Genomic DNA, 121,896 nt, shown 5'->3' on the forward strand with positions numbered 1-121,896 from the left:
GCACAGTACGTATTACTCCGCGAGGCTCCTGACTACGGTAGCCATAATGCTCCAACAATCAGTATTGCCAATTTAGCAACTTTGTCGCTATATTTAGCGAGTTTTCAGACCCCCTTAGCGACTTTTTTTCTAAAAAGTGACTAGTGACAAATCTGGCGACTTTTTCTGGTGTTACTGGAGACTTATTTATGATGACTTTTTGACGTGAAAGCACATATCGCTCTTACTCTTAACAAGCAGCGGGTGCTGCGGTGGGCACCTCGTCCATGCCAAAGCGCTCACAGGGGGAGGATAGTCCTCCTCCAGCTGCTATCAGGACAGGAGATGTTCACCCCCATGCGTCCAAACTGCAAATAAATCGCGCATGAGCGAAGCCGCTGCTCCAGCACTGACTGTAACGCAGTCAGTTCTTCTTTTACTGTTATGTCTTTTTTTGTGGACCACAAGGTTTAAAACTACTTATAAACACACACACACACAAAGTAACTCCACCAGAGTGCCTATTTCGGGTCACTTTTGCCGGTCCAAGCCCGGAAAGGAGCAGAGTTGGAATTGTGACATAAAAAAACAATAATTGCTAAAAGAAATTTAATTTGTATTTCTAAATAAATTCTAAATGCATTTAGGACGTTTTTTACTGACTTTATGTCTCTTCCATGATGTTATTTCTCTCTCCAACAACGTAGGTTACAATTACATTAGCATGACCAATTATGCAAATTAGGCAATGATAATAATGGATTGGATTTATATAGCGCTTTACAATGCCACTATTCATTCACTCTCACATTCACACACTGGTGGAGGCAAGCTACGGTTGTAGCCAAAGCTACCCTGGGGCAGACTGACAGAAGCGAGGCTGCCATATCGCGCCATCGGCCCCTCTGGCCAACACCAGTAGGCGGTAGGGTAAAGTGTCTTGCCCAAGGACACAACGACCAGGACAGAGAGCCCGGGGATCGAACCGGCGACCTTCCGGTTACAGATACGCTTCCCAACCCCCTGAGCCACGGTCACCCCACCTTCATCTAGCGACTTCTAGCGACTTTTAGGACAGCCAATAGCGATTTTCCTTACTGAGGAGTTGGAAACACTGCCAACAATCCATCAAGCGATGCGGCTTCGTAGCTTAGCAAAGTCGTACTAAAACATTTTTTGACAGATTGCTGAGCGCCGTGTACCACATAAAATCGGTTCACGGTCAGTAAGCACAACCAGAATTCATACATGAGGCGCACTGTCGATTTTTGAGAAAATGAAAGGATTTTAGGCCATGCAGCCCCCGTGCGTGGGGCTGCATGGCGTCAACGCGTTAGCAAGCTTGCTGCGCTAATGCATTGACGCCGTCCAGCCGTCGGAGATTTGCCACATTAATGTAGCTATGGCATTAACGTCATTTTAATGAGATTAACGCTACCAGCATTAAAATAGTAATCTCCAAATGTCCTTTTACTGACCAGCTCCTCTTTGATAGCTACCTTGTCCATCTTATCATTGCCTGCAGGTGAAGTGATGTTGTGTTCAGTGAACGAGAGAGGTGAAGCAGAGTAATGTTGCGTAGAGACAAAAGTGGACGAAAGAGAAGCAAACTTGCGGCTCCACAAGTATAATTATAACGTAACATAGACTATATCGATATAAACGATATCGTCACAGCTCATATCTCGTATAAAAATATATCGATATATTTAAAAACTCGATATATCGCCCAGTGCTATTTCCTGCTATTCATTTTTTCACTCTACTAACTCTGAGATATGTTGGTTTCTGTACTCATTCTTCACTTTTTCAAACTGTAGATATATATTTGTAGAAATCCTTACTGTCCCTTCTTGTTTATACCAAGAACTGTTGAGTATCTCTCGATCCTTGTGATGATTCTATAATATGCTCAGTTATCAAACGATTCATGTAATGTCTCTATATGTCATCAAACACTGAACATATAATGCAACAAAATGTAAAATTTAAATCACTAAACTGTTGAACTTTGGCACGTTTTTCCTCATGGAAGGATGTTGTTCCGAAGTGTCTTGTCCCTTGTGAATGGTCAATGAATAGTGAGCAGAGAGCTGTTGCCCAGCCTGATTGCCCTCAGGCCACATCAAGCGTCCACAGTTTGGAATGCAACTTTAATAGGTCAATATAATGATTCACAAGAAGCTATCCCTATCTGATAGACAAACAAGAATTGAAAGTCTTTCTTAGGGGTAGACCTGAGAGTAGTGGAAGAAGAAGAAAAGATATACTATACTCACATGGCCTGGAACATTGAGCACAAACACAACCAGGCGTGGTCATGTATGCCTCATCGTCGCTCCCACAAAGGTCAGGTGTAGGTTACGTCAAGCTTTCCGACCTCAATATAAATGCTACCACAGTTACTTTACTCCTACAAAAAGATTTAATAGGTAAGAACAGGGGGCTGTAACCCACAAAAAGTTAAGTAAATTTATTCAGTGGAAAAGATACTAGAAACTTCTGTTTCTTCCATAACTTTCTTAGTCTAACTCATCACTTCTGTTGTTGTTGATAATATTTCCGTCACAAGGAAAAATGCTGATATGCGGGCTTGCCCAACAGTAAACCATGGTGTGGGACACTGTGTACATAACCACTCAGTTGTGACTAAACAAGCCCCGTAGGCGACCAAACCAGAAAACCTTATCTGCTGCAGTCTGTACGCACATCTACAGTAAATAAGGCAAAGTTAAAAAGGTCAGCCATAAAAAATGTTTAACTTCAGTTTTAGTTATTTGACAGATTTTTTTTTTCCTGTTTTGTCACCTGATTATATTTGTGCATAATCAGCATATTAATGCTATCTTACCTTATTAGGTGTTATGTTGTACTAAGAAAGACTAGAGTCAGCTAGAAAAAAAATGAAATAGAAACAAAGTAACGATTTTTAAAAAGAGGCTTTAAAAAGAGAGGCATGGCAATCATGATGCTTACCATAGGAACACACATGATGTAATTTGTTTTAGTTTTTTTAAACTCCAACACTGATGCTTGTATAAATGGTTTTAACACATTCAAACCTTGCATATATTGTTCTTAAAGGCCACCTTGACATCTTAACATAATACTGCCAAACTAAACGGTGTATGTGGCAATAGTATAACACAATAGCCCTGTCCACACAAGCATCAGGAATAGATGTGTCTACATATTAGACATTTGATCCATGTAATGGGGTTATGGTGAACTGGAGAGAGAGAGCACTCAGATGTTTTTATGGGGCTTGCAGTATTAGCATACTAAAGCCCATTTGCAGATGGAAAACTAAATTCAGCTGTGCATGAGTATTTCCTGAATGTCTCTATGAATAAAGTCGCCCACCATATTGCAGTAGACTTGCAAGCAGTGGAATTCTGGCCACATAAAGTTACTATTATAGAGCCAAGGATCTCTCTCATCCTCGTTTGATGGAGAAAAATAACATGAACTGTGGCCACAGTGCCACAGTAGACAGGCTACTGTAGGCTCTGCATGTCAGTCTTCATTTTACAGTACCACAGCTAGAAACATTAAAGTTCTTTTGTTCAGTTTGGCAGTGATCATTAAAGCCATACAGTGAAAACTACCTGCATTGTAAAACACCCCTCAAAGGGTGATGCAAACATTCCTTGCTATTTCCTTCCCCCAGCTTACTGTACGTACAAGAAACATATTAGAACAGGCATAATCGGTCTTTTTTCCACCTAAAATTAACGCACGATGTATAAGTGCATAAAGTCAAGTGCTGGACGGTGACAACAAGTGGTGACCTAACATGATGACATCATCTTATTTTGACAGTTGCCCCATTTAATGTGGAAACGATTAAAGAGGAAGACAAAGAGGGATTTCACCCATTACCCATTAAAGTTAACCACCAAATTACATGGGATTTTATAGGCCATAAATAAGAAAATGATGCTGGATTTTGCCCTCCTCTAGCCACTGTTGAACCTCCCCTGTGAGTGTGTGTGTATGTGTGAAGTTCAGAAGGAGAGTCCTTGCCACGGGACTCACCCAACTCACTGCAGTAGACGCCACACACCAGTACACAGTCAGTAGAGGTTTAAACAGCAAACTGGGGATAAAATGCACAAACACACACACACATACGCACTCATTCACTTTCAACATACTGTACCAAATTCAAGGCTATTAAATTACAGTCCTTTCTTGCCAGCCACCCCTGGCAGGGATCATGTTAACAGTACCGACTGTTGAATGCTGTAATTCCTGGAAAGTGATGGGCAGGCTCTTTACAGTTTATTATCTCGCGCAGCTCCCTCTCATCCATCCTTACAGTCATCACAGCAAAAGATCTCTCAGCACTTTCACCATTGCACCACTCATTCTCTCAGCCATTTGGTTGCGATTTACTACCACAGACGTTTACAGCAAATTGTTCCTTCCTCTCCTTTTTTTCTTCATCTCTTCTTCCCCCCGTATTCCCTTCCCATTCTGATCTGTAATATGGTATTTCATTGTGTTTTGTTTGTTTCACCGTGACTCCTTTCATCTCCCAGTCTGTCTGGCCTCATATCATTTTTAAAGTGGACCCAAATGCTTTCCCTGGCAGTTTCTAGCATGTGCTTCCAGTAAGTCTGAGACATAAATCGAATATTTGAAAAAAGACAAATAAATACAAGTGTAAATATCCTCTTGGAAATGGCCTTAGCAACTTCTGTGTATAATTAGGCTGTCTTCTGTGAGTGCACCATATGTGTCTGTTTGTGTGTATGTGTGCCTGTTACCGTGTGTGTGCTGTCTAGGGGTTGGGGGTGGTGGGGTAAGACGCAAGATGTCAGCAGTTGTGTGCGTGTGTCTGTATTAGAGTGACTAAATGCCCTTTTTAACCTATGTGTGAAATATTCCTTGCAGGGCTGGAAATGACCGAGGTGTCAGTAAACTGGTCGGTGTCGGCAGACATCACAGTAACCACCCTCTGACGACTCAACACTCCTACACCTCCAGCACGAGCCCAACAAAAGCTACGGGTTGGCATTTATCATATGGCATCGTGCTTAAGTGATTCACTGCCGTCTGGCTGCTATTCCAAATTAGCTTCCAGGAACACAAGAGAACAACAGATAGAAAAAGAGAGAAGGAATGACATAGTTGGCATTGGAAAGATGATTCATAGAAACCAATTGTGAATGTCATAATCATGATTAGATGACGGGGCAACCCCTCTGTTTTTCCTTCTGTTGTTTGTTTGCGCACATGTATGTGTAGGCGTGTGTGTGTGTTTGATCATATACCAGAGTATGTTTTATGTCAGTGTCGCCAGTGAGTTGGCACATTTTCGGTGTTTATGTGTGGGTATTGTGTCTGGCCCTAGTGGTCATTGTATTCCAGACATGTGGTATATTCAGGACTGAGTGAATCACTCCTGCCAGCATGTGTTGTCTACCTCTGCAGTCTCTGAGAGGTCCGATTAACACCACACAGCTGACCCAACCCAGAACTGACAAGGCCGGACCCAGTCTGACCACACCTTCAGAAATACACCAGAGACAACACGAAACCAAAACAGGGGAAGCAATCATCCCTGCTACAAATAACAAACATCAGAGACAAAATATTTTTAACTGACCAAAACAATGTGCCATCTGTTTTTGCAGTAATATATTTATGACCGATCTCAGAAGTGTCACCGTGATAAACCGTAACTGCAGAGCTAGACATGAAGACAGAGTTCATCTTAATCTTGAAAGCTACTCTTTATTTGCTCATATTCACAGTGGAGAGAATTCTTAGGTTATATCAATAATCACTGTGAAATACTAAGATTTTATTGTTCTAATTTACTATTCCCAGAATACCTCTCTCAAGAGGCAAAGGAAAAATATGTTTGTCCAGTCTCTAAACTGAAAAAGTCATTTCACTGAAACTGCCGTATTTGTCACTTAATGGTTGAGGTAAGCTTAAAATAAATTGGCTAGCTCTGACCTGTGTTTCAACTTTTTTTTTACTTCAGCAGTCAGATCTACTTTATGCAGCACATCAGGCAGGTATGTAGCATGAGGCAGGGTTCTCTCTCAAGTCTCTTTTTCATTCTTCATGCAACAATTCCATCATTTCCTGTGTTTGACCAAACAGTGCCTTTATGAGTAAGTGCAGCCTTATCATTTACACAATTTTTACTTGTTGTGCAGAGAAAACTAGCCAGGACGGAGATAGCAGTTAATTAATGTCATACAAAATAGCTACTTTCAAGTGTACTGAATCTTTCAAAGCTCTCTAAATAGTCAAAGACTTATACAAACAGCACCTATGTATACGTCAGCTAAAAAGAGAACAAAGTTATTGTGTTAGAGGCACACCTTTTGAAATAGCACTCATTTTGTTTTGTGTTTTAACTTAATAAAAGCCTGCCTTTGTTCTGATTGTTGCTGTGGTTTGCTATTAAGACAAACTCAACACTTCCTTCATCTGTTTAACATTAAAAACCTTCCCGTGGTTAGTACACATAATTGCTTTGCTTCCCCAGAGTGCTTTTATTGTGAAATATCTTCAGTTTTATCACCTACATCTTACCAAAAATGACACATCCCGAAAGGCACAGTGAAGTAGTAATGAATGAACTGGAGAGAAAATCATTTTCTGTCAAAAAAGAAGCTTGTGAATGCATTGCACTGATGGAATTAGTACTGTGGAAATAAGCAGCTCATTATACTAAAATGATCCTCCAGCCAAGACAGTCATTTTTTCCTGTTTACCGTGTACTTTTTTGGAGCTGTTTTTTATTTGTTAAATCCAGCCAGCAGTTGTTGAAGATTATCTCAGGATCAACAGACAAGCTTTTCTTTCTTTTTTTTCTTTTTTGTGTGTGTGTGTGTGGGGGGGGGGGGGGGGGGGGGGGGGGGGGTGTTACATAAACATTTCACACTTTAATATAAGTGATCAGCAAAAGACACAAAAAACTGTGGCACATTTCTTCCACAATCTGTTTATTATGGAGCAATTGTATCCTCATTTTAAAACAAGAGCCTTGCCCTTCATAGTATTTACATATTTAGGAGAACTTACTATAATTTTTCATAGTTCTGCCTGTGTTTTGGGTGTCCATTTAGGGAAACTTAGGCACGAATCCCTGCTTTTTGCAGATGATGCGGTTTTGTTGGCTTCAATGGAGCGTGACCTTGCTCTTTGCAGCCAAGTATGAAACAGAGAGGATGAGTGTCAGCTCTTTCAAATCTGTGGCCATCATGTTCTCTGAAAAATGGTAAGTTGTAGGGCTGGGTATCGTCACTGATTTATAGAATCGATTCGATTCCAATTCACAAGGTCCTGATTCGATTTGATCCACGATTCGATTCAATTTGATTGATTCGATTTGAACCGGGAAAATTTTGCCTCAGAAATATTATAATTCTAATCATTTATCAGTACATATCCATATTTTTATATCTATAAAAAGAAAGCTGACACTTGTGAGACTTCTTTTAGAGGTGTAAGCATCACAGCAGATGCCTTTGTGTCAAATTAACAGTGCATAAAACACAGAAAAACATGAAGGAGATTTTCCTGGAACGTCTTTTTATAGCAGATAACCTTAAAATATTCTGCAGTAGAACAAAAACAGAAGAAAACCATAAATCAACATATAAGCATTACCTGATGCTGCTGAAGTGAAGCAGAGCAAAGTTACAGGGGTTGAATTAGAGACACAGCTAAGTGTTTTGCAATTTCGCATAATTTTAAAAAGTTTAAGTTTCTTCAGTATTGAACAGCAGAAATGAGGCTTTCTTGTCGGAAGTCAGTTTAAAATAAAAACCCCACAGCTGTCGACAGCGCCAGAGGTGGGACCAAGTCATTGTTTTGCAAGTCTCAAGTAAGTCTCAAGTCTTTATCCTCAAGTCTCAAGTCAAGTCTCAAGTAATGTCAGGCAAGTCAGAGTCGAGTCTCAAGTCACTGGTGTAAAAGTCCGAGTCAAGTCACAAGTCTGAAACTTTGAATTTCAAGTCCTTTCGAGTCTTTAAAAAAAAAAAACGAAAAAAATAATGTTGCAGTTAAATGCTAAATGTAAATATTAGACCATGTAATTTTAAAATCTGTGTTTTTCTCAACACATGACAAAATAGTGAACTTAGAAAATATACACAAATTGTGAAATTGCACCTCTATAAAATGCAGCTCAATTAAACCTAGCTCCAAGAATAATTTTCACAGTTCACAGTTCTGAGATAAGCTGCATGTTATTCTTGGATGCGGTTGTAGGACCGGCTTTAAAATCGCATGACAAAAATATCATACACATTAAAAAAAACTGTATCACCAACGTAGCCTGGACAACATTTGCTAGTTAGATGAAGTCAGCTATCTCATCTTAGCATATTTATATGCATATTTATAATCATACGCTTCTTGGAGTGAGTGCATACACTCATGAAGTTTAGTAACTTCAGGTCACTGCAACAAGCCCAGGTACAGTTTACCGACGGATGGGTACAGGACCTTGAAACGCACCGTGTAGAACGAAAGACCATCGTACGAACAAAGGTTAAGTTTACCAGTCTCACAAATCGTCTTCATAAATACACATTCGTTAACCGTTTATTAATAGGACCTTTGAGCTCAACGGTAATTAATTAGTAGTGGAAATAATTTCTGGTACCCGTCACAGAAATGTAGCAGTGACAATAATATATGCTGTAATCATACTGGACAATTAGTGATACAAAAAACCTGTTTTATCCTGTGAATAAAAGTATATGTTTTTGTCAATGTACCATAATAACAGAGGCGAAACGCAATATTGTGTCAGGACAATTTACTATTTATGCACAATAAACAAAGGAGCATAGCGCGACAATTTCTGTTCAGCGCCAGACTTGCTTGTAACCTATATCACTAATTATTGTTAGGATGCCTGGGTCGTCGACCCAGGGTTTTTGAGTTTTTGATATTATTTATACTTCCTAGTTTTTGGTTTCTTTGAGTTCTGTCTGATGGCTTATGTCTCTGTCATCTTTAGTTGCTCTGTCTCCCCTATCACCTGCATCCCCTTGTCTAGTTCGCGTCTATGTGTATCTTAAGTTCCTATATCCCCGTGTTCAGTCAGTGTTTGTGTCTGCCCTGTTCCCACGTCTCTGTTCCCTTTGTAGTGCCTGCATGTGAGTCTGTGTCTTTGTTCAGTCTGTGTTATGTGTTTCCTGTTTTACTTTGAAGGTCTCTGTCTTTTCTCAGTGTGTTCAGTTTATGCTTCTTTGGTCTCGTCAGTTCTGATTTGCCCCAGCTGTGTTTCCCTCCTGTTACCCATTCCCTGATTGCTCCCTCTGTGTATTTAAGCCCTGTGTTTCTGTGTCCGTGTTGCGATCTACCATTTACCAAGCTGTGTGTTCTGTCTGTCCTCCGGCATTAGTTTATTTTTTTGATCGTTTCCAGTTATGTTATATTTGAGTTTAACATTAAAACGGTTTTTGAGTTTACACCTGTCTCTGGAGTCTGCACCTTGGGTCCTATTCCTGCCTGCACACAGCCACACCTAACAATTATGTTATGAAAATGATGTATTAACTACTAAAAAACACTGACCTTCGTGTAAATGCTTGGAGCAGACTAACCTGTGAGCTGGAGTGTTCTGGGACGTTATATTTGGTCTTTGAATGGCTGCAATCCAGGCCATCCGTCGCGTCTTTGTTACTTCGGAAACATGGCTCGAACAATTTCTCTTCAACGACGTAATCCGATAACAACCGATCTCTTTACCCGTCGGCTTCCCGTGGCTGTCATGCGACCGGCTATTGCAGTTAATAATACAACAGCTTCTTGACATTTTTGTGTTTCTTTTTATCGCTGTATAACTGATTTTAATTGAAAGCCTGCGTGCGCTAGTACCGCTTGCCACGAGTTCCCAGAATCCTTTGCGGTTCTACCCGTGAATGACGTCACATTTTCAATCTCTATATAATATGCATGTTAAATTTTATATTTGGGGTAAAATATCAAGTCTTTTCAAGTAAACCGGTTCAAGTCCAATTCAAGTCCCAAGTCATTGGTGTAAAAGTCCAAGTCAAGTCACAAGTCTTAGAACATTTTTTCAAGTCAAGTCTAAAGTCATAAAATTAATGACTCGAGTCTGACTCGAGTCCAAGTCATGTGACTCGAGTCCACACCTCTGGACAGCGCTGTGCATAACGGTAGATTTGTGCGTAATAAGCAAGCGAATAATGCAGAAAACAGATTTTTAGATGGAAAACTGTTCATGGAGTGCACTGAGAGAGAGAGAGCTGTGCTTGAAGTGTCATTTTATCGTGGTGGAAGCAAAACAGCAAAAGTAAGAGAGAATTCATGACGATGTTTATGTGAAGCGAAATGTGAAGGGTAGATTGGATCTTCTTTTGCTGATGGTTCAGTCAAATTTGTTTGGAGAAAGACAAAGCCTACAGCTTCAGAATCTAGCGCAAAAAAAAGAGAGAGACGCAAACACAAAGCGCGGCACGTGCAGTCAGGTGAGAACGCCGACATCTCACTGATTCTGATCCTTCGGCGGGTCCGCGCTTTGTGTTTACATTTTGTTGAAATTTTGTGAGGTTTAACCTCAGATTCTGGCGCTTACGGCAAAATTAATTTATATTTAAAAATCGACTCAGGATTTTAATGAATCGATATTGTGTTATTCAAGCTAGAATCGATTTTAATCGGAAAATCGATAATCAAAATACAATAAGTTAAAATTGCAAAACAGAACTTGACAACAGATAAAATCAGCACTAAAGCGAATAAGTCAGTTTGAACAGATGCATTTTGGGTTGTGACTTAAGAGAGTGTACGGTTATGAATGCAGTTTGGATGGATTTGTGGGATTGTTTGAACTGAATGGTTTTTCAGTATTCAGAAAGAATAGAACAGGACACTGCAGACAGTCATTTGCCACTTAACAGTCAAAACCCAAAGCATATTGCCCAATTAAGACACTGCATTGAAGCAAGTTATGTCATGAATCTCAACTGTGCAATGGTATCCACATCTACACCTTATTGCAGTAAAGACATTGGTAATAGAATAGAATAGAATAATCCTTTAATTGTCCCACAAGGGGGAATTTGGGTGTAACAGCAGCAAGAAAGACACATATACAAACAAACAGTACACAAGACGCAGAACAGAAACATACACAATTTTTACATATTTACATCAAAGAGAAAAAAGGACTCGGTCAGGTCGGAGCTGCTGATACTGGCTGCCAGCTCGGAGCGGCGCCGGAAGACCAAAAACTTGTGCTTGTTGTTTATTTTGGCACATTGTATCTATAGCAACATGAATGTCATCGAACTTTGAGCATGCATAGTAGACACATAACTTGCAGGAAAACATTAATACAAAGTAAGCATTTCTTTTAAATAAGATATTTTAATCAGATATCACAGTTGACTTTACAAAAGCAGTTCTTGTATCTGAATGACAATTAAAATTAAAGCTATAGATCTCTTCAAAATTTATTTAGACAGACGCTCGGTCTTCTTAGTCTGAAATTGAAAGGAGGCCTTAGCGAGATGACTGATAAGAGACGGAGACGCTTCCTTCTGGGAAAATTTTAGTGCTTACTGCGCATGTTCAAGCTTTCACTAATAAGAGCTCACATTTCATTGTATTTAGCCCTATGCTGGTTCTCCCAGCTCTCCTTTTGATGTTGGAGGTAACGAATACAACCCCATAATAGAGATGCTACTTCAGTCAGCTGCTTCCATGAGATCTGGAGAAGATCAGTCACAAGCCCACGCAGATGCAAGTCCTTGAGAAGGCGATGAAAAAAGGCAGCAGTATTTATCCCACTTGTGGCTGTTTTCAGGACTGGGAACAATGCCGTCTTTATGGTGTGGTTTTATCTCTCTGGCCACAGCCGAGAATGGTTGCTGTCTTGTGATGGCCACTGCATAAATCAGTTCTGGACCTCTTGCTTAGCAATGTAGTCATGCGAGAATTAGATAAGAAGAGGACATGGATGGAGAGAAGACAGAGAGGCTGTTTGAGATCATGAAGACAGATGAATTGAATCACTGATACAGGAAGAAACATGAGGAAAGAAAGGGGGGAAAAAGAGGGAAACAGGAGGAGACCTGACAATTAAACAGCCAGTACAGTGCGTGCTTTTCAGAACAACTCATCACTCCAACCATCTAAGCTCCGTTTGAATAACTTACCATAAATAGAGGTTTCTTATCGACTTATTCATCAAAGTGGGTTTCATTCTGCCTCACTTTGAATGAGAGGGAATGAGCTGTTCTTCTAGATTACAACTCCTCAACTTTGTCTTTGAGGATTAGGGGGAACAATAGAATACAATTGAGTCAGCCAGGGTGGGTGCTGCACAGATAAGTGCTCACAGGAATCAACAGAAGGACCGATGAAAACAACATGTTTTCCTGCCTGTGTATTTCTAGCGTCTCATAACTGTCTGAATATGTGACCAGAGATATTTAACGTGACTAAGAAGATTACTTTTCTAAATGGCGTTAAGTGGCTAAGTCAACACTTAAAGATTTTTTGTCCTTCTCAGACAAACTGTACTGACTCAGATAATAGCTGTTGATTAACATCCAACAGTTGAACAAAGCGCATTTATCAAATTCATTCACAGAAATGCAGATCGTAACTTGTGCGCATGCTTGTCTCTATGTGTGTACATACACAAACACACATGGAAGAGGGGTTCCTTGATGCATCGGTAACCCTTCATTAAGACTAGAAAACACAAGCATAGTGAGGAGACAGGCCATGCTTTGTTAAGCTGCTGAGGGAGTTAAGTAATGCTGTTGAGCGTGTGTGCTCAGTGGATCAGCCTTAACTGTCTTTGGCGTTGATGAGATTTATCATAAAGGCATAATGTCATAACCATATCATCAACACAATGGCTCCTTAAGATTAAAGGAGATTTGGTGCGCCAGGATCTTTGAAGTCTCAAATGAAACACTGGAACATCTCAACGCAAGTGAGACACCAACACACTGATTCATGAGCAATCGAAAAAAAAAGCAATGAGGTATAAATGGTGAATGGGGAGGTTTATGCCGCGGATGCCCACAGGAACACATAAGGCACATTCCCATTCATATTATTCCTTCCATCTGTGTGGAATATGTGAAGTTTTGTGCCTGTTCAATGTTATGTCAGAATAATGTGAGGTGCTCCCAGATGTACAGGCAGCAGCATTATCGGAACCTGCTTCACAGCACTATATGGAAACAACAGTTCCTTTGTGTGTTTACGCAAGCAAGAGAGACGGGAGAGCGCTTTTGACAGAACTTATTACCATATAGCCCCTCTCTAATCCTGCCATTCCTTTCTCCACCTATAATATGCCTGCATATCCGTTAGCGAGGCTACAGACGGAGAGGAATCTGCAGTGGAGGAGAGGGTGATCAGAGGGCGAGTAATTGAAAACACACAAAGAGTACTGACTCAGAGAACCCAGCTACCAAGGGAAGGTGTGTGTATGTCTGTGTGTGTGAGACCATGTGTTTATGAGTGTGTGTGTGTCTGTGCAATGCATTGAAAGCCCTGATGAACAAAGGTTTGAATTGCGAAAGAGACAAACTCACTCTGCGTGACATCTGACTAAATACTTTCATTGTTTCTCCTGCTGAAAACAAGTATCAAGTATCGCAGCCGGGAGTGCAAAGAGACAATGCTCTGAGACCTGCCTCGTTAGTTTACTCCAATGTGAGCTCATTGCCACAGAATATACACTGTATCGAGTCAATCCACAATTTTGTTCACAAATCTTGACATTCATTTGCCACTGGACTGAGATCATTCTAGCTGCTGCACAGCAGTATTTGCTCGTTTTCTTTATATGAGTGGAATCTCACTTGTGGTTAGCCTCGTGTTAAGACGCTGAGAAAATCCCATAATTTTGTAAAAGCAGTTTTACTGAAAATAAAGTGAAACTGGATCTAATCTCAACAGCAAAATCTGGACTTCAGAAAACGACTTCAATACTATGGCGACTATTTATTCCAGCCTTCATGCTGCATATGAGCATACTCATACTGTGTAACCCTGCCTGTGTGTCAGTGTCTCTTATCACCAACTCACCAGCGGCAAGAAGAGAAAACAGTGCTTGAACACTGTTTATTCATCTGAAAGTGTTAAATAATGTAACCCTGTGCACTACTACTCGGAAACATCCTGAGGCCTCATGGAAAGATTTAGCACAGAGAGAAAATGTGAGCGATACCGGGGAGAACTTGAGGTTTCTTTCACTGAGGTCTGAAATATGCTCGCGGCATTCGAGCCATGAGGATGAAAAGCTTTGGGACCAGGGGGCTAATTTACATAAAAAATCTGCACCTATATGGTTGATTTCTACACTTCCCATATCACAATGCAAAAGCCTCCAGTGCTTCAGAGCAATTCAGCATTTGGATTGTTTGATTGTTTGGGGCTGTCTGGGCTTTCAGTCATATGGCAGTGCTCCTCGGGACACAGGCCAAATTCATAGCATATGTTGGAAGGGTATGACAGGAGTTCAGCGAGTATGTGTTTTTGAGGTGTACACACACACAGACACCCACACACAGAGAAATTGCCTTTGTTTGAACGATATGTTTTTGGCAAGCATTCACACACATTCATGAATAATGAATGCATGTGTGTTAACCTCCACACACAATGACACGCAAACACACACTTTCCCTCTTTGTGAGCCTTACACGTACCTAGTCACACACGAAACCCAACAAATAAACACAGACACTAAGGGCAATTTGTCTTGATTTTGTAATCTTTGAACAAAAAGGTCAAACCGTTCTGATTGGTCGATCGGGGCGCTGATATTGTCTATCTACATCATTTGCGCGAATGGGGTTTTGGATGTGAGTGTGCGTGTCTGTCTGTGCGTGGTTTTCTGTCCCACATTGTTGCAGTCTTCTGCCAAAGACACAACCATGTAAGGTAATTCACCCATCCTGGACGTGTGCTTTGTGAACATTAATATCGCAAACATCTGTGCATGTCTGTGATTGTGACTTGGCAATCTCTCTAACGTTTGCTCTGGACCCTGCGACACGATCAAAAACATATTTGTGCCAACCTTATCTTAAGAGTGGCTTTCATCCGCCATGCTGACTGCTGCTCTGGTATTTTTCTGTTTCTCATTCTTTCTTTCCCTCCCTCCTTCCTCCTCTTTTCCCTCCATCACCAGTCGTGAGGATTTCCTCTATTATTCACGTTTTTCTCCCCTTTTCCTTGCTTTCCCTCTCACTTTCTTTTCTTTTCTTCTTCTTGTGGCCTGTTTTGATTCAGGATGTGCCAGTTTGGGTGGTAGAGCTCCCCAAACCCTGAAGGGGCATTGGAGCCCTCGGAACATTGGTCTCTGCCTCTCCATGCGTCAGCATTGTGAGCATGGGCTAATCGTTAGAGCAAGGCCTCAAAGAGAGAGCACAAAAGGTCACCGTGGGTCACTTTGGCGTCCTAACATGAAAGGAGCTCCCAGTTTCAATGAGGATTAACCAAAAATTCTATTGACTGCGACACTATGGGAGCTCCCAGAATCTTATACATGTGAATTCCTCCTCCTTCCTTCTCCTCTCCTCTCCTCTCCATCCAGCAAACATACAATCACAAACATACAATGAACACATAATTCAGAAGAGAGTTAAAGGAGTTCAGTGGCAGCACAACTAACAGTCAAATCCTGCCCCTTGACCCCTCTGGTGCCTTTCAGTGTGTGTGTGTAAATGTATTTGTTGTGAACACGTGTGAGGGAATTAAAGTGTCTGTGTGGCCAAAGACAGATTACGAGTCACCCAGCAGAGCCTAATTTAGAGGTTAATGTGTCAGGTAATGAACTTAATGTGCACACGCTATGGTGCTGTGAGGTAAAATCTGACAGGGCATACCTTCAAAGTCAGTTCCAAGTTCTTTCACTACTTAGAGGAGCATTACACTCTTGTGCACTCTGATAAAGAATGATAGACTGAGATCAAAATTCAAGAATTGTTTCACATCAGATGAATATATGACAGAAGCAGAATGGAGATAATGAGATGACCAGATGAAAGAATTACTGAACTATAGCTGTACCCTCTGTGTTAATGTGCAGACCATGGGGGCCCACATTCACTGCCTTTGTGACCTTAAGGCTATTCCATACAATGTTGCTCAGTTCCAGTTATCTCTGTTCTTTACATTTTACAGAGGCCAACAGCAGGGTGCTGCTTCACTAGCCTGGCACCCACTTCATGTCATGGGCAGAGCTTAATAGCTACATTCCTCCCTGGCAGTAAAGCTTTATGTGCCCATACATCCAAGGGGTCATTATGACAGAGGCAAGATTTCTATTATCTTCCAACATGAACTTCAAAGACGTTCCTCTAAGTCGAAGGGTCGATCATGCAGAACCAAGTCCTATTCAGGTCCATTCCTAGATTTCCATTGCTTCTGACATGCTTTTTTTTTTCTTGGTAGTGAATCGTGAATAGGTTCTTACACCTGACAGAGTGCTGACTAATGATAAATCCTCTAATCAAAGAGAAGAAGGCTACACAGTCATCTTTGCTTTGACTTGGGTTTGATGTTGATTATTAAGAACACTCACATCAGAGCACATCAGGCTAATGTGTTTATGCAACTGCCAAATTCAGATTCTTTGTTTGATCACACGTATAAAGTTATAGGTAATGAGTATTATTTCAGCTTGAAAAAATGTAAGTAATAATGCCTTCTTTATCTGAGAATTTGTGACTCATAACTTAATAATATGTTTGCATCATTTTTAACCTTTTGTTACATTATGTAAGTGAAAGGAGTATTCCCAGGGGGCCACTCAAGGATTCAGAAGTCTTGCAGTCAAAAGGAAGACTACACAAAGGATAGGTCTGACTAAGAATCTGGTAACCGTAATAGATTGTTTTCTTCTAAATTTCCATGCAAATCAGAATAAAATCTGGAAATTCTTTGCTCAGTCTGTTGAACTAAAGGCTCCAGGGAGCCCTGCGCACATGTGTGTCACTGATTAATACAACAGGCTTTCCCAAAAAATGTGAGGCAGAGGAAAAAAGAAAACACCGACTATCAAAAGGAAAACACAGATTTCCCATCATCATCTTCCCCTGTGTCACAGCTGCTGGTGAAAATTCTGGGAAGTAGCCGTAAAGCTGGTAGTCACAGTTCCTTGGCCAACTGCCTGTCTGATACAGAAGCATCAGTGGCACCAGGAATGTCATTTACTATCAGACACCTGTGCGTAAGCGGGGGTGATAATGAAGGTATGCTTTAATACTGATAGTGCTGTTCATAAAAGGAAGAGATAGAACAGTCAAAGAAATGGTGGGAAATATATTGCCCCTGATATAGCGATGGAGGAGTCATACTGCGCCCCCTTTGTGCACTAAAGGCAGTATTGGGTGCACAGATAGGGAATGGAGCCCTGTGAATCCATAGCACTAGGGCACGAAATGTGAAAAGAAGGGGGCGGACCTTGACTCAAGCATATGTTATCCATCAACAGAGAAAGCACAGTGATATCAGGGCTGGGCTTTAATTACATTTGAGTCTGACTGATGACACTAAGAATAGCATGCTGTTGCATACATGGAGTATACTTCTAGGTGGCCTTGGTGGGCATGGTTACATTATACTGCCTTTAATGCCTATTTTTCTCTGCAAGATCATCAGCCTTAATGTACGGTAACAATGCTCCCTGAGCCACACTATATGAAGCATTTGTCTTGAATCAGTATTTGACCAAAGAGATGCAATTTCTGCCCTTTTTGGCTTTATTTAATATACTCTTAATCAGTCTACGCTACTTTGTAATTCGGCTTACCACTGGCCTTCCAAATAAGAACAGACGATTGGTTGATATGGTAATGCAGTGGCACAAATCTGCTCAAAATTGTATTTTGCATAGAATATTGGACATTTAAAATTGCGTAAATGTTTTCATCTTGCTTTTTGTAAATGATGCGTACGATACATGCAGTCAGTGTCATGCAGCAAAAGTGCCATGTCATGAGCAAAGACTGAGCAACACAGAGCATGATAGAAGAACACAAATTGAAAGAATGGCAGAGACAGACACGTGCACATGAAGTACACAGCCACGCACACACACACACAAACGCACACACACAAACGCACACACACCAATCCCCAAAAGGACAAACAGCTTTTGTTTCTGTCATGCAAGGCTCAGAGAAGCAGAGAGAGGCTTTATTGGAAAAAGGGCTGTGGTGTTTTCCTCTCCAAAATCACTAGGGCTCATTAGAGAAGACATTTCAGAGCTGGAAAAGAGCACATGACACATCACACTTCAGACAGCTGACCTATTTACAGGGTGACTTGTAGCATATCTATAAAACACACTACAGCCCCATCACCAGGGACCAGTCCATAGAGTTGGGGGGAAAATATGAACTAATCTTCTTCTGAGGTTACATACAGGGAAGGGAGGGGGTGTGATTTAGCTGTCAAAGAGAGAATAACAGGAGCTTACACACATCAAACACACTTCAAATACCAGTGACGCACATATTCACGCCCCACAAACACACACTGTTATTTAAGTGTTTTATATATCCATATACTATATATGGATATATTTTCTATGAGTCTTCAGGCGCCACACCACAAGCTTCCAGTGATGATGGCTTCCATGTGTTGCCTATCAATGGTGAAATTTACCTTTTCCATGGAAGAAAGGCCACCCGACACAGTGGCATCCTCCAAAAGGCCTCCCTCTGAGAGAGAAATCTAAATAAATCACAAACTATTTAGTTAGATGATGTTATACATGTTTTTTGTAGGGGATACCCAAGGGGTAAACACGGTGTTGTGGTCAATGAATCATGCAACTGTCTGAATTTCAGCATTCATCTGAGCTGTTTTGGGGTTGTTTTTTTTAATAGGCCACCTAGGGGGGCACCCAAAAACTAAATTCACTTTTCAAAGTAAAAGACTTACTTCACTTTACAATAATGCGTTATTCTGCTAGTCATCTGTCACTCATTGACACTTTGCAGAACTGGTTGCACACTTTATCTCAGTTTGACTTTTCTAATTTTTGGCTGATGAGGCTGATATTATGACATATGTTTTGAGACCCAGCAGGGAGAATTTGGATTAAACTGAAAAGAAAAAGAAAAGAAAATCTCTCTTTTACTCCTAAACTCATTCAAATTTGCATATAGACTGGCTTCAGCAGTGGCCCTGGTATTTTAGTTATCGGTCCACAAACAATGCAAAACTTATTATCACACTCTTTTTTTTTTTAACCAAGAAAGGAAAGAATGTTTTGCTCCTCTATTACTTTGTCACTGATGTCCAGCATACCATTATCTTTTAAAAATCACAAACCATGTTCATACTTCACCAAACTACCAATACTGAGAGGACAATACAGACAGACAGTAGCTGATGGTTCTAAATAGGCGCTGGGTGTAGGTATAATGGCTGTCTGTCCTGTTGTGGTAAGGCTATGATAGAGAAGCAGGAGCACTTTTCTATTCTACCTGAGTACTTAAAGCGCTTTATATGACTTGCCTCATTCACCCATTCATACAAGCACTTTTTTCCATGCTTAAGAGCTGTCTTTCTAACATTCACACACATTCATACTCAGATGGATGCACTGGAGAGCAACTTGGGGTTAGTATCTTGCCCAAGGATATTTGGCAAATTTATTAGCCAGTCAAAGCTGCTGGGACATGCTCCAAGGCCCCCACAATCCTGAACTGGATTAGCGGTTAAGAAAACGGAATTGAATATACTTTTAATTTAATAGGAATTTATTAGGCGAGCTCTAAAGATTAGTGTCACTAATTCAATATCTAAGCGAATGTGAAATATGTTCACAATCTGCAGTTTAAGTGGTATTTGCTTAGCTGTGCATCACGAGGAAAAGAATTACTTAGAAATAAGTCACATAATCATTTCTGTTGTGAGCTCCAGTAGATTTGACTTCGTCGTGGACTGGCTGTGGTCAGCTGACCTGTTCCTCTGCTCTGGGGTTTCACTGCTCTTAGTGGATTGAGCTAACTGAATTCAACAAGATAGATATTAATGTTACATCACTCAACGCCAAGCCAGAATAAAGGCAAGTTTAAAATGTAGAATTTGCTGAATTAAACTAATTATTATCATCTAATTAAACACTGAGCCTGCTCTGCACCTATTTAGTATTCCACCTCTGTAAACTTAACCACAATAATAGAAACTCAAACTTCACACAAAACCCCAACAATCAAACTATCATATGATTGTTGACTGTCAGGGCCTTTACCTTACAGCATAACGTTCCTTGAGCTGTTGTTCTGAGGTGGCTCTTTGTAAATAAACCTGAATTGAATAATACAAACTGGTTCATCCTGAAGTGGATAACTGGGTAGTCGGGGTGCCAGTTTAGCTCAGTGAGTGATATCAGCACCCCAGGTTTGAGTCCGACCCCGTTTGCTGCACGTGTTCCCTCACTTCCTGTTTATCATCATTGTTTCACTATCCAATAAAGGCAAAAATGCCAAAATAAACTGCATCAGATTAATCATTAAGTGAAGATAATAGAATGCCCTTCTGGATCGCTCAAACACAATTTAACCCATGCTCTTTTTCTCTTCCGTTGTTATGGAGTGTATTAAAGGCCAAACGTGCATTTGAAGAACATTATGAGGTCAATATAAAGTTGACCTTTGATCTTTCAGATATGAAATGTCATTATTTTTAACCTATTTAACATATGTGTCAGAATTAGTAATAATTAACAGATGGATTCTTGAACCATGGGCAAAAAGGTTTTGTGAGGTCACAGTGACTGTGACCTTTGACCTCTAAAACACTAATCAGGTCAGGTCACAGTTTGCGCGAGATGTAATGGAAATGGCTGAGGTGTTCCTGTATTTATAAAATAAAAACAAAATGTATCACCGTGACCACGAAAATGATGCATCCTTAAGTTGAAATTTGAATGCGGCAGCCACACTGAGGCACTCTTTAGTAATAACCTCAGTTTATATGTTCTGAAATGGGGCAGCAAATTCACAAGCAGTTAAACAGTAAAGCTCATCTGTGTGAATACACACCACAGTGTAGACCTACAGCAGGGTGTTGCCAGCGCAGACTGTGCACGATCAGCTCATTCATCTCGGACAAATATTTTTTTAATGTACTTTTAATATGTCAGTGAGAATTTCTACATAGAGTATGTTCCCACAGCACAGAAGCAAGTGTTTTCTTATCTTAAATTGTATCGGCAGTGAAACTCCATCTCTTCCTCCTGTCTCGTTCCCACCTATCCAGTTTAGTCCAGTTGTGTTTTGAAAGGGTGGTCAGATTCAATGTTATTGCATGATTTCATAGAAACTCTCCTCCCTGCCTTTGAAGAAGGGAAGAGCTGACTGAAGCTGAGTGATCCCTGCTGTAAGCCCCAGTCTGGGCAAGACCTGAGTGAGTCCCACCAACAGGCCTCTCTCATACGCATCCACATTCTTCCTGCTCTTTTAAGCAACTAGAACAAATTCATGTCAACTCAACAGATTTACAGGGCACCTTTGAGGCTGTTAGCCCATTGAAGCCGACCTTTGGGTGCATGTCCCAGGTGAGGCCTTTGAAAATAAACAAGAGGACAGAGGGGCTCATTCTTTTAAGGTGATGAGAGTTCAGGGGCAGAGGAAAACAACAATTACCAACGGTGTAGACATTAAGCACTGAATGAGAGCTGTTCAGAGGTAGAACTTTGAGTAAATAAGCAATGCAGGGATACTAGCTGTGTGCTGCGGACATTGATAAAAGTGAGTAATAGAAAACCTTTTTCTGACTCCACACTGACCTCTTTGGTCAAAGTGCTGCTGCTGGGCTGGAGGTGTTGGGTTTCTGTCAGCTTGGCTGTCTCTCGATACTCCATTTTCACACTATAATTAAGGTCTTGTACTTTCATTTAAAGCGTTAATGCTGCAAAGCAACGTTACTAGTCAACAACAGCGAGGTACCTGAAAACAACAGCGCACATGTTTTAAACGCACAGCAGCTGCGAAGGGTTGATGTATCAGTTCAACACTGTGCAACAGGATTGCAAAACAGTGTGTTTATTCTCCATCCGCCCACTCAGCTTGGCTGTTTAATTCTTCTGCTCTTTCGAGGATTTGGCAACGAGGGAGATGGGCCTTCCAGACTAACCTCGAATGCTCCAATGACCTTACCTTGAAATGAAAGGCCTAACATGTCTCTCTGGCATCAAAGCTCACCGCAAAGCTCTCAAATGGCATATACATACTTTAGAATAAACATAAGGAATGCCTTGTGACTAATTTGAGGTCACATGAAAGTGGCATGCAAAAAAGAGAGCTTTTGGGAATAGGGAGCTCTTAGTCTGAGAGAATGTTTTTGTTGGCACAAATTAACACCACAGTTAATATCTGCACAAAGGCCCCTTGGCTGTAAAGTACAATGAAGCTGTTATTCATCCTATAGATGCCCCCATGACCTTGTAAACAAACAAGAACTACAAAACCTGTGGAAACATTTATTATCTGCCCACTATCACTGAAAGATGACTAACAGCAGAGACATGATAAGTTTACAAAAGTATCAAGTTTATCTTGGTTTATAACCATTCATTACACATTTTACACAAGAGACACATCAAATTACCCAATGGCAAATGGCCAAAACTGCTCTAACACTGGCTCAAGTTTGGTGTTTGAAGGCATGCAAACAATGGTTTCTAGGAACTAGGGAGGTATCAGTGTGGGCCAATTGGCCCTACACATACACAGTGCAAGAAAGAGCCTTTGCCTTGTCACTGCTTTAATGCCTTGGCTCACTGGGTCATGATGAGCTCCTAATGACCCGAACAAATGCATTCTCTATCCCTCTGTGCTTCATCTGCCGGGATTTTCTGCCATTGATTCGGCTCCCCCAGTTCGTGCCATTGCATGTGCCAGTTGATAGGGGATGTTTATGAGTAATTAACAACAATTACGGCCGTTGAGTTTGCTTTATTTGCATGAGGATGGTTTTTTAATTGTGTTTGTGCTAGCACCCAAGCATGAGAAGGCTTTTGTCGTAAAATGACTGGCTGTGGCACTCGAACATAGTGACCAGAGAAAACAGAGGGGAGCTGGAAGCACGGTGTTTTGAAATAAGAGATTTTGCCTTTGAAGTTAAATGATAATAATAAAACATCTTAATGTAGAGTTTAGTAATAATTCTCAAATTAAACGCTGTAATTTTTAAACTGTCAGAATGAAGTGGCTTTAATTATTCACAACAAAGAAAATTCCAGCAGAAGCATTCTGTGTAAGAAAAATCTGGAAGGCTCTGTCTTTCTCGTGCTCTCTCTCTCTCTCTCTCTGCTCAGTAAAGTCAGACAGCTTTAGAAATCATTGCAACCAATCAAGGAGGGCCTTCCCACTTTCGATTAATTCCTCTGTAGATAAATCAGTTCTGCTGGTTAAACAGCAGGGGGCAATCACAAAATAATCCCGAGTGAAGAGTGACTGAAGCTAAATGGTGAAAATAATTATTTACACCAACTTCTAGACCAAAAAAACAGGTGAAAAAAAACCAAAATATATTTAGATTTACTTTTCGCAAATACAGGATCGATTTCATGTAGAAAAAACAAAACAAAACAGAACTTTTATCGCATCATAATAATGTCATTTGTTTTTCCTTACAGGGAAACTGATACTGTCTATAAATTGCTAGCATTTTTCTAGCATGACTGGTCCATTAAGGATTTCACAATATGATATATGTCCTTTATGGCAGCTGTTTTCAAATGATAACTAAAACAGACTTAGAAGTCACAGAACTTACATTTGTGAAAAAGAAGCAGCAGGTTCTAGGGATCAAGTGGCCAGTGCTACAAATTCTCTGCTCAAGCTTGTTTCTAAAATAGGGAATGTTGTAACACATCTTGTGGTGCATTGACATTCCTATATTTTCTATGTTCGCGAGTCTGTTAGTGTGCACTTGAGTCCCAGTGACATAAATTTTGTCATCAGATGGTGAGCGCAAAGGCCTGTATGGATGTCTGCATACCTGCCTGTTTTATGTGATTGCATCAACTCCTCCGTGGAGAATTTACATTGCAATGCACCTATTACAGATGCGCCCCAGGGGTTGGACTTCAAGCAGACTTCAAAGAAGCATAACAGGAATTACTACTTGGCTGTTGGGTCAACAGCTGCCACAACAAGGTTTATCTACATTTTACTGACAGGTGTTTTACCACTATGAAAAGAAAAAAAAGAAAAGTAAAAAGAAAAACTGCATCTCTTGCATTAACTTTGCAAAACACTGTTTGTGTTTTAAAATTTCCCTGTAAGTTATTGTTCTCTGGGAAGAAGCAAGTGCAGTATAATGGCTCGTTGTATATAGACCTATGCTATTTGCACAAATAAATCCAAAAACCATGATGTATCATCAGAATCAGAATCAGAATCAGAATACTTTATTGATCCCTGGGGGAAATTATTTTTTGTTACAGTGCTCCATTTTAAACGAACATTAAGACAAGACAGACAATACGCTAACTAAGAATAGTACAATATATACATATATATACATACATACATACATAAGTCACTTATAAATAAATATTTGGAAAAGAAACATGTGTAGTTGTAGCAGCAAACAGTGTGTTAAGTGGATGCGTTGTACAGGGAGATGGCCACAGGCAGGAATGATTTCCTGTGTCGTTCAGTGGTGCTTTTCGGTAATCTCAGTCTCTCACTGAACGAGCTCCTGTGACTGACCAACATGTCATGGAGTGGGTGGGAGGTGTTATCCAACATTGTCTTTATCTTGGACAGCATCCGCCTCTCCGACACCACCTTGAGGGAGTCCAGCTCCATCCCCACAACATTGCTGGCCTTACGGATCAGTTTATTAAGTCTGTTGGCATCTGCGACCCTCAGCCTGCTCCCCCAGCATGCAACAGCATACAGGATCGCACTGGCCACAACAGACTCATAGAAAATCCTCAGCATTTTCTGGCAGATGTTGAAGGACCTCAGTCGCCTCAAAAAATAGAGACGACTCTGGCCCTTCCTGTAAAGTGCTGTGGTGTTTTTAGCCCAGTCCAGTTTATTGTCAATGTGTACTCCAAGGTATTTATAGTCCTCCACAATGTCAACACTGACCCCCTGGATTGAAACAGGGGTCAAGTGTTTCCTGGTCTTCCTGAAGTCCACGATCAGTTCCTTGGTCTTTGCCACGTTGAGCTGCAGATGATTCTGCTCACACCACGTGACAAAGGAGTCGACCACAGCCCGGTACTCTGTCTCATCATCCCTGCTGATGCATCCAACCACCGCAGAGTCATCAGAAAACTTCTGAAGATGGCAGGTCTCTGTGCAGTGGCTGAAGTCTGTGGTGTAGAGGGTGAAGAGGAAGGGGGAGAGGACAGTCCCCTGTGGTGCCCCTGTGTTGCTAATCACCTTGTCAGACACACACTGTGGGAGACGTACATATTGTGGTCTTCCTGTCAGGTAATCAACAATCCAGGACACCAGAGAAGCATCCACCTGCATCGCTGCTAACTTATCACCCAGGAGGGTCGGCCTGATGGTGTTGAAAGCACTGGAAAAGTCAAAAAACATGACCCTCACAGTGCTCGCCGGCTGGTCCAGATGGGTGTAGACACGATTGAGCAGGTAGATGATGGCGTCCTCTGTTCCGAGACGAGGCTGATAAGCGAACTGAAGGGGATCCAGATGTGGTCTTACTATGGGTCGCAGCTGGTCCAGGATGAGCCTTTCCAGGGTCTTCATGATGTGGGAGGTCAGTGCCACGGGCCTGTAATCCTGGGGGCCACTGGGACGAGGCGTCTTTGGTACAGGGACGAGGCATGATGTCTTCCACATCACCGGGACCCTCTGCAGACTCAGACTCAGCATAAACAGTTTATGAAAGACTCCACACAGCTGGGGGGCACAGGTCTTGAGGACAAGGGGACTCACTCCGTCTGGTCCAGCAGACTTGCCTGAGTGAAGTCTCCTCATTTGCATCTCAACCTGGTATTGAGTGAAGGTGATGGGTGCGGGAGGGGTGTCAGGAATCTCACAGGAGGCAACATGTGAAGAGAGAGGCTGGCACAGTGGTGTGGCTCTGGATTCCAGGCTGACTGCAGGTGAGGTTGTGGGGGTGGGAGCAGACACTGTGGTGTCGAATCTATTGAAAAACAGATTCAACTCGTCGGCTCTATTCTCACCTCCCTCAGCTCCCCTGCTGTTGGTTGGCCTGAATCCAGTGATGGTCTTCATGCCCCTCCACACCTCTCTCATGCTGTTCTGCTGGAGTTTCCACTCCAGCTTCCTCCTGTAATTGTCCTTAGCCTCTCTGATCTTGTCCTTTAGTAACATGTAATCAAAATATCCGATTTTGTTTTTCTTTGAATAGCTGTTTCCACAGATGACTTGCATCATGTTGATGATCTAAGTTGTCCTTCAGAACATGTCACATCTCCCTCACAGTAGAGCTTGTATCAGATGCATTCTCACTACTGGAAATACTCCACCTGATCAAAGTGTGCTGGAGGCAGGGTATAACACAGCACTTGCTAGCTGTGAACATCATCGGTCCATCACTTCATCGGTCTCACAAATGGCTTACAGCTACTTGTGGGCTCCACAGGCTCTCCTCCAGAGCAATGAACTGGCTGATAGAGGAGTTGAGGAAGAAGGCTATTAGTCCCATCTCCAGTCTTCTTCAATATTTCATAAAGAGCCTCTCTCCTGTCTCTTGATGCCCAGCAGCCTTCCTATGCATGCAGCATCAATTCTTTATTCCTGAACTGCAAACAGCTGTCACTTGTCTCCCAACAGGATATAAAGCAAGGTCCAAAAACCCCTTTGTATACTTTTACTAAACTATTTGCCCTGATCATTCATTTCCTCTGGGCTTCCCACAGTGTTATGTGTGCTGTTTTCATAGAGGTCGGATAAAGTCGTCATATTTAATCTTTTGCCTTTGAGCAATTGTTGGCCAGAAAATTCCCACAGTGCCGGCCTGCTTCAAATCCACCTCCATCGTCCCGATACCCAAAAACTCCAACCCATCTAGCCTCAATGACTACCGCCCAGTAGCTGTATATCTCATATTTCTGTATAGTTTTTTTATCTCATATTTCTGTATAGTTTTTTTTATTTCATATTTCTGAATAGTTTTTCATATTTATATCCTGTACATAACTTGTACTCACTACAGCCTGTACATACTTATATTTATAGCATATTCATACCATACCTTCATACCGTGTACATTATAACATACCATAATAGACCCATTTCTGTAATATACTTACATATCTATATTATTGCTAATATATATTTGTAATATATCTATATCATGGCTAAAGCACCTCTGGATCGATGCAAACTGCATTTCGTTGCCTTGTACCTGTGACATGTGCAATGACAATAAAGTTGAATTCTATTCTATTCTAATTCTAAAATGTGAGATTCGTTGCTTTATGCACTCTGAATTAGAACAGGGAAGTCATTTTGTCGGGCTCGTGGCAGTGCTTTTCGGGTCCTGCTTGCACAAAGGAGGAGTACCACTACTTATAAGGACTCTGGCAAAAAAAATGCTTCCCAATTGGACAGATTGATATCCCTGAAGTTTAACTGACTTGATGTTATTCTGTGATGATTGGGTCTTCCCATAATTTCTTTTGATCATTGTAATTTACAGTGTTCAAATTTAGTTCAGGAACTGGGGGATATATATGCTGCAAGCACAGCTTTGGGTCCAGTGGGACTTTGTTCCCTGTCAATTCAGAATTTGATTTTTAAAGCTCCTTCCTGTACACTTGGGTCTTCCTGTGCTCCCTCCTATACAATGGAAAAGGCTAATAATTTACATTTTACGCAATATTCTGATTAAAACTGTGCAATTTAACATGAGTAATATATAGTCTCACCAACTATACGTACTCAAATCATTTTGTTCTTTTGTTAATAGACTGAATTCGAGCCAACAGACATGCTTTATTCCATTCATCTCTAGAGATTTTCATCTGGGGGTTGTTCCTCTCTGTAGATAGATATGAAACAGAGTTATCCTTTTAGCCTGTAATAAGTGTGCTATAAAACCGGGTCAAACCACCCCTGTCTCTTACGTGTTTCAAGGTCAGTTGCTCTCTGGTGGATAATATAGGCGCTGAATAATTTTTAGTTTTTGAGTATACACATTTTCTGATTTGTAAATATTTCTTTAAATGTTATAGAACACTTTGAATTTCACAAGAAATTTCTAAAAGACAATAGTTTACCTCCTTTGTGTCAATTGTTAATTTCACCACTTTTTAAAACTCTACATCATTTGTCCCAGGAATATTGTAGTACATGATAGTAGAAGGCATACATTAAGATAAGATAAGATAAGATAAGATAAGATAAGATAACCTTTATTAGTCCCACACGTGGGAAATTTGTTTTGTCACAGCAGGAAGTGGACAGTGCAAAAGTTATGAGGCAAAAATTAGAATACAATAAGAATAAATACAGTACACAACTGTACAGAATAGAATAAAATAAAATAGAATAAGATAAAAATAGAATACAAATACAAATACTATATACAACTGAGTAAAAATACAACGATGACAGAAAGGATTATTACATTATACTGTAACATAATCTTTTGTGTTGCAAGTCAAATTAATAAGGTATTTCAACAAGAAAGGGTTTATGACATATATAAGACTTGTGATTGTGATTAACAGACATACAGTGAGAGTGCTATATTATTTCAAAGCTGAGCTGATACAGTCGCATGTTTGGTGATCTCCTTGTTAAATTCTCAGTACAAGCTGGACCTGTCTCACGATTCCCGTGAACAGCTGCATCACGATAATGATGCTAAAAGGACGTCTTGAGTCTCTCAGTGAGACACGTATAAATTGTACCCAGGTTGCTAGTGACCCGAGCAATGCATTTAAGGATTGAGTCCACCTAATTTATTTGGCACCATTTCACAAGTGCAGCCATCTCAGGACACTTTATATTGTAAGGTGAAGACACTATTAAATTGAAGAGAAAAATCCAACAATTCCCTTTAAGGAAGCATTTGGCAAGAGTGGTGAGGAAATATTCCCTTACAACAGGAGGAACCAGTACCTGCAGAAAGAGTTTCTTTCAACTACTTATGAACTTTTTCTTTCACTCTTGCTGCTATCCTAATATCACAAATCACCCCTTACACTCGTTTCCACAACCGCACTCTACCTGGACTCTATTCTTCACCTCTCTTGTGCACTGTCCATTGCTTTAGGTGGTTAATCCCAGCTATTTCAACGTGTCCACCTTCACTGCCTCTACTCCTTGTATCTTTACTGTTACACCTGCCTCCATCTTATTCCCTCACATGTAATACATCTTGTTTTATTTTTATTCCTCTTCTCTCCAGTGGATGCCTCCACCTCTCCCTGCTCTCACTACAGATCAAAATGTCATCTGCAAACATTATTGACCACAGAGACTCATGCCTGACCTCATCTATCAACCCGTCCATCATCACTGCTAATATGAAGGGGCTCAGAGCTGATCCCTTGAACACACCTGTCATCCCTGCCACACACCTCATCACCATCTTGCTATCCTCATACATGTCCTGCAGCACCTTCACATACTTCTCTGTCTTGGACCCCTATCATATGCCTTCTCTAGATCCACTTCTGGCACTCTCTATACACTTTTCTATACTATACAAAGCCATACTGCTGCTCACTGATCATTACCACTCTTGTTAACCTAACTTCAACAACTCTTTCAAAAAGCTTAATGGTGTATAGCTTAATCAGCTTTATCCCTGTGTAGTTACTAAGGGATAACGTAATTAAAATTGTGGCTCAAGAGTTGGGAGTTCGCCTTGTAATTGGAAGGTTGCCGGTTCGAGCCCCGGCTTGGACAGTCTTGGTCGTTGTGTCCTTGCCTACTGGTGGTGGTCAGAGGGCCCGGTGGCGCCAGTGTCCGGCAGCCTCGCCTCTGTCAGTGCGCCCCAGGGTGGCTGTGGCTACAATGTAGCTTGCCATCACCAGTGTGCGTGAATGGGTGGATGACTGGATATGTAAAGCGCTTTGGGGTCCTTAGGGACTAATAAAGCGCTATATAAATACAGGCCATTTACCATTTTACCATTTAAAAGCTTATTTCATAATAAAAGCATATTTTTCTCTATGTGTATTTATTTATATTTATTTATATTTATTTATTTTACATTTCTTACTTTCTTAAGATGCAGTTTTCAACAAACAACCTGGTTTAACTTTCCACTTCTTTCACAAAACATATCCACGTCAAGTACTCTTTAATAATCAGAGAATCAGATGGGGATCGTCTGTGTATTCGTCAAACTTCCTCTCCTTTGAGGTGGATGGCAGTGAGACACAGACAGACCGCCCCGTAGACGACCTGATCACAGAGATGAAAGATTGAGAGACAATCAAAGATAAGAAAATAAAAGAGATGACAAGATGAAAGAAGGTAATCGCTGCGTCATCAGCTGAATTGCTCATTAGATCAGACCGCATTCTGAGAAACGCCCAGCTTTATGAAGAGACAGGGTGGCGTGTATCTTTTCCCATCCAACTTTTCTCTCTGCATTTGGCACCGCTCACTAGTCGCATCCTTGCACTCTCGGTGACCAGCACATTTCCATGAGCTTCGTAGAGGCCAAGTCACAGCATCACAGGCACACTTGTGGCTGCTTGAGTATTCTGTGACGTACATGATAGTAGAGGGGCATACATTATGCTGTCACTTGCTGTCAGTCACCCTGTTCCTTCCTCCCTATTCCAGACACTTTGCACTGAAAGAACTTTGTCACAGTCAGTGTGTGCATCAAGCCTAATTGTTTCAAGTCAGCATCTGTGGTTAGAGCCTATCCGGAATTTGAACTTAGAGAGTGACAAGGTCGTAAGATAAGATGTAGTGTGCTTGTAAATAACAAATACCATTGGTCTCCAGATGAGGGATGAGGTGACAGTGTGGCCAAGGGGGGGAAGCAATGGTTCAATGTCAAATCACAGTAAACAGTCATTTGCTCTGGAGTAAATCTTCAGCTCCGTGAAGCAGAAACCTGAGTCTCCTTCTGCTGAGGCACCATGGATTCACAGAAATCCTCACGGAGCAAAGGGATGGGAAAGAGTGCAGAGAAAAAGTAACAGGGAGTGAGGAAAATATGCAGGAATAAAATGGATAAAGACACGTTACCAGGAAAGGGACTGATTTCATAAACTCTTTACCCCCTACCCAATCACCCCATGTGCAGCCCTCCAAGGTTAGGTCCGTCCATCTGGCTTGTAGAAAAGAAGGAGAAGGAAGGAAGGAAACGGCAGGGGAAGGAAGATGAGAGTGAAATACCTTCCCTGCTCAACTATTATTCTTTGTTAACCAGTTTTTAGCACTGCTCAATCGCTCTGGTGGTTTTCATTAAGAAAGGAATCACCTTTGTTTTGCCAGGACCCCCTAATCAAAACCAGACGCGTTGGAGTTTTTAATTGAAGCAAGCTGGACCTCCACGTTGTACACAACTGGCTAAATGTGACAACTTATCCCATCACTACAACAGTGTTTCCCAACGGACCGGAGAGAAAAACATCCCTTCAGTGAGGGAATCTAAGGGGTTTGTTAATATGTCTCTGATTTCAGAGGACTGTTATTGTTGAAACAACTCCAGACTGCTATTTACTACCACATCAACCTCTCCTTCTGCGTTACATTACTTGCATCGTGTTTGACTTTTTCATTGGGTAAGGTTATGGCTATTGGAACCGTACCGTAGGGGCATGTGTCCGGTTCTGGCTTGGCAGTGGGAGAGTGAAGAACCCATTGTGTGACTGTGTGTCCAGAACTAGCCAGCTCTCTGGGCAGGGGAGCTTGCTTTCAGCTGAAAGAAAACAAGAGTCTGAATGAAAACGACAAGCTCAGAGCTGAGGATGTTTTTTTTAGCTGCAGCCAAAGCACCAGTTCCAGTTCTTGCTTTAACACCACCATAAAGATAGTGTTTCATTCAGCTTTCAGTCTTTATATAATCAAGGCCACTACTTTTTTCCCCCTGTTCCTCTCACATGTTGACAGTTGAGCCGAAGCAAAAAATTGGGGACAGATAATCTACCTGCTTCCTTCTCTTCCTCTGCTCCCTTCTCCTATCCCCTGTGAGTATTTAGGTTTCTTTGAAAAACAATATTAATAATTGGGAAATGTGGCTTCTCTGGCTCCTGCTGTGTGCTTTTCTTTCGTCGCTCATTTCCCTCTCAAAGCTCCCTTGATGTGGGGCTTGTTGTGCTGTTTTCAGAGTAGTGTGAGACCTTTGTGAGTTATAAACAGGTCTCCTTCCAACCTCTGAGTCGAACGTTTTTCATGTTCCTGTATTAAAGCACATAAAAGAGCTTTGAGATGCTCACCGGATAGAGATGTTATGGGGTAAAATGAATCTGATATTTAAATCCATCGGGCGTGTGCTGAATGTGCGCAAATGAATGCGGGAAACATGTCTTCAGCCACAAATTGTTTCCCACCCAGGCAGATTTACACAGGGCAAATCAATGTACTGTCTAGCAGTCAAAACCCAAAGTCACCAAAGCCATGACCACAGGCATGAGCAGTATCCTCCAAGGGTTGAAGATAAGAGCGAGGAAGTCAGAGAAACTGCATAAGAACAGTAAACTCTCCATATCAATGCATTCGATATTCAGTGCAATTACTGAAGATAAATCAAAGAGGCAACTTGTCTTGTCATCACATAGTCATATTTAATTGGTTTGCCATAGATGAGCAGCATTCAGTTCCTCCTCCACCGCTCTTTACTGTTTTCATCCTGATACCTCTTAAACTCATAACTCATCGTGCTATCTATCGTACATCTTCTTCATCCCCTCCTCTTTTTGAATCCTCCTTTCCCTCCCTGCCCTGTTTCTTCGTATTCTGAGTGCTGCAGTGCAGCTGTGGGTGAGCAGGGGTAACAGGAAAGATGGAGGGATCGAGAGAGGCCCAGAGGAGAGGGGCTGATTATTGGTAAGAAGAAAGAACTAAGGGTTTCAATATGTCCCACAGCATTTCAAGTGGGACAGGGGAGTTAGAGGAGCCAATTTAGTCTGCCACAAGGAGAGAGTGTTTGCATTCACTGCATTTACAGATTGTTATTCTAACCACCCGCTCCCACTAGCATCTTCATGCCCTCCTTATGCTCCTTTATAGACACCATATCCATCCCCACCTCAATTATTTTACCCTAAAGGGGCCAGCTGCTGTATACGACATGAAACAAGACGGTTATATTCAAGAAAAGAAGTTTAAGCTCCACCGGAGGCCACACATGTGGGGAAATATTTAATAAGACCTTATGTTTTATAATGATGATTATCATAGCATGCCAGCAGATGATCCTTCAAGGCTGAAAGTAGTGAATTAGTCAAAAGGAGTTGAAATATTGCAAACTCTTACTCAGTGAGTCATTTCAGCATGCAAAACCTCGACAATGCTGTACCACACACAGTCTCGTATAGCTCATACGATCAACTGGACGATAGCAGGCACCTTACACTGTGTGTGTATGTATGTGAAAAACATCCATGAGCTGAATCCTTCAGGGGAGGGGAGGATAATGACACAGGCAGCGATGAGTGGAGAGGAGGGGTCCTGTCATTTCACCCCAACATCATCATCTCTGCTTCAGCAGCACCTTGGGACACTTCAGCGCCAAAATGAGAGCGGAGCTGCACCCACTGCGTATGAACATACATGAGCATTTTGATGTGTATCCAGATTCATCTAAAGTCCTGACAGGGAGTGGCAGAGAAGTCGATGGCCTAGGCTTTTTGTGAAGCAGTTAGGCCCAAAACAAATAAATCTTAATATAATCCTAGTTGTGGTTAAACACAGCATGAAGAGAGTTTTGATCTCCATCCCCGGAATGAAAACACTACTGTACATCTGACTCTGTGAATGATCAAACCCCGTGATGATGACTAAATGTCAAAATATCATGCTGGCCACAAAAATGCATTATCATAGGACCCCGTGTTATCCATAGTGGAAAAAGCAGATGGAAAATCTCGTAGATGAACAACCTTTCGTGACACGAAACACCCGCATAAATGTAGTGAATATGTCTTGTTAGACGAGATTCTTTCTGTGGCTACAGAGACCCTTTGCTAACTCAGAGCCGTTAAAATAAACAGGGAGGTCCCTAAGCACAGTGCTTTGGACAAAGGTTAAAGCAATATCCCCCAGCACTATTCATTTCAGAGAATCCATCCCACTCACTGGCTTTGATCCTCACTCTCTGCCCCTCTTTCTCTCTTGCTTAACCAGGTTCGGTAAGGAGGTGGTTGCATGTTTGTGTGTCTGAGAGAGGTCATCGTGAATCCTTGAAAACATCATCTCACTGACTGCAACAGCCATTGGCGCCCATATAGCACCACAAGATCTGGCAGTGCCAAGTAAAGCCTTGAGCTAGGCACGCAATGGTAAGTGCAAAATAGACGTAAGCAGTTTTATCTGCACTCTCAATTCAAGAGTGTATTTGTAGACATGTGCTTGTGCGTTTGTCTGTGAGCGAAGATCAGCTGCGAAAGGCCCCAGAGGAAAGCATATCCCTCAGGCTGTTTACCTCCACCAGAGCTGTTTACTTGACCCCCGATGATTTAGACGCATAACCAAATAAAAACAGCCAGGCGAGTTCAAACAAGTAGTGACGCATAAAGGGTGTATGTGGAGGGACAGCACTGTGTTCCATGATGGTTCGCAGCTGGACCTCCCCGCGTCACCTTCAGCATTAGGGATGAACTAGGAAGACCAAACAGTCATAATCCTATATCAAATCCTTTTTTTTTTCAAACACGTAAGAACAACTTGAGCTCTTTATAAATCTTCGTAACACATAACTCTGAACGTGTTCCATTAAGGGCCGTGGGTGCTGGCCAAAAAGTTAATTTCACTGAAAGTCAGCATTTAGGGGAGCAGACTATGATTCATAAATTCAAGACGAGCATTTGTAAACTGGTGCAAACTTCCCTTATGTGTGTACATATAATCATGTGTACCACCTCTAGGGCATATTCCATCATTTTTCAACATTGTGAACATTTGGCCATTTGTACATTGTTGTTTATGTTTTGACAGGAGCAGCATTGTTGTGTAGCAACGGATCCATTTACATAATTTCTCCATGGTGTAACCACTTACATAATGCCCCCATTCATTTGGATCGAACTGCAGCTCCCTTTAAGGCCCCTGGACCTGCAGACTACAGGATACACACCCAGATTTTCACATATTCACATGAAGAGTACAGTGAGAGAGGAAATGTTCATTTAAAAAAACAATATTTGGAGGGTGAACACAAAAAAATAAGTAATGGTGCAGTTTATCTTTTAAGTTGAGAAAATATGCAAGAAATGGCTTGAAAACAAAATCACTATATATGAGATGTACGCATATTGTGGATCATGTGACGTACTGTAGATTCATGTTGCTGAGCTTAGCCAAGAGCATGTATGCCAAAGTGTAATTTAGTTGTGGCAACTATTTCAGCAAGTATAGTTTAGATTGTGTACTCCCATATGATGATGTCATTCCCTTTCAAATTAGCAGTCGTCACTGCACAGGTCACTTACACATTTGACCACACACCCACACATATGCATAAACCCAGCACATGCACAAATTAAAATGCGTATAAAAGGGGAAATTGATGGAATAGCTGTAAAAGACTGCTGTAAATGATTATATTCAGTGTATGATTCAGTGATTATTTTCAGGATTTTGTTAAAAGCTTTGGCACCACCACATGACATGAACACATGACTGATGTGACAATGAGCAGAAGGTGAAAGCAGGAAAATATTTTTAAAAAGCAGGCACTGTTTTTAAATGCCAAACACAGACATTGTAGGAATTTCTATTTCTGTCAGTTTTGTTTTCCATTTTACCGCTACACATGACATTTTGTTTACATCTGGCACAAAACTATCAGTTAAGGTCATCTTACATCACATTTGTTGGCATATGTGCCATACTGAAATGCAGTGGAAGCCATGCCCATTGTGCTGGCTTGGTTTTGGAGTGCCCACACGTTTCTGTTCCTTTTTAATGAGAGAGGAACAGTGGGAACAATGAACTTTGAGAATTTCCCAGAATTACACAAAACAACATAGCCCAGTGAGCGAAAAAAGCTCAAAAGGAGTAACTGTTGCTATTTTAGAGTGATCATCAAGGTGAAGATAGATCTTGGAATACGAGTAGCATAGTTCAGAAAATAAAGTATACTAGCCATCCCTAAACTCAAAATCAACTATTTCAAAGTCATTTTTGATCTTATGATGATTTGCTTTATGAGGTTGCAGTAGCGCCTCCAGAATTTTTTCACAGGGGTGGCCATACAGGGCCCAATAAAAATATTGGGTGGCACAACAAAAACAGAATTTCCAGTTTTATTATGCTATTTTCAAATATAGCTCACTTGAAAAATATGGCAAAAATGACAGAGCGAAAAGAGTTATATGCCTAGTTCCTGCTATTAAAGTTGAAATTCTATAATAATCAGTTTTAAGCAGGAACAAGTTAATGTTTCAGCTCATTGTAGGGTGTTTTCCTCTCTCTTGTGCTCTTGTTTATTAGAATGATTTCCAACACAGGACAGTCTTGGCAGATATGGGGCCACCGGGGGGTCAGCATATATTGGTAGGTGTATATGCTGGTAGGTATATATATATATATTGGTAGGTTGCCTTCTTTCAGTACCAGCTTTACTTCCACCACCTGATATCTACCGCTCGATTTTAAACCATCCTCTTTGGGACTCCCTGGTGCATATAATCATCATTAGGCAAATGCTCTTGACCATGTCACTTCGGCAGCCGCTATGTATGATTATATTTTTGAAGTAGAGTTGTCATCTACACCAGCTGCAGCAGTCCTTCACACCACCCTGACACAGACATATGAATCCAGACATTCTCCCTCTGTAATGGGCCCAGGCTGTGGTAATCTTCTCGAAATAGAAGAGGGAAAGAAAAGAAATGAAGAAGAGGAGCAATAGGTCCAGGCAGAGATACAAAACTCATGCATTTGCCAACCCAAGGTAGCTTTGCTTCACGCTAATAGCAGCACACCATCAGGAACCAAGCACCATCAAAAATGATCAGCCAACCGTAGCAGGTGGCTAAATTTGGACGTGCGTGCAGTGGACAATGAGAGTGCACAATGAGAACTGTCTTCACGGAGAGAGCAGGTAGAGGAGAGAAGCAGCGAACTTAATGAATACAAATCTTCAGAATACCACTATGGACCTCACAAAACACTCACATGGCAGATGACAAAAACGATGTGAATATTGATTTACAGTCAATGCTTCAGTGTTATTAATGTGGTGATAAAATACGAGGCGGGTAGAAGAACCTCTAAAATGGCTTTGAGCTGAGCTCTGTTCCACGACTGAAGCAGTGAACCCTTACAGCTGCATCCTGTGTAAAATCTATCTGACATCACTCCCACTGAAGCATTTCCATCTCACATTATATTGTTCTTATTGTGAGGATGTGAGAGTCTCACACTTTATTTTACTTTCACACACGCTGCCTTTTTCGCCATGCTGCACACACACATACAAGTGCTCTCAGACAAGCTGAGTGAGTGATATTTCTGTTGTGGTTGAAGGGTGGAGTGGGAAACAGTGGACCAAACCTGGTTTAAAGTTAGAACTGCATTGCCATATGAAAATTACCTCATTTCCAAATTGAGGGAAAACCCTGATGGATACTTTGGAACACATTACAGTGGCAGGGCACCCCAGTGTCCCTGTCACTTGTGATAATAATCTTCATAACACTGAGTGATATGATTTGGCAAAAGGGGGAAACAACATGATGTCAGCTTCTAACTCTATGCCTCTTTTTTGGTGCCAGTGAGTCCACTAATCACATAACATTGATAGATCTGAGCAAAAGGACTTCATTGTATGCAGCTCTAATCACAACACATATGTATCACTACATGTACAGTACAATATTGATGTCTTGTGGCAGTTTTTACTCAAGCTAAATGCTGAAGAGAGGGGGTATCTTTGTAATGGCTGTCGTGGAATAAACCAAGAGTAATCAAGAAGATTACTTGGCTCTATATTATCTTGGCTTTGCCAGAAGTGTGGCTTTTCTGCTGGTAAATATTTGCTGTGAGTTGAGTAGCATGGCATCGGCACATCAGAGGGACATTTTGTGTTTCCCAAACATCAGGCCGGTGACGTCAGGAGGCCCTAATGATGTTTAACAAGCCCACCCAGTCCAGCATCACCCCATAAACAACCCCGATATACCCTTAGTCCCCTGTCCAACTACTTTGGAGCACAATAGAACCCAACACCCATTTAACCTGGCTAGTCTCCATGTTTTTTAAGGTAACAAAAACTGATGCGTGGCCCCATTTAGATGTTCTCACCTTGATTCATTTGCAAAAGAAAATCTTTTTGATGTTGACCGATTGAAGGACATAATTAGAAAAGAAAAGAAAAAAAACTTCAGACTGGAAAACCCATAACATCACCACTTCAAAAGTGAGAAAAAGAGAAAGTGGACACACCTTCGAGAAAGAGCCAAGCGGAGAAAAATAGGAAGAAGACGACGAGGATGGAAAAGTGACAGTAAAAAGTCATAATTTGTGACTGATTTGCAACCGTTTCCAATTAAAACAGCAGAGGACAGGAAAACCAGAGGGAGGGAGGGACGAGGTCAGTGGGGTTCATTTCCATCCGGCAAACCTCAAACAGACACACACACACACACACACACACACACACACAAACAAGAACTCGTATGGAGCAGAGTTTTCCAGCAGGAGCTCAATTTGTGTTTGGGCTCACTTACACTATTATATTGGTCCAGCATGATCTCAGCTCAGACTGAGTCTAAATGTCTCTGTCTGCCTGTTTGTAGGTGGGATTGTGTGTCTGTGTGTGTCTGTGTACAAGTGACTGCACTTTAAGTGCATGCAAGAAAAATGTACATTCGCGATATTCATGTTAACATCCATATATTTGAAAGTTTTGCACGTGTGTGTCTGTATCTTATGTCTGTGTGTGTGTGTGTGTGTGTGTGTGTGTGTGTGTGTGTGTGTGTGTGTGTGTGTGTGTGTGTGTGTGTGTGTGTGTTGCCAATACGTCTGACAGGAGAGCAGAGGTCATACTAAGGTTGGGATGAAGTCAGAATGTAATTATGCTTCAGTGAACCAAAGGGGAAGTAATAAAGACCAGCTGCATGTTGTGCGACTCTTAAAGTTCCACTTAAAGCAAGCTGCACATTCTCTTCACAATCCCGCACTGCACTGAGAAGGGGATATGTGGTATGGGATACAAGGAGAGATTAGAAAAATACATGCACACACACGCACACACACACACACACACACACACACGCACACAACCACATGCGCACACACAGTAAAAAGCACAGTGTCAGAAGCAAATAAAGAGATAATAAAAAACGGTAAAATATTTCCTTGCACGTTCTAATGGAGTGGAGTTGCCAAGGTGACCTGGCATGCTGACAGGAAGATGGTCACTGACTGCAAATATGGGAGGAAAGGAAAGGGAGGGCGACACACCAGGTGGCTTCACTCGGGTGAGCCAGTCTCGACTACCTGTGTCAAAAAAAGAAAGAGGAGGAAAGAAAAAAACATGAATTGGCCCGTCAAAAACAAGAGGGAAAAAAGGGGGAACTCTGTCTTCCCCCCTGAATGAGCCTCTCTCTTTTCTCTCTTCCTCTTGTGATTTTTCCCTCTTTTTTTCTCTCGCTGTCTGTTTCACCTCTTTCTCATTCCTGTGAGTTTGGTTTTTTTTCTTCTCTGTCTCATCATCCTATCCTCATCTGTCTCACTCAGACATGTTTTCCAAAGCCTGCCATCCATAGATACGGTATCCACCAACAGTAGCCCACCAGTGCCTAGGGGCAAGCCCCCGGGGAAGGCAAAGAGCTGAGGGAAAGCCTGCTGGGTATGGGGTGATACGGGTGATAAAACAGAGAGGTACCGAGCGTTCTTGCATGATAACCACTGCAGCTCTATCTAGAGATCCATGGAAAGACAAATAGACTGTTTATAACCAGTAAAACAATAGGTTGAATTTATGTGGATACCATTTACTTTATTTTTGTATTTAAGAGCTCTAGAACAAAACGATTTAAACCAAAAAATAATACGATGATATTTAAGGTACAGGCAGCCAACATTTATTTATATCATGTAATTAAATGTGCAAAGATCACACTGTTCTTTCTTCTACATATCCACTCTTGAAAAGAAAAACTTCAATGCTGTAGGATATGGGAATCTGGACAATATCAAATAAAACTGAATTACCGCGTGCACGTTGTGCCTGGTGAATCATGCTTTTTTCTTATTTTCATTGCATCAAATTACTTGACAACAGCTGAACAAAAGCCATTATGTGTGCTAATTTATATTACACAAACAAAAAACTCAATAAAGAGTGAAACAGTGCCTTTAAAATTCCCACAACTTTATACACATGTTTACGCTGTTGTGTAAAATCTACTTGTAATGCTTGGCTTATGGGATCCCATGAAAGTATTTATGAGTATTGGGAACTTATATGAAGAAGAGTGAAAGGTACAGCTTGGCTCTCACAGCTCAGCTTTCTGGAGAGAAAAAAAATGCCTGGATTCCTTGAGCTTCCTGGGAAAAACAAGCAGGACTTTATCAGGGAAAGCACAAGTCACTGGGTTCTGATGTGGAACTGGAGGCTGCTGTCAGAAGGGAGCTATGTTAACAGATACTCAGCAGTCACTATTCAGCCCCAAAACATGTGGTTCCTGTAAAAACAACCCACCAACCCCCCTACCCTCAGGAACCCCTGCTACCATCCACTCTCCAACTGACAGGAATAGAGATATGTTTTTTCCTGAGGGTGTCCCTCTTGGGTATGATATGTGCGTGAGTGTGGCTGTGTAAAATGAGGGGTGTTAAACATTTTGGCACAAATGTCAGCACTACAGCAAAGCAACTGGCACTGATTTCTATGAGACTTAGTTAGTGAGTGGTACTGTTTCACAGACAGGGTTTTGTGGCAGTCACATTCAGTATTCCTGTGATCACGTGGAAAAGTGTAATCATTTACAATATGGTTTTGCTTCATGCAGATGTGCTCTAGATCCCCAATGGAAACACAGGGATGAATGGAAGTACGGGGGGCAGCATGCGTCAAGGTCCTACACAGGAGGCTCTTGGCTAAAAGACCCACCAGCATGATCACTTAATAAATATTTTTATCGTTGTCTCTTAGCTGATGCTCTAATAAAACAGGGATTTAACTTCAGCCTCTTCACTGAAAGTATTGCAAGGAGCATATTGTACTCCAGTTTGTACTTCTTTATCTCTTATCTCTTTGAACAACTTTTTTCAAGTTATACAACTGACTAAAAACGAGCATGCATTTATTTGACCTTTACATACTAATCATATACATTAAAACTATCATCTCTGCTGAATGATTTTAAAAAAACACAAATTTGCTGCCATTTTTTGTATTTGCATGGTCTTGTATGGTATGTATAGCATTTTCTATGTGAAAATGCATTTGATACAAAGAAACATTAAAATACAATTAATACGAATACAAATAAACACAAGGGATATTTTGTGAAATATGACCATGGTCATATACTCTACCTGGTAAAATTTTATTTATTTTAATCAAAAAATGACTAGGATAGGTAAAATGCAAAAGAAACTAGAATGCTATTGGTACTCTGTGTTACTAAAATGATGCTTCAGGTTATTTTTGCTTGAAGGAAAGGTGTAGCTGTTTTAAAAGTTATTTAATATTTTTGAAGTAATTTCAAGAGTTAGGGACTCACGAAGGTGAATATGTCAAGGCTAGAGTAATATGACCAGGTTTCCGAAAGGAAGACGACAACAAATACCTAATAGTAGCAACATTAACTCAGCAAGTTTCATGCCTGTGTTTGTCCACTGACCCTATTGCACTGTTTCCAACAGGAAACATGGTGACATGACAGACACCATACATACATACATGCATATATATATATATATATATATATATATATATATATACATAGTAGAGCAATATATCTATGTTCCTGGAAAGCCAGAAAAACAGTCTGCACCTCCCACCCACCACTGCCACCATCTCAGAAAAAAAAGAAAAAAAAGCTTGATATGTTTCTGAAAAACACATCAAGCTTGAAATATGAGGACAAAAACACTTCCTGTCTGATAGTTAAACCTCAGTGACCCAGTGGGTGATAAAAATATATCCAGAATAACAGGCAGGTTTGTGTCAGGGCTGGCATCCTGCAGAGCATGCAAGAGAGAAAGGGAGAGAGCGGACACAGCTGGGTTCAAGGTGGGCCTCTAACCCCTGGGCTACATTAAACCAAAGAGATGTCAGCAAAGCGGAAATCCTCCTTAATAATGTGCATGCAAGAAGAACTCTTTCAGACTGACAACAGAAAAAAAGGCCATGCTTCCTTGTTTATTATAAAGAGACAACTGCATCGAAGCAGCAAAGGCAAAAACACAGTAAAGCAAGGAAACTCATCCTGCTCACCTTTTGACCTGTGAAGCATCATCAGGTAGCATCCTGAATTAGTGAACCACAAAAAAATAGCAGTACCTACCTCGTGATGACTTATAAAAAGCAACTGTAAAACTGCAAGTAAACACATATGTATGAATGGCAAATTGGCAGAGAATCAAATGAATGCAGGTATAGTCAGCCACCACTGATACACGACACTTGCAGGATGAACAATGAAAGCTGAGATACAAAATAACAGCTAAACAAACCATTTGTTCTATATCACACAAACGCATTCACTGTCATACAAAACATACCAAAACATAAGCTAAGAGCATACTCATGTAATGGGCTACATTCATCAGGATTATCAATATGTCAAAAATTCTGCCAAATATTTTTGTCAACTTCTCAATTTATTGCAACCTTGCAACTTAATGTGCTTCACTACGTAGATTAAAAATGCTCTCTGTACATTTTGTTAGTATTCAACTTGATAAATGGAAGCCACACAGTGGTAGCTCACAGCAAAATCAAGCGAAGATGAGGAAAGAGAGTGACCAAGGTCTAACATCAAACACTAAAACTCCAGCGAGTCTCCCAACTCCACTATAAAACCTGTCAGAGATCTGATGTTTGTGTGTATGCACATTTTGGAAAAAATCTGCCATGTAAGGTCAGCAGCCCCCTTTGCATGTCTCTGCTTTGTGTCTTCATGGCAACTTCCTAAATATTCAACTCTTCTCTGTCAGGGCTTCCCGCAACAGGCACAAACATACTCCATCTCATGTAAACACAAACACGCACACACATTTATGCTTCAACAGCTTCAGAGCACATTACTACCACTAACCATAACTACCAGTTGCCTAAATCTTAGCGTAAACCCTAACTTTTCAACACCTTAACCTAAAAATGTAATAGTTTACAATATAGGTATTTATCCCACATAATGATGACAAGCTCCTATTATATGACTGTGTAAACAGTTTTAGGTAACAGCTAACATCAGTAAAAACCACACATTCAAGTTCAAACAGAATACAACCTGGTGCCATGGTGTAAGAGAGCTGGAGGAGCGGACTGTAATTTGTTTCTGTAGTCAGTGTTTCATCATCACTATTATGGTTCAGTATTCCATTTGTAGCTATTCATTCAGATGAGCATGTGTATTCTGAAAATCTTTCAAATTGTGAATCTGTTGTTAACATCCTCAATGTGTATCAGTCAACTCTACTCTCCTGTTAAACTCAGGACTCATGGCGGGTGAGTTTAGTTCAGTGTGAATATCCTGATATAAGAGATGAGAGAAGTAATTAACTTGATATTGGTACTTTCTATTATAGATTAGTAATAAGTGGAAACAAGTAAAATGCAGAAACAGCAGATTATTACTATTTAATTACCAAAGTAATATCCTAGTAATAACCCAGTTATAACGGCTATGTTCATCGGTTCATCTAAGGATTCGGGTTCATCGCAGGTTGGCAGCTCATCTTTCATTTGTTCATTTAAAGAGTTATAAAATGCCCCTCCTAGAGCCCTTTCCTTAAAACCAGTCTCTGCTGCTAACACAGAAAATTCAATAGAAAATTCTACAGCTGACCTGTTGCCTTGATAGAGATTGAAAATTCTGCCTCTGTTTTGCACAAAGGATAGTCAAAAACTGCCTTAAAGTCAGCAATGAATTGGGGCACAGGTAACCAATTTAGTAGGATGAGTGAGTAGGTAGGCCTCGATCCATCAAACAACCCAGTGAGATGTGATATTTCAGTGTAATCATCAGAAAATGCCTAAGTGCACGAGAAGGAACTCCCCGCAGCGACGTAGCTCGACCCCGAAATGACCGGCCGAGGTGGAAGCCGGATCACAGCCGGTGGGTTGCAAAACAGAGCCACAGTGCTAGCCTGAGCTGGAGCTTGAGAAACTGGAGGTGAAGAAAGCCTGGAGTGGATAGACTGAACTGCTCCCCGAGAACTGCCCCCTAGTGAGATACGGCTACTCCTCTAATGCAGCTAAGTCTGCTGGGTCTAGTAGCTGGCCAGATCGTTCTGTCATGTTTTGCAATTACAACAACCAAAGTGCAGACTTAGACCACGATTAAGAGTTTAAAAAAATTTATGGGAGGCTGTGGGAAGATTGTACTGCTCTGTTGAGAGAGGAGACTGCTGTTACGAAAACTCCTCAATCTTCACACCTCTGCCCCAGAGCTTTTGTCAACTTCAGAGGTTTTTTGCTGATGTAACTCAAACCAGATAGCATTTGCTAAACTTCAGAGGCTGTTTTGGTTTAAAGTATTATTAAGATTTGAACTATACAAGGTCCCTGAGAGGGCGATTATCCTTGATATAGAAGATCTACCAGTTAATCCACCAGTCTTAACAGCATACCTATGCAATGAAACCAAATGGCAAAGTTGTTTTCAAGTGTTGCTGTTTTAAAGCCAGTTCTGCACTCGTCACCTGCAGTGAATTTATTAGACTCCTCCATGGATGAGGTCAGTGTGTTTAAGGCAAGGGATATGCTGGGTATTTTACAAACTGAAATAAACACACACACACATGCAAGCACACACACTCTTACACTGACATTTTGGTCTTTGATAGAGTCTCATTAATCCGAGGTATTCATCTGACCCTCTAACCTCAAACCTAAAATGAAGTGTTAACCCTTAAACTGTCCTCTTTATCCAAACATACCTAAAACTCACACTGGATCTCACAAAGATAGAAATACACAGCGCACACACAGTATGACTAAGGCCAGCCAAATGTGTTTGCTGCCTTCTCAGCTCTCATCTGGAAACTCCAGACATGAGATAACGGGGATCCTATGCTGACTGTCTGTCTGACCAAAGGAAAATGACCCCCTGGGCTGAATCCTCTTTCCTACTTCACAGTGCACACACATGTGCGCACATGCAACTGACACAAAAACAGATGCATACAAACAACCCCCAGCCAGATCCATGGCATTGTCCAATCCCTAATCCCCAACAATTACATCAGGCGGTGTGCGGGTGATCTGTTGCATATGGTAGACAGGAAATTTACACACTCTATCCATTCATTTACTTAGCTGTTTATCAATGATTAATCAGGATACTACATCCTGTCACCCAACTGCAAAACAAGTCATACATCTGCAGGCTAATGGGTAGCCCTGTGTTGTGCAATGTTTAATGTCTGCTCCAACAGATGCATAGATAAAGGTTTTAAAACTGAAAGGCATAAGAAGCACACAGGAACCTTAGGCTATGAGTGCAGGAATAAAAGCCTTTCACTGTACAGCACTTAATAAAAAGCTATTTTTAATCAATGCACAAGAGAAAAAGCATGTAGGTATCCAGATAGAACTGCCTTAATTCTCCATGGCATAGCTTTAACAGCATGCTGCAAAAATTCCTCAAAGATTTTGGTGCTTGTTGACATGACAGCATCACACAGTTGTTGAAGATTTGTCAGCTGCGCATCAATGATGCAAAATCTGTCATCCACAAACCAGTTTGAGAGGACTTGAGCTTTGTGGCATAGTACGTTATCCATAGGAAGATGGATATCCAACAGTACTGATACGAGTTACGCTGCATACTTGCTTTCATGTCATTTATACCAAATTCTGCTGCTGCCATCTTCAAAGCATTTTTATAATCTTTTGCTGTCCAATTCTGGTGGGCCTGTGCAAAATTACTGCCTCAGTTTCCTGTTCTTAGCTGACAGGAGTTCCACCATGTGTGGTCATCTGCTGCTGTAACCCATCTGCTTTAAGGTTTGATAGAGATGCTCTTCTGCGTAGCTTCATTGAAATGTTGCTATCCTGTCAACTGAACATTTTTGCCCAGAGAACTACCGCTTACTGGATTTAATTTTTTTTTGCTTTGTTTTGCTTTTTTTGTTTGGTTTCTTCTTTTCATTCCATTGTCTGTAAACCCCAGAAATGGTTTAGTAAGAAAATCAGCAAACTATGTTATGTTTAAAGTCACTTAATAACCTTTTTTTCTGGTTGATTTTCCATTAACTGCCTGCATGAGATCAATGGTAAATTAGGATTCAAATGTAAATAAGTATACATCATGCAGTTTATCCCATTTCAGCTACTCTGATAACCTCCCCCATCAAATACGTTCTTAAAGTTTTTTTCCGTTTTGCAGGAAATCACAATACAATTTTGTTGTTTGCAAATTTGTTCGTGCAGAGTAGGAAAATACCTGGAACTTTGCTAGAAAAGCTGTAAAAGCAATAAGGGGACATTTGACCAAGCTTTACACATCCAGTGACAGAGCAGTCAAGCCATTCTCTGATGGAGAGTTTTTGGTGGAGTCTCTGCACTAATGTGCCCTGAGATAAAGAAACATTTGAGAATGCGGCCTTTCCGAGTGAACTGTAATAAAACAGATTGATGACATTGAAGAAAATCTGGAACACAGCAGCCAATTTTGACTTTCCTCCCTTGGCTTGGAAGAGACCTGTGATGTCCATGACACCGCCCGGTTGCTCATCTTTGTATGTGGGATACAAAAAGCGCTTGAGATCACAGAGATGCTGGCGGCAATGCGCTGAATGAAAAGGAGTGTGAATGATTTGTTGACAGAGGTAACTGCATGCTTGGATAATTGTATCATCTTCTCTTAACAGCAGAAGAGATAAAATTAAAACTGAGTGAGTTCAGCTTATTGGTGCAGCCCTCCACAATAGTCCCAGTTTCTTCATGCGCCCCCTTGGGAAGATTAATTGCACGACCCATGATATGATGTAAGGCTCACGTTTTCCACCAATCACGCACTTACTATATAAATCCCACCTATAAGTATCCCATAACCGATATAGTGTATTCATGTTATTTTACTCCTGTGCTTCTTTCCAAATGCAACACAGTTTGGAAACTCAACATGGATCGTTTCCCATCATTGCCATAGTTGCCATTTTCATAGCATTACATTTTTCCAGAGTGGAGAACTTCTGTTTGTTTTTACTGCTACTGTCACACACACAGCTGCCCTGCAACCTGATTCATAGTGCTGAACCTGACAGAGCTCTTTGTATCATAAAATTGGCACACACACTTTACATCGCACACGCGTCGTGCCCGCGCACACACACACACACACACACACACATACCTTCAGCTGCCAGTTATGATAATGTATATTGCCATGCACTAATTACAGATAGCAAACACATCTATTCACAGACATGTGCGCGCGCAAACACACACCCAATTAAAGAGCACACGCTGCTGACAGTAAGTAGGTAAGTACGTTCCTTTACATCAGAGTTTCCCCCAGCCTGCCTTGTTGGGAAATAATAAGTAGCATTTAACAGTAAAAGAGAAACAGAGAGAAAGAGAGAGTGAAAAGGGAGAAGGAGAGAGGGAGAGCAGCCACCGTGTCCACTCACACAAAGAGTGTGTTTGAGTGCCAGCATTGCAGATGGAGCAAGTGAGTGCGCAATAACAAGGCTGATGACTGATATTTCTTTAACACTGGAGCCTATTCCTCCACATGGAAAAGAGCAGAAGAACAGGAGGGGTGGTGTCTGGCTAGCTAGAAAGGGAGAAAAAAAAAAAACAACAAAAAAACGTTGTATTCACCTGATGCCAGACCATAACATTATGACCCAATCCCTGTTATGTTTACTGGTGGGGAACACTCAGTGGTGCAGGAAGCAGCTATAACATTGTTTTTCCCTCCTGTTAAAAAGTCTGTGTTCTAGTAAAACTTTGGGGGGTTCAAACCCACAGCTCCCCTCATTCTGCTTCCAGGGGGAAAGCTGAGTCACCTGAGCCCTCCTCTGCCCTTTAAATCTCTCAATATATCTTTTCATCTTTCTTTCCTTTTTCCTCCGTTCTCCCCATCTCTTCTTTTTGCCGTTGGACTTACCATAAAGTAGAAGAAAGTCGTCCAAGAAGGAATGAGAACATTTTACTCCAAATGTACTAACTGTAAGAATCTGATTTCACGCACTGCACTGCATTAAGTGGGGATGGGATGTGTGTAGTAGATATATATTTATTGAAATACAGTCCAGCTCCTAATGTAATTTTGCCTGTTTGGTGGTATATGGTAGATGTTTTAAAGGTTTGGAGACTGGCGGAGAGTGGGTTAAAAAATAAACATAATAAAGTCCCTCTTTTGTGAGTCATTTAGTGGGTCATGGGTTGCCTTCTCAAGATGTCACCAACACAACAGAGAGATCTTTCACAGATACACACAAGCATAAACAAATATTATGTTACAGGAACAACAACTGAGAACAGAAGGGGAAAGGAGAACAAGAAAAAAAAACAGGCCATGATCATAACAAGGCCAAGGCAAGATGGATATGTTGTTGTCTGGGTGAGGACATTGCAGAGCGAACTTTTTAATTACAAATAGATTAGACCGCTGTGATGCTGTTGTGTGGTCTCTGTGTAAACTCCCTACTATTTGGACATGGATTCCTTCTCTTTCGTTTGTCTTCAGGAGACCTAGGAATCTCTCTCTATACCAATGTGTGTACAGGAAAGAGGGAAGGGGGTGGGCTAGCACTAAGGCCTGGGCTCACATGTATTCTAAACAGCTGCACGTTTGAGTCCTAAAACTGTTTCACTAACTGTACATTTGAGCTGCCAACAGCAGTTCCAGTCGCTTCAGAAGTGCATTATGTGTTGGACGGTACCAGCGGCCCGCAACATTAGCAGCATATCAGTTCTCCCTGGGCCTGCCTCTGCCTGAGGTCCAGATCTCGGGGTTGTGTGCTGATGTTGTTATTATTGTTTTTCGTGCTGAGAATTGGAGCCCCGGCCAAAATGTACTCTCGTTACAATAAAAAGACCTAGAGGGCCCCTGCTCTGCTCTACACTAGGCTTTATTGGTACAGGAGAGCACCATCAACAATGTCTGTACACAATCAACAAGCAATTTGCTAAGAGGTGGGATGAGAGATCAGCCAGAGAGTGTTCCTTTTCTTTGTCTCTCCTCAAATGGTGAATTTCTGTCACTGACAGCCAGCTTTTGTTCACTTCCTTTTGCGTGTCACCTATAACCACAAAAGGTCATTTGAAGATGTTTTAGATTATCTAACATGAACACAAGAACACTGTGGAGCACCTCAGATCCAAAAATGAAAATGTGCAAGGGGCAAAACACAATGAGCAGACTAAACAGATGAGACAGACACACAAACACCATATGTGCATACTAAAAGTGCCCATGTATTTTACAGACTGTGGAGAGCTCATTTTCAGGCTTTACCATCTCAGGCTACATAGGCAGCATTAACCTTACATGATTGGCAGATTTTCTGGAGACAACCTCGTGCAGGTATGAGGAGAACACGCAAACTCACTTTTCCTTATAAATGGTTATTAATGGTGCGGTGTTCATTTGCCTAAAAAGCTCTCTTGTTCAATCCCAGGAGAAGACTCAAAGCCCTTCTGGAACCGCATCAGAAAGGGAATCAAATGCAAAAGTCTATCATAATCTGAATCCAACGTCAAATCAGACATGTGGAGTTACCAGCAGTGGTGAATAAGGTTAATACTTTATACGTATACAACTTAAAGTACGTTCATATGGAAGAACATATGAGTTCAACCATTTTTCTGTTTTTTATAAGATAACAGCAACACCAGTGGAATACCCAGTTAATAAGAGAATTATTTTCCGAATTTTTAACCTGCATCTGGATATCCAAACTATAACGTGGCTGCTAGCTATCACCATAAAGTGATATATATTAAATGGCGCAATGCTATATGTATTTTGCACTTTAGGATCAAAGCTATTTGGAGACCTTCAAAAGTTGTATAAAATTTCCAGTGCTGTAAAGGAAACACAGATATCAAGAGGTTCTTGAAGACACTTACCGGTCCTTGACACATGTATTTGTTGGCTGTGTACTGCTGGCTGGTATTTCATGAATGGATAACGCTTAGATAACTAGAAGAATACAACTGGGATACTGAAGCAGAGGGTGGGGACCGGGATGGCAGTGGAACCCCAGAGATACTCGGCCACCACATACTGGGGAAAGCCCAGTCATTCTATCAAAACTATTTTCATAACTTCGTGGAGAAAATTGGCCTCTAGGAGTTTTCCATGCACACCACACAGTAGAAACTCTGTTACAGTAATTGTCCTCTTACAAAAGCGGAGTGCATATACGGTACGGTATTTACAGAAAGAAAATAAAGACTGGTGGGATGGCGGGCAGGAGAGAGGAAAAAGGTAGAGAGAGGGAACGTGAAAGAGAGAGACGAGAGAAAGAAAACTGCTGATCAGGAAAGAGAGTGGGGTTCTACGGATATTCCCCCAACACAAACACATTCAGTGTTGATTTCTGGCATTTTCTTGGCTCTGTGAAGTACAGTAGTTGGCAGAACAGTAAGCGCTCTGATGGTTTGTATGACTCCTTATGGTCTTAGAGGTGGCTTCCTGCTGCCATGGTGTAAGCCCCTTCCCTCTCTTTTTGGTAATGTCTGTCAAAATGAGACAAATACAAACATGAACTCAGAGCGCTGGGTCAGAGACCCAGCCTGTGACAGAGCCCCCCCCTCAAGGGCGGATTCCAGACGCCCAAAACCTCGAAAAACAAAACCAAAAACAACCCACCAAGGGCGGGCGGTGGGGGTCCAGGACGGAGGGCCAGAAACAAGGCCAAAAAAACCAAAATGTCCATCAAAATCACAGGAGCGCAGGGAACAGTTCATGACTCCTCAGGGGGCCGACCCGGAGGGTGACGGTCCAGAAAATCATAGTTCATGTGATCAGGGGGCCGGCCCGGAGGCCGACGGCACAGAAGTCCATGGTCGAACAGTTCCGGGGGCCGTCCGTGCGGACGGCAATGGTGGCGACATGGAAACCGTTCAGGGGGCCGACCGTGCGGACGGCAACGGCGTAGAAACAGTTCAGGTGGCCGACCGTGTGGACGGCAACGGCGTAGAAACAGTTCAGGTGGCCGACCTCGACGGCGGTGACGTCCAGCAGGTGGCCGAAGATTCCCAGGTGCAGAGCGAGGCTTGGGCGGCGGCATAACAGCCGTAGGACCAGGCGACGCTGAAGCAGAGGCTGGACCAGGCGTAGCAGAGGCCGGACCAGGCGAGGCAGAAGCAGAAGCCGAGGAAGACTCGGATGAGGCCGGACCAGGCGAGGCAGAAGCAGAAGCCGAGGAAGACTCGGATGAGGCCGAACCAGGCGAGGCAGAAGCTGAGGCCGGACCAGGTGAGGCAGAAGCAGGAGCAGAGGCCGAAGCCGGACCAGGCGTAGATGAAGACTCTGACGAAGCCGGACCAGGCGAAGATGAAGACTCTGACGAAGCCGGACCAGGCGTAGATGAAGACTCTGACGAAGCCGGACCAGGCGAAGATGAAGACTCTGACGAAGCCGGACCAGGCGAAGCACAGGCTGAAGCTGGACCAGGCGAAGCAGAAGCAGAAGGTGGCTGGACGAGCTCGGCTGAACCTCCAGCTGGCGCAATGGGGCGATCGTGGCTCAAGAGTTGGGAGTTCGCCTTGTAATCGGAAGGTTGCCGGTTCGAGCCCCGGCTTGGACAGTCTTGGTCGTTGTGTCCTTGGGCAAGACACTTCACCCGTTGCCTACTGGTGGTGGTCAGAGGGCCCGGTGGCGCCAGTGTCCGGCAGCCTCGCCTCTGTCAGTGCGCCCCAGGGTGGCTGTGGCTACATTGTAGCTTGCCATCACCAGTGTGTGAATGTGTGTGTGAATGGGTGGATGACAGGTTGTGTAAAGCGCTTTGGGGTCCTTAGGGACTAGAAAAGCGCTATACAAATACAGGCCATTTACCATCTCTTTTTGGTGACCCTTGCCTCTATTCTATCTACAAACTTTATCTTCTGGGGGGTGTTTTTTGCCCCATTTGACTGTATTTTTTCTCGTTCTTTCTCCTCAAAGCTAGTTTAAAAAGAATAAACCTGGACCCATTTGTACTGCTTGCACCTACTGCCCAGCTGGCATCCATTGTTTGCAATTAGTTCCAAAGTATGTGTTTGACAGCTTGCGCAGTTTACGTGCAAACTGGCTTGTACATTTTTGCAGGCATGCATTTGTGTCAGGGAGCAAATGTGTCCACATATCTAAATAATACACTTTTTTTTGTTCACAAATGTTAAGATCAGCAGAAAATCAGGCAGCCTGGGAAAACCAGGGAAAGACACAGGTCTGAGCAGGTCCAATTATTAAGAACAATCCATCAATATGCAGGCTAAGTCCTGAAGCAGGCTCAGCAAAAAAACATGGCAAAAAAAGTAAAAGCAGAAAAAATGTGGTTCGTACGAAGAGGGAAAGAAAAATCTGTCTTTACAATCCCCCTGTTTCGGCTTGCCAACTTTCTGCTGGCTGTTGGTAGTGCGGAAATGAGAGCGTGCTAGATTCTCCCCTCCCGAGAATAACACAAACCCCTCAAAGCTCAAATCAAACACACAATCCACGTCACAGGAAACCATTTTGAAGCGTAAAACCTCCCAATGGGAGCTCCATTTGAATGCTGCGGGTATGCGCTGCCTTGCTCGCCCCCTGCGCCTCCCACTCTCTCCCCTCCCGCTCTCTCAAGGCTTAAACCACAACCTAACCCGAACCACACAGCCTCTCAGACGACAAGTCTCCCTTTCTCTCACTCCCTGTCCATTACCCCCTTTATTCTTTATTCCTTCCTTTAACTTTTGTTGTTCTTCATCACTTCTCTCTATGGACTATTAACTGTAAAATCATCATTTGGTCAATAGATAGATAGATAGATAGATAGATAGATAGATAGATAGATAGATAGAAGAGGGGGAGCAGAGATTGTAATTGATGACTACTTTATGCACATACACAAAATAATATTGTTTATAGATATAAATTAAGGGTCCTGAACCAGAATTCTGCTGAATACTCAAGTGACCTCTCCCACTACCAAGAGCCACCTCAGCTCTAACCTCAATAACAACCTCTCAAAAACCACCTCTTTCCTTTCCCTTCACCCTGTTCCTCTTCTTTGCCTGGCAATTGAAACACTGAGGTCAGGAGGGCATATGGGAGGCAATCACAGTAGTTTGTTTTGGCTCCCTCTCCCCCACACCAAGTTCTCAGCTGTGCAGAAGCAATGCCGCCACCTTGCCTGCTCGCTGCCTGGGAAACAAACACATCCTCAATCACCGCGAGGCTCTGTATCCGCCAAGGCCACACCAGTTGAGCCCTGTCTGACAAGCTCAGGCCAGAAAAGTTGGACTCCATCTGATGAACTCAGGCCATGCAAGTCAAGCTCTGTCTACTGAACCCAGACCACATCAGTGGCAGCCAGACAGTCAAATTCAGGTCGCAATAGTTGAGTACCCCTTGTTGAAACAGTGCCAGCGAGGTCATCAAACTCATTGTCTGCTGAGCCCAAGCAACCGTAATCAGCTCCTGGTGGACAAACCTGGTAAGTCATACCCTGCTGTATGAATCCAGGCCACAAAAGTGCAAGCCATGCTGGCTGAAATCAAGCCAGAGGTCGCTGAGCCGTCTTTGGCTGCGGGAGCAGTTCTGTCATTATGTTGGCTAACGTAATAGCTAACAGTGGCATTTTCTGACGTAAGACCGACGCAGCTGGAAATGAAACAGTAGTGTAAGAAAGTGAAGATGTTGTAAATAAGAGCAAGTAGCCAACAGCCATTTAGACCAGAGATGTCTGACACAAATTCTCTTACGCCATGCATCCCTTCTAATCCCCCAAACCAAGACCAATAGCTTCTAAACCTCACTCTGTTTTTCTTCTTGTCCATCTGTCTCTCGACAGTTCACCTTCACAAATATTTTCCTAACCGCTCGTTGTAACCACACTTTTCACCCTCCTCTCATGTGTCTCTTCTACAATAGTTTCTGATCATTCTCAGACATATACATGGGTGCTGCAAGGAGTTTTTTGACCGCAGTCTAATTGTGCATCATGGGAAGAAACCCCTGCTAATATGCATAGGATCTTATTGTCAGTAGAAACAAATCAATCCAATCTCCATGGCTCAATGTTCCTATGGTTTGTCCTCTCCTCTGCTCTCCTCTAAACTGGTGTTTCAGAATGACCTGCAGGCAGGCGCAAAGGAGTGATAGACTCCCTGATCTCCATTCAGCCCACTGTGCAGCCAAGCAGCAGCTGGAGCCGTGAGCAGGTATGAAGTGCTGAGACGAGTCGGGACTTCCAGGAAGTTCAGCATCAGGGATCAGGCTGTGTTATTGACTTGGCAAAGCCTCCAGCCAATATGATTCCACCAGCTAGGGGTTCACTGACCAGTGCACATGTGGGTATGTGTGCAAACCAGAGCTCAGTGCTCTGTACTCCAGATGGGTGGCCAGACCCCAGTTGATTTCTGTTGAACTGAACCTATTTGAACCCTTCTTTTTCTCATTGTTATGATTTTTGAAACACACGCATACCAGATGCATTGAACCAACTCCCTTATCTTCCATGGCTCTTCATATTTAGGCATCGCTATTTTTGCAAAGTTTAAAATCTAAATAAATGTGTTGAACAGCGGGCAGGAGCATGGACCATCCAGTCCAACTATCTTTACTATATAAGGCAATATTGCATATAATCAAAATATTTAAAAAAAAAATCATAATCAAATATAATTGTAAATAAACAACAAAAAGGAGTTTCTTTTCGTGTACTTTTAACAAACCGCAAGTCTAAACTACCTAAAAGTATGGTACCAAACAACAAAAATTAAGCAGATATAAATAAATATTAATATGCATAATATAAATATGCATAAGCCTAGCAGATATGCTGCTAAGCTAACAATATCCAGTAAATAAATAAATCAAATTACTGTTAAACAAGGTCATTATTGTTAACGAAAACGAAATAACGAAAACTAGAAGTGAAAAAACATTTTCGTTAACGGAAATAAAAATAAAAACAAGACTTTGCAAAAACAGGAAAACTAACTAAAACTGTAATGAGTGTTCACAAAACTAACTAAAATTAACTGAATTCATTGAGTTTTCATTGACGTGTGTGTGTCATACAATAGTCTGGGGTGAAAATGGAGTGTAGTTTCCAGGTTTTTTTCTTGCTGTGTCTCATTATGCCAGCGGGTGGCAAGTACGTTAGTCGAGTCATGTGTGTCGCCGCTCCATCCACGCGTAGTGTCATGTCAGCAAAAGTCGGGAGAAATCACCAGGGTCCAATTTCGGATTACTTTGAATATGATTGTGTTTTAGATAAAGCAAGTGTCTTGTAACTAACCTAGCTTACCTTGAGAAGGTAAGGGAGCACGCCCAACCCTCATCCCCAGAAACAGAAGCTAACCCCAGGCAAGGCAGCGTGATGCATCCCAAGACAACTCCACAAAAAACATTAATGCAGTGCTTCCAACAGCGACCTGATGGCTACTGGTTTGTCAATTCACAGGAACATCACAAGCGAAAGGAAGCGTTGGCGAATATGTTTATTGAGACTGGGATATCTACACAACTATGTGAGCCAATTGCCTTAAAAAGTTTAGCAATTCACTTGAACTAAAATTATGAACACCCGGTGCTGCAAGAGTTAATAGTCTCATTGGGGCCAAGATTTATCTTTTATAGGTACCTGGTATCAGTGGTTGATAGGTTTCATAGGTTCCCCATAGGTGGGAATGTGAGTTGTCTGTCTCTGCGTGTTAGCCCTGCGACAGACTGGCGACCTGTCCAGGGTGCAGGGTATGGTAGCTGGAATAGCAACATACCCAAGGATATTTTGTTACACATAATTATTGCAAACACAAGTAAAACTATAACTGAAACTAATCAAAACTAAACTGAAACTAAGGATTTTCAAAAAATAAAAATAAAAACTAAACTAAACTAGCAAACAAATGGTAAAAACTAATTAAAAATGATATAAAATTGAAAATCTGAAGTCAAAACTAAATAAAAATAAAAACTAATGAAAATTGCAAAACTATTAAAACCCTGCTATTAAACTGCATTTCGGCAGAAAGAACAGCCACTACCTCATCTTGCCTTGTAACTTTATATGACTTATCAAAGTGGGAGGAAAAGATGTATGGAGAAGCCTTGTAACGACTGTGGAGCGTACCACATCACTTGTAAAACACAGTGGCGGCAGTGTGATGCATAGGCACTCATGATTTCCACTGGTAATGGATCACTCTTGTTTACTGGTGATTTGACAGAAGACAAAACTAGCCTGATGAAGTTATATTTTCTGCTCAGATTCGTTCAGTTGACTGGCCAGCACCTCACGGTAGCGATGGACAATGACATGTGAAAGCGACCCAAAAGTTTTTGAAGGTAAAGAAGTGGAGAGTCAGTGAGTCATATGACTATCACCCCACCAAGCTGTATTTCAGCTCAAACTAATGGGAGGTAGAGAGACCCACAAACAACTAAAGACATCTACAGTAAAGACCCAGCTTTATGGCTTTAGTGATGCCCAGATTTCAAGTAACCATCACCTGCAAAGGATGCTTGAAAAAGTAATAAAAATTGCTTTATCTTCATTTTATCCATGTCTATATTAATTATCTAGTGACATTTACATATGGGTAGAAACGGTACTCACCGTCATCTCATTTATCATCTCGTGGCAAATTTAGATTGTGAGTTCAAAGGAATTATAAGACGAATGATGGGAAAACACTACAAATCACTATTTTTTAGTATAACCAATATTTTGACAATGTGCTATTTTCAATTTTTAACTTGGTAAAAAAAATTGAGACTTTTCATTTAGGGTTTCCTAAACAAGCCCATCAACCAAAACCTCCTGATATTAGAAAATGTTATTAGAATATATGAGTTTAATGTTTTATACTTACTAAAAAGCAATCTAAACAACAATGAAGAGCCTGTTCTTTCTCCAGTGTATTCCTTAAATTGTTACTCATGGCACTAAGCCAACACGTGTATCAATGTGACTACAGTATGACTGTATATATACAGCGAGGGGCCATATCAGGGTACGTTTTCTGCATGTGAGGAGTTCACGAGGAGCCATGAACACAAGCATTAGGCGCCTATATTGACTGTGTGTGTCCTACATTCAAACGGAAGATGTTTTTTTATGTAAGCGTCTTATGGTTCATGGACTCGCACTGAAACAGACACACACACACACATAAGCCCACACTTATGGGGTGACAGAGTGCACTGGCTGAGCTCAGATGAACCAATGGCAACCTGGGGAAGGAGGAATGTGCATGGCGCTGGTCCAAGAGAGGCCGTCAGAATCCTCAGCAGGCAACCCCGGTTGTCTTAGCGAACACAAGTGTGAGTGTGTGAAAGTCTGTGCATCTGCACAAGAAGGTGGTAGGTGTAGTAACTGTAGAACTATATGAGTATGTATAATTTTACAGACAGTTTGGAATGGATTGCCTTTACATATGTATGGGAAAACACTTTCAGCTCAAAGTTTGTATTGTTTTTGTCAGTTTTGTCACATTACAGTATATGAGAAGTTCTTACTCACTGTCAATCAGCGCACGCAGTCAGGCACAGGCTCTCCTCACAAGACAACCCCAGTGACAACACACTGATGAGATAAAGTTATCTGCAGTGTTATTGTGGGATGCTTCATCTAAATTCCTTAGCATTTACAGGATGCAGTGAAGCATCTGCAGGCAAAGATTTCACTTGCAAATGGGCAGTTACTACAACCAGCAAGAAGGAGATCTAGGTCCCTAGAGAGGCTACAGAGTCAGAGAGGACACTCACTATACCACCACTCATGCCAAAAATACAGCATGATGTCATGCAGATTCCAATTGTGGACTGCAGTAGAAGAAACAGGGTCATGTGTGCACTTGACTAATGCACAACCGCACAAGAAAAAAGGAGAGAGGGGTAAGGAGGGAAAGGAAGAGAGTGATGTGCTGCTTAAAATATTCAATCCTCCTTCCATTAACTAACCGTGTAGGGATGGCAACACGACCTGCACTGTACATCTCGAGAGAGAGAGAGAGAGAGTGGAAGAGAGAGGGGAAAAAGAAGGAAGAGAGATGGTGCAATGTGGGGTCAGACCTCTTTTATCCAGTTGCCTTTAAATCCAGCTCAGCATTTTCTTGATGATGTCATCTCTTTTTCACTCTCACTTTGCTTTCTCCTTCACCTCCATCTGCTCTCTCCCTCCACCCTTACTGAACTTTCCGTGTCTTGCGCACACATGTTCATCTTCCCTTCCTCCGCAATTACACAACGTGAGGTGCATTACAATACATAAAGCATCATGTTTAAGCACACCAAGATCCTTATAAATCTGGAGCTGCTTATAGTCATCCCAAGTTCAGCTGCACCCAAGTGCAGAGCTAGCTTGCCTGCACACTTCCATATTCCCCTTTCCTTACACCACAGCCACCTTGCGGCAGCTGACACACAACGAGAACACCAAACAAACAAACAAACAAGGGATAGCATAGACACAACCAGATGGGGGAACGCGTGTAGGTTTTTATTGCATGTGAAGTAGAAGGGTGAAAGGAGGGAGGTGGTGGTGGTAGGGTTATATACACACTGTATCTCAGGCACCAAAAGGTGAAGGAAGTGTCTATTTACAATACAGATGTATGTAGCTATGAATTTTTTTTTTTATAGAGACTCTGTGGTGTCTGTAATGCAGCAATGTGGGTGCCATACAGATATTCATTTTCAATTGTAGTGTGCTTGCATTGTAGTGCTAAATACATTACCAACCTAGGGTACATATTTACTCAGCAGCAATAGTGAAGCTGCAACTGCACAAATTGTGCATATGAGACCAGGTGAGCAAAGGTTTTATGCACGTGTTTCTGTCTCTCCGCTGACTGAGAATCTATGTCTTTGATGTAACGGAAAACTCTTAAATGCTAGTTAGAAATTGCTGGCAACCATGTGGACAAATGTTTGCAATCCCCAAACGTGTCAGCTCAGGGGATCCATGCAGAAGAGACCTGCTTTATATCAAACTATTCAACCGTAGAACCTGAAATCTAACAGCTGACCTGCAGGACGTGCGGAAGAACAAAAATCATCATTTACCATCAGATCCTGATCCGACCGTGCGTGAGTGGATTTGCTGTCACTGTGCCATGCACGTAAATGCACTCATCAATTTTATTTTCTAAATCCCATTTCAGTTTGAACCACTCTTTATATTGTGGACCACTATAAACATTTTGCTCACTTCTAAAATTTAATTGTGATACCCAATAAAAGAGGCATCCTTATATGTATATCTGTCTCTGTTGCTCCACCTGGATATCAATTCAGGTCTGCTCTCTTTCATCAAAGCATTATTGAGAAGTAGAAATATGTGGAGCTCGGCTCTAAACGTGCGGTGTGAGGTGACGAGCCACAGGAGAGGGCTACAGCTTTGGCACTATGCTTACACCTTTGAGCGATCCATGCACACTAATTATGCATTTGTTTCAAACGAAGGAACACTCTTAGTGTCACAGAATCACAAATTGAAGCGTGCTTCTTTCAGTGTTAAATATAGTGGAATTTTGCATTAAACTGCCTGCAGAAAAATGTGTGCACTCTGAAACGTAAACTACAAACAGGCCCACATATGCAATAAGCCCAGTATAAAAAAATAACTGTCAAGTGTTTTCAGTTACAAAATTGACAGACCTCTTTAGGAAATATGACATAGGGTTTTGCCCTCAGGAAATCTGGCCCTAAAAATGTAAGTCATGGTGGAACTGTTCAGAGGACGCTACATCAATAACCCACTCCTTCTAGCATATGACTTTGTCTTTTTCTGTTTATCAGTTAATGAGTTGTTCCTGTTTACTTGTCTTTTTTAAAGAGCTGAAATGACTCAGAGACATTTAAGTGTGTGAGCAAGAGATGAGCTCATTAACCGAGTGTGTCTCAATGTCCACAAGGCTGCAGGCCCTGATGGCATCCCCGGGCGTGTTCTCAGAGCGTGTTCTGGGGAGCTTGCAGGAGTGCTCACAGACATATTCAATCTGTCCTTGGCCCACGCTGTGGTACCGGCCTGCTTCAAATCCACCTCCATCGTCCCGATACCCAAAAACTCCAACCCATCTTGCCTCAATGATTACCGCCCAGTAGCACTCACCCCCATCATCACTAAGTGCTTAGAGCGACTGGTCCTAGCACACTTCAAATCCTGTCTCCCCCCCACCCTGGACCCCCACCAATTCGCATACCGCCGGAACAGGAGCACAGAGGATGCAGTCTCCATCGCAATGCACTCTGTCCTCTCACACCTGGACAACAACAACACCTACGCCAGAATGCTGTTTATAGACTTCAGTTCAGCATTCAATACAATCCACCCCTCACAACTCATCAGGAAACTGACAGACCTGGGTATCAGTTCCCTCATCTGCAAATGGTTACTGGACTTCCTGACCAACCGCCCCCAACATGTCCGGCTGGATAACTGCTGCTCATCTACCATTTCTGTAATATACTCACATATCTATATTATTGCTAATATATATTGTAATATATCTATATCACTAAAGCACTTCTGGATGGATGCAAACTGCATTTCGTTGCCCTGTACCTGTGCATGTGCAATGACAATAAAGTTGAATTCTATTCTATTCTAATGTGCAATGTCTCTGCAGTTAAAAAAATAAAAATGTATCCCCAACACTACATAACCACCACTGTCAGCAGGCCTTAAACAGAGATTTAATGTTAGCGGCTCACTGTCAGATTGTTGACAGTTGCTGTTAATGTACCAATGCATGTATGTGACTTTAGAACAAACAGGGCTTCCCCGTGACAAAGAACAAGAGGACAACAGGAACAGATAATTACTTGGAAAACACCACAACTTGATTTCCCAACTTTCATGTGGGGTCTGTTCAGGCCAGGGGGAGAGCGAGAAAAGGAATTTGGACTCTCTCTCAGTTGGTTAAGCAGCTGTTTCTCTGGAGGTTCAGGTTGGGCAACAAGAGAGCAGAGTAAAGAAAGAAGAAAATAAAAAAGTGAAAAAGTGAGAACAAGGGAAAGAGTGAGAAACGGAGGGGCTGTGTAACTGGAGGCTTGTTTCATTCCAAATCAGATTGCTTTATAGTAACACAGGGGGTGAGTGGTTCCAGGCAGCAGACAAAGGGCCAACAGGATCAATATTGACATTCTCCTTAGTGATAGATGAGTTGGCTGGGTGAGGTCAGGGACTGGACCTTTGTATTAGCCAGAGAGCATTAGTGGTCACGGCTGGGGGACACTTACAGTAACCTTGGCCTTTCAGTATAATGGAGGGTCTGAGGGTGCCCAGGAGAAGTCCCTCCCTTTTATGGGCTTTATTACCGTAACGGAGCTCCATCCTCCACTGGCCCGATTCAAACACAGATCATTACTTTGTCAAAACAGCTACCAGACCACATTGGCACTTGCGCAGGCAAACTTGTGCAACAAACAGAATCTCAAGGTGGCTGTTTTTCAACACAGCAGTCGTGGGAGATGAAGAAAGGACAACACAAGACAAAGCAGAGCAAGTGACTGTTTATTAGGTCTTATTCCAACAGCATGTACAATAGGACAGATTCACTGGTAAGTCTTGCGCGGTAGGCAAAGATACACACACAAAGTACAATCTTTTTCCAGAGTTACGGCAAGATGGGCTACCACAAAATGCTGCAATATAACCCTCCTGTAATTTCCATGTGCTCGCTTTGCTCAAACATTTTAATTGTTGTTTACCTTAAGTGGTCAATTAATCCAAGGCAAACTCATAAAAGAGAGAAGGCTGTGGGCTGCCCAGATAGTCAGATCCAACTAGCCTAAGAATAATGGCTACTAGGGACATCACAGTCATTGGTGGGAAAGAAGAAGATCATAGTGGAGGGATGAGCATAATAGGAAAAACACAGTAGGGGTGCAGGGAGAAAACCTCTGAAACAAAAAAAAAAGAGAGAGAGAAACAAAGCGAGGAGGTGCAATTACACTGTTGCCAAAGAGATGGTGGTAAAAAGGAGAGGAGGTGGGAAAAGTAGAGTGTGAGGAGGAAGAGAAGAGGTCATCTGAGGTGATAGAAATTTGGTGAGTTGGGTTCATCAAAGATGGAGCTTGGCCACTCTCCTCCTCCTCGGATTCTGTTCTGGCTCGGGTTACTCAGTTGACGCCTCGCAAACACAAACACAAACACACACACACGAAACACATGGCTGCAGTCTCCCACGCACATGCTCGTTCTTCTTTCATGCACACATATAAGTGTTTCTTACAGAAACAGAAGTATCATCAAAATATTTTAAGTCAATGCATGTTGATCCCTATGAAATGCACACATACACGCATAGTCTGTCAGTCTGTCTCAGAGTCCAAACCACTCGGTGACCCCTCCTCTCCTGGGGTCGAGTTTCTGCCTCTGCTTTTCGTCCTCCATGAACTTCTCCTGCATCTCCTCCATAGAGCCCTCAGCCGGTGCCCGCTCTTTTTCTGGGAAGATGTCAGGAAAAGTAAATGTCTGGCCCAGCGCCTGATGAGGAGGCAAAGACAGAAAGCACAGAGAAAATTTTTAGCTTAAAAAACACTGTGTTCTTACTTAATGAGAGAAATCGGTTGTTTGTTAAGACTCAAAAACCATCAATCTTGTAAATCACTTTCTGTGTAACAAATATGTCAAACTGCACCTTCCTAAAATAAATCACAGTTCTTTGCAAAAATGAAGGCGAGTGTGTCACCATTCTTGCTCTGTTACTCTTCATATGACACAGATGCTCACTCACTCTCTTGTCTTTAGTTTTTTTAGCTCTCCTCTCCTGTCCATTTCTCTGGTCTTGATTTATTCAGAGGGAAAAGATGGTATCCATTATTTATTCCATACTAACCCATTTCTAGCCATAACTAATGCATCTCTGGCAAAATGTAGCCTGTGTCATGTTGACATAGAGTACAGTACAGACAGCACACATATGCATGCATGCACACTCACTTGCACACAAGTGCGTTCACACACAGAGACAGGTCATGCATGCAGACATGCAAACATATCTACAGCCTGTCTCTCTGAGCGTCCCTCGTGGACACCTGGCAACAAGAATTCAGTTGAGACTGATAACAATAGAGTCAAAGGATCAAATGAGGGGAAAATGCAAGAACATGTCATTTTTATCACAGGGCATTTACATGTTAAGCAAAGTGCTATAACTTAGTAGTTTCCCCAACAACAGTAGAACATCTACCAGAGAAATATAAAAACCCAATCCTCAATATATTTGTCAATACATCTAAAACACTAAAAGAACCTACATGATCAATTCTCTCATAGAATCAAATTACAGTGAATCACAGAGAAAATAACCTTCACCCACAAGAGTTATACATCTGTGCTTAGTTACATCTGAAACCCATTCTTAACTCTTCTTAGTTGAACCCAGACACCTCGGGCTAAGGCCACACCACTACAGTCGACCCCCGGAATTCGCGGGGATTAGGGACCACAACTGCCCACGAATTGCTGAAATCTGCAAATACCTCTAAAAATGCCTATTTTAATTTTCCCGTGAGCTTTGTGTTAGGAATCTGCGCGTTGTTTGGCAAATCTTTTTTAAGAAAAAAAACAAAACAAAACAATTTACTGATATTTTGGTGTTTTTACATTAATGTTAATATTTGAAAATTAGTCAATTTTTTTTAATCATAAGAAATGTATTTAGTCACTAAAATAAAATGAAAATAAAAAATATTTTAGCGCTATAGAAATCCGCGAATCCACAAATACTGAACCGCGAATAAGCAGGTGGTTGACTGTATTGCCACTGCTGTAACTACAATTGATAAAAAAATAATTAAAATCTACCGAAAAGGTGCTTTTCACTAACCTCAAACAGTGCATACAAACCTAAATTATAGGTTAGAACATGACTACAGTACATACCAGGGCTGCCACGATTAGTCGACTAGTCATGATTACATCGACTATCAAAATCGTCGACGACTAATTTAATAGTCGACGCAGGAATAAGTAGTAGGATTTAAGAGTGTAATAACGGACTGAAACAGAAGATGGCAGCACTGCATGTACAAGGATGCCAGCTGCCGTTAAACCCCGAAGAAGAAGAAGCTGTGTCCCAGAATTCATAGCGCAGCCCAGCTCAGTTGCCAACAATGGCGGCAGCTAGTTAGTTTTAATATTACTCTTATTATTCTTTCTGGGTCACAAAATAAACGTTTAACATATTTTCAGGCGAGAATGTAACTGTGTAAACCTCAAATATCTGCTCAGTTTATCAAGACACCACATATTTTCAAAAGCGCTCCGACATTTTCGGAGACGTCTGTTACCCACTAGCTCGATAGCTAGCCGGGGGCAAGGCTCACTAGAGCCCGTGAGAACACCGGACTCCCGGCAAATTGTTTTCAAACCCACCGCCGTCTTTCGCTACTCAGGTTAAATATATATAAGTCACTTAGATAACTTAAAAATTTTATTTTTGGCTTTTTTTAGTATTTTATTTGTTCCTGAGTAAATCGGTTTGGCTGAGATTAAAGTTATAGTTTTCACATTTCTGATTATCAGAAGTGTGAGATGCTCGAGAATATACTCGAGTGTCCTGTTATATTTTAGATAGCAAGGAGTTTATTAAATTTCACCGAAACAATCTGCAAATTTCATAAACTATCATCTTGTCTCTATTTTTAGTTAGCACATACCTTAAACACTTAAAGCTGTAAGCTAATGATAGTTATATAAGAGCAGATGCATGCTTGTGCAATAAGCTGTACGTTTTATGTCCAATGGATGCATGATCTGATTAGTTGACTAATCGCAAAAATAATCGGTGACTAGTCGACTATCAAAATAATCGTTTGTGGCAGCCCTAGTACATACAGATCAAACTAAATGTTTGATCTGGGAGCACTGTGACAGTTCTGTTTTAAAGCTAGCCAGAAACAGCAGAAAACCATGGTGGTAGATGATGCCGTCTGGGTGAAGCAGGAGCATTTCTTCATAAAGACAATTTCCCAGGAAAGGCATTTCTACTCTACCTGAGCCCTCAAAGCTTTAAACAACTTACCTCATTCACCCATTCATACAAGCACTTTTTTGTGCTTTTTCTAAGCAAGTGCCTTTCTATCTAACATTCACAGACATTCATACGGCAATATTGAAGCAGCAACCTGTGTAAATGACCTGCTCTACCTCCTGAGCTACAGCCAGCACTGTACCCACCCCTGCATCCGGGCAAGAAGACACGATACCTGGATGCAGCTCGTCTGTGCCAATTACTCAAATTCTTGTTTTGTCTGAAACTCACTCATCCATTTCTTAATAACCGTTCGACATTATATACGTTTTAAAACTTTAAAAACGTAGTAGAACTTAGAGCTGCACGTCATCGGCATAGCAGTGGAATGTAATATTGTCTCCCTGTCTAATGTGACACAGCGGCCACACACACAAAAAGACAGGTCCCAGTATAGACCCCTGGGGGATTCCACAGTTCAGTGCACAGTATTGAGAGCTGTGGTCACCAATGAAAACAAAAAATGTGTTTGGCACAACGATACATTCAGACAATGGTTCTGCTTGCCAAAACTGCTGCAGAGGAGTGATAAAACAAAACACTGTATCAATTGCTGCACTGAGTAGTACTAGAACAGAACATTCACTACTATCAGCAGTTAAGATATCATTTGTAATCCTAATAAGCACGACATCACTTCTTTGATGCTACATAAAACCTAACCTTTTCAAAGATACTGTTATGATGTAATGCTTCAACAAGCTGTAGACAGACGATCTTAAAGTGTTTTGCTATAAAAGGTCATTTGTTATCCAACTACTCTGTGGTAGCCCAAACCTGTGGATAGCTTTGAGGGAGCTAGGAGGTGGCTGAGAAATCAAGTTTTTGGTTGTGGCTCCAGAGGAAGGATAGCAGTTTGGGTAAAAACCAAAAAGGCAGCTATAGGGGATGGCAAGGAAACATCACCTATATGTCCTCCTGCCTCCAGCTGATGACCCTGCAACTGACATTCTAGGAGTGGCGGAGGTGTGACAGGATTAGTGCCAAAGCAGGAGAAACATCTCAGCCATACAAGAATTTACTACTCCTGCCACCACTGCTATTACTGTTGCTGCTGTTACTGTGTTTACTACTTTAATTACTGGTACTATCCATCACTATTGCTACTGTGACTGCAGCTGCTGTTGTCATCAAATTAACCAAATCTACTTGCACATAAAAGCTGAGCAAGTGTGACAGTAAAACAGTGAAACAAACGGTTTAATTGGATCCAGTTAAAAAAATTTTTGCAGAAATCTACATTACCACTTGCTGTCTACCTTTTTTCCCCACCTGATGTATATTATTCTTCCATATTTGCTCTTTTAACACCATGAAATTATGAAGAAAATCATGTAATTATACAGATAACATTGTTGTCCCATCTTTACAAGTGCTTATTTCTAGATGACCACAGAGCACGCACACCAAACCCAGGCAGAGTTTATGCACACTTGTAAATATTTATACTAATAGATTATTCTGTAAGTCTCATGTATCTTTATGATATGCTGTTTGGGGTTTCCAAAAAAATGAAAATAAGGATCATTAAAACTGTAGTTTACACTATCAGCTTCCTCTTCATAATAAAATCCACTTAAATGAGGCCTGCTACAATAAAAATAAATTGTTTCAATGAACACAATTGTCAATCAACTAAATATGTGAAACATTCTGTATGGGGTCAGTGTGTAGGCGTTAAGGAATGGTCTGGCTCTGATGTGAATGTTACTTTGTCTGTCTCCAACCCCCAAAATACCAAGAGAAACATGCATATAATTGCTGCAAAGTAGGGCTGCTCAATTAATCGAATTTTAATCACGATTACGATCTGGGCTTTCAACGATCATTAAAAATGACTGAGCCGATTATTAGCCCCTCCCTCATGCTTTACTCTCGCGCTGCTCCGTGTGGCAAATCAAGCGCACTGCTCTGCATTTCGAACACGCGTCACAACAATTAAGAGGACCCGAGGGAAGCTCGGAAAGCTAAGCAGAAGTTATTTGGAGAGGAGTGGACTGCCGTTGGTTGAAAAGAGAGGTAAAAAAAAAAAAAAAAACTTCAGTGGTGTGGAAACATTATGGCTTCGCGGAGTCAGACGTGGATCAAGTAGACACAGTGTGTAAACTTTGCTATGGTGTCGTAGCTGCACCACAGAGCAACACTGCAAAGTTTACATTTTTCATTTATTTCTTTTATTGCAAACATTTGCACTGTTATCAGTATTTGCACACTATTTTATATTATTTTTTAAAGTCATTATTCAATACATTGTTATTGTTAACCCTTTAAAGCCGGTCAGAGCAGCATGCTCGTTTTGTATAACTATTTTTAAATCCCTGTAGAACCTGAACCGCTAAGCTAGCACAATAAATTTTTTTCCATATGAAACCAGAGGAGTTGTACTTACATCTTATGCCATCAGCTTGTCCTAGGTCACGGTTTCCTTCCACATATAGCTTTGCAAAAATTGCATAAAAAGCGCTTGCAGGAACAAAAACATAATATTCCAGAAACACGCTTTGCCGATCCGATCAGCTGTTCTTAACACTTCCCACATTGAAAAAGACGTCAATGCGAACTATCGCAAGTGACGTCATTTTCGCGGAAAATGTAGTTTTTTACTTGTAGGCCTTAGAACTCGAATTGCACTGCTGGAAATAGTTTATTTTGATGCACATGCACATTCTTTGCAAATTTGCATCATAGGATTGTTTTTTTGTTTTTCCTGCAGTGTATATAAAAATTGCTGTATCTCCAAAAATAAAACTATGAAGACACTCAAAATAAATTTCCTGTTGTTGTAAACTATTTTTTGCAACTTTTTTGTATTTAAAGTTTTGAGGGATAAGCCTCTTAAATTTCTCCAAGTAGAAATATATGTAAAAAAAAACAAAAACGATTTTCAATTTTTTTGTAATTTATTGCACTTTTTTGCAATTAATGTAGTTACTATGGACTTAATACATACACATTTTTAAAATATGGGCTATAACAGTTGTATTGATGTATAGCAACTTGAAATGCTCCCACAAATGGCACTACAGCATGTAAAAAAAATATTATAAGCTCTGGCGGACTTGGTTCTATGGTAGATCTTAAAGGGTTAAATAAATATCGTCAAATAATCGTGATCTCAATTTCAGTGAAAATAATCGTGATTATCATTTTTGCCATAATCGAGCAGCCCTACTGCAAAGCATAGTTTAATTCCCAGAGGGAGAGGCAACATGAAGCTAAAGATGCAGAATGAATCAGACTGTGTCTACTGTAAAAATAGCTGCGAATAAGGACAGCCTATAGCATTTTGGGCAATATGCTAAAATTTGACATAGTCCAGCAACTGGTAACTGCTGATAGATCTCAGAGTCTGCACAGTGGTGTGAAAAACTAGCAACAAACAACAAGCTTACCAAGTACAAGCTCCAGTAAGTTTATTAGTTCATAATACTGTTGGACATGAGAATAGACCCTCCACAATGGTCTTTGTTCTGCTGCACTCGACTTGGACTGTATCAGTGGTTCCCAAACTTTTTTCGTTAGGCCCCCTTCTATTTTACAAGAAAAATCTTCGCACCCCCCCAACCGCACAAACACATCCTCCAACCACACACACACACCCATATTTTGTTTTCAAACTCTATTGTGGTTTATTTCACACCTCAAACATTTAGTAGACAACTACATGAATAAACTGCAATAAATTTACAGGTAGCAATGAAATAAACTACTAACTCTTTTACGCTACGTCCACACCTACGCGGGTATATTTGAAAATGCAACTGTTTCTATGCGTTTGGGCCTTTCATCCACACATAAACGGCGTTTCGAAACACCGAAAAGGGAGGATTTTTTAAAACTCCGTATTTGCGTTTACGTGTGGACGAGGAATACAGAGTTCGTCACGCAACGTCAAAGCTATGTGCCTTTTTTCACATCACGCTGTGCGCCACGTTATTGTCAAAGTCAAAGTCAAAGTCAACTTTATTTGTCGATTCTGCCACATGTACAGGACATACAGAGAATAGAAATTGCGTTACTCTCAATCCCTAGATAAATAGCAAATGAACATTTAAATATATTTAAATATAAAAGTGATTAAAAATGCAAGTAAAATAATTAAAAAGTAAAAATTTAAATAAATACAATTTTACATATAACAAGAAAGCTATACAATATACAATATAATGGGTAAGTGACATTGAGTGTAAACCAGGCAGAGTAGTGCAAATAGGCAAATAGTGCAAATGGAGATTTGGTAATGTACGGTAAGAGAAAGTGTAACAACAAAGTCTTATGAGGTAATGGCAGTCCAATGCTCCACAAAGTGACTGGTAACTGGTGCAGGCCAGTGAGTGAGTCAGAGAGTGTGTGTGTTTGTGTGTGTGTGACAGAGTTCAGTGAGACCGTGGAGAAGAGAGGGGAGAGGGGGCAGAATTGGGAGGGAGTTAAGCTTCCTGACAGCCTGATGGATGAAGCTGTCCTTCAGCCTGCTGGTCCTGGCCTGGAGACTCCGCAGTCTCCTCCCCGACGGCAGCAGCTTGAAGAAGCTTTGCATTGGGTGCGTGGGATCAGCCGCTATGCAAAGGGCTTTTTTAGTGAGACGGGTGCTGTAAATGTCCTGGAGGGAGGGGAGAGAGACACCAATGATCCTCTCTGCAGCTCTCACTATGCGTTGGAGGGTTCTATGACAGGACGCATTGCAGGCTCCAAACCACACAGTGATGCAGCTCGACAGGATGCTCTCGATGGTGCCTCTGTAGAAAGTGTACATGATGGGGGCTGGTGCTCCTGCTCTTCTTAGTTTGCGGAGAAAGAAGAGACGCTGCTGTGATTTCTTGGCCAGTGCTGTGGTGTTGTACGTCCAGGAGAGATCCTCTGTGATGTGCACACCCAAGAACTTGGTGCTGCTCACTCTCTCCACAGACGCTCCGTCAATGGTCAGAGGAGCATGTTGGGTGTGCATTCTCCTGAAGTCCACAACAATCTCCTTCGTCTTCTCCACATTCAGAGAGAGATTGTTGTCAGCACACCACGTGGCCAGGCGTCTCACCTCACTTCTGTAGTCGGTCTCATCCCTGTTGCTAATGAGACCCACCACCGTTGTGTCGTCCGCAAACTTGATGAAGAGGTTGGAGCTGTATGATGGAGTGCAGTCATGGGTCAGCAGAGTGAAGAGGAGGGGGCTCAGCACACATCCCTGCGGGGCCCCTGTGTTTAAAATGATGGTGCTGGATGTATTACTGCCAACCCGTACTGCTTGAGGTCTTCCGGTGAGGAAATCCAACAGCCAGTTGCACAGTGAGGTGTTGAGCCCCAGCTGGACCAGTTTTTGAATGAGCTGTTGGGGGATTATAGTGTTGAATGCTGAACTGAAATCTATGAACAGCATTCGAACATATGAGTCTTTTTTGTCCAGGTGTGTGAGTGCCGAGTGGAGTGCAGTGGAGATGGCATCATCGGTTGAGCGGTTGGGCCGATATGCAAACTGGAAGGGATCCAGGGAGGGGGGCAGGACAGTCTTGATGTGTTGCATGACTAGTCGTTCGAAGCACTTCATCAGGATGGGAGTAAGTGCAACAGGACGGTAGTCATTAAAGCAGGAGGGAGATGACTTTTTTGGAACCAGAATGATTGTGGTGGCTTTAAAACATGTGGGGACGACAGCCTGGATGAGTGATATGTTGAAGATGTCTGTGAAGACATCAGTGAGTTCCACTGCACAGTCTCTCAGTACACGACCAGGAATGTTGTCAGGACCCGGAGCTTTACGTGCATTGATCCTGCTGAGGGATCTCCTCACGCTGTCCGGTGACAGAGTCATCACCTGGTCACCAGGAGGGGGTGGGGTCTTCTGTGCAGTGGTGCTGTTTTGGACTTCAAAGCGAGCAAAGAAAGTGTTCAGCTCGTTCAGCAGGGGGATAGTGCTATCACAGGTCTGTGGTGGGGGCTTGTAATCTGTGATGGTCTGAATGCCCCGCCACAGGCTCCGTGAGTCTCTGCTGTCTTTGAAGTGATGAGATATTTTCCTGGAGTACTGTCTCTTAGCCTCTCTGATGCCACGGGAAAGGTTGGCCCTAGCTGTCCTCAGGCTTGCCTCGTCTCCATCTCTGAAGGCAACATTCCGAGCTTTCAGCAGCCTGTAGACCTCTCCTGTCATCCATGGTTTTTGATTGGCCCGGACAGTTATGGTTTTCGTGACTGTTACATCCTCAATACACTTGTTGATGTAGGCAGTAACAGTCTCTGCGTACTCCTGGAGGTCAGTGGTGTTGTTATAGGTGGCAGCCTGCTTAAACATGTTCCAGTCTGTAGTATTAAAGCAGTCCTGTAGAGCCTCTGAAGACCCCTCTGGCCACACTTGTATCCGCTTACGAACCGGTTTGGTCACTTTAACGAGCGGTCTGTAAGCAGGCATTAGCATGACAGTGATATGGTCTGAGGCGCCGAGGTAGGGGAGGGGAAAAGCTTTGTAAGCTCCTCTCTGGGTGGTGTAAACAAAGTCCAGTGTGTTATTTCCCCTTGTTGGAAAGTCTATGTGTTGTTGTATTTTTGGAAACACGCACTTTAAGTCTGCATGATTGAAATCCCCAGCCAGGATGAGAAAAGCATCAGGATGGGCTGTCTGCTGCTCACTGATGTGCTGGTACAGTTCATTCAGTGCCTCATTCCTGTTGTTGACATTGGAGGAGGGAGGGATGTACACAGCGCACAGGAGTATGGCTGTATATTCCCTCGGTAGATAGAATGGCCGGCACTTAATAACCATTAACTCCAGCACTGGTGAGCAGTGTTTGCAGACCGCAACAGCATCGCGACACCAGGCATCATTGATGTAAACACAAAGTCCTCCCCCGCGGGTCTTACCTCCCGCGACGATGACTCTGTCAGCACGGTAGCATGTTAGCTGGTCGAGCTGAATGGCGCGGTCCGGGACACTGTCGCTGAGCCATGTTTCCGTGAACACAAAAGCACAGCAGTCCTTTACATTCCAAGGGAAGATATGCTTCACCATATTTTATAGTCTTTGGCTTGGAAGGAAGTTGGTTTGGAAACATATTTGGCGATGCTTCATCTCCTGCTTTGCGTTTGTGTGGGAATCCCGCCAAAAACCTGTCAATTATGCTAGCAGTGTCCAAGCATTCTTTTTTTTTTCCTTTTCATATGTGCCCCCCAGCAATGGTTCTGCGCCCCCCCCTAGGGGGCGGGCCCCACACTTTGGGAACCTGTGGAGTTCTCCGTGGCATTACCTGACAAAACCCTGGATTTCCAAGTGTCCGTGTACAACTCCTTACACTGCTTAATTCAATTCAATTTTATTTAGATAGTGCCAAATCACAATAACAGTCGCCTCAAGGTGCTTTATAATGTACAGTAGATCGTACAATAATAGATACAAACTTATGATGCTTAACGCAACAAAAAGTAAAGCGGTACCAACAATTCTGTATTAAATGAATTGTTTTAATGAGTCAGACTAGTAAATCAAAAACGATTTCAACTGCAGAACACTGGACATAAAAAATTACCAAATTTGTTCAAATTCCTGCATCTTGAGTTTGCAGTGATTGTGTTATGTGTAGAGTTACAGCTGAAACAGCAAAAGCACAGCTGTGGTCTTTCTTTGTGTATATGGTAATTTTGTCAGTGTCACAAGATTAAATTCTGGCGTGTCTTGCCCAAGTCATTACCCCTGTTTTTGATTAACACTCAGGCACCAAACCCCAGAAAATGGTATTTGGAAAAGCCTGAGTAACTCCATCCAACTATCCAAAACACATTATGGAAACTGCTATTTTGGTAGGATACTTCACACAGGCCTGAATTCATGTTACTCTCAACATGTGGCCAGTTGGGTCTGAATTCTGATACCAGATTTGAGGAGTGCCTGGAGAAAAACATGCACAACCTTCAGTCAAAAGCTACCCTGTTCTTCTGTTTCAATTTCAAACTACAGGAGGTTTTCTAGTGAGTGCAGTATAACAGTAAGAGATGACTGTGCAAAATAAGTCAGGCACAGGCAGAGAACTGCCAAACACCAGAGAAACACCTGGAAAACGCCAAGGTCTTCAGTGTCTCGCTGCACTCTCGCACACTGCCATCGAGGAATCCAGAATCCAGAACGCAAACACTGGATGAGGCCAGGAGTAAGAGAAGGAGAAAGGAGGTCAAAGGGAGAAAAATGGGGCTAGAGTATGCGAGGAAGTAAACGTGACAGGAAAAAGATGAAAGTAGGAGGTGATGAAGGAAGGGGTCTACCCCAGTCCTATAAACACAAGAGCTCACAACAACATGAACAATGAAGCAGTGAATGAAACAAGACTTCACCCAACCTGAACCAAACATTGTCGCATGACAATTCCCAGTTATACAGAGCAGTTCTGGGTACCTTATGTATACAGACAGTGAAGATTAATACCAGCCTCGGAGAGCGCGATTCACAAAAACAACAAAGCAGCAAGACTGAAATCAACAAAGAGCTGAGACTCGTTAAACAAGTCTTATTGTTGGCAGCAGGCCGCGCCCTGAGTGTGTGCGTGCATGTATGTCAACCGTCTGCTGGACACATTTTCGCAGTGAGAGAAAGTGTTGGCAGAGAGGATTCATACTTTTGTTTGAAATGTATACATCGCACCACAGCAGAGGCAAACCCCAGTCTCATCCATCTCCTGGCGCTGAGCTACAATGATCTGTCCTGGGTGTCTGTCTGACTTTCTGTGTATCTGAGTGAGAGAGGGAGTGTGTGTATGACTGCATATTGAGTGATTTATGGTGATGACCCAGTCCTGGCCAAAAAGGACAAAAGTGGAGAAAGAGGCAATATTATTATGTGTATTTCTCTTCCACATTTGTTCCTCTAAGGCTTTTATTTCTGGTACTCGTTTTGTTCCTAGATGACAAACTGAAGGAGGCGTATTTTCCCTCTCCCTACATCTTTGCCATCTTCAACGTGCTCCCAGTTGACTCAAGCTGCCATCCAGGAATATTGGGAAGCGATCCCGTACTGCCATGCAATGTAAACATACTCCTCTTACGCACATGAACAATCCATTACAACACAGTTTTCCTCTCAATGGGGAAAAGAAAGAAATGGGTGGTGGGGGGGTAAATGTTGTCATTGACTCATTACCACACCGTTTCACTTTTCCCATCTGTAGGTACATGTATACTTCTTTATTAAGCTCTAATTCAGTGCCTTGTTTTGCCCCAGGAAATGTGCATTTAGACTGTCAGTCTGGCCAGTGTCACATTTCGGGACCACTGTCAGAGATTTAACCAGTTGGTGGGGGCAGCTGTCAAATTAGGAAAACAACTGGTGTGAACATGTTTTCTTAACCGCTACATTGAGGAGGAACTGAACTGCTTGCATGTAGTTCGTGTAAGCCTCCCAGGCAACACTGTACTCGAGTGAAATGACCCCATCTGAAACCTGAGTTTGTTGAATCCATATGTGTGCTCGTACACATACACAAAGTCATGCACACGACCTAAGTAACCCTCTTTGCTGACCCCAGAGATGGGAAAACAGAAGACTAGGCGAGAGACAAAAAGAAACTCATAAAGGACAATTATTCAGTTCGATCGACCTTTCCCACTGATCTATGACAAACTGAGCATGCAGTCATAGCTTAAAAACAGCTCTAAGAATTTTTTTTGTTTTTAAAATTGACTCCTTATGGGTGAATTATTAAAACAGTTGGAGTAAGTGTCCTGTAAGAAGAGGGGGAGAAAAAAACTAAAATTAATTCAAGAAAAAACGATGGCTGTTATATTTAACTATAAAATATGAAAGTCACAGTTGCTCTGGGTGGATATGTTCAAGTGTCTGATGAAAACAGGAAAGTGCCAGGTCAGTAAAGTGACACTTTACCAGCCTGGAGCTGAATAGAACATTATGGCACAGTCGCACACTGAAGGCAGCGAAGGCTAATTCAACCTGCTTCTCTGGACTGTGACCAGACTTCATGATGTGAAAGATGATATATTAAGATCTAGATCCCGCTGACTGCTAAGGATAGAATAAGAACTATTCCAAGACTAATAATAATAATAATAATAATAATAAAAAAGAGGTTTGATTACTAAACTCCATTGAGGTAAGTTTGATTTCATTTTCCAATATCACAAATCCACAAAATAGCCTTTTTCATATCACATTTTATGTCCTCTGAAATGAAAGAAGCATGGAGCAACATTTTATTACTTTAAAGACTGTTTAACAGCTGTAAAACTACTCTCCAGGTCAAATAGTGACTTCCATTCAGATAATCTCAATAAAATCCATGTGAAAAGACCTTCTAACCACTCTTTTACAGCCTGAGATCAGCATTTCTTTTGTGCTCTCTCAAAACATCAAGCACCAAGAGTTATTATGGAGCTAAATAAGTTGTGACTGTGAGGTGGGGGTCAAGTACACCAACTTCTTGGATGACCACACTTGACCGAGTTAAAGAAAAAGGAGTTCTTCAGGTGGTTATACAGCCTCAGAGGGCTTTAAATGGTCTGAAAATCGAAACTGAGCCATTAACGCCAGCTCTTATACACTGCCAGAAAAACAATCCCCTCATTTGATAGGGGACACAAAGATAAACCGATAAGCTACAAAATCACTTACAAGTGAAAAGAATAACACGGATCATCTAATTACAATGCTGAGAAACCCTAGACCAGGGCATGTCGCTTTTATGTTGCCATGTACCACAGATGCAATTTAATGTTGCAGCTTGTTGATATTGAGCTAATCAAAAATCAAACACATGTAGACAGATGCTAATAAAGTGAGAGAGAAATCTGGGCCATGAAGAGGCGGAGAGGTGCTGACAACACGGTGAGAGGCAGTGGCTTATGTGGCTAGAAAACAATGTGGTGATGTGAGGTAAACCACATACCATGATGAGGTAAACTGTAGCAAAGGACAGACATCGCTAATAGTTGTGTGTGTACATGTGCGCAGAAGGCGTTTAAGAGACACTATCCAAACAGGCTGACAGTGATTTTTAAGGTGGAATTTAAGAGTTGTGAGCCTGTTTTCTTTCATCTTAAATACAGCCGATATAATTCCCACTTCATAAATACAAGTGAAAAGGGGCTTTTAAACAAAATTTAGACTAAGTAAAAAAAGTATAATTGATAATAATTATAGTTTAATTTCTGACTATGGAAAAAACAAACAATACTGTCACTATTGAAATGAGATACCAGCAGAAGCATTATACTGCAGTATTAGCGACATATCCACTGCCACAGTGTTAACCACCTAAAAGTAAAGGTATACCATGACTGCTGTTTAATGATTTCTTGATATCATCAAATAATGAAACGGAAAAAATATTTTCTACTTGTGAAGTTGTATCTTTGGTAAGACTTTTCAACCAGCTGCTTAAAGTCATTGCATCAGTAATGAATAACATGCACCATTTGCTCTTCCTGTCATATGGAGTGCAGCTAGCAATGCTCGGTGGAGTCATCTGTTTACATTTGGGTTGCAGATCACCAGCTGTTAGAATCTCCTCCTTTGAAGCCTGGTTGAAGTCATTGGTGGGGTTTTTATTTTTTATTTTTTACCTCAAGTGCTTTGTTGTTTCCAGCTTTTTGAAAAGTACTCTGCTTTGTTAGAGGGAGTTGAAATAGGTCCATTTTTGCCAAATGGTCATTTGAGGCCATCACATGGCTCTTGCTTTTAGACATGCCTGGACATGTGTCCTTGGGAATGTAAATACCGTATTTCCCGGACTACAAAGCGCACCTGAATATTAGCCGCACAAGCTAAAATGTGGTGATCATGGACTTTTCCACGCTGTCAGATTCCACCGGTGGAGTTGAGTATAACTTGCTTTTCGCAAGTTTATCGCCGCTCGTCATCCACGACTCCCGCTGAACGCATAGCGCTACTTTGAAGTTTGTTTTTCGCGCTACTTGTACAGCACTATGTTGCCTGGCGGATGGACATGTGACAAACATACCACTCTTGAACCCCGATACTGTGTGTCTGATCACATGCCCTTCCGCCAGGCAACGTAGTGCCGTACAACAGCGGAACAAACAAAACAAATCGTCTTACAATATGACAAAAATCATGGACAATCCATAGAAAAGCCGCACCTGACTAAAAGCCGCAGGGTTCAAAGCTTGTGCAAAAAGTAGCGGCTTATAGCCCGACAATTACGGTACCTGGAATTTACATTCTGTGCTATCATAGATATGGTAGCATGGTGGTTATCACTGTTGCCTCACATTAAGAAGGTCCAGGGTTTGAATGTGTCCGGCGCCTCCCCATGCATGTATGGGTTCTTTCCAGGTACTCTCAGCTTAGGTTAATTAGAGATTCTAGATTGCCCGTGTCTGTCTATGCATTAGCTCTGCGAAAGACTGGCAACCTGTCCTGGGTGTACCAATTTTCGCCGTGTGGTAGCTGGTATAGGTTCTAGCTGCCCTGCGACCCTGAACTTGATAAGCGGAAGACGATGGATGGATGATCGCAGATGATATGATTTGACATAGCCCTTCTCATAATAACGCTTCATACTTTTCCTATTGTTTTATATAAAAGAACAACACTGTCAGGTTGTAAAAACCAAACAAACAAAAAACCCCACACACTTAAAACGAAACTCATTTGTAATAGACCAACAGTAATGACACCAACTTGGAAAGCCTTCAAGACATCTATAGTGTTGCAAATATTTTCTTTGTGTTTGGCTGTGCCTAAATACAGTAGGTCGGTCTATAGTAGGTCAATGTGTTATCTAAGTATGTTTTCCCACGTGCACAGTATGGTTTAAATGGTTCAACTGTTAGTGTTTTAGTGCAACGTCCAAGGCAGCATCATTAGCATAAAAAGCATTTCTACTAAGATGAACAGGGGAAATCACCTGAAGTACTAGTTACAATACCTTTCAATACCAAAATCGCCAAAAAAATGTTGTCTCTCTCTTGTTGTTGTTTTCTTTAATACCACAGGTGAAAAACTACACATGGTAAATACAACTAGTGCAATAAAGGCGTATTTTGGGTTATGGTGACATGACTTTTTTTTTTTTTTCGACAATTGGCACTGTCATTGTGAAATCAGCTATGCTCTAAGAGATAAAATGTTTGCAACAGCTAATGTAAAAATAGATACTTTAGACGTTGTGGCAATGTTAATGAGATATTCTGCAACCACCCTAACATTTTCTGTGTCTTTAACTTGTGAAAATATAATGTTATCATTCCAAATAAACAGTCTGCCACCATCATGGTATCAATTTGGGTATCAAGAATATCATAGTTCTACTGGTATATTTCTTCTACATGTAAGAAATGGCAACTTCAAACATTTCGGACATAATTCCACAGTTCATGTATAAAACACAAGATGAACAGTGCATTTTCATCTGCAATTACAGAGAGTAAATGGTCAAAGCAAACTAGGCGAGGCAGGAAAGGCAATGGAACAGGGCAGGAGAAGAGATGTAGCCAGATGATTGTAAATGGCTCCTGCTGCCTGGCTCCTGGGTGTGCCACACATTCACTCTCACTTTATCTCATTGACACACACACACACACGCGCGCGCACACACACGCGCGCGCGCACACACACACGCGCGCGCGCACACACACACACGCGCGCACATACACACTCTTCTGTCCAAATGTCTTGGCAATGAACAGTTCCAGGAACAGTAATATTAAGTAAGGAGAGTGGGGATGTAAAAGAAGTACGTATTAAAAGACAAATTAAATAGCACCCAGGAAAGACAGCGAAATTAAAATGATTTTGTGTGAAAACATACAAACAAAATTAAGTTAAAAAACAGATGAAGTGTAGAAACCAAGAGTACTTTGCTATGGCTTAATTTAGGGTTATGACCCTCAGCCTCCCTCCAATTACAATAACATCTCCTCCACAGCCCTGTAATGGCCAAATAACTTGGTCAGCTTTGGCAAGCAGTAGTATATGTCCTTGCGTGCCTCATTGTCAGTCCTACTAATATTATGTCCTACCTCTACTGCCTACAATGCTGACAGATACAGTTATGCACACGCAAGGATGCAAGACTGTTAAAGTCAGTGTGCCCCAGGGTGGCTGTGGTTACAATGTAGGCGCTATATAAATACAGGCCATTTACCATTTACCATTTAATTCAACCATACAGAAAATGTCAAATTCATTTGTTGGATAAGAAGAGATCTAAAACCCTTGTGTAAACTTGACTTTGTGGACCAGGAGTAAAGAACGTTGGTGAACATCGCCTCTAGTGTCCAACTGAAAATACTTTAAGATTTATCGCTGAAACCCTCTGACATACTAGTGTAGGACATCCAGTAATACATAAGCACATACTTCTGCCCAGAGACAAATGGAGGGCGTGAGTGAGAAAGTGCATGTGTGCACGTGCGCATGCATGATAGGTTTCATGCCTGGGCATGTCTGCTCCCAGCCTGCTACTGGAGACATTGGAGCCTGGTAACAGAGCTCTCAGGAAAATATCATCACTACCTAAATACACATCCAGCCACCCACAAAGACGTTCACATCAATCTGATCTCAAACTGGACACTCAGATGATAATAGCAGAAGTAGCAGCAACAACCGTGCGCTCTCACACACACACACACACACACACACACACACACACACAAATATATCTGTCCATTATTAACAATAATGACCAACAACTAACTGAGTTCGATTTCTTCAGTTTTTCCACCATCCTCCATCATACCTTAAAGCCATATTACGCCTAAAGTTTGCCTATCTCTACTGTTCCCCATTACAGACACGCAGAAGCATATGCATAAACAGCTGTTCACCATCATTATCCCCTGCATGTATGTCAGTCACCCCCACAACCCCCTACAATGTACCCCATTTCGATTGCCAATACTTGTAAACAACCCCACCACACACACACACCCCTTCTCAAGCATCCCTTCCACCTACCCCACACCCTCCCAGCCCTAGACCAAACTATCTAGGCTACCAAACACAAACACAGCTAGACCCTTGCACAAAAAACAACACACTCACCCCTACATGCACATGAACATAAACATCCCGGCGTTGCCCCTGCCCCCCTCCCTCACTCTGAGGAATGTGGGGACCAGCTGGTGGAGAAAAAAAAATAAAAATGAAGAAGCATACCAAAACAGGAAATACATCAACACAGGCCTATCAGAACATGTTATCAAGCCGGTGGCAGCACCGCTGAGAACACGGGTGGCGCCGCGTGCTGATTGGCTGATCAAAGTGGCAGCTGTGTCATTACAGGTCTAGAGGTCAGGGGTAATCAAGAAAAGGTTACGAGCATGCGCGCTTGTGTATGGGTCGGTGTGTATGTCTGTGTTGCCATGGCTATCTAAATAAGGGGAAACTGGAGAGAATGTGGAAGGAAATGAGGGTGAGGAGAGAAGATGCTGCAGAGAGAGATAAAGCAAAAGTAAATAGAAAACAACAAAAGAAAAGACAGGAGACAGAGAGGCTGTAAGAGCCCTGAAGACTATTCATATAGTTCAAGTGAGCCGTTGATTTGTTGTGAGATTTGTTTGTCACACCAAATTACTATAGCACTGTGCTTTTGAGAGTTTCCATTGTGTTTTCGTGATAATAATTAAACCTGCCCTATGCAAATCCATCTACAGCACAGTCACTGCATTAACACTTAAAGCATCTAAAATGAATTGGACATAAGAGTCAAACATGTGAAGGCACAACTAAGAGCCTCCACTACGGTCAATAAAATTAAAAAGTAAAAAAGAAAAGGTTTGCGTGTGAGATTCCTAGACCCTGCTCTGCTCTCTATAATTCATGTTCTCTCTCTACTGAGCTCTTATGAAACCTGCACACACACACACACACACACAGCCACACACTCTCGCACAAGATTTTGCTTAGGGGTAGAATTTTCCAAATCAAGACATACAGGGAGATGGGGGGGCCTTAAAGAGAAGCCTGATTGCCAAGAAAAGCTTCTGCTTTCATAATGCTCACCACCAGCATACACACATGTCTGTGCACACATATATATGTAAACACACTAATTAGTGGATAAGCTTATGCCTTCCTTTAGATGATTTATGTGCCTACAATGCTGATAGATACAGTTATGCACACGCAAGGATGCAAGACTGTAGATAAATTGAAAATTAATTTATCGCGTTTGTTTTTAATTATTATAAAGACTTAAAAAAAAGCCTCTGTTATAGCTCAGTGCACTCTTGCGATACACTAAAAATATTAGATATATCTGACATTCTCGATTCAATCTTTCAGACGGTCGATTCCTTTATGTTTTGAATAATTGCGCAGATCTGTGCTTCATATGTAGGAATATGACAAAAGTCCTAGTGGCACTGTATATGACTCACTGTGAGCTTTTAATTTAAACCCTCAATGCCATTCTAAATAAGTGTGGACAAATCCTTGGACAAATCCGGTTTCTTATTTCAGCTGTCAATCGGAGAATTAATGGTCAACTCTCCTCAGAAAGGTGAAAAAATGAATAGCCCATTAAAAAAATAAATAAAATACAATTCTTTAAATTGAATATTTGGTAAGAAACCATGATTCAGTATAGCACCTAAGGCCTCGGTATGCGTTTAAAGTTAACTTCTGTGCTCCATGGCCTATCATAAAGGAGAAAATTCTCACAAGAATTACTAGAGGTACAAACTGAATTGAAATTGCATTTTTGATAAATCATCCCACCCAAAGGGGAAGATGAGACCGCCTCGGGAGGGAAAAGTGCAGAAGTTAAAAATGTTAATTGGCGTGATAAGCAAGGGTGAGGCCGTACAGAGAAGGGAAGGAAGCAAAGCGGCAGACGGGCAAGGCTGTGTGAGGAAAGCCTGTGTTTGCGTGACAAGGTGAAAAGGAGGAAGAGGGAGGGAAGGTGAATGGGAGCTATCATGATCCAAATAGTTGAAAATAATAAAATTCCACACAGATAAGCAAGATTTCCCTCAGCTTCACTGCCTGATTCAGCACCTCCAGTCCCATAGAACAGGGCTTCACTCAGAGTGGAGAACAGGAGGGGAGGGGCTGGGGGTCAGAGGGGTTTGCAGCAACCCATCCTGTACCCCCCTCCATCACCACCCTTTATCCTAGCCAGATACACACAGTTGCACATATATGCACAACCATACTGTGTCTATTATTAAGCAACAAGGAGTCAATAACAGATACAAGAAAAAAGGGAGACTAGTAAGAGAAGCTATACAGCAAAACGTTGCCATCTAGTGTCAGTCAAACAGAGAAGAGAGCCATACTTGGCCATAGCTTCCTTCACATAATCGCTCTGAATACAGCTGTTTTTCCTCTTCTCTTCTTGTTCCTTTTTTTCCAGCTGTGTCACAACTCCTCCATAGTTGCTACTCAGTCTAACTCAGTTTGTTTGTGTCTCTCCCTGCGCTTTTTCACTTTGAGAGATGCCTTCCATGTGGATTGAGCGGGGTGGAGAAAGCGACTGAAAGAAACATGGGAAATGAGCAATTTCGATTTCAAGGAAGCTACCACTTACTCTACAAGTGCTGGTCCAACCCCGTATCTTGTTTTGTTCTGTGGTCGTCGGGTCAGGACAGTGTTTTGGTTTGCTCCAATGCTGTCAGCGACTGGGGCCAAGGAGAGAAACTTTGACAGCTTATTTACTACTTTAAAGAGATCTTGGCCAGCAGCCACATAAACAATAGTAGAGACCTTTCACCTGTTAAATGAGATGACTGTATGGGTTAAAGATATCTGCCTTTAACTTTTACAAAAATGTGCATGTGTGTAAGTGAATCTTTCAGATGGAAAATTACACTGACACTACTATGCTAACAGTGAAATCACTGGCTTATGTGTAAACAAAACAAGCTGCTCATTTCATGACGACTAAAGGCCGGCATCGTGAGAATACCTTGTACCATCTGTGTTCCTGCTCTCCCTTCTGCTGCAAAGTTTTTGCTCATCACCTACTTTCACTACTCTCAGCCTTATGCAGACCATCTCTGACTGTATGAAGTGAGCTTTTGTCTACAGATAAAACTCTGAGCTTGAGTGGGATTTGCACAATCATACCCAACAAAAACATGAACTTACATCAACACTTAGATCCTGCCAGTGAGTCTGGATGACTGTTAATGCACATGGATATGCCATCTTTGATTCTATCAGGTTACAATGACTGGAAAACAGCAGAGACTGGCTAGACCACTCCATGACCTTAATGTGCATTTTCTTTAGCCACTCCTTTGTTCTCTTAGCAATATTGCTTTGGGTCATTGTCATGCTGGAAGACCCATCCGCAATCTCACTTCCGTGTTCTGGCTGAGAGGAAGTACTCATCCACGATTTTATGGTACATGCCCCTTCCATTGAGCCCTCAGTGCAGTGTACACTTAACAGGAAAACAACCCAAAGCATAATGTTTCCATGTCCGTGCTTGATTGTAGGGATGGTCTTCTTTGCGTCATACTCAGCATTTCTCTTTCTCCAAACACAGCAGGTCAAGTTGATGCCAGACAGCTTGATTTTGGTTACATCTGACCACATTACTTTCCCCTAAGCCTTCTGTAAATAATTTAGATGTTCCCTGGCAAACTTAAGATGGGCCTGTACATGTGCCTTCTTGAGCAGGAGGACACTGTGGGTGATGCAATTCTTCAAACCATTATGACATAGTGTGCTAAGAAATGGTGTTCTTAGAGACTGTGGTCCCAACTGCCTTCAGTTCATTTAATAATTCTTTCTGTGCAGTGTTGAGCTGATCCGTACCTTCCTGTAATCATTCTCACCAGAAACGGCCCTAACCAATCTGGCGCCCTAGGCAAGATTTTAGGTGGCGCCCCCCCTACATCAGCAGTGTAGTGTAATGTTGTAACAAATAATATTTCTATTAAATAAGCTTTACTTTGCATTTTAATTAACGTGGGATTATTTTTTGTATTTAGAAATAATAGTACCAACTTTTTTTTTTTTTCAACATTTGTGGCACTGGCGTGGCGCCCCCTGATGGACGGCGCCCTTAGCATTTGCCTATACGGCCTATGCCACGGGCCGGCCCTGATTCTCACCCCACCAGGCATGATCAAGCGCAATTAATGGTCGTTCTCACAAAGCCTCTTGCTGTTGATCTTGTAGCCAGAGGTGCCTCCAGAATTTTTTCACAGGGGTGGCCATATTGGGGGTGGGGGCAGTGCTGGGTAGGGAGTAATGATGGGACCAACAAATGCCAGAAATTGCACATGCTGAAATAAAAAGTAAATGTTTTTATTTCGGGGGGGGGGGGGGGGGGGGGGCACTCCTGCTGACATCCTTGACAGCTCTTTGAGATCTCTCTCTCTCTCTCTCCATATATATATATATATATATATTAGGGGTGCAACGATATTCGTATCGATATTGAACCGTTCGATACAGTGCTTTCGGTTCGGTACGCATATGTATCGAACAATACAACATTTGCAATTTATTTTATCAATTTTCCTTCTGACGATGCTGTCTGTGTTGAGCGCTCAGTGAATCTGTGTTCGACTACTCCGCCTAGGCTGCACTGTCCAGCGCAGATCCACTGAGCGCTCAACACAGACAGCATAGTCAGAAGGAAGAGCGCAGGGCAAGCTAGCGAGACAGAAGTTAAGCTCTCCTTGCAACAGGCAAATTGAACCTCATTCAGATCTGGCGTTTGGAATTATTTTGGTTTTCATGTGACGTATGACCCTGAAGGTAAGCGAGTCATGGACTAAAGTAAAACAGTAAGTTGGATGTGCCATGCAATGCTCAATTACATTGGTGGGAGCTAGTGTGTTAGCGCAGTTAGCTCGTTAACGTGTTGACACCGTCCAGCCCCACGCACGGGGCGATCCGCGGTAGCTCGTTAACGGAGATTTGCCGTGTTGTGGCGTTAACTGTCGATTTTTGAGAAAATTAAAGGATTTTAAGTGTGCCTTATAGTGTGTAAAATACGTTATACAGAAGAAAAGAATATATCGCGATATATATCATTACCACACATGCTTCAAATTATACCGTGATATGGATTTTAGGCCATATCGCCCAGCCCTACCCTGAGCACATCGGCTTGAGTTAGCCTTCAACTGGGCCAAGTGGTGCATAAAAGCAGTCTGATTTTAAACACATTAGTCCCACTGAAAGCCAGTCAGGCTTAAAAGCAATCTGATTTACTGAAGATTTGTACCGCTGTTTTTGTCACCTCACCACCAGCACCCACCACCCAGTTTCACACACATAGAGCCTCTTTCCCCTCCCCCTGATTGCTCTGCCCAGTCTCTGGACCTCCCTGTTCTGGCACGGCTCCATCATGGCCTTGGTCACCTCCCTAGCTCACCCTTAAAGCCCCTCATACTTGTACACACTTTCCCACACACAATGCACATTTCACACATGCAGAAACAGCCCCCCCCCCCCCCCAGTACTGGGGTGCCCCCTAAGCCTAAGGAAAATGGCCGTCACGGAACCCTGCAAAACGGGAGGCCTCCCCTCAACCACAAACCTAGAGTAAGGAATGAGAGAGGGAGCAAACGTATTACTGCTGCAATATTAGCTGATGTGCAGGGGGAGGAGGGGGGAGACAAGGATGAGGGTAGTAGAACGGGGGTACCACAGTGTGAGCATCTACCCACAGAAAACTCTTCCACATGTGGAGTCAATTAGGCACAATCTTGTTTTCTACCAACTGCTGCAAAAGAAACAAGAGTTTTCTGGGCCTTTGTGTTTGAGAGTGTGTGAACGTGTGCGTACGTGTATACTTAAGAAAGTTAAGTACTATAGGAAAGGGTGAGGAGAAAGCATGTTTTTTACAAAAATCAGCCAGAGAATTTAGACAGGGTTTTGGTTTTTATATCTAGCCATTTAGCAGCAAAGAGACAGCAAATCTTCATTTCTGCATGCAGTTAAGTGTGCACGACTTGACAAACCTGCAACATGAATGTGACTAGGGAGCAAATGACACTCAAAGAAAAACATCTATCCTCTAGGGCTCATTATGCATGAATGATGCACATGTCACAGGTGTGTGTACCCAAGTGTGCGCAGTGTTCTGCATCCTCCTACCTACAATGGTGGTGCATGTCTGGTGAGACAGAAGCGTCACTACTAACTGTGCTGGGAATTCCTGCCACACACAAAATCACAAGCCACTGCCTTAGTGTTAGACAAGAGGAAGTCTCCCCTTTAAAAGATTCATGGCTGCTTCAATTATGTATCCTCTTTTTCATCCTCTTTTGTCATGTTTAGACAGTTTTCATTATTCATCCATTTCAAGATTGATGGCACCCGGTCGGGTGGGCGGTGCAGTATATACAAGTGTCTACCCCAGTGTTGATTTACCTGGGCAAGATCAAAACAGCAGTCACAAAACAAAAATTGCACAAAACTTGCTTTTCATACAGATCAAAGGGCCATTAATAAGGTGACTTTAGTGATGTTTTATTTTGCAAGTGGTGGGTGAGGGATGTACAAATACTAACAGACTTTAAGCTTTAGTGAAATGATCAAGAATACTCACGTAAAGGTCTGGAGGCAACAGCTTTCTAAGTGAACATGACTGCTCCATCCAACCATATCTCAATATTTGTTGTAAAAAGTCTCATATGAAACCAAAGAGACTGTCTTGCGCTTAACTTTTACCCCAACCCATTTTTCAAGAAGGCTGCCCGAGCGTGTGAGCCGTACGGGTGGGAGCTGTAGCTGATGTAGCTGTTCAAGGATGTTTGTGATAATACCGTAAATTTAATCTGCGATAACAACTTGCAATCCATCCTTTTGGAATGAGCTACCATCATTGATAACATGACAAAGCACAAATCAAAAGCAAGCACAAAAGTAGCATAGATCGTTTTTTTCCATTGGACATTGCAAATAAACGTATAACATGATGGCTTAACATTTTAGTCTAACAATAACTAAAGTAACTTCATCTTGTAACTCTTCAAGAGGCTGCACAACATTATCACATAATAAAACTGAAATTAAAAATTATTTCCTAACTAAAATGTTGCCACTTGGGTCAAGCTTTTTGCCCAGCTGCTTAAATCCCTCCTTGTCCACCTGATGCACCAACTGCATCAGTAATTTTCATCCACCGTCTGCTCTTCCTGTCACATGGAGCACAATCAGCGAGTGTTCCCCTGATGCTCGGTTGACTCATTTGTTTACTTCACCAGCTGCTAGTATCTCCCCCTCACATGCCATCATAGCTTCATCTACTCAATGGTGTGCTTCTGCCTCAAAAATTATTATAAGTTTGTTATTTCTACAGTTTTCTTGCATATTTTGCAAAGCCCCTTGCTTTGATTGAGGCTTGACCTCTTGCGGCCAAATGGCTTCCATACTCCTGAAGTATCTCTCCTTTCAGGTAGTAAATTTTCTTCAAAAAAATGACATGCTGCTCTCGCTCTCAGACATATCTGGCCTTGCTCTGTTTTGCGCGCTCTTCACGGTTCATGGTGTAGCTTTATAATTTAAATTACACTTATTTCAATCACGTAAACATTTATTCCAGGATTACCATGTACAGTAGGATATGGCAAAGCCCTGGTGAGGTGCACAGGAAAAAGATTCAAATTATAGATATGAGATAATATGATGCGCGTGGTTTATTCTCAAGAACAAAGGAAGAATGTCAGGTAAAGAAACTGTACTTCTCAAGCATGTGTATAAGGAAGAGTGAATTAAGGATGTAGCCTTCAAAGCCAACTGCAGGACAATGCAACATACCCATCTCAACCAACCCCAGTTCTTCCCTTAAAAAAAGCCCACAAGAAAAAAAGATTAAAGTTCAATGCCCCCAAAATGCCCCCACAGTAAGAAACACACACACACACACACACACGAGCGCGCACACACACACACACAGCTGGCCGTCCAAGAAAAAAAAGAGAGCGTTATTGTGGTGAGGTCTCTGCCTTGCACTGTGTACTGGGTAGGAGTCTGTGAGCTATAGCTACACTACACACTAACCAGAAGAGATAGGAGTAGAAGGATAAGTGTGTGTGTTTATGTTTTCTCACCAGCTGAACGTAGGCTACTTTATAATCTGGTTGCTTAACCTTCTGGTTTAGATGATTTCTTTTCTTGTTGGACCCTGAAAAAGAGAAAGAGCAGCAGGTATTACTTTTGAAGGTAAACTAGAAAGAGAACATAGGGACAAAGTGATGATATTTATGAATATAGTGAGAGCATGACTAAGCAAAAATAACAGTATAATGTTAAAAGAAATGAATATCATTATGGCTTATCAGTTACAGACTTATAGTCTCTAGTATGGTACCAGTATTATTCTCTGTGGGCAGTGTTGCAACATTTTTAGCTGTACTACGAGTCAGTCAACAAAACGTGTAAAGCACTAATTATCTGCCCAGAAATTACAACAGTGTGCTCCATTCCTTTCTGAACAACACTAAGGAGTCTAGTGAGTGTTTTTCTTTTTTTGGTTTTTTTTTTTTAAGCAAGAAGCTCTAGCTACATCAAACAACAAGGGACGAGCACAGGGTGACAAAAGCCCAGGAAGCAGTGGACTTGAGCTTAATTTGTGCTACCACAAATATGTCCATTTGCGTATGCATTTCCCTAGGGAGTGGTATGGAGAGGGGTTTTAAACAAAGCAAACGTACTCCCCATGCAGTCCTCAAAAATCCCAACTGCACGTTGCTGGACGAGGATGACAACATGTGTCAGCTGAACACTAATTGGTTGACAAGTGAGCCAGAACGGCGAAAGCAGTGACAGTGAAGTTCACCACAAAAAGGAGATGGGGGAAAAAAAATAAGCTTTTTGTATATTTTCAGCAGCTGGCTGACTGACCAACAACAGTACAAGCAAGAGTTTCCCACAGACTAGTTTTACCACATACTTTGTACGCTGTCCCTATCGACAACAGACACTCTCTACAGGTAGATGAGCTGTCCATGGACTGCCAGGAGACTTCCAGTGCATTACCACTGCTGATCCTTAACTTCAGCATTACACAATTTCAAGTCATTGAAAGAACAAAATAATTTTATGTGTTCTTTCAATTTCTCTGGATGGATCTTTGCTATAATTAATTATTTAAATTAATTAAATAATTTCCCCCAGGGATCAATAAAGTATTCTGATTCTGATTCTATCCAAAGGTTCCCTTTCTGGAATCTTGGCTTCAGATAAACTAAAGTGGTTTGTCTGAACTTTGAAAACGAGGTGAAAGTGAACTATTGCAAAAAACGAACAAAGGGTTATCTTCTCTTCATAGTGGCTAAAAGCCAAAGTTATAATTGAAAATGTGTGGAAAAGGACAAACCAATCTTGTTTACCATGTAGTGCTGGTTAACCTCTTTCACAACTGCAGGTGATGATGACATCATCCTCATTCCTTTCAGACCTCTCTGGGTTTGAAAGTCAGGGAACCGGGTAACTGCTGAGTGCGTGCATGTGTAGGGATACCACATGTGTGTGGAGGCAGGCTAGGGACTTAACTTCAAATAAATCAAAGAGATTTTTTGAGGCCCTAGATACAGGTATACACATCTTTACATTACAACAAAAACTACAATGATGACGGATACTAACCAGCGCATCAAATGGTCCATCTCTCCCATAGAACTCTAATCTCAATAAGACCCCAGTGGTCAAGTCAACAGGCCCTCTGAGTAACTGCCATTTCCATGGGAACAGTTTATGACATTCAAAAACAAGGGAAACATTCCCCTGTAGTGAGTCATTCGTGAGTGTGTGTCCATGCCTATGTGTGTGTGGTACGTGTAGCTAGTAATCACTAGCCGGGCAGCCCACTGCTCAGGGCTTTCCCTGAGCAGGGTTGTAAAACACACCCCACCACCACCTCCACCACGCTGGCTAAGTGGAGGCCCCTAAGTGGGTGGGAGATGAAGGTAAAAAAAAAAGTGTGTGTGTGTGTGTGTGTGTGTGTATGTTTGCCATTAGGTTGCTGAGGAAATCCACAGGGAAATGCTACAACCTTTGAAATAGCAAGGTACGACCCTGACCAGTTCTGTCATAAAACATCGAAAGGTCTTTGAAAACCCACAAACAAGTGCATAATACCTCGAAAAGATATAAAAGAAAGTATATTTCCCTTGGTTTCCTTTCCCAACGTATACAGACACACAGACAGACCTTTCATACAACACTCGCAAACGCAAGCACAATTCCTCCCTCTTTGAGATTGCGGTTTGGCAGCCAGCTATCACGTTACAAATCCCAGACCAGAGGAGTAACCATGGCAACTCCTTCCAAAATACCCCTGCCGCATATGGAGGGAAGAAAGGGTTGTTTTGCGCCCCTTACTCTCCTCAGCTTGCTCCCGTCTTTACACTGCAAATGGAGTGGAACCCCTGACGCAGACAGGGATACCTTCTCTGACGTACCTAAGGATAACCGGGGCCCTCAGCTAGTCTTACTTCTCTGACCGACTCTATCCCCCAAAATCTCCCTTCTTTCCTTCTTCTCAACCAAGGAGCTTTTCTCTTAGCTTCTAATGACACAACTCAAATAAACAGTTCTAATTGGTTCCTCAGACTGCAGGCTAGGCTAAGCTTGGCACCTCTCTCTGCCAGAAGTGGAGGGGTGTTCTCCTCTTGGACCTTCAGAGCTAGCAAAGAAGGGTCTTAGCATCTCTCCATCTTCAAGCAATTCAATTCTCCTTTTCCTCTGTTCTATCATGAACTTGCAGATTCCTAGAATTATACTGAGCCCCTAAAAACTTAAGCCATTAACTCACCCATAAAAAGCCAATAGGATTACTAAATCAATGATAAAACTGGTTTTGGCTCTGAAATTATCCCTGACAGGGGCGCAGGACTCAGGGATTCGAGGTTGGGATGAGGAGGGGACGAAGCAGCAAGTTTATAAGTGAATAGCATGTGTTTATGTGGAGGGAGCATGGGGTGTCCTGGGACAGCTGGAGTGCTGCAGCAGCAGATCGTCAGATAAGCAGCTGTGTGTGTTAAGGAGAAAGGAGAGCCAGGCACGCTAACCACCACCGCAACTAGCCGCTGGAAAACACTCCCGCTGCTGCATGTCAGTGGAAGGCCGTCTACATTGTAAGCTTAAATTGCTAATCACCGCTAACCACTGCTGACAGTCTCCAAAAATGAACCAATTAGACTTTATGTTTCCTAAAACCCTGCTTCTGTGAACCTCAGTGCTATATAAAAAAAAACAATTAAAACAATTCTCACAATAGAGAATTAGAATTATCATGGGGGAAAAGAAGAGTAACAATATAACCTCATGTTTACAGATAATTTCCAGTAAAACCAGCACAAGTCAGAAACAGTTTTAAAAGATTTATATTATGGTTTTTAGCTCCTTTGAAAAGTTTTGCAAACTCTTGAGGCTTTTATTGTGAATTAAATAAAAAAAATAAATTAAACAAAAATGAATCGCTGCCAAGTTAAATTTTTAGACGTTTGATAAATTATTTAAAGAAATGTAGACGTGTTTAAATACTTTATAGAAATATTTTTTGCCTACCCTGTAGGACGTAATGAGCTAGTAACATCATGTCACAAGTACCAGCATGTCACAAGTCTGCTATGAATTAGGGCTGAACGATTATGGAAAATAATCTAATTGCGATTTTTTGCCCCAATATTGCAATTGCGATGCGATATGCGATTATTTTTTAAGGTCTTTGTCTTCTGTATTATTAAACAAAGACAAGCAATACATCATATAGTATGGCCAATACTATATTACATTAATTTTAAACTGTTCTTTCCTGGAAGACAGACCTCTGTTATGATGACATGAGGTGATGCATGAATTGATGACTGACATTTTTATTTAACTTCTTCAATCACAACAGTATATTTGAACATACACAATAGTTTATTTTTAGCTTACAAACATCTGAGCATAAAGTGCTGACAAGGAACCCTGGTGTAAACATTAAAATGAAAGTCAGTACAATGTGCAGATTGCAGAAATATACATAAAAAAAATCAGTGGCTTTACCACACTCAGTTTTTCGACATCTGTGAACTACTAGACAGTCATTCAATTAAAAAATAATATTAAATAAATAAAACTAATAAATAAAAAATACACACATCTTACTGATCTTTGCAGTCAGTAACATTACACATAAGGTGCAAACATAATAGCAATTGTATAAACACACACACAAACACGCCTTTAAAATTTAAAGGCGTGAAATTGGACGGTCTAGTTCTGATTAGCGTCACCGCTGTCTCGGTGGAGTTTAATAAACTCGGCCGTCTGCTTCTTGCTATCTAAAATATAACCAGACACTGGCGTAAATTCTCGACTGTCTCATACTTCTGTTTAATAAGTTTTCTGTTTGACGTTTAGTCAGCTGTGTGAAAACCAAGGAGGAACCCACCCGGGGGATTAATAAAGTTTTATTTTATCTAATCTAATAACTTTAATCTCAGCCAAACCGATTTACTCACGAACAAACAAAACACTGAAAAAAGCCCAACAATAAAATTTTTAGGTTGTCTAAGTGACTTATATATTACGTTTAACCCGAGCAGCGAAACTCCGCGGTGATCTGAAAATGATGTGCCGGGAGTTGTGCCGTTCTCGGCCGCATCAGTAACCCTCGAGCTCCCGGCTAGCTGTCGAGCTGGTGGGTAGCAGACGCCTCTGAAAACGTCGAAGCACTTTTGCAAATATGGGATATCTTGATAAACCGAGCAGATATTTGATGTTTACACAACTACTTTCTCGCCTGAAAATATGTTAAAAGTTTATTTTGTGACCCAGAAAGATTAGTATGAGTAATTTTAAAACTTAGTAGCGGCCGCCATTGCTGGAAACTGGAGTTTGGCTGGGCCGCGCTATGAATTCTGGGATATGGTAGTAATTTGGACAGCCTTCGGCACGTCGCTGTGACGTAATCGGTCTACAAATGCGGCCTCAGGAGGATGCAGCCCATGAATTTGGACATGTCCAGAGTATAATCGCAGCCTTTGCGGTTAGAAAATTGCACTTGATCATGTCGCGATATTATCGCAAATGCGATATATCGTTCAGCCCTACTATGAATATGCTCAGTTATTTGAGCAATTTGGGTGGGGGGGGGTAATCTCTGAAGAATAACTTCCAGTGAACATCAAAGTACCGTATTTCCCAGACTACAAAGCGCACCTGAATATTAGCCGCACAAGCTAAAATCAGGGGAAAATCCTGTTTTGTACATACATTAGCCGCACCTGACTAAAAGCCGCAGGTGTTTCAATGTTGACTTATCATATGTAAGAGAATATGCACATAGGGAATTGTCAGGAAAGAGATGGCTGTTTGGAGACACACCCCTTTTATTAATATTTTGAAAAACAAGTTATGGGTACACATTTGCATAACTTTTTAGGTATATGTACAAGTAGCGGTAATTACAAGTACGAAACATGTACTGTGCTTCATAAATGAGTAACAAATGTAGTACATAACAATAACCTGCAGCACACCAGAAAAATAGATCCGGACTACCTTTTAGGCTCAGGTGCAGTGACACGGCTTTAACAAGAAGAAAAGTCAGTCATTCACCACCATCTTTCTGCACACTAAAACCACCAAAGTCCTCTTCTCCAGTGTCGGATACGAACAGGCTCAGGATGGCTACGTCTACACTCTCAGCTCCTTTCCTTTGTTGTCACTTTCAAAACCAAAGAAATCCTCGTTGTCAGTGTCAGAGTCGAACACCCTCAGAAGGGCCGTGGCGGAGTCCTCCTCTCCATCATGCAGCAGTCCAGCCCTTCGAAATCCGTTGGTGATCATGGATGTTTTCACACTTTTCCACGCTGTCAGATTCCACCGGTGGAGTTGAGCATAACTTGCTTTTCGCAAGTTTATCGCCGCTCGTCATCCACGACTCCCACTGAACGCATAGCGCTACTTTGAAGTTTGTTTTTCGCGCTACTTGTACGGCACTATTTTGTCTGGCGGATGGACATGTGACCAACATACCACTCTTGAACCCCGATACTGTGTGTCTGATCACATGCCCTTCCGCCAGGCAACGTAGTGCCGTACAACAGCGGAACAAACAAAACAAATCGTCTTACGATATGACAAAAATCATGGACAATCCATAGAAAAGCCGCACCTGACTAAAAGCCGCAGGGTTCAAAGCTTGTGCAAAAAGTAGCGGCTTATAGCCCGACAATTACGGTATATGTTTTTGAAATGCTTGTCCCTATTAAAAATTATGAAATTACATTTACATAATTTAATTAAGTAAATGCATTACATTTTTAATATGGCAGTAATTTGGTATAACATTAAGCACTACACCAGATAACCAAATATGGGGCCGTACAGATAGATAGCACCAGGCAGAAAGTACACAGAAGTAGTTTTGCAAGTTTCAATCAATGCTTTGATCAAACATCCTGCTAGTTACAGACAAGACTTGTTTATACATTGCAAGCAACACTGAAAACATAAGAACTCAATGGGAAAAATCATGTTGATATCTACACTGATATGGACTGGGTAATGTGTTAGGAACAAAAGACAAGTGAATAGTTTAATGAAAATCATCAACCTAGAGAGGGTTGAATTCAAAGACACCACAAAAATCCAAATAAATAAAATGCCGTGGGCGTCTCCATTTTGCCGAAATTTCAGTGCAACAAGTCAAAATGCTTCACAGGAATTTGTGTGGCCCCAAGTGCTTTTATGCATGCCTGACAACATCGGAGCATGCTGCTAATGAGACGACGGGTGCTGTCCTGGGATCTGGCCCAGGGCATCACTGAGCAGTTACACAGTCTAAAGTGCAACATGGTAGCGTCAGTGCCTGTCTACTTTCCCTATATGGGACCGGGCATTGTCATGCACCAAGAGGAACCCAAGACCCACTGCACCAGTGTAGAGTCTGACAATAGTTCCAAGGATTTCATCCTGATACCTACTGGCAGTCTGGGTGCTGTTGGCTACCCTGTAGGGTTCTGTGCATGCCTCCATGGATATGCCTCTCCACCACCAAATCGGTCACGGTGAACAACATTAGTGGCAGGCATTCTCCACAGCTTCTGCAGACCCTTTCACATCTGTCACATGTGCTCAGGGTGAATCTGCTCTGTGAAAAGAACAGGGCGCCAGTGGTAGACCTATCAGTTCTGGTATTGTATGTTCAATGCCAATCGAGCTCTACAGTGCTGGACAGTGAGCACACGGCACACTAGAGGATGTCAGAGTCTCATGAAGTCTGATCGCTTGGTCAGACACATTCACAACAGTGGCCTGCTGAAGGTCATTTTGTAGGGCTTTAACACTGCTCACTCTGTCCCCCTTGCACAAAAGGACCAAATGCCAGTCCTGCTGACAGGTTAAGGACCTACGGTTATGTCCAACTGTCAGAAAAGACCAAGAGGTAAAAAAATGTCAGTGACCTCCACCTGTAAAACCATTCCTTGTTTTGGGGGTTGATTACCAACTCCCTGTGGTACTTAACTGATCAGATCATATTTCCAGACGTTTAACTGACTTGATGCTATACTCTGATTAAAAACTGTTACTTTATTTTTTTGAACAGTCCATTTCGGTACATCTTCACTGTAAGGGTGAACTGTGTTTAGTGTGTAACAAGATTTGTGTACCGAGTTACACATCACAAAAAAAAAGTTTCATATTTAGTTTGCACATAGTCCATTACTTATATGCAAATCTTTTATGTTGTACTTAAGTCATGCATTCGGTTTGAAATCAAAATATTTATACCACGTATGCATGTGTGCGTGTGTGTGTGCGAGCGCATCTACCCCACTGACTCAGAACAGCTGCATTACAACTTTAGGATTTTAATTTGGATGAAATATTTGTGGCTTGGTATTGCATACCAGGAATCAAGTGTTTTCACCACCCTCTCCCAATGTTTTGGACTGACTAAGCCTTTAGACGCATGCAAAGTCATGATGTTTGTATGTTTTTCCACCACTGGCATCAACTGTGTTGTTGTTGCCCGTACAACATCATATTTATGATGCACTAGTGTCATTATAGAAACTGATTAAAATGTGATGAGGGAAAAGAAAGCCAATTATAAACTCAAAATAAATACTTTATTCATCCAAAAAGACTGGGAAATGACTGAGTTACAGCACCAAGCACTTGAAAAACAACTTAGCTCAATAAAAAAATACAATAACACTGAAGAAAATAGCTCATAAAGGTAAATGATTACATTAAATGATGAGCGTAATTAAATGGTTTAATAAATAAAGCGAATAAATATAACATGAATATAAAAAATAAAATAAAAAATCAGTACACACACACACACACACACACACACACACACACACACACATATATACACACATATATATATATATATATATATATATATATATATATACACATATATACATATATATACATATATATACACACATATACATATATACACACAAAAAAAAAAAAAACACCCAGCGCGCCCCTGCGGGCGGTTTATCCTTCAAGCTCGGGTCCTCTACCAGAGGCCTGGGAGCTTGAGGGTCCTGCGCAGTATCTTAGCTGTTCCCAGGACTGCGCTCTTCTGGACAGAGATCTCCGATGTTATTCCCGGGATCTGCTGGAGCCACTCGCCTAGCTTGGGAGTCACCGCACCTAGTGCTCCGATTACCACGGGGACCACCGTTACCTTCACCCTCCACATCCTCTCGAGCTCTTCTCTGAGCCCTTGGTATTTCTCCAGCTTCTCGTGTTCCTTCTTCCTGATATTGCTGTCATTCGGAACCGCTACATCGATCACTACGGCCGTCTTCTTCTGTTTGTCTACCACCACTATGTCCGGTTGGTTAGCCACCACCATTTTGTCCGTCTGTATCTGGAAGTCCCACAGGATCTTAGCTCGGTCATTCTCCACCACCCTTGGGGGCATCTCCCATTTTGACCTCGGGACTTCTAGGTTATACTCGGCACAGATGTTCCTGTACACTATGCCGGCCACTTGGTTATGGCGTTCCATGTATGCCTTGCCTGCTAGCATCTTGCACCCTGCTGTTATGTGCTGGATTGTCTCTGGGGCATCTTTACACAGCCTGCACCTGGGGTCTTGCCTGGTGTGATAGACCCCAGCCTCTATGGATCTTGTACTTGTACACATATATATATATATATATATATATATATATATATATATATACATACATATATATACACATATATATATATATATATACATACATACATACATACATACATACATACATATATATATATATAAAGAAGGAGCCCATTTTAGCACTATAGTACTTGAGGCTCAAACACCAAATGTAAAGAACATCCCAATCAAAAACTTTTTTCCATTTAAATTAGCTGTCATGGCCGCATTTATCAGAAGAAAAGCAGAAGATTACAATGAAGATGAAAATAAGAAAGAGTAGAAACACCCAAAAAAACGATGGTGCTTGTATCCCATTTAGAGCTGAGCGAACACACTTTCATCCCAAACAACAAAAACAAAGAGATAAGGCCAACCCTGGCAATAACATGATGATATTTTGCGAAACAGTACAATCACTCCAAATTCTGAAAAAGTTACAGGCCCTCTGTGCTTGAGTGCAAAGAAATGAGAAGACTCACCAAACTGTATCCTGGTGCGGACAACTCCCACAGGGACATTATAGATCTTCTCCAAGTAGTTCTTTACATCGTACTTGGTCATTCTGTCCAGATATACCCAGAAAAACAGAAAACAGAACAGAGGTTATGGAGGCTTCCAAGAATAAGGCGTTGCATATGATAAGGATTAATCTGGACGTGTGTTTGGAGACACAACAGGCCGAGAAAAAATCTTTGCGGTTAAAGTCGAGCCCTTGCAGGCTTACATACTGGATCACTGTTGATCATATAATGCCACATTCACTTAACTGACACCTACATAGAAATGATGCAGCTCATTTCCACATTGCATTCCCATAAACTTTGTTGTTATATTATCAAATGTAACGGACAGGACACTCTCGTACAAACCCATATTCAGCTTTTATTCTATGGACCGTAAAGTGGAGAGGAGAAATGTGAGTGTCAGTGTTCATCCAATTAGCTGTCTGCAAGTATTGATCACGTCCTGTGAAACCCTACACAGGAAGTGGGCCTGGCACCAACTGATCCGGCAGGCCAGCCTAGCTAAAGCTAGCCTGCTGGGCAGCATTTGAAGCAGATTCCTCTGACTAGGGAAAGAAAGGCTTTTAACTGCTAATCAATCAAGCCAATTGGATTAGCCTGGTAGAAAGCACTTCCCAAATGCGTCTGACAAAGTGCTTAATAGCGACGTTGTGGTCTGACATGAGTGCCTCGGATATGGCATCTTCTATCACCTCATACGTTTCTTTAATAGAACAGGATAATGTAATATTCACCGTTTTTCCAAGGTGACGGCCCGATACCTTGAGTTGTTGTAACAATATTAGCTGAGGCAAACATTTGCATGAGAAAACCCCATCTGTGAATACAAAGACTCTTTGTACTTAAGAGTGATGTAATATATGTTCCCATGCTATACAAACAATTGCCTTTTCCCCCTATAATAGACTAAAGTTTGGCAAACCTGACATTGGTGCAGAAGTAAAACCTTCTCTTTGACCCTCTAAGATTTGTGCATTGAGGGCTTGCTCTTTTTGATACTTGAATAAGAATTTCCACATTCAAATCCACCATTTAATCAAAATATATGGCTTGATATAGTGATTTGACCATCACAGGGTTTCTACTAAACATCAACTTCAGAGAGTTGCCCAGCTATGAAAAGTGAGAACCAACTTGGCAGTGAGTTTCATCCTCTCAACATTCAATCGTGGTCCTGGTCCACTAGGGGCATTAGTGTGAAGAGGCTTCTGCTTTACTGTGACAAAAAAGGATCTCGTTGAGAGCATTTCTAGATGCATTTGTCTCTACTGTCAAGAGGAAAAAGATGTGGCATGCAAATCCGTCTTCTGCTCCATTTACGCTCCCCCCCCCTCCACCATAACTACTGTCTCACAGTGTGTGTGCCAGAGGGCAGTGAAGCACAGCAAAGTGACCAGGGGTACGTCAGATCAGGAGGGGAAGAAAGACTGATTACACAGTCGGGTTTTCCTAGAAAGCAGTTGCGTGGAACTGGAAGAGAAGAAAGTGGCTTAGAGGCCACTGAGGTCTCTTCTGGATCATTAGCACAGTGAACTGATCCTGATTAAAGAGGAGAATATTTCTAAATCCCAACTGCTTTTACAACTAAAATTATCCCGCCACCACAAACACAGCAATGGCATCCACCATAGAAAAAAAGAGTTCTATTACCAGGTTATATAAATTTCTGTTTTTGGGGGGTTAGAGCTAAAGTTTCTAGTGTATATTTACAAACCGCGATTCATGTTTGTATTATGTTATGTACTTTGCAACAACTGTCTTCCAAACTATAACTCTTTGCAAAAAAGTTGTGATACATGTAAAATGGAAATATTAAAAATAAAAAAAATTTGCAATGACTCGAAAATCATTCAAATTGAATATTTAATTAAAACTAGTGCAAAGACAACATGTAAAATCGTGAAACGGTGGATATTTTTCCGTTTACTTTTTATACACTACCATTTCTTTTCTTTTTTAATAATCACATCTTTAATTTGACCTCAGTTGCTTTGTGTGTTGTATCACCTTTTGCTAACTGTAACCATTCATACACAAATTGCTGTGATTAGTGTAAACAAATGGTTGTCCCACCATGTGTTTGGGCCATCTCTTATTATTTTTTTCTGTGTTTGCTTCTTAAAGCCCTAAATGCTTTAACTGGCCATTGTGGAAAAGAGCAAATGAACAGAACCTAAATTGAAACCGAAGCTCGCTGTGAAACAGCCATGCTGAAGTAATGAGGGTACCTGTTTATGTGGACTGATCGGCAGAAATGTGACATATCAAGCACCAACATGAGTTTGTTTATTTGACATTAGTCACTTCATGTACCAAAACAAACAAACAAACAAACAAACAAACAAACAAACAGAAAAACTGTTATCCAAGTTTTTGGCACTCATTTGTAACCACAAGCAGACAAAAACTGATGAGGTTGTGTTTTTTCTGTTCATTGTGTATTGTGTGGAGTTAACTGATAAATAAAATCACTTTATGGCATTAGTTGTATATCTAACTGCTTTGCATTTTTATACAGTACTCTAAATTCATACACACACTTGACAGGGGTTGCATGAGATAGCTGTTTTTCCTGTGACCTGAGTCAATACATAACTCCCATCTCAGCTACAAACCAGGACCCAATCTGAAAGAAAGCCTTGGGCTGAAAGCTGAGGAGAAAATGTCAAGTTAAGTGTGCACATAAACAAGGCTAAACTTAGACAAAGGGCGTGGCGTCTCCAGCAGCGATGCAGGCAGCATCTGATCATCATCCCAGTATAAACACCCATCTGACTCCACAAGCTAACCTTTCGCACTTCTGCCTCTCAGGAAGAATGAAAACCTGTCTCCAGCAACTGCTAAGGCTAACGGCATCGTTCCTCAGCAACTGGTATATATTTATACGCAAACACTCATGCTACAAAGATTCCTCAGCCAAGACGATGAAAGAACTCCAAACACAAAACCTAGAAGGGCATCAGATGACGCAGACGATGGATTAGGTTCAATTATGGTCCGTTGTTGCCAAGCAGGTTTAATTCAGGAACACTAGCTTCATTGTCAGAAAACAGTTTAAAAAAGTTATATTGTTCTGCATTGTTAAAGGGGGAGTGTAAAGGGAGACAAGGGACCTTGATCTAATATCATGCAGTGTTAAAGAAAGAAGGGCTGGAAGCAGGATGACATAAACGAGGTAAAGCTTTTGAAGCTTTTGCTCTGTCTGGCTGTGACACGATTGTTTATGTGCGACAATAAAGCAGATTCATCAATCTGCAGATTAACCTACTTGCAGTTGCTTTCAGATGTAATCTCTCACTTGCAAAGAATCTACAAGCTTCTGGATCGTTCCTATTCTGAAATGTGGGCTAACTCGCATAGAGCCAAAAAGATTATCAGTATCACATCCACTGGTTTTAGGTAGTCAATTTACACCTGTGCTCTGAAAGCATGAAAGAAGTAGGTGAAAGGACACATTTGAAAAAGAGCAAGAGGTGGCTTTGACAGTGTATGACAATACTGAAAAACTCCCATTAGAACTGCTATCCTTAATGTGTCAACAAAATCTCAATTTTCTGTAATAAGCTATGACAACCTGGTACCCAAGTTGAATTCAATTCAGTTCTACTTATATAGCATCAATTCACAATAAGAGTCCCTTCAATTTGCCTTTATATTGAAGGGTCATGGTTAGGGATGGGTATCGTTTAGGTTTTATCCGGTACCGGTGCCAAATCGGTACTTTTGAAACGGTGCCGGTGCTTAAACGGTGCTCAAACCGGTGCTTAAAGAATGGAGAACACAAAATTGGTCCAAAAACCTCTCATGTTCAGCTGTTTTTTTTGTAAAAAGATAACAATGTTAGCCTTTTCTGCAGCTATAGGGCATATATGGTATCACTCTTGGCTGGACGCAGTGCTTAAACAATGGAAAAAACACAAACTTTGTCCAAAAACCTCTCATGTTTAACTGTTTTCCACTTTTTCTTTGGTCATTTTAGCCTTTTTGGCCAGGGTGAAGGGAGCATCTGCCATCAAACAAGAAGACAGCCGCATGTAACTATGACGGTGTTTGCTAGTTCACCTTACATGCATTAATTTAATAACGTGGTTAGTCTACTCAACGTAAATTACACACGAACAACATTAAGCTACTCACGCAGAGAAGAACGGCTGCTGCTGCATCATCATCCGTCATCATTTCTGCTACACTGGCAGGGCTAGGGGCCAGGACTCTCCTCTTCGGGTTTTTGGGGGATGTTGCTAACTGCGGGTCCGATAACAGGCACCACACCCGCAGTAGATGCGCTCGGTGTGAGGTCTCGCAGCAAGCTATCAAATACGGCGCATTTTTCGGCTTTAAAAAAAACGCTATGCGTCGCCAGGTGTTTCATCGGATTCGAGGTGTTACCTCCTTTGACAGTATCACAGTATCAGCTTAAAGCACTTGTTGCAGGCTGCTGAGTTTGCATATTTTGCTGTGAAGTACAGCCAGACTTTTGACCACTTCGCCTGTGTGTATCACATCTCAGGGAAAAAAAGCACCGAAATGTGCGCTGTTTTTCGGTCTGGTTACTACCGTTTATGTCAGAATCGGTGCCATCATGGCACCAGATACCGGTACTAGGGCTGCTCGATTATGGCAAAAATGATAATCACGATTATTTTCACTGAAATTGAGATCTCGATTATTTGACGATATTTATTTAACCCTTTAAGACCTACTATAGAACCAAGTCCGCCAGAGCTTATATTATTTTTTTACATGTTGTAGTGCCATTTGTGGGAGCATTTCAAGTTGCTATACATCAATACAACTGTTATAGCCCATATTTTAATAATATGTATTCATTAAGTCCACAGTAACTACATTAATTGCAAAAAAGTGCAATAAACTACAAAAAAATGTAAAATCATTTTGGTTTTTTTTTTTACATATATTTCTACTTGGAGAAATTTAAGAGGTTTATCCCTCAAAACTTTAAATACAAAAAAGTTGCAAAAAATAGTTTACAACAGCAGGAAATTTATTTTGAGTGTCTTCATAGTTTTATTTTGGAGATATAGCAATTTTTATATACACTGCAGGAAAAACAAAAAAAACAATCCTATGATGCAAAGAAAACAGCATGTGCATCAAAATAAACTATTTCCAGCAGTGCAATTCGAGTTCTAAGCATCCCAGAAACTATTCAGAAAAGTCAAACATGACTTATAAAAACACCAGTATAGGCTTTTAAGGCCTACAAGTAAAAAACTAAATTTTCCGCGAAATGACGTCACTTCCTGTTTCGGGCAGGAAGTGACGTGCGATAGTTTGCGCTGACGTCTGTTTCACTGTGGGAAGTGTTACGAACAGCTGATCGGATCGGCAAAGCGTGTTTCTGGAATATTATGTTTTTGTTCCTGCAAGCGCTTTTTATGGAAGGAAACCGTGACCGAGGACAAGCTGATGGCATGAGATGTAAGTTTCATATGCAAAATAATTATTGCGCTAGCTTACATGGTTCAGGTTCTACAGGGATTTAAACATAGTTACACAAAACGGAGCGTGCTGCTCTGACAGGCTTTAAAGGGTTAACAATAACAATGTATTGAATAATGACTTTAAAAAATTATAATATGTTTGCAATATAAAAAATAAATGAAAAATGTAAACATCTAAGTTTAGTGAACTTTGCAGTGTTGCTCTGTGGTGCAGCTACGACACCGTAGCAAAGTTTACAAACTATGTCTACTTGACACATCTGACTCCGCGAACCCATAATGTTTCCACACCACTGAAGTTTTTTTTTACCTCTCTTTTCAACCAACGGCAGTCACTCTCCTCTCCAAATAACTTCTGCTTAGCTTTCCGAGCTTCCCTCGGGTCCTCTTAATTGTTGTGACGCTGTTCGAAATGCGGAGAGGTGCGCTCGATTTGCCACACGGAGCAGCGCGAGAGTAAAGCACGAGGGAGGTGCTAATAATCGGCTCAGTCATTTTTAATGATCGTTGAAAGCCCAGATCGTAATCATGATTAAAATTCGATTAATTGAGCAGCCCTAACCGGTACCCATCCCTAGTCATGGTGATTCATATGTCAAGTATTAAGTTCCACTATAGTACCGTGCAAAAGTCTTAAACCAGCCCCATTTCTTTATATTTTGTTTCTGAGCATCTTGCAGTTTTTTAAAACAGTCTTGAGCAATAGTTTTCCAGGCTTTCCCAAAGTCTTTCAAAGTGTTTTTCTGGACATTGGCTGCTTTTTCACTCCAGTACTTTATTTTTTTCAGAGGAATATTCGTTGTTTGTTAAGCTACTTAATACTTACATATGAATCACTCAATCGCAAAAGAGGCACCTTAGTCAGGGATGGGCCAGTGTTGGGTCTACACAGACAACTTAGCAAACTTAGCAACTTATACTCTGTCTACAGCAGATGAACGGCCTTTCCATTGATCCGCAACCTGTTAATTTAAGTAATAATAGATGCATTATCATCATAGTCTAAATGGAAGGGTGACTGTCAAGAAGCCATTCTAAAGGATATCAAAACAGGTCGAAAAGTCTGAAGCATGCCAAATTATCTTTAAAAAAACAAAAACAAATCAATGCCTGAAAGTCTTACAGAACGATGAATCCAAAATAAAAATTTGTGGCTCAAATGATCGTCATCCGTAAGACAAAGTGTAGTTGGGGATCTTGTCAAAATTGATGGAATTATGAACACAAAAATGTACCAACTGATTTTGATTCCACTCTAAAAACATTACATTGTAAGAATATGGCATTGCTCTTGGCTCAAGAGGAAGAGTAGGTCATCTGCTAATCTGGAGGTCTGTGATTGAGACCAAACCCAAATGTCTAGGAGCAAAGCGCTGTGTGAAGGGTTGAATTAGGCTTGTGGCCTACAAAGGTTAGAGTAGGAAAGTATATTATAGTGCTTTATTTCCTTTTTTTTAAGATAAACATCACTTTGTATAAGCTTGATTTTGCTGTCACAACCATAGAAAGATTACTTTGTTCAGAAACTACTAAAAGACATTTAATTGGCCCCTTGTTTGACGAAGAAAAAAGAAAAAAAAGAGCTGCATTAAATATTTGGCTGCTCATAGTCTTTTTGGTTTACAGCTTACAAGTAACAGACACACATTACAGTTTAAAAATTGCCCTTCCTTTATGATCTCATCAGGAGCCATTAGGCTTTTTATGATCACATATAACCCTCTCGACCCCGATGTGGCACCCAGTGTAGAACCAGTTCATGTATTTCATCATTATTTTTATTCACCAAGAACAAAACAAAACAAACAAAAAAAGAAGACTGGTGGTAGTAAAAACAAAGCTACCACAGAGACATTATTCGAACCACTGACGTTAATGGTTCTGGGAGGGGTTACATCAAGAAAGTCACTAATGACCAGCCGATACAGCCCACAGACTCCATCCACCATGACTTGATAATATCCGAGCTTTACATAGTAAAACTATTAAACGTTCAGTCCAGAGGATCAGAATCAAGGAGAACTGGTTCTGCACCAGAACCCAATGGAAAGAATTATTGACGAGTTAGGGAAAGAAATCTCAGGCACTGGTTGTTTGCTGTCTGAATTGCTCTTGCATCAACTGTGAATCTAACAGGTTTTTTTTTTTTTTTTTGGTTTTTTTTTGGGGGGGGTGGTGGTCTTACAAGAAATAATACATGGATTATACACTGAAGAAAAATGCCTTAATAAAGACAAACAGCACACTTTTATGGTGAATGTCAGGGAAACATTAAACTAGCTTAAATTAATAAGGCCTTTATATACACACACAATAGTTTAAACATCGAAGGTACACTACACAGCCCATACATACTCATACATGCACACATGAACATCAAAGTGCACTGCGTCAAAGTGGTTTAGCGGTGAGAATGAAACAGGAGAGTATCTTTTGCACAGATGAAAGGCAAATGAAAGCCGCTCCACATTGTTGACCTGCCCATTGTCAATTTTAGGTTGAGATACGTACAGTCTCTACTTTAACCCTCCCATCTTCAGAGACAATACACACACACATAAAGTGCTAAACACTAAGTATCAAGATCATAGTAGCCGACTTTGTTTAGAGGGAAAGCTGCCAAGGAACCCGAGACTTGAGGAGAAAAGAGACAGTTGAGAAGTTGAGAGCATAAAAGCAGCGTGTGAAGGATTAGAGTTTTTTTATTTGCCCTGCAGCCTGACAATAGAACAAAAATAGATCAAAGAGCCGGTCATTGAAAGTCACAAAAGTTCTTACCGAGAAACAGGTCAATAGAGTTTACATCACAAATCTACAGGCTAAATGACTTAATATGACATTAACTTGGGTTTACAAGCATGAAAAAAAAAATGGCACAGTTTCAAACGTGTGCTTATTACGTTGAAGAGGTGACCAGATATATTGGTGACTCCAACGCTGTTAGGTCCAGGAACTGAACCATTGGCAAAAGAAATCGTGAGGTGCAGTACTACAGGGTCAGTTCGCTCAAGTCTGATTAGAGTGAGAAACCACAGCATGGTCTGGTTTCATAGTTATTAGTCTGCATAGCATGAAATGTGACTGTGTAGCAGACTCAACTGAAAGTTCAATGGCATGCTCTTTTCTTTGTGTGCATGTGTGTGAGAGAGAGTGTACTGGCCTCTCGCCATGCCAGGTGAGGTACAAGAAGGTGTGCGTGGGTGTGAGCCTAGAAATTTGATGATGTTATAGAACAGAGGGGAAATACTTACATAGCACAAAAGGTTTGAGAACAATCAAAAAGACCAACAAATACCTCCCTCTGGCAGGTAGAAAGAGAATTTCCAGAGAACACAGCCCAGGTGTCTCAAAAAACAAGTGTCAAAGGAGGATTGATTTTGGACACATAGCAAAGTGCTTAAGAAAAGCACAATAAACAGCAGGCCCAGGGTGGGACAGAGGGAAAGGATGGAGGAAGACATGCCAGAAAGTGAGTGATACTGCCAAAAAGTACGAAAACTAGAGAAAAGCAAAAGAGAGCAAGACAAACAACTATGGATATCTAGCTCCCAGGTGTCAGCAAGATAAAGGCCACCTTGTGTTATTCTCTTGAGAACGCCAACAGTTACCAGTTCTCATTAACAGCTGCTCGGCTCTAAAATTTACCCACGCTTACACCGCCTACACTTGAGAATCATAACTACAACAGCTTTCACTGCCACAGTGACTCAGACTTATCAATAAACTGGGAGTGGGAGTGACATTTGTCATTGTCTCTCTGTGTGGGTCCATTTACTACGATGTTGTTAAGAAAAGTGAAAAAAATAACAGTGTTTCCAAGCACACACTGAGGCCCCAGCAGCATATCAATCAGCCATGCACCTCTCGCAAGCATCAAAGACTGTGAGGAAAAAAACAGAACACCTTACACACCCTTATAAACACACACGCACCCTGCACTTACCCAGTTTTGTGCATATATACACAAAGAAACACACCATTCGCACAAACGGACTCACACTTACAAGTATATACAGAAAAACACACACACACACACACACACACACACACACACACACACACACACACACACACACACACACAAAGACACACAATTACATAAGCACCCTAGGAGTTTGGCAGAGAAGAGGCAAGAATCAGAGTGGGAGGCCAGGCACCTGGATGAACAGATTATGGTCTAAACCCCACCAGAGACACATAGATGATCTGCCTCAAACTTCAATTTTTCTCCCCAGTGTGGGTTCTGGGCTTCTCATTGCCTCAGGAGTGCTGGTAACCTCAGTGACCTTGGCTTGTAGCGGTAGTCAAAATCAGCTTGTCACTATTAAGTGATGACTGGACCTCCTGTCACGTTTAGTGACGCAGTAGATACAGCAGAAACTTGACAAAATAAGAACATCGTATCTACACAGACAAGATTAGTTTTGCCTTCCCTTTCTGTCTCACTGTTGATGCAGCTTCTCTGAGAGACTAATGGTGAAGACTCGATGTGTACAAACTGATTCAAATGCCCCAGTTCAAAGCCAAATAAAAGTACTTTTGACCTCACCTCATGCGTCACTCTCCATGTGAGAGTGAAATGACGGCCTGTCACAAGTCATTGTTGCAACTAAGCTCATTAGAGGATAATCATGAGGTGGTACACACTATCTACACTGTGGAAGACTGAGGCCTCCGTTTTCTGTTTTTGAGCCTGTCACACCACCTGGTGGCCACAATATCAAACATCAGGGACATATTACTGGTCCCGCAAGACCGTTACTGTGGCAGTAAAAATAAATTACTGCAGACTAAATGCAAAACATATGTTCATTGTACCATACGTTCAACTGAAACTACTATAGTCTAAACTCTAAAATAAATTTACAGCCTATACAGGGCAAAAAATGATTGGGTCTTTTTAAAGTTTATTTTATGTTCATTATATCTTTTTTAAGTTTAGTGTAGTTTTGTTTTGTTCTCTTCTTGGATTAGTCACTTGACCACTCTTACTCATTTGTTTTGTGTTCATTATCAATCGCATATGGAGAAAGAAAAAAAAGAAAAAAGGATCCTCAATCCAAGGAAATCTGCTCTAGGGCTGAACAGCTTGTACTTAAACAGAGAGAGATAGATAGAGTGAATGCTTACAAAGGGCCAGTATGTACAAGTAAGCATTTGTGATTTTTGATTAATGTGTGTACAAATTTACAACTGGAACAATACGCAGACTTCAAACGATAAGCAAATGGACTAGTATGTAATTTATGGCGCCGTGGAAAAAGACAGGAAAAAAAAAAACACTGTGGCAATAAAACTATAAATGAAATATTCCACTGACGTAAAAGTATTTTAGATCAGAGGCATTATATCTGATATATAAGTTATAATAATTATGTACAACAAGCTCTATCGTGAGATCTGTTAAATTAATATGTTAGGAAATACTCAAATCTCTCCCAAAAGACTTTTCAGGACTTTTCATTTACAGTTCAGAAAGAGGTGATTAGAGGCCAGTGCTGGTGATTATAAAAGACAATTTGCTTGAAAAAGTAACTATGCATTTAAATAAAGTAGTATTAACAGGAAGTTAAGCGTGGGATTTACTGGCTGTTTTACACATTGAGTCATATTAGCAGTGTTTCCCTGAGTCTCACACGGAGCTGAAATGAATCAAGTATGCATGCAGTAAGTGAATGACAAATAAAATATTGAGTTTTGTTGATTTTTTTTTTTAGGGCTGGGGGAAAGGGGGGTGTGAGCTGAGACATTGTGAGGTCTTTGTTATTTACATCAGGGAAAAGAGTAGCATAATACCTAAATGTAAACTAAAAGACAATTTTCAGCCTCAGTGAACTGATGTTGGGTCACAAACACATTTAACCTCCTAAGACCTGAACTCTTCCATGGCATGCATTTTTAAGTTCTCTTTGATATTTGGGAATATTGGGGCCCGATGAATGTAAAAAACAAAGAATTACCAGATTTTTTTTTTTACCTTATTTTTGTTTTTAAGAAAAATAAGAGCCACATATCAGGAAATTCGTTTAAAATTTTGATAGGACAGTAGCAGTTTAATGTCCTCGTAAGTGGATATCAGGCCCTGTAGAGCAAAATTTAGTATTTTGGTCTAAATAACCCAAAATAGTGGACGCCAGGTCCTAGGAGGTTAAAATAGAGAAGAATATAACACACGAGAGACTGTAATTTAGTTTTCCAGCAATCACCTTTATGTTTTCCTACTCAAAGAATAATAGGCATCCATTAGCTTAAACAAAAAATGGACTGCAAACCACACTTTTATATTTTATGGACAAATAACCATGTCTAAACTTGAGGCAACCTTGAGAATAAATACAGACTCACTAATCCGTGCATAGTAAACGTTTCTCCAAGTATTATGTGCTGCAAAATCAATTTACCTGAGAACGGTGTGATAAATAAAGGTGTATGGTAATGAACTCATTCATATTAACGTTTATAATCAAAGACTTACTCCATTGGGATGTGAAACTGGACAGTGTCTTGAGGCTGCTCTTTTCCCGGCCTCACCAGGGTCAGAAACCAGCTAGGTCTGAAGATCCTCAGCTGGGGATTGCCCAGCTGGTAGAGAGGATATCTGAGGAGATATGCACAGGCTGGCTCTTATTATCCTTGATATCGTTCCCATAAATCCTATAATATTGTCTAAAAGAAAAGCACAATAACTGCTACCTAGATAATCAAGTAAAATTATGTCATTAATCTTTGTTTGATTTAAGATAAGCAGCTGAGGTCAGTCCAGCACCAAGAGGGTTCCCTTTTCTACTAAAAATATCTGGAACAGTTCCTTAAACTTTCAGCTCACACAAATGCGTAGAACGGAATTTCTTTGGAGATTTTACTCACTGCCATATAAGCAGGTAGCGCATCTTTCCTTTTACTTAGTTAAGACAAATTGAAAAAACAAATAGAAATAAGGATGGGCAAGAATAACTTTGTCTGAAATCAAGAGCATTGAACTACAGAGGTCTTGACCGGGGATGTCAAATATATTTTACATCGAGGGCCACAAAAGGTCCACTTTGATCTTAAGCTGGCCGAATAAAACTCAGTTTATTATCAGTGTAAACAGATTTCCCTACACATTTAATCCCTGAGATATCTTAATATAAAATAAAGAAGTGCATTTTCGACAGCACATTGCAGTTTTTCTACATGAAAAATGTGAAAGATTACAGAAAAGTTCTGGCAGCTCACTGCCCAAACTGTCCCTATTTATAAAACTTAAAAAAGTACTGTCGATGTTTGAAATTTTCTTGTTTTAACGGAGCTTTTCTGTCATTTAACTGTTTTATTGCTTACATTGATTCGGTATAGTATGAATGGCTATGGGGGAGGTTGTCATCAGCAGGAAAAGCTGTAAAACTTATAAAAATACAGTTAATCCAGCAGGCAGGATCGGGGCTTTATGTTTAGCACTCCTGGTCTATACCTAAGGATGTGAGGTCAAAGATGTGTCTTCCTCCAGACACAAACAAATGCAGCCGGTAAATGGGGGAGACTCAAAGGAATATGAGACACTGAAACAATCTTTTATTAAATACACACACACAGAGTTTGTTTTGCACTGCCACGCTTTATAATAACTTCTCCATGAAACTTGGAAAAACAGACAAATCCAAGTCTCCAAACCTAAATGATCAAATATTAGCAGTGTAGCATTTTATTGGATCTTGAGCAAATAGAAAAAATGTGTTTATGATGTTTCTGTTTAGCGGTGGTCCCCCATTAGGCAAGATCGTTTGTATTTACGTAGCTCAGCAATACAAGCTACACATTTCCCGTGCAATGTCTACGGTGCACTAATAACAGCACCCTGTATTAATAAGCGTGGGTTAAACCTCGTAAACAGTCACATTACCCCTACGATGATTTAATATTGCGGCAGATTAGTTGCTGCAATTTCACCAACCTGCAAAGTGACTGCACAACAACTCCAACATCATGTTATGCCGTTTGTTTTTAGCATAGCAGGCTAGCGCCCGCTAAGTTCTTGTTGCTTAGTTATCTGAAATTCACAGTGAGCACATAACTTGCAGTCTAAAATACACTGACAGTTATTGACAGCAACGTGGACTAATCCGACTGCATTCAGGACAGAGTGCATACAGGTCAGCTGGGAGACATGCTAGCAATAGCTTGCTTTCTTAGGTTAAACTGCCAGAAAAGATGACTAGCAATGTATCCACGAGTAAAACTGAGGCTTCTTATTTAAACAAAACACTTGATACTCACAGCAGTCGTGTTACTGGCATCCCTAGAAATTCTTACTGACAGACATACGCTGATAGTTACTTTATAGTTTTTCAAGGTTGTCAAATCCTACACGTGCAGGGATGTGCTTCCGGGAACATTGGCAATGCGCAAGCGCATTGGATATACTACCTTCCTGTGATGCTAGGGTGTTAGTGAGCTGTATGATATGTGTGCTCCTTGTTTCAGCTTATTGAATAATAAACTAAAAGATCCCCATGTTATACAGGACTGTTATGCAGCTAAAAAAAAAAAAAAAAGCACTGAAAAGATTCAATTACTTTGTCACGCATTCGGTTTCATTTTTGAGAATGTCATTGTTGTGAGCATATTGAGAAATTAGTATATCAGAGAAACAGTCGGGTTGAGCAGTTTGGACAGAAAGGAAAGAAAGACAAAGCCTGCAATGGTTTGTTCATGTGCAAAAAATGACTGTTCTGGCGACCCCTAAAGGGAGCAGTTGATAGAAGAAGAAGAAGATTTTGAGTATATTCTCAGGACATATATGATTAGGCATCAGCAGAGGGAGACCTCCTCCCATCTCTGCATCTTCTTATCTTTGCTTCAGACTCCACATTTGTTGTCTCTTCTTACAACACGATGTGCCTGCACCAAGGGTAAAGATGATTGAAGACCCCCTGAGTGGAACATGAGTCTGTGGCTCAGCTGGTTCAGACCTGGCAGGAAATGGACCTCACTGACAATCCACACTGTGCTTGGGAGGGGAGTTTCCATCAGTTAAGATGTCATGGAGTGGATGTGTGTGTGTCTGTGTGTGTGTGGAAGGCTTTTATTATTATAGAGTTGCGTCAGTGTATGAGGCATTTTGTTGCACTATTTCAGAGCGTCCTATAATGCCACTAGATGTCCAGTTTCATTTTGTTTTTTTTCTGTAAGAAATGTAAATAATTGCTGCTGCTGAGTTCATTGCTTGTTTACTTGTTTGTTTCTTTGGAACTGGTTCATCTGACAGCTGATACGACGCTGTAGCAGGGAGCCATTATGCTGATGAGCCTGAGGTGCGACGGTTGCTTTAAAAACATAAGCTTGAATGCCAGAATGCAGTGGCTGCTGCTTATTGTGCATAACGACACTGGATTGTTCATTAAAATAGGTTAAATTCTATAAGCTCTAAAATTCATGATTCAACTAATAATAGATTGATACATTCAGGACCGGCCCTAACCAATCTGGCGCCCTAGGCAAGATTTTAGGTGGCGCCCCCCTACATCGGCAGTGTAGTGTATGTACTCACAAGAAACCGAATAGCTTTGTCTTTGACCTTTTTTTTTTTTACTTAAAGAAAGCAAATTCACAATCAGAATAATTAACAAGATAAAAAAATATATGAATAAATAAATGAATACAAAAAATAAAAAATGAATATATGAAATACAATAAATTTCATTTCATTTCATTTATTTATTTTTTTCACACTTGGTACAACAGATCAAACAAACCAACCACACTTTCTATCAATAAAGCACTACAACCATGTGTGAAAAGGAGCAGGAAGAACAAAATATTCTTATTAAACCCCGCCCCCTATCTACATTCCAACTTATATTACAAGTGGGCACCAAAAATCAGGGAACAAACTAATATTAACATTTCTCTCCGGTCCTAACCCAAATCAAACAACAAATATACCACTCCACATAGTAACAAGGAGAAAAATAAAATTAAATAAATAAAACAAAAAATTATAATGGATCCATTTTCAATGAACTCCAATTTCATTCACATTCTTCATATTGAGTTATCGTTTTAAGAATGTAACACTTTTTAAAACAATGTAAACTTATACAATTCTTTAAATTATAATGAAGAGAGTTCCACAGTCGTATACCCCTAACCGTTGGACTCATTAATCTTTGTGCAGTCCTAGCTAGCTGATGCTTAAAATAAAATTTCCTTCTGCTATCTTCTCCCCCTGAACACATTAAAAATACTCTTTGTAACTTAAAGGGCAAAATATTATTTTTAGCCTTAAACATAATTAATAGTGTCCGTAATTTCACTAAATCTCCTAATTTTAATAATTTTGATTTTATAAATAATTTATTTGTATGTTCTCTATATTTAACGTTATGAATCATTCGTATCACTTTCTTCTGTAATAAGTTTAGAGGTTTTATAGTATTCTCATATGTATTCCCCCAAACTTCAACACAGTAACTAAAATATGAGAAAAACAATGAAAAATATAAAATGCGCATTGTTTTATGATCTAATAAATCTCTTAAATTTCCCAAAATATAAATGCTTTTGACCATCTTCTTTCTAATATACTCAATATGAGATTTCCACGTCAAATTTTCATCTACTATTACACCCAAAAAACGAAATTTCTCCTCCTCTTCTTTTCTCTTTTTTCTTCCCTGGGCACCTGACAGTTTTGGCCGTTTTGACACCTTGTGTTGATTTTTTGATGTGGTGACGTCCAAAAGGAACCATGATACGGGAAGGGAGGGGGCGCACCGTGTGGGGAGGGGGGGGGGGCGTAATGTTGTAACAAATAATATTTCTATTAAATAAGCTTTACTTTACATTTTAATTAACGTGGGATTATTTTTTGTATTTAGAAATAATAGTACCAACTTTTTTTTTTTTGGATGGCGCCCTTAGCATTTGCCTATACGGCCTATGCCACGGGCCGGCCCTGGATACATTCACACAGAGCTTATCAGAGTGCAGGTAACCTACAAATTCATTTAGTAGTTGTTTTATTATTTATACACAGCAGTATTTCTACTGAAAGTAAATAACAGATTGTTTCAATCTCAATGCATCACTTGGATATCTGAAGAATAAAAAAGATGACAGACATTAACTAGGAGGAAGTATTCATCAAACAGCCACACCATATCACTGAAAATCCTTCTTATGCCAGGCTCACTCACCTCTGGGGATCTCGTGTTTGGCATCTGGGTGTTGGCAGCGCATCCTTTTGGTCCTTCAAAGTAGCATTCACATAAATGGGCCAATGACCAAATGGGCGCTAGCCATTGCTTTATAAACGCAATGCAAATATCACCTGGGCAGTGAATCCTAATGCCATGTGATAACTATTTTCAGTAATTATATCATAATTTTATTAATCATCAGTGTTAATACACTTTGGACTAAGAGTATTTTGCAGAAAAATCAAAACTTATGCATATTTATAGCAATTGTTGAATTTAAAATCACTGTAACGAATGTGGAGAAGGATGCGGTTATCTTATCTTATCTTTATTTGATATGCCACTAGTCGGTATTTGTTTGTTTGTATTTTGTGGGTGTTTTTATATTAAATATCATTATCTATATCCTGCATTTTACTTTTTTCACATCAATATCACTGAGATTTCCTAATAAAATTCAGATAAATTAAATTAAATAAACAATTCAGGTCAACACAGTGGATCAGCGTTAAGCATTGTTGCCTCATAGCAACATGACCCCCATGCAATCCTGAATTTGATAATCATAAGAAAATGGCTGGTTAGATATTTCATACCAGATATGTTTACAGTGATTCCTGCATATTTTTCTGCCATTGTAGCTGAAAGCAGAGAACATTTCACAGTAGTCTTGTGGCTCAATCCTGCATCTGTGTTCTAGCTTTGTGAAAAATATTCCTGACAGCGGGTCTGAGAATCCAATAGCAGTAAGGGTACCATTAGCTGGCACATGGAGGTCTGTGTGACCCTCCAAAGATATGCCTCCTCAGACCATTACTAACCCACTGCCAAACTGGCCATGCTGAATGATGATGTTCCAGGCATCTTAACATTCGCTGCAGTGTTTCCAGATTCTTTCACTTCTGTCATGTGCTAGTTCTCAACTTTGAAGATGCCAGTGCTAGTGCCAGTGGTGGCCCTGAAAGTTCTGGTGTTCTCTGGAGAAAGATAATCTGCACCGTGCTGTGTCGTGAGCACAGTTCCCACTAAAGGGCAATGAGCTCTCGTACCATCCTCATGGAGACAGCAGCTTCCTGGAGGCAGTTTTGTAGGATTCTGGCATTGCTGCTCCAGTCTTCACCAAAAAGAGCAGAAATCAGTCATGCTCCTGGGTTAATGGCCATCCGCACCTTTGTCCAGATCACCTCCTGCTATAGGCCATCTTCTAGTATCTTCTTTACACTCCTGAGCCTGTGCAGTCAGGGGAGATAAAGACAGAGCAGTAGCTTTTGACCATGACCAACTGCAAAACCACTCCCGTTTTGACTGTTGTCTCTTTGTTGCATCCCCAATGCATCTATGCTTTTATTTGCACCAGAGCAGTTGAAATGGATTCATAGTCAGTTATGCTTCCTAAGTGGACAGATTGACATGCTTGAGTTTAATTGATTTTGTGTTCTACTGCGATGATCGAGTGGTCCCTTAATTTTATGAGCAGTGCTCATTAACTAATTTCACTGGCTGCTGTAAGAACACAAACTGAAATATTGTTTTTTTTATTGCTTTTTTAATACAGAGTTTGGGATATCACAACTGTTCTCATCACTGTTTAAAATTGGCTCTTTGGGAAAATAGATGTAGCTGATTATGCTTATCATTCAATTTTAAATAAGTCATGATTTGGTCGGTGGCTGCTTGTCTGTCTTGCATTTTTAGCTACAGTAGACACACCCACACACGCAAAAGCACTCATACACAAACCCTATCACATTTGTATTTGCAACAATTGTAACTAATACTCAGTTGTGCATGTAGCTGCTATAGCTACAATTCATTCTTAAAGCAATGGTCATTCAATAACTGAAATTGTACTTTTTTAACATCACTATCACTTTGTACTGTGTCTGAGTGAAAGAGAGCAGAACAAAGACAGCAAAAGCAAAGCAGAGATTGTATATTTTGGGACAGTAAAAGCTGGGAGAATTCGAGGGTAGAGGAGGGAGCGCTCTAATAGCAGAGGTGGATAGACGGAAACAGTTCAGTCTACTGTGGCATTGTCCTGCCAAGAGTGAGCACTGGGGCAGCATGGAAACTTTCCCCCTCTGACTCTCAGGCAGTCGCAGGAGAAGTCGTCGGTATTGGATATCCAAGAGAAAGAAAAAAGGAAACAGTAAATTAAAGATCCAGACATGGATGGAAAAGTTTGTCAGCTGAATTCAATAGTTTTGCACGTAACGAGATCCACTGTTTTAGCAATTCCTTCTGAAGTCACTTCAAACCTTCTTGAAGAATGGTCCAGCTCATTCCCTAAACAGTTGCTTGGGTAAAACAGGCTATGTGATAGCTAATGTGACAAAGATGCATGACAGCATCATGCACGTTTGTAATGCTAACGAAAGCTGTCCACAAATAGATTCACACAAGCACCCGCAAAAGTCCTCAAAAGTAGGTCTTTGTCATTAGAACCACAATTTGTCCACAAACATACACACAACATACACAGACTCACAAGGTGAAAGCAGCACTACCTAAGCTATTACATTTACTGTAATGAGGGGTTTTTTTAGACACTTTATCAGCCAAATACCTTACATTCAGTGAATTTTGCACAAAAACAGCGCCTTAGTAGCACGTTAGCATCTCACTGCATAGATACATTAAAGCGGATGATTAGGAATTACAGAAACAAAAATAAAGACAGACAGCAATGAATGAGAGAATGCTTTCAAACTAGAATTGAGTTAAAAGTGGCCTTCGGCTGTTACAGGCGAGGCTCATATAGTAGGTTTGGACTACAGCATGTTATGCGTGTTATGTGTAGCAGATGTGAAATGGTCGACTGCGTTGTGACAACAGACACGGACTGGCTGGAAACAGGGTTTATTCCTATAAAACAGAGTGCAGCAGCAAAATCAGTGTCACACAGCGGCAGCAGGCTTCTCCTCACCCAGTGTGGAGTCCGTACAGCTCTGGCTAGGAAACCCCACACCCGCAATGTGGCCGCAGGTGGCGTTACACTGATTAATGTCCCACTTCAACAATAACACACGGAACCTTAGTTCCACAAAAATAAAGTTCACACAATAAAAAAGTATAACCTATGTACAATACAGTTTTGAGAATGTTCACAATTCGTACATTATATCTCAGCTACATACTCCCCCCTGAACTTCTCAAAACCCGTTAGGTAAGGGTGAGCAACTGAGCGTCACATATAACAATTCGTAACTGTCAGTGATCTGGAAATTCACTACCCGGTGATACGTGCAACAAATATGTTTCCCAACTCATGGGGAAAGTAAACAGAAGAAAGTTGGCCAGACCCCCTAATGTTTACTCGCAAGAGAAAGTGCCTTATACACTATCCTGAACAAACAACACGGTAACAGCTACTATATGATGAATAGTACTCTGAGCTGAAGACAATCTCAAAATAGGTGTTAACATCTGACATGAAAATCACCCAACATATAAAACAAGTAGCCCTCACAGAAACAAGTTCTTGGCAAAGCTGCTCACTACATTGCCTGTTTGTAGGTTTCTTTGCTTCATAGTCTGGATTAACCTATTCACAGGCTTCACTATTCGACCCACTCTCGTCCTGATCTGGCCTGCTGCATTACTTGGGGGTACACCACCATGTTTCACGAGGCTCCCAACCTCGCTGACTGGCTGACTTTCAGGGTAACTGATACTTGGTAGTGTTCCCTCCTCAACTGGGGTAGTGCAAGCCCTGCTGTTGTTGTCATCATCTACTTCAGGGTAAGCAGCTACTTCACTACTGGCACTGTCACTGTCCTGATGCTCCTCATCATCCAACTGCGCACAGACACTGTCTCCAATACTGTCACACTCTTGGGGTCCTCTAGGAGCCGGGACACAGTCATCCGTCATCTGAGCCACCCAACGGGCTGTGCGTTCAGTACAATCGTCCTCAGGATCAGCGACAGGGGATTCTCCATCAGATTGACTCTGCTCCTGGCCGAGTTCTGATTCACTGGCAAAAGACATCTCTGGTTCGCCCTCGGACTCTATGGGCAGGAAATTAGCCTGCAAAAGCAAGTTCCTATGGACAACTTTCTCCTGTCCACTCTTGACGTTCCTGATGCGATACGTGTGGCATGTGGGGTTCTTGGAGATCACAGTGTAGATGGTCGACTCCCACCTATCAGCTAACTTCCTACGACCCCGTTCGCCCTTGTTTGCCAAAAGGACACGATCTCCTTCCTCAATGTCAACACCTTTCTGCTTTTTGTTGTACAGGTCTGCTTGATGCTGCTGACTAGCTCCGGTGTTAGTCTGGGCCAATGCGAGTGCTTCTCTGAGGTCATCTCTCATCCTTTTTACATAACTGTCATAGTCTGTTACATCATTGTCCCTTGCAACATTGTGAAACATGACATCCACTGGTAACCTGGGGATACGCCCGTACATTAGGAAGAACGGTGCGTAACCAGTGGACTCATGAGCGGTGCAGTTATAGACAAAGGTCAATGTCTGCAACATCTGAGGCCACTTGTGCTTCTCCCTCGGAGGTAGGGCTCTGATCATATTTCCCAAGGTCCTGTTAAACCTTTCGGTGTGACCGTTACCCATAGGGTGGTAAGGTGTCGTTCTTGACTTCTGCACCCTGGCCACTTGCAGCAGCTCTTGGATCAACTCACTCTCAAAATTGGCGCCCTGGTCTGAATGGATCCTTTGAGGGAAGCCATAGACACAGAAATATCTGTCCCACAACTGGCGCACAACTTGTTTTGCCGTCTGATCTGAGCACTGGAAAGCATGGGCCATCTTGGTGAAATGGTCAGTCACTACTAGAACATCCACACTCTTGCCCCTGTGATCCTCTGCGGACCAGAAGTCTATGCAGACGAGCTCAAGAGGACCGGTAGTTTTAATGCTTTCAAGAGGAGCCCTCCCCTCAGGCTCGAGTGTTTTGCTGACAACACAACGTTTACAGCACTTGACATGCTCGCGAATGTCATGCTCCATGTTGATCCAGAAAAATCTCTGCCTGGCTAGGTACAGAGTTCTGCTTTGGCCCTGATGGCCAGCATCATCATGGACACCTGACAGGACTTGACTGATTAATGTGGATGGGGTCACGTACTGATGGCGCTTTTTGCCAGTGAGCAGGTCTTTGCTCACTCTGTACAGGATACCATCCAACACTTTCAACTTTTCCCACTGTTTCATCGTCTTTTGCGCTCTGTGCGACAGGTGAGCTCTTTCTCTACGTGATGGACGCCGACCATGTACGACGAACGGAATGACTTGAGACAGTGTCACATCTGCTCTCTGCTCCTCCTGTAGCTCCTGGAGCGAGAAGGCAGACAAGGTGTTCTGGCCTAGTGAGGGAAACCGATCTAGCTCTTGAGTCAACCAGGAGATTGCTCTCTGTTTTGAGCCTTGGTCCCACTCAGCGTGGCCTGCGAAGACTGCGGAAACTTCATCATTAGTCAGGGAACAACACCCTAGGCTCTCTGCAGGGGCCAAACACTCAACACTTTGGTGGTTGGCACTGAGCCTGAATGCATCCTGAACCGAGATTTCTTTGACCTGTTGCGACTCCTCTAACAGGGTTGCATAGGGTTCAGTCATGAGTCTCTGACTAACACGGTTGTGAACGAATGGCTGCCTGCTCAGTGCATCTGCAACGACATTTTTACTGCCAGGAATGTACTTGATGCTGAAGTCGTAGGGGGACAGCTTTGACACCCACCTCTGTTCACATGCATCAAGCTTGGGCTTCGTGAGAATATATGTTAGGGGGTTATTGTCTGTCCAGACGGTAAAGCTATGCCCCTTCAACCAGTGGCTGAATTTGTCACAGACAGACCACTTTAGCGCCAGAAACTCAAGGCGATGGGCGGGATAGTTTCTCTGTGCACGGGCGAGGGCCTTGCTGGCAAATGCAACGGGACGTGCTTTACTCTCGCCCTCTTGGACTTGTGACAGCACAGCACCCAAGCCGTCCTGTGAAGCGTCTGTCGACAAGATAAATGGTTTGTTGAAATCAGGGTGAGCAAGCACAACGGAGTCAAGGAGTGCAGCCTTCAAGCGTTCAAACGAGTCAACATGCTCCTTCTTCCAATCACTTGGGCTGAGCCTCCGGAAAGAAGCAGCACCTCGGGCATTTACTTTCTTTCCTTTAGGAGCGGCAGTCAGGGTAAAAAGGGGTCTGGCAATCTTAGAACAGTCCTGTATGAAGTGTTGGTAATACATTACCATACCCAGAAACGACTTTATCTTCTTCTGGGATGGCGTAACCCCGTCCTCCATCATGAGATCAGCCTCTGAGATAGCGGTGATCGCCTTAACCTTGTCAGGATCGGTCGAAACCCCGCCTTCAGTCACAACATGGCCCAGAAATCTCACACTCCTTCGGAGCAGATGACATTTTTTGGGGGCCAGCTTCAGTCCATGGGCACGTAGTCTGCTAAACACAATCTCCAACCTCCTGAGAGCCTCTGCTTCATTGGGTGCATAAACAAGCAGGTCGTCCAGGTAGCACAGCAGGGTTAGGAAATTCTGGTCGCCAAATATGCCCATCATGAGACGCATGAAGCTCGCCGGGCTGTTGCACAGGCCTTGGGGGAGTCTGTTAAACTCGTAGAGCCCCATTGGTGTTGTGAAGGCCGTTAGCTTTTTGTCCTCCTCTGCCATCTCAATATTGTAGAAGCCAGAGGTGAGATCCATGGCACTGAAAATTGCGTTACCTCCCAGGGCTGCCAGACAGTCTGACTGGTGGGGCAAGGGATGGGCATCCTTGACTGTGCGTGCGTTCAACCAGCGGTAGTCCACGCATATTCTGAGATCTCCATTCTTCTTCCACACCAGTACCAGTGGGGACGCCCACTCACTGTTGGATTTGCGGATCAGCTCTCGCTCCTCCATCTCTGTGAGCACCTGTCGCAACTTGTGGTACTGCCCTGGAGGGACGCGCCGATAGGGAAGTCTGAACGGCCTGTCGTCAGACAGATGGATGCGATGGACAAAATCCTTTGCCAGTCCACAGTCCAGCTTACCCTTGGAAAAGACATCCTCATACCTGTGGATCAGTTGCAGTACCTGAGCCTTCCAGTGGTCTGAGACTTCACAAGAGTCGAGGTCTAGGTCCTCCAACCCCATCTTCTGCAAGCTGTCACGCAGGCTAGGGCAGGAGGGAGGGCTACTCTGTGCGTCGCTACACACTGTCTGGCTCTGGACCCTAAGGGTCTCACTTGGGTTTTGGTCAGAAGCCACTTCGAGATCTTCAACA

At 41.6% G+C, this 121,896-nt stretch overlaps 1 protein-coding gene across 1 annotated transcript; it reads right to left on the bottom strand.

The window, feature by feature from the left end:
• Positions 1-61,919: 61,919 nt before the first annotated feature.
• mrpl23 (mitochondrial ribosomal protein L23) lies at positions 61,920-111,834 on the bottom strand. Its single transcript, XM_085359053.1, has 5 exons — positions 111,733-111,834; positions 109,952-110,074; positions 97,967-98,049; positions 88,423-88,496; positions 61,920-62,900 (listed from the first exon to the last, which is right to left on the bottom strand). The coding sequence occupies exons 1-5, from the start codon at positions 111,750-111,752 to the stop codon at positions 62,736-62,738; spliced, it is 465 nt and encodes a 154-aa protein (XP_085215179.1). The 5' UTR covers positions 111,753-111,834; the 3' UTR covers positions 61,920-62,735.
• Positions 111,835-121,896: the final 10,062 nt, after the last annotated feature.

Source organism: Diplotaxodon limnothrissa, linkage group LG7, assembly GCF_057381915.1.
Source record: "Diplotaxodon limnothrissa isolate DT_005_m linkage group LG7, D_limnothrissa_male_GT1.1, whole genome shotgun sequence".
In the NCBI taxonomy this organism is placed as follows: domain Eukaryota; kingdom Metazoa; phylum Chordata; class Actinopteri; order Cichliformes; family Cichlidae; genus Diplotaxodon; species Diplotaxodon limnothrissa.

Coding starts and splice junctions, on each gene's coding strand:
- mrpl23 (XM_085359053.1), bottom strand. CDS start 111,752: ATGCCAGTAACACGACTGCT. Junction 98,050..109,951: donor CAGTTTCACATCCCAATGGA/GTAAGTCTTTGA, acceptor ATATCTGGACAG/AATGACCAAGTACGATGTAA. Junction 62,901..88,422: donor AAGTAGCCTACGTTCAGCTG/GTGAGAAAACAT, acceptor CCTCCTCATCAG/GCGCTGGGCCAGACATTTAC.